A 121,896-nucleotide genomic window follows, 5' to 3' on the forward strand; every position below is an offset into this window, starting at 1 on the left:
ATTCTCCCTCGGTTAATCCTACATATGTGTCGGATGTGTTAATGTCCTTGCGTATTACCTTAGATTGGTAGACAACTGATGTTTGTAAGCATCCCCCGTTGTGAGGGCAATCAGGTTTCTTTCGACAATTACATCCTTTGTTGGTTTTGGAGTCGCTCTGTCTGAGGGCCGACGGCTCATTTGCAATTGTTTTGTTGTGGTTTGAGATGATTTGTCGTATATTGTTCATGCAGCTGTAGCTCAATTTAATGTTGTTCTTGTTGAATACTTTTCTTAGGATGTTGTCTTTGGGAAAGTGTTTGTCAATCAGATTGAGGAATTTGTGTCCAATGTTCGTTGAGACGTTTTTGCTGTATGGGGGGTTGTACCAGATGATGTCGTTCCGTTTTCTGTTCTTTTTTGGCTGGTTTCCTGGCGTGGGTTCATAGGTGAGGGTGAAATTGTATCCGCTTTCATCAAGGGCTTTTTGGTACGGGGGGGTTGCTTGGTCAAATTCAGCTTTGCTAGATGACAGCATCGATAGCCTTTTATTAATTCCGGTAGGTATTCTTTTCGTGGTGGTGGGTGGGTGGTTGCTGTCATGGTGCACGTATTGGAGTGTTGTGTTGGGTTTCGTGAATGGTTGGTAGCTGTTATTTCTCAGGTTGAAAGTGACGTCAAGGAAGTTGACTGTTTGCTTGTTGGCTTCAATCGTGATCCGTAGGCCGTTCTCTTTGAAAATTTGGCATATGCGCTTCTTGGTATTCTCGCTGCTCCTTGGCGAGGCGCGACACACTGCCAGTCCGTCATCACGGTAAATACCAAGGTTCAGATTGAGGCTAGCGAGCTGGGAGAGGAGGAAACTCCCAACGAGTTCACACGTTTCTGCTCCGTCAAAACTTCCCATAGTGACGTCAAATGTTGCATTGTTCTTTTTTTGCCATGGTGTGCTGTTGTGGATGAGAATGGAGTTTTTTGCGTGGATGATGATGTTTCTTTCGTTGCCTGTGATTGAGTCGTAGTCTGAGGCGAAGTCTAGTGCTTGAGTCAGTAGGTCTTGCGTGATGGAAGGGTAAAATTCCTCGATATCAAAGGAGATAAAGTTGTGCTGTTGTTTGTCTTGGATGTTGTTGAACCATTTGATTACTGCTGCTGTATTTCTCCATTGGTTGAGTGGTGTTTTGTCCTTGATTTTTGTGTTGACTCTGTCCAGGATTATTTTGCTGATTTTTCCTATTTCAGATTTAGTTGGGTTTATTAGTCGGCATGTTGGGTTATTTGCGAAGTTGGGTTTGTGGTCCTTCAATGTGATGAAGGCTTCCTTGTTGGCTGTGGCGTCCACCCTGTCCTCAATGTCCAGTTCAGCCGCGATCCTTTTATTTTCCAGGTGGATGTTCTGTAAGGTGTTGGGTTGCGCTTTTTTGTATGATTTGGTGATGCTTCTGTCCAGTAAGGTGTGGTGTTCTGGTATGTCCATTCTGTAGAAGTTTGTGGTTTTATCGGCAGCTATGATGAGGTTGTTTACTTTCTTGATGCGCTCCTTGTCATTTTTCAGCTTGGTGAGGAGTGGGTTGCGGATTGGCTTGAATTTGACTGATTGTATCATTTTGAGCATGTCGTTCTCAAAATCCTTTAGTTCCTCAACTGTGGGTGGGTTCTTGGTAGATTTGAATCCGTAAGTTTCCTTTTGCATTCCTTTTGTTTCAGGGTGGAGGAAAAAATGTGCTTTCCACCGCATCCTTCTTAGGAAGTGTTCCGTCTTTTCTATGAGCCTTAGCTTGTAGTCATTCTGCGCGGGTATGGGAATGTTCTTCGTGGAGTAGTCGATGTTGAATTTTTCCATTTCTGATCGTCGTACAGTGCTCAACAATATATATATATATATATATATATATATATATATCAGTGACGTGCAGTCACTAGAGGCAGGTGAGGCCCCGCCTCACCTGCCTCTAGTGACATGGAAAGAAAAAAATGTAAAAAGAAAAAAAAAAAATTAAATTGTTATATGTATCCAGTGATTATACTATAAAGTTATTTCCAATTAACTTCACCAGTTTTAGATTATTTTTATTAAAAATCGCTGAATTTTCACATTTGCCGTTCAAATACAGAGAAGAGACGGTGCTGTGAACAGCAGCCAGTTGAGGCACGTCACTCAGTGCCTCAACATGGATTCCGGACTCGGCTAGCTGCTGGCCTGCTGTGCAGTGAGACTGTATTGCTATATGAACTATATTATACATTTCCATAGTTTAGTTAGCTGAGGTATATAATGTACAGTGTATTTTGTCAACAACTGTATGTGTGACGTATTTCTTGTGCTGAGCGATCATAAAACGGCTGCAAAAGACGCACTGGCTGAGGCTCCAGTAATCCCGCCTCCTGCACCCCCGCCGTAGAAACTGTCAGGGACAAGCCTGACAGTAGCCCCCCTTTCCATAATGGATACCAGGCGTTCTAGAAACCCCATCCAAAAAAACAGCCCAAAGTCACAGGAGGATGGAGGGAGGACAAGGCAGTGGGCCGCCAGGCCAAGTGTCCCCGCAACCAGGTGGCGCCCTCTGCTGGCCCACCGGAGAGGAAAGTGGCGGCGTCTGCTGGCCCACCGGCGAGGAAGGTGGCGGCGTCTGCTGGCCCACCGGAGAGGAAGGTGGCGGCGTCTGCTGGCCCACCGGACTGCATGGTGGCGGCGTCTGCTGGCCCACCGGACTGCATGGTGGCGGCGTCTGCTGGCCCACCTGAGAGGAAGGTGGCGGCGTCTGCTGGCCCACCGGAGAGGAAGGTGGCGACGTCTGCTGGCCCACCGGAGAGGAAGGTGGCGGCGTCTGCTGGCCCACCAGACTGCATGGTGGAGTCTGCTGACTCACCGGACTGCATGGTGGTGGCGTCTGCTGGCCCACCGGACTGCATCGTGGCGGCGTCTGCTGGCCCACCGGACTGCATGGTGGTGGCGTCTGCTGGCCCACCGGACTGCATGGTGGCGACGTCTGCTGGCCCACCGGACTGCATGGTGGCGGCGTCTGCTGGCCCACCGGACTGCATGGTGGCGGCGTCTGCTGGCCCCCCGGACTGCATGGTGGTGGCGTCTGCTGGCCCACCGGACTGCATGGTGGCGACGTCTCCTGGCCCACCGGACTGCATGGTGGCGGCGTCTGCTGGCCCACCGGACTGCATGGTGGCGGCGTCTGCTGGCCCACCGGACTGCATGGTGGCGGCGTCTGCTGGCCCACCGGACTGCATGGTGGCGGCGTCTGCTGGCCCACCGGACTGCAAGGTGGCGGCGTCTGCTGGCCCACCGGACTGCATGGTGGCGGCGTCTGCTGGCCCACCAGACTGCATGGTGGCGGTGTCTGCTGGCCCACCGGACTGCATGGTGGCGGTGTCTGCTGGCCCACCAGACTGCATGATGGCGGCGTCTGCTGGCCCACCGGACTGCATGGCGGCGTCTGCTGGCCCACCGGAGAGGATGGTGCCGTCTGTTGCAGACCCACTGGGTGGAGAAGTAGCTGTGCCTCCCCAGCTGCAAAGCTACTCATAGCCCCCCCCCCCCCCCCTCAAGGGACGGATCCCAGACGTCCCCCGAGAAGCCAACACAGGACAGGGATGGGTGGGAGGGATTACAAAAAGAGGCAAAGCATTTCCTCGATTCGGCCATCAATGTGTCACTGTTAAGCCTCTCCGCCATCAAAATATCCGTGGGGTTTGTGTTTAAACTGGAGTATTCTGTCACAAAACGTAGGTGATGAACCCCAAGATGCAGAGAAGGCAGGCTTGGTACAGGAAAACATAATTTAATGTTCAAAATAAATGTAAAAACACAAACCAGGAACTAGGAATAGCTAAACTGAAAACAGGAACCAGCAAACAGAAAAACTGGCTAACAAGATCTAGCTAACAGGAAAACACAAAACAAGGAGCAGGAGACAGCAAACTGTAAATAGCTATAGGAACCAGCCAACAGGAACAGCTTACCACAAATAACGACATTGACGAGTATTAGCACGACAGGTAGTGATGACATCGACAAGTATTAGCAACAATACTCCAGCACAGACTGGCTGGCAAGGCAGGTTTAAATAGCATCTGGCTGATTGACACCAGGTGTGGCCAGGTGCCATTCAGCCGCAGCTGAGGGAACACAGCGCTCAGGGAGACAAGCAGGAAACAACCAAAATAAAAGCGTTGACAGGAAATAGACAAACAGAGGAAAAACTAAAACATAACCAAACTGTCAGGGACAAGCCTGACAGAAGGAAAATGTGCTGCATGGTCGAGTGGCCAAAAAGTTCAATTTCTGTCTCATCACTCCAAATTACTTTGTTCCAGAAGTTTTGAGGCTTGTCTCTGTGCTGTATGGCGTAATGTAAGCGGGATACTTTGTGACATTTGCGCAGAAATGGCTTTCTTCTGGCGACTCGACCATGCAACCCATTTTTCTTCAAGTGCCTCCTTATTGTGCATCTTGAAACAGCCACACCACAATTTTTCAGAGAGTCCTGTATTTCAGCTGAAGTTATTTGTGGATTTTTCTTTTCATCTCGAACAATTTTCCTGGCTGTTGTGGCTGAAATCTTTGCTGGTCTACCTGAATCCCTCATTTTCCACGTCTTAATCAGCGTTTGAACACTGCTGATTGGCATCCTCAATTCCTTTGATATCTTTTTATACCCCTTTCCTGTTTTATGCAGTTCAATTATCTTTTCTCGCAGATCCTTTGACAATTCTTTCACCTTCCCCATGACTCAGAATCCAGAAACATCTGTGCAGCACTGGATGAAAGATGCAATGGTCAGCCAGAAGCCCAGAAACTCACTGACCTTTTATACACACGCATTAATTACAAACAAACAGGTCACAGGTGAGGATTGGAACCTTGATTAGTCATTCAAACCTGTTTGTGTTAACTTTTGTGCATGTTATATCTGATCAAAGTCACTGGGGTATGTAAACTTTTGATCAAGGTCATTTGGATACTTTCTTTTGTCATTTTGATTCAAAAAGAGTAAACACAGTTGTTTGCCAATAAATAGCTTCACACAACCATTAAGCATGAGTGGAAGAAAGGCTTTTGTGTTATCATTCATATTCTCTGACAAATGGCCAAGAAATCATAAATTCTCCCAGGGTATGTAAACTTATGAGCACGACTGTATGTATATATATATATATATATATATATATATATATATATATATATATATATATATATACATATATATATGTATATATATATACATATACATATGTATATATATGTATATATATATACATATACATATGTATATATATATATATATATATATATACATATACATATGTACAAACCCCGTTTCCATATGAGTTGGGAAATTGTGTTAGATGTAAATATAAACGGAATACAATGATTTGCAAATCATTTTCAACCCATATTCAATTGAATGCACTACAAAGATAAGATATTTGATGTTCAAACTCATAATTTTGCAAATAATAATTAACTTAGAATTTCATGGCTGCAACGCGTGCCAAAGTAGTTGGGAAAGGGCATGTTCACCACTGTGTTACATGGCCTTTCCTTTTAACAACACTCAGTAAACGTTTGGGAACTGAGTAGACACATTTTTTAAGCTTCTCAGGTGGAATTCTTTCCCATTCTTGCTTGATGTACAGCTTAAGTTGTTCAACAATCCGGGGTCTCCATTGTGGTATTTTAGGCTTCAGAATGCGCCACACATTTTCAATGGGAGACAGGTCTGGACTACAGGCAGGCCAGTCTAGTACCCGCACTCTTTTACTATGAAGCCACGTTGATGTAACACGTGGCTTGGCATTGTTTTGCTGAAATAAGCAGGGGCGTCCATGGTAACGTTGCTTGGATGGCAACATATGTTGCTCCAAAACCTGTATGTACTTTTCAGGATTAATGGCGCCTTCACAGATGTGTAAGTTACCCATGTCTTGGGCACTAATACACCCCCATACCATCACAGATGCTGGCTTTTCAACTTTGCGCCTATAACAATCCGGATGGTTCTTTTCCTCTTTGGTCCGGAGGACACGACATTCACAGTTTCCAAAAACAATTTGAAATGTGGACTCGTCGACCACAGAACACTTTTCCACTTTGTATCAGTCCATCTTAGATGAGCTCAGGCCCAGCGAAGCCAACTGCGTTTCTGGGTGTTGTTAATAAACGGTTTTCGCCTTGCATAGGAGAGTTTTAACTTGCACTTACAGATGTAGCGACCAACTGTAGTTACTGACAGTGGGTTCCTGAGCCCATCTGGTGATATCCTTTACACACTGATGTCGCTTGTTGATGCAGTATACAGCCTGAGGAATTGAAGGTCACGGGCTTAGCTGCTTACGTGCAGTGATTTCTCCAGATTCTCTGAACCCTTTGATGATATTACGGACCGTAGATGGTGAAATCCCTAAATTCCTTGCAATAGCTGGTTGAGAAAGGTTTTTCTTAAACTGTTCAACAATTTGCTCACGCATTTGTTGACAAAGTGGTGACCCTCGCCCCATCCTTGTTTGTGAATGACTGAGCATTTCATGGAATCTACTTTTATACCCAATCATGGCACCCACCTGTTCCCAATTTGCCTATTCACCTGTGGGATGTTCCAAATAAGTGTTTGATGAGCATTCCTCAACTTTATCAGTATTTATTGCCACCTTTCCCAACTTCTTTGTCACGTGTTGCGGCCATCAAATTCTAAAGTTAATGATTATTTGCAAAAAAAAAAATGTTTATCAGTTTGAACATCAAATATGTTGTCTTTGTAGCATATTCAACTGAATATGGGTTGAAAATGATTTGCAAATCATTGTATTCCATTTATATTTACATCTAATACAATTTCCCAACTCATATGGAAACGGGGTTTGTATATATATATATATATATATATATATATATATATATATATATATATATATATATGTATATGTATATATATCTACACATGACTTTGTAAATGTGTATTTACATACCTTAATTGTTTCCAAATGGTGTCTGTAACACAACAAACAGAAGTCATGTTCATCGACCCACCAGCTGCGGAAGCTCACTCTCTAATTATTTAAACAGACTCAATAATTCCATGGTGACATTTTGGTGAATTTACTGAGGAATTTGTGAAACTGAAACAATACAAAAAGATTGCCATTGTAAGTTAATAATACTAACGCAGACGCTTGTAAACACTTAAACATATTAACTAATGCTAAGGACGCTAGCTTGAATACATTACAATAGCACGTACAAATATGCGTGAAAACATTCCTACAGGCATCACACGTTTGAGTTTGAGTTTATTTCGAACATGCAAGTATACAACATGATACATCACAATCTCCAGTTTCTCTTTTCAACGTGTTCGACCGTGGGGCGGTTTAGTAAGTATAAAGAGTTTTAGTTATATTGTAAAACTTAGAACCGTTGCTTGGAGTGGCGAATGAGGGATTCATACGAGTAGAAACACTAATAGAAGGCGAAACGACACTTGTACTTCCGGTTCAAAGCACTAAACAGAAGAAAATACTGCAAACGTTCACACCGCAACACCTGCAGTAAGCAAACTCGTCCAGAAGATGGCGCCACAGCACAAACAATACCATACCTTTTAAGTGTCTTTATTGGCATTACAAGACGTCAGCGAAGACAAATCCATAAATTAGCTACACAGTTTTATAAGCCACAGGGTACAAAGCGTAGGAAAAAAGTGGCGGCCTGTGTATGGCTCTATATATATGTGTATTACATTTAAATTTTACCATGACCACCAAGCAGGTGCATTACAGAAGTACGTTGATGAGGGGAAGAAAATATTTATTTGTGCTCAACAAAACAGAAAAATACTGGGGGTGTTTTTTTTTTTTTTAAGTACATTGAAAATTAGCGCTCCCTTTCTGTTATATGGACACTAAGTGTTGAGCACCCAGTGCGCCATTGAAGATAAAATGGCTTCACCTAATATTACCACGTCTTTGGGGGGTTTTTTGGACTGTTTATTGCATGTTACTTCTGAGCCAACAACTATTTGTATATTCCCTTTAAGTCTAACAATACAGCTGCGTCTGTTTTTAAGTGCATTATCCTAGTGCAGTCACAATTCAGTCTAAATACTGCAACTGTGAATGCAGATTTTGGAGCCATAAAAAGGTGTCATTCTTCAGTGGAACACTCTTTAATGGCACATGTTCTGCAGACAGTTAGTGTGCATGCTTTCCTCGCGTCACACCAGCGGGTGCAGCCATTCATCTGTGCTTACCACTTCCTCCCGGTCCTCGGTGTTGTCTGACATGTCATCGCTTCACTTCCAGCACCAGTGAAAAAAAAGGGCGTGTGCCGGGCGAGGTCCATCAGTGCCGTTACATTCAGCAGTTAACATAAAAGACGACACTAGGTTTACAAAGGTGGTGGACTTCAGCAGTTTAAAATCTCAACATGAAATCTGTTGAAATATACAAAACCCAAAACCAGTGAAGTTGGCACGTAAATAAAAACAGAATACAATGATTTGCAAATCATTTTCAACTTATATTCAATTGAATACACTGCAAAGACATGATATTTAATGTTCAAATTAAGAAACTTAATTTTTTTTTTTTAAATAATCATTAACTAATAAACGCGCCACACATTTTCAATGGGAGACAGGTCTGGACTACAGGCAGGCCAGTTTAGTACCCGCACTCTTTTACTATGAAGCCGCGCTGGTGTAACATGTGGAGAATGTGCCTTGGCATTGTCTTGCTGAAATAAGCAGGGGCGTCTATGAAAAAGATGTTGTTCCAAAACCTGTATGTACCTTTCAGCATTAATGGTGCCTTCACAGATGTGTAAGTTACCCATGCCTTGGGCACTAATACACCCCCATACCATCACAGATGCTGGCTTTTCAACTTTGCGCCTATAACAGTCCGGATGGTTCCTTTTCTCTTTGGTCCGTAGGACCGACGTCCACAGTTTCCAAAAATAATTTGTAATGTGGACTCTTCAGACCACAGAAGAATTTTCCACTTTGCATCAGTCCATCTTAGATGAGCTCGGGCCCAGCAAAGCCAGCTGCATTTCTGGGTGTTGTTGATAAATGGCTTTGGCTTTGCATAGTAGAGTTTTAACATACCTTACAGATGTAGCAACAAACTGTAGTTACTAATTTTGTTTTGAAAATAATAATTAATTTAGAATTTAATGGCAGCAACACGTTGCAAAACTGCAAATGTAGTTACTGACAGTGGTTTTCTGAAGTGTTCCTGAGCCCATGTAGTGATATCCTTTACACACTGATGTCGCTTTTTGATGCAGTACCACCTGAGGGATCGAAGGTCACGGTCATTGAATGTTGGTTTTTGGCCTTGCTGCTTATGTGCAGTGATTTCTCCTGATTCTCTGAACCTTTTGATGATATTACGGACCGTAGATGTTGAAAACCCTAAATTCCTTGCAAAAGCTCGTTGAGAAATGTTGTTCTTAAACTGTTGGACAATTTGCTCACGCATTTGTTCACAAAGTTGTGACCCTCGCCCCATCCTTGTTTGTGAATGACTGAGCATTTCATGTAAGCTGCTTTAATACCCAATCATGGCACCCACCTGTTCCCAATTAGCCTGTTCACCTGTGGGATGTTCCAAATAAGTGTTTGATGAGCATTCCTCAACTTTCTCAGTCTTTTTTGCCACTTGTGCCAGCTTTTTTGAAACATGTTGCAGGCATCAATTTCCAAATGAGCTAATATTTGCAAAAAATAACTAAGTCTCTCAGTTCGAATGTTAAGTATCTTGTCTTTGCAGGCTATTCAATTGAATATAAGTTGAAAAGGATTTGCAAATCATGTCGTTGTGGCTTGTGCAGCCCTTTGAGACACTTGTGATTTAGGGCTATATAAATAAACATTGATTGATTGATTGATAATAAAAACTTAAACGCTTCGAAGTTTAGCAACATCCATATATGTAATCTGTCTGGGTAAAATTTGAAAGCGATTAAATTAAATAACGATACAGAACAACACCTGGGAATGCCGAAAATCTCCAAAAATTACCCTTTGGAATGTTTTTGACATAAAAAATAACAAAACATGCCGAGAGGTGCAAGACTGTGTGGCTACGATCTCATAATTATTGTTGGTATGAGACTACATTTCTAACTAAAATGCTGTTGCATGGTAACAAAATCGCTGTTTGGCCCTTTGGCACATTTTCACTTTGGCTCTTGGAAGTAAAACATTTGGGCACCCCTGCGCCTCGTGTTGTTTTAAGAATCTGCTCAAGTCTTTCAAAAGTTTTTTGAACTGAACTTGCGGACCACCAGTTGAATAGCCCAAGTGATGATAAAGAGAGGACCTAAAATGGAACCTTGAGGAACACCACTAGTAGAACAAATGACTACTGACTGCATCTGAAGTAAATAAGCTACAGCAACACTTTGCTTACATAAATCAAACAAAGTGTCACCAAAAAGGAGAGGACTTAAAGGGGTGCCCTGAGGAACACCTCAGTCATGTAAATCAGTGGTCCCCAACCTTTTTGTAGCTGCGGACCAATCAACGCTCGAAAATTTGTCCCACGGACCGGGGGGGTTGGGTGGGGGCGGGTTGTTATGGTATTTTTTTTTTTTGTCATAAAGAAGTACAATCATGTGTGCTTACGGACTGTATCCCTGCAGACTGTATTGATCTATATTGATATATGATGTATATATTGTGTTTTTTATGTTGATTTAACAAAAACAAAAAAATAATTTAAAAAATTTAATTTTTATTTTTATTTTTTTGAATTTCTTGTGCGGCCCGGTACCGGTCCGTGGATCGATTGGTACCGGGCCGCACAAGAAATTAAAAAAAAAAAAAAATTAAATATTTTATTTATTTTTTCCCCAACCACCGCGGCCCGATGGTTGGGGACCAGTGATGTAAATCACAAGTTTGGACCCCAGTGTTCTATGTTTGCTCACAAGGTTAAAATGACAATGCAAGGATCTGCCAACGTGTTTGCAGTAATCAAAGATCCTCTCTACACTGCAAAAAGTCAGTGTTCAAAAAAAAGAAAAAAGAAAATACAAAAATGAGGGGTATTTTACTTGAACCAAGCAAAATTATCTGCCAATAAAACAAGAAAATTTGGCTTGTCAAGACTTTCCAAAACAAGTAAAATTAGCTGACCTCAATGAACCCAAAAATACATTAAAATAAGTATATTCTCACTAATAACAAGTGCACTTTTTTTGGTAGAAAAAAAAAGAGACCTTTTTGCTCAATATGTTGAAAAATATTCTTAAATTAAGTAAATGCTAGTGCCATTATCTTGACATAATCATATGCGCTCGGCATTACATTTCTTGAAACCAGAAAACTTATACTAAAAACGAATTTATTGTTCTTAATGGAAAGGCAACAAGGCAACCACTCTTGGGGTCTCCTAGCCACTCAGGCAAATCATATTGTCTAAAAATGCATTTTTCCATCGATAACATGACATCATCGCGCCAAGTGCGTGCTCTTTCAGTCAATTAGGAATATATATATATATATATACACATACACAGCCCGGCCCCCGGCCAAATTTTTTTAATTGTAATTTTGAAGAATTTATCTGAATGTGTATGAACTATTTCTATTCAAAATCCTGTGAAATGTCACATGTTAAATGTTTTTTTTTTCATGCTTGAAATAAGAAATTATATTATATATATTATAATCAATTGAAAATAACACACATAATCAGATGAACTGGCGAAGATGTTCATCTCCTCCACAATGACACGGCAGCTGGTGGAAGGTAGACATCTATAAATAAAGTTGATTTGATTTGATTTGATTATGCAGTCCTTCACCACATCATGGTGGAAGACTGACATACCCTCCATGAACCATAGCTCCTCCATGTCTGCAGCACTCATGCAGACACAATGGTTTTGGTACTTACGTATGTTGCTATTCAGACGGTAATGATTATGTGTTGATTAAGTTCCATTGGATGTAAGCTTGTGAGGAGCTCTGCACTGATTCAAAACTGTTGGACTATTTTGGCACTTCTGGATCTGGACAATAATTGCAGATCTCTTGGCATTGTTGATAAAGAAAGTGATGCTTTAAAGAAGCAAAAGGATTCCATTTAAGCTCAAAGAACGTGCGAAAGTGATCATTTGGAACAGTCTACTGCAATATGTCTAATATTGCCTATATTAATGTATCTTTGTGAGTTTGACTAGAAACATGTGCTTTTGTAAGGTTTGCAAACACAAAAAATAGTTTTTTACTCAATATGACAGTTATGTTCTTAGAATCCTAAGATAATGTGATTGAAGCAATGAAAAAATTAATCAAGCATAACTCTTAAACCAAACATGTTATATGTCTAATAATGCCTGTATTAATGTATCTTTGAGTTTTACTAGAAATGTGTGCTTTTGTAGGGTTTGCAAAGGCATGGACAATGTGATAGTCCCTCATGCCAGCGCACTAGATAACAGCAACAGGTGACCAACTATCTACCGTCAAAGATGATAAATGTGGATGTCAACATGCAGAGAAGACTACAAAAGTGAGCATTTGGCTAAACCTACTCAGTGGCCTAGTGGTTAGAGTGTCCGCCCTGATTGATTGATTGATTGAGACTTTTATTAGTAGTTTGCACAGTGAAGTACATATTCCGTACAATTGACCACTAAATGGTAACACCCGAATAAGTTTTTCAACTTGTTTAAGTCGGGGTCCACTTAAATTGATTCATGATACAGATATATACTATCATATATACTATCATCATAATACAGTCATCACACAAGATAATCATCAGGGTGTATACATTGAATTATTTACATTATTTACAATTCGGGGTGTGAAGGGGGTGGGGGGTTTGGTTGTCATCATCAGTCATCAACAATTGAGAACAGAGAAATGGATATTGAAACAGTGTAGGTCTGACTTGGTAGGATATGTTCAGCAAGTAGTGGACACAGAGAGAGAGAGAGAGATCAGAAGGCATAAGAAAAATATCTGCATTTGATTGTTTACATTTGATTATTAACAACAATCCGGGGAGGGTGTTAGTTTAGGGTTGAAGTTGCCTGGAGGTGTACTTTTATTGCGGTTTTGAAGGAGGATAGAGATGCCCTTTCTTTTATACCTGTTGGGAGCGCATTCCACATTGATGTGACATAGAAAGAGAATGAGTTAAGACCTTTGTTAGATCGGAATCTGGGTTTAACGTGGTTAGTGGAGCTCCCCCTGGTGTTGTGGTTATGGCGGTCATTTACGTTAAGGAAGTAGTTTGACATGTACTTCGGTATCAGGGAGGTGTAGCGGATTTTATAGACTAGGCTCAGTGCAAGTTGTTTTACCCTGAGCCAGCCCACTTTGGAGAAGTGGGTAGGAGTGAGGTGGGATCTGGGGTGGAGGTCTAGAAGTAATCTGACTAGCTTGTTCTGGGATGTTTGGAGTCTAGATTTTAGGGTTTTGGAGGTGCTAGGGTACCAGAAGGTGCATGCGTAATCGAAAACGGGTTGAACGAGAGTTCCCGCCAGAATTTTCATGGTGCTTTTATTGACCAGAGAGGAGATTCTATAGGGAAATCTCGTTCGTTGGTTGACCTTTTTGATTACCTTGGTTGCCATTTTATCACAGGAAAGATTAGCCTCTAGAATGGAACCTAGGTAGGTGACCTCATCCTTCCTGGATGAGGTCCATCCCACTTTTATAGTGAAGTCATTGACTTTCTTAAGGTTTATGTGGGACCCAAACAGGATGGATTCTGTTTTACCCAAGTGTATGGATAGCTTGTTGTCAGTGAGCCAGGTGCAAGTACTACAGAGTTCAGCACTGAGGATTTTCTCCACCTGTGACTTGTCCCTGTCTGATACCAGCAAGGCCGAGTCATCCGCAAACAAGAACAATTCACAGTCGCATGCTGATGACAAGTCGTTTATGTATATTAGGAACAGTAAAGGCCCCAATATACTGCCTTGGGGGACTCCACAGCTTACTGAGAGGGGGGGGACACGATGCCGTTCACCTCTACCACCTGCTCCCTCCCCTCCAAGTAATATTGCATCCAGCTCGATGAGGTTTTGTCAAATCCGATTGCTCTGAGCTTATCCAACAGTATAACTTGGTTAACAGTGTCAAAGGCCTTCTGAAGGTCCAGCATGACCATGCCGCAGTATTTGCCCGCGTCCACCTCATGTTTGATGTGGTCGGTCAGATAGAGAAGGCATGTGTCAGTGGAGTGGCTAGTTCTGAAGCCGGATTGGAATTTGTACATGAGTTTATATGTGGCAAGGTAACCATCGACCTGTTCATAAACTATTTTTTCCATTACTTTCGAAATGGAACTGAGAATAGAAACAGGTCGGTAGTTGCCAGGTTCCAATTTGCTTCCTTTTTTAAAGAGGGGAGTTACTCTTGCTATCTTAAAATCTTTTGGTACTTGGCCTTGTGAAATTGAGAGGTTTATTATGTGCGTGATGATTGGGGCAATGATGGAGGCAGAGTCCCTGAGGAATCTGGAGGGGATATTGTCAAGGCCGGTGGCCTTGTTTGGGTGGAGCGCACTGAGATCGGTAGGTTGTGAGTTCAAACCCCGGCCGAGTCATACCAAAGACTATAAAAATGGGACCCATTACCTCCCTGCTTGGCACTCAGCATCAAGGGTTGGAATTGGGGGTTGAATCACCAAAAATGATTCCCGGGTGCGGCCACCGCTGCTGCCCACTGCTCTCCTCACCTCCCAGGGGGTGATCAAGGGGATGGGTCAAATTTCACCACACCTAGTGTGTGTGTGACAATCATTGCTACTTTAACTTTAACTTAACAACGTTGACACCAAAGAGAAAGCCTTTAAGGAAATAATAGACTTTATGCTATTTAAAATCATCAACAATAACAAGATGAGACTGTATTTCCATTACGTTTAGGATAACTGCATTGACAAACTAGAAGAGGCAATTCCTAAAGGAATTGTGTGTGGATGCTCCAATGCTGAAGTTGAAGTGAAATGCTGGCAGAATGTAGTATGAATGTAAGAATAGTTTGAATGTTGCAATGGTTTCAATGTTGAAGAACTGACGCTGAACTGAAACGCTAATAAAATGTAGGATGAATGTAGAAATGGTTTAAATGTTGAAATCGTTTAAAACGCTGAAATAGTTTGAATGTGTTTGAATATCCAGGAAAACTGGAATTTGTTTTGGAACTTGGGAAAGTGTTAGTTTGAATGTCCAGGATGAGTGGAATGTGTTGATGTTGGAATGGTTGAAAAATTTGGTAATTGTGAAACTTGGAAAAATGTCCCATTCATTTCAATGGGAACTTCCTGGAATTTTGGGAAAAGCGGGATTTTTTAGAAAATATTAGGAGCATGAATGAGCTGAATTGGTAGGTGTTGGAATTGTTAAAATCGGTCAAGAAATGTTGAATTAGTAACAGTTTTTAATTGAGAAATTCCTGGAATTTCGGGAAAAAACGGGAATTGTTGTAGTTCCTTAACCAACTTGGTTTTTGTCCTGAATATGAGGAGTGTTTTGACAGTGGAACAGTTGAAAAATGTGAAAGGAGTAGTCGAACTTAAGAAGGGTGGAAATAGGTTACCAAAAAAGGGGAATTCCTGGAAATGTGTTGAATGTGGAAAATTGTATTTTGTATATTCAGGATGAGTTGAATGTGTGGAAGGTAGAATGGTTTGAATCGGTTGAAGAATGTGGAAAGTGTGGAAGTTTGAAAAATGGCCAATTCATTTTGAATGGGGAAAATGCTTGGAAATCCGGGAATTTTGGGGGAAATTGTTGAAGAAGAGCACACAATTCCTGAACAGGCTGAATTTTTTGAAGGTAGAATGGTTTGAATCAGATGAAAAATGTCCTATTGATTTCAATGGGAATTTCAGGAATTTTTTTAGAAAATGGTAAAAAAAAACTTGAATAGTCTGAATGAGTTGAAATGCTTGGTGTTGGAATTTTCCGAATCGGTCGAGAAAAGTTGAAGTAGTAACATTTTTAATTGAGAAATGGTAATACGGAATTCCTGGAATTTTGGGAAAACCGGGAATTTTTTCCAGCTCAAAAAACAACTCTGTTTTTTGTCCTAATTAAGAGGAATGTTTTGACAGTGGAACGGTTGAAGGGGGTTGAAAAATGTGGAAGGAGTAGTCGCCAGAAAAAAAAAGGTGGAAATAGGGCTCTGGAAAAGCAGGAGTTGTGGAAAATCCTGGAATTTTTTGGAACTTGAAAAAATTATAGTTTGAATTTCCAAAATGGTGGAATGTGTTGAAGGTGAAATGGTTTGAATAGGTTGAAAAATGTGGAAATGGTTGAAAGGTTGAAAAATGGCCAATTCATTTTGAATGGGAAAAATGTCCCGGAAAACCTGGAATTCTGGGAAATTTTGGAATTTTTGGAGTTTGTCACGGAAAAGCCCGCAATTCCCGAATAGGCTGAACAGTTTGAAGTTGGAACGGTTTGAATCGGGTGAAAAATGTGAAAGGTAGAGCGCGCCAAAATCTGGAGAAGAAGAAGAATAAGTTGAAAAAACCATATGTGTGAATGTTTTGGGGCATTCACACAAATATATCACTGGAAAATCTTTTTTAAATTTTTATTTTTTATTGTTGAGCTGTTTTGTCCAAGCAAGTACATTTGAATTATTGGTTAAACAAGACTTCAACACATGTTTTGTTTCCAGCTTTATTAGCAAATTCTTGCTGAGCTGACATATTGCATATTTAGTGGCCAATATATACAAATACTGTTTATGGTACTCAAATAGATATTATCCAATCTATAGAATATTCAAATGATATGTGAAACATGAATGTACTGTATGCACAAAGCCTTGACACACAATCATGTGCATCCATACAGAGAACAGTTGGCCCTCTACTATACTTTTTTTGCAAGATTCATGCAAATTTTAAAAAAGCTGATTGCGGAAGTTTGTAATACATTCACAGAAGCATTTGATAAGATATTTAACAGAAAAATAACAATCAGGTTACATTACCTAACGGTATTATGATGGCACGACTGTGACAATGATATCACTTGTGGAGTCTATGTGAGAGACCATGTAGACCCTGGACTGGTCGCCAGGCACACATAGACAAACACGCATCCGAGTACCCACTCAAGAACAGGAGCCACACACAAATGTTCCAAAGCAGATTCAAACCTGGATCGTCACCATGAAGAGTCTTCGATAAAAGGTAACAGTTATGTTCAAAGTTCATTTATGTCTTTTGCATTGCTGTCCACTTGGAATAATTAGTATTCTATTATCATTTTTCAGTTTTCAACAAAGCCTTTACAGGAAAACTGAAGTATCAATGTGTATTAGTTAGAGATGTCCGATAATGGCTTTTTTGCCGATATTCCGATATTGTCCAACTCTTAATTATCGTTTCCGATATCAACCGATACCGATATATACAGTCGTGGAATTAACACATTATTATGCCTAATTTTGTTGTGATGCCCCGCTGGATGCATTAAACAATGTAACAAGGTTTTCCAAAATAAATCAACTCAAGTTATGGAAAAAAATGCCAACATGGCACTGCCATATTTATTATTGAAGTCACAAAGTGCATTCTTTTTTTTAACATGCCTCAAAACAGCAGCTTGGAATTTGGGACATGCTCTCCCTGAGAGAGTATGAGGCGGTTGAGGTGGGTGGGGTTGGGTGTAGCGGGGGGTGTATATTGTAGCGTTCCGGAAGAGTTAGTGCTGCAATTGGTTCTGGGTATTTGTTCTGTTGTGTTTATGTTGTGTTACGGTGCGGATGTTCTCCCGAAATGTCTTTGTCATTCTTGTTTGGTGTGGGTTCACAGTGTGGCGCATATTTGTAACAGTGTTAAAGTTGTTTATACGGCCACCCTCAGTGTGACCTGTATGGCTGTGGACCAAGTATGAATTGCATTCATTTGTGTGTGTGAAAAGCCGTAGATATCATGTGATTGGGCTGGCACGCAAAGGCAGTGCCTTTAAGGCATGCCCCCAATATTGTTGTCTGGGTGGAAATCGGGAGAAATTCGGGAGAATGGTTGCCCCGGGAGATTTTCGGGAGGGGCACTGAAATTCGAGAGTCTCCCGGGAAAATCGGGAGGGTTGGCAAGTATGACTGGGAGACGCAACTGCTCTGTACTTCTTCCTACGTCCGTGTAGCACTCCGTACAGCGGCGTTTTAAAAAGTCATACATTTTACTTTTTGAAACCCATCCATCCATTTTCTACCGCTTATTCCCTTTGGGGTCGCGGGGGGCGCTGGAGCCTATCTCAGCTACAATCGGGCGGAAGGCGGGGTACACCCTGGACAAGTCGCCACCTCATCGCAGGGCCAACTCAGATAGACAGACAACATTCACACTCACATCCACACACTAGGGCCAATTTAGTGTTGCCAATCAACCTATCCCCAGGTGCATGTCTTTGGAAGTGGGAGGAAGCCGGAGTACCCGGAGGGAACCCACGCAGTCACGGGTAGGACATGCAAACTCCACACAGAAAGATCCCGAGCCCGGGATTGAACCCAAGACTACTCAGGACCTTCGTATTGTGAGGCAGATGTACTAACTCCTCTGCCACCGTGAAGCCCGAAACCGATACGGATAATTTCCAATATTACATTTAAAAGCATTTATCGGCCGATAATAACGGCAGTCCGATATTATCGGACATCTCTAGTATTTGTATAACATGAATGAATGTATGCCATCACATGGCTTATTCAAGTAACCCAAATATAATAATATGTCTCAATCCTAAAATAATAAGGAGCGGTTTGCTACCGCAGCTGCATAAAGGGTGCGAACTTTGCAAAGTGGTGAAAGCATTATATCTTTGTGTGTTGTCAGCTAATGGTAGCACTTCGGCAAAGTTTATCAACTAGCGTTAGCGATCATTGAATATATATACAGTTATATATATTCTATGGTAACAACAACATGACTGCACATTTTTATTTTGGTCGCTGTGACTGCTTTTGTGTATGTGCACGCGCTCCCGAGCAAGACAGCCATGAACCTTGGACTAATTCCTCGAGCCAATGTGCAATTTCTATTCAATATGATTAGTAATTGTGAAAATTTTAAGCTATATAAAAATATATACATTGTCTTCAAACCACATTATTATGGTATAATGTGGGGCGAAGTAGCTCAGATGGTTAAGAAACTTGAGGATTCCTGGAATCCAGCTACTGCTATCTGAGTCACTGCCGTTGTGCCCTTGGGCAAGACACTTTACCCACCTTGCTGGTGTATGAATGTGTTTGGCAGGACTCCCTAGCAAAAGAGATTCTTAATTTCAACGGGAGTTTTCTGGGTAAATAAAGGTTTTATAAAAATTAAGAAAATGGTAACATATACTAGCAAGTTTTTGGTTTGAAAAAACTTAGAGGCTCAAATCCTCGGATTTTGCAAGATATGATGACGTGAATATAGGCCTGGGCCGAAAACGCATTTTACTGGACGATATATTGTTCCACAAATTATTGCAGATAAACGATAGTTTTAGTATTATTTTGAGACCAATTTCAGCACTAATGTAATCATAATATATAACAATCGAGCATGTAATACTTTCAAACTCAAAAAAACTTGTATTTCTCTTCAGTGTGTTTTTTACCTTTGTATTTGGAAGGTCAATAACTTTTGGTTATCCGAAATACAGTAAGTTAAGAATAAAAATTAAACAAATCTATTCCTAAAATTGCACTTCAATCAATATTTTCCCCAGTTGACAAATCTGGGTCGGGTGGGAGAGGCTAAACTTCCCACCTACTTTACCCTCTTTCTATTTTGAACTTGGACAAAAAAAAAGAGAAAAAGGCTGGGATTTTTTCCAAGTACAAAAACCAGAGAGGCTAAACCTCCCACCTACTTTACCCTCTTTCGATTTTGAACTTGGACAAAAAAAAAGAGAAAAAGGCTGGGATTTTTTCCAAGTACAAAAACCAGAGAGGCTAAACCTCCCACCTACTTTACCCTCTTTCGATTTTGTAGTTGGAAAAAATCCCAGCCAAATCTCAGCCTTTTTAAATGGGAATGTTTTTTTGCTAGGGTTTGGCATACAAGCTTGTTTGTCCGTCTTTACGAGCCGAACTTTCTCATTCCTTTTAAAGCCGAGATTTAGAGAAAAAAGATTGTAGGTGACTAACGAGGGTTCATTTAATTCTGCTATTGAAACCTCTTGCACCCTGTTTGAAAGCAAGAAATGACAAACGAACAGGTGATTTATCAGTGCCGGTGTTCTGAAAAAATGTGCTGCTTCGTAAAAAAAAATGCAACCAGTTGCGTAATCCGACGGATAAGTAACGGACAGATTTTAATTAAATTTTTGGTCCTGGAACAAGTTCTTTTGAATTGTTTTAATTATTTTTCATATACGAGCATGTGAAAATACTTATTGTTGACAATCATTCTGTCACCAGACAGTATAGACCAGGGGTCCCCAAACTACAGCCGCTTCCAAAATCAGGCTTGTGAGAAGTCCCATGTTAAATAAAAATGTTTTTTATTATTAATTTTTTTTTTTTTTTTAACCTGTCCTTTCTAATCCATTTTCTACTGCTTGTTACTCTCGGTGTCTCCTAGCTGCTCAGGCAAATCATATTGTCTAAAAATGCTTTTTCCCATCGATAACATGACATCATCGGCAAAGTGCGCGCTCTTTCAGTCAATTAGTGTATATATATAGTATATACTGTATATATACAGCATTGATGCAGCATGGGTGCGCATGCTCGGTAGTGTTACGCAGCAACTTTTTCCAGAAGTTTTTGAGTTCATTTTCATGTAGCATTCGATTAATTTACTCATTGATTATCGGCCCAGGCCTAAATTCACGTGACCATTATCATCTATTTTGTTACAGCATAGATTGGTCTCGTCCTGAAGGTTGTTTACATGGTGAGGTCTCACTGTATTTTTCCACTACAATGTTTATCACAGTGACAGTTGAAGCCACCCAAAACAAGCGTGTCCTGAGAATATCGTCATAGAATACAAATCTTTGCATGCTCTTCTGTGAAGGCGCTTTGTTGGAAGATGCATATACTTAAGTGCTCAGGTCACTCCTGCAGGCTGTGATGCTGTGTGATGGCCCTGTGGAGGTCCTCCGAGAAGCTGAAGTGCTCCGTAAGTCCTGAGTGCTCATAGCTGCGGTAGAAATGTCCGCTGGCTTGCTGGGAGTAGAAAAAAATCTTCCTGGCAAACATGGGCTCCACCTGTCAGAGGAGCATCACAGTTGGTGGATTATTGGAAATGTTACATCCACTAACCATTCTCCATTCCCTATCTAAAAGGAACCAGTGACAATTACACAAAGGACCATTAGGAATATGATTTTAAAGTTCTAATGTCAAAATTCCTACAGTAACACCAACAAGCCGCTCGCTTCTGTACCTATGCTTAAATACAAAACCCAAAACCAGTGAAGTTGGCACATTGTGTAAATCGTAAATAAAAACAGAATACAATGATTTGCAAATCCTTTTGAACTTATATTCAATTGAATAGACTGTAAAGACAAGATATTTAATGTTCAAACTGAGAAACTTTTTTTGCAAATTATCATTAACTTGGAATTTAATGGCAGCAACATGTTGCAAAACTGCAAATGTAGTTACTGACAGTGATTTTCTGAAGTGTTCCTGAGCCCATGTGGTGATATCCTTTACACACTGCTGTCAGTACCGCCTGAGGGGTCGAAGGTCACGGGCATTCAATGTTGGTTTTCAGACTTGCCGCTTACGTGCAGTGATTTCTCCAGATTCTTTGAACCTTTTGATGATATTACGGACCGTAGATAGTGAAATCCCTAAATTCCTTGCAATAGCTCGTTGAGAAATGTTGTTCTTAGACTGTTGTTCACAAAGTGGTGACCCTCGCCCCATCCTTGTTTGTGAATGACTGAGCATTTCATGGAAGCTGCTTTTATACCCAATCATGGTACCCACCTGTTCACCTGTGGGATGTTCCAAATAAGTGTTTGATGAGCATTGCTAAACTTTCTCCGTCTTTTTTGCCACTTGTGCCAGCTTTTTTTTAAACACGTTGCAGGCTAATATTTTCAAAAAATAACAAAGTTTACCAGTTTGAACGTTAAATATATTGTCTTTGCAGTATATTCGATTGAATATAGGTTGAAAAGGATTTGCAAATCATTGTATTCTTGTTTTTATTTACGATTTACACAACCATCAATCAATCAATCAATGTTTATTTATATAGCCCTAAATCACAAGTGTCTCAAAGGGCTGCACAAGCCACGACGACATCCTCGGTACAGAGCCCACATAAGGGCAAGGAAAAACTCACCCAGTGGGACGTCGATGTGAATGACTATGAGAAACCTTGGAGAGGACCGCATATGTGGGTAAACCCCCCCCTCTCTAGGGGAGACCGAATGCAATGGATGTCGAGTGGGTCTGACATAATATTGTGAGAGTCCAGTCCATAGTGGATCCAACATAATAGTAAGAGTCCAGTCCACAGTGGGGCCAGCAGGAAACCATCCCAAGCGGAGACAACGTGCCAACTTCACTGGTTTTGGGTTGTGTATGTATAACTAAGTGGGTTCACGTTCACACTGAAAAGTACAACAAATTGACGTGCAGAAAATGGTGAGTGTACACCTTCATCCTCATAGTTGTCATCTTGGCTACTTAGCGCAAAGGGAGGGACTAACTTGAAGTAATGGTGGCTGAGTAGCATGTAGAGGTGGAAAGTAGTGGACAGACGAAAAAGCGGTAACTTGAAATCGCCGTTCTGTTTAGTGCATGTTACATCCCGTAGTGTATTGTGTGTGTTTAGTGTCTTTGCAGAGAGCTGACCACACCTGGGAGTGTCTGATCAGGCCAATTAGCGGAAGCTCCCTATTAGAGGCAGACAGTAAACCACAAGGAGGTCGCCCTCTACAGTGTTCAGTTGTTCTTTTTGCCGTGTTTAGTAGTTTTGTCCCCAGTTTCGGTGGGGATTATTTTCTGATTACCGGTACCTGATTTTCAATACTTAATTTATTTAATCTTTATCTACAGTCCACTTATTTGTCCTTACCTTTGTATTTTTTCTTTAGTTTTTCTTCCCATGTTTACCTTTTGTTGGTCCCAAATGACGTTAACCTGTCATTGGGTCTTATCAGTGCACAACAACATTGGCAATGTACTAGCGGAAGTATTTATTTCTATCTGTTCTTACAAATCTGCATTACAGTATTTTCATCAGATAACATTATTAAATATTTGTTAATGATTGAGCAGCCCAAAACACTGTTATTTTATAATCTAATATAATCTGTTAAACCTGAATACAAATGGATAAATGTAGAATTAACAATGAATTGTCTGTGAGTCACCTCAACAGTGAGCGCTGCTCGTTGTCTCTGGGGTTCACAACACTCATCTCCAAAACTCAGCAGAACCTGGAAGCGAGGCAGTTGTCGGCTGTGGTGCCCGTAACCATGGATCTCTGATAGTCAGAAAAGAAACACACAGTTATTACCTTAAAGTTAAAAAAAAAAAAAAAAAAACCCGCTGTAACGTGTAAAAGTTTGTTTGAGGAGTGACCTTTTTGGGTGACTCGAATGGAAAGTCCTGGTGACGACTCAGTTAGACCGAGGTCTACACGGTTGGGCTGTCACAGCATGTGGGTGGGGGCACTTAAGACTGTGTGTAGGAATCAAATGACTGACGCACCATAAAACACAGCTTGGAAAGTGTCTGCCACAGCTGTTAATACTAGCTGTGCCTCAGGTTATGATCATGTGACATCTCTATTACGATGAAAATTAGTTTTAGATGGCAATTTCACAGAAAGTGAAAGACGATAGAATCCCACTGAGTCACAGAAAGTACACTGTAAAAACTCACAATCTTACCAAGTATATATTTAAAATTTCTAATCAAATGTATAATCGAACTTAATACAAGTCACAATACCCTGAATTGTAATTTTTCAGCGAAACTTAAAACGTGTTTTTAGGCAATATATCTTTAGAGGAAAAACATACTACTTTTGAGCATTAAGACACAAAACGTCACTATTGCTGGGTTGCAATCACGTGACCTAGCGGCACTTCTGGATTTTAGCCAATGGTCTAGAGTTCCATTAGGTTACTCTTTATTTACCTGCATCCGCAACAAATTTGGGCATATTTTGAAAGGATTAAAGGCAAATATATAAGCGATCTTAATAAAATATTTAAAATTGGATGGAGTGGATTTATACACTCTTAAGACTTTTTTTTTTTTGAAAGATACAAACCATTCATCATAACCAAGACGTTACTGCTCATTACGACCTCCCTTCCTTTGACATTCACATGAATTTAAAGAAAAAGGCACATCGTGTTTTTACATCTGGAGGGGTCCACAAAATAAGCAATAATCGGTGAAAGACAATGTCGGACCTATTCGTGCATCGCTAAGTAACATATTTGATTGACAAAATGATTGCTGTGCTGCTGTGATCGTGACGCTAATGAGAAAATTGATAAGTTTGTTTGCAGTTGATTTCCTTCTACAAATATTGTCATCTATAGCACATGTCTTCAGTTGTTTTAATGTATGAAGTTCATATTGTGTCTCATTATTTAGCTACGGATGTCCCTGTTGTTCAGCAATGTTTGCTAGCGATATTAAGATTCAATATGCTGTTGAGCCTACAAGAAATGTATTCACCTACTTTATTAATACTCCTAAGTATATTTTCTTGATGCTCACGAATAGCACCAAAGACGATATAATGTGGTCATCCGTGTCAAAAAACTTTCCTGTACAACAACAACTAAGCATTTAGTTTTTGTTATGAAAATCGACAATGAAAATACAGTGCATTGGACCAACAATCACAATATTTATCACTCGGACTTAACATGACATTAATGTATCTGCACAACCATGTCTTCGTAGTTATATTTAGGCATAGCAACCACAAAATAACACATACTAATGCCATCTATTTTCCTTTTTTTACGTTTAGTTCTGCTCTCAAACACTAGTAATATAGTAGAGAATAAACTTGATTGCATCACGGAAAGTTTCTCAAACAAATCAAATGTTCAAATAAACATTTTACAAAATGATCGCTGTAGACACAAGCACGGACCGAGTGTATTCCACAAGATTATGAAAGTGATATTTTTAAGAGCCATTTCCTTCTACGCACTTTCATTTTTTTCCCTGACTTTATTACCTTCATGAACCACTTCTTTCAGGACTCTATAAAAGCTTTGTCCTATCACTCTATTTGAACGACTGGAACATTTAGGAACAGAAAAGCAATACGGCATTTTCTGCTCAACTCCACACTCAATGCTACGCTCAGGCTGGTTGACCATCATGTGAATTAAGCCGCAAAGAAGCAAAACGGATGCGACGTACTTTGCAACCCAGCAATACTGGTAAGTATAGCTAATAATACATTTTATTGCTAATTTTAAGATCACTTTTATGTTTTTAAAGCTTAAATGTAATGTTTTATCTCAAGAAATCTTTTTTGACTTGCATCATTGGCAGATTTTTTTTTGCAAAAATAACGTGAATTCATTTAGTAATTACATGGTCATATGACCCAATACATTTGTTTAGCTACTGCACAAACCTCAAGTCCCTATATACACATTTGTTGTTCAATAAAAAATGTGTGCTACGTGTAATAAATCCAATGTAGGTCAATAATGCAAAGCTATCTGAACAAAACATTGACATAGTTTTGTGACAAAGAAAATGTGTGTAGTATTTAAATAATATACCTCATTAATGCTCATGACTAATCATCATATTGTTTTTAGTATAAGCTGAGAGAGAATTAAAAAAGTGTGCTGGCCAAAAATGTCCCCCAGGCTACACTTGGGATCTCCTGGTTTACGGTGTGAATTATTATTTTACTTAAGTAAAGTTTATTGCTTGAAGCACATCATGCATAGTTTCAATTTGTAGCCTCATTCCAAATCTCTAAGTTTTGTCTTATCCACTTGTTTTTGTTTACGTATTTCAATGGGAAGGCTCAGTGTTCCCCAACAGGTGTTTTAACGATTAAAGAGGGTCTCCAGGCTCTGGCTTCTCCTTAGCACTATTGCTGGCCATGACCAATGGTGGATGTGCTCTGTATTTGTTTACATACTGAACACATAATTTAGGTACACTTCCTGCCCCTGTGTATCATGTGGGAAACCGGTACGCCTTTCTATCCAACCACAATTCAATACTAAGAAATCTGATTACAGTTCAAGTACACACTAGTGTATCATGGGTGATATCTTCCATTGTATTGATAATGGCAGAATCGCTCTAATTTAGTGTTAATTTTTATTTAAAAACATTTGAATAAACCCTGGACTATATCATCTACATCAGTGGTTCTCAACCTTTTTTCAGTGATGTACCCCCTGTGAATTTTTTTTTTAATTCAAGTACCTCCTAATCAGAGCAAAGCATTTTTGGTTGAAAAAAAGAGATAAAGAAGTAAAATACAGCACTATGTCATCAGTTTCTGATTTATTACATTGTATAACAGTGCAAAATATAGCTCAATTGTAGAGGTCTTTCTTGAACTATTTGGGAAAAAAGATAGTTTTTTATTTATATTTATAAAGGATGTTTGAATTGTTGCTATTTTTAGAATATTTAAAAAAAATCTCACGTACCCCTTGGCATACCTTCAAGTACCCCCAGGGGTACGCGTACCCCCATTTGAGAACCACTGATCTACATGGATGATCTAGTATCAAAGTAAATAGGAGACTTAATGAGGTGTCTGTGATGCTATGAAAATTGCATCACAGATTAATTTGCACACAGAGTTGCACCAAGTTTTTGGTTCAGTCCAGCTTTGATTGATTTTTCTCATTTCATTGTTTCGTTAACCTGTGGCCAAATTAGAAGGACAATCATCCTTGTCAAGTCTCACCTGTGAGGTAATCCTGTGTGTGAAGGAGTTTACAGGTGACGTCTCGCTCAAGCTTTTTAGGCTTATCTCCATAGAGCAACGGCCCTCCCTGCCAGTACACTCTACCCTCACACAGCCGTCGAGCATATAGTCCATCTGGGGCCATCCAACATAACACCCCTTTCTCAAAGGAGGACAATGGACTTGGGGAACGCTCCTCGGCTCTCTTCTGAGCTGAGAGGGTGTCCATTGGCAAAGGCACCACATCATGGCCTCCAGGAAACACGTAGTGCTTATCCTCTGGGAATCCTGGGGTGATGTGACACCCCTCTGGGCTGGAGGTGGTAACTTCCCTCAGCAAAGTGTCCCGAAAATATACAGCAATATATAGGCGAGCATCTGGATGGAGAACATGACGATAAAGTTGTTAGCAAATGTGTTTGTTCTTCAGACATTTTTAATAATAATTCTGGTTTCTGTTCTGAAAATAGTGCAGGGCATGGGTGCCCATTAGGTTGATCGCAAGCTACCAGTCGATCGCCAGCCAGGCATTAAAAAAATACACCAATTGATTGAGATCATCAATCTTCACTCTGACGTCACTTGATTGACATTCACGGCACCCAAGGATCTCGTGAGATGAGGCTGGCTGCTGCGAGCTCAGTTTTAAGAAAAAACGATCAGCAGGAAGGCAAGAAACACTTTTTATTTTGACAAACGCTCGCGGCGTACCTGCTGTTAAAAGCCTGAAGACCGACTGCACAGTTCATGTCTTCACAATAGTGAAGTAAAGTGAAGTGAATTACATTTTATATAGCGCTTTTTCTCAAGTGACTCAAAGCCCTTTACATTGTGAAACCCAATATCTAAATTACATTTAAACCAGTGTGGGTGCCACTGGGAGCAGGTGGGTAAATTGTCTTGCCCAAGGACACAACGGCAGTGACTAGGATGGCGGAAGCGGGGATCGAACCTGCAACCCTCAAGTTGCTGGCACGGCCGCTCTACCAACCGAGCTATACCGCCCCAATAAAGGTGCTGCTCCATCCTGCTAACAAACTAAGAGTCTCAGAAACATAGCGCACACAAGCTAGCAAACAACAGAGTTTGCCATCAATGTATTTCTTGTAAAGGATATGAGTATGAAAGCTGGACAAATATGATGCCAAAAACCAACCACTTTCATGTGGTATTGGACAGGAAGGAGGACTTTTTTTCTCCTGCGCAATGTAAATTTGAAAATGTGGAAGCATTACTTTGAATCCTGTCTGATTCCAAACAACGTAAGTTATCAGAATCGGGTAATACACCAACTTATATTTTTGTCTTCATGAAAGAAAATAGTCTATATGTGTCAAACAAGCTTGTATTTTTATGAAACACCTTTAACATGTTGACAAAAAATGTCTGTTTCATAATTAAATAAATATAAATCATAAATAATATATATATATATATATATATATATATATATATATATATATATATATATATATATATACAGTATACACAGGGTTCGTACACCTTTTCCATGGCCAAATTCAAGCACTTTTCAAGATCAATTTTCCAGTTTTTCCAGTACCCTTCAAAAGGCGAAAACCAGTGTGACTCAATCCATAGCCTTGTTGTTTGAGGTTACCAAATGCTGTCTGTATAGGAAAAATACGGAAAATCTGCTAAAACATAAGCCCAACATTGAACCAGCAGTTATCATTAACTGAATGGGGCATAGAAAATTAAGCAGTGTTTCTGTAGACTATTCAATGTCATTGGTGTTTGCAAACGTGTCTCCATTTGTGTTGTTTTTCAAATTTCTTGTTCTTTTTCTTACTTACAGCACTCAATGACATCGAACAGCACGGATTGATTCACACCGTATTTGTGCTTGTAAACTGCATAATGTGATATAAATTCACGCACTCTCAAAATGTCAATTTCACTAATTTATTAACAAAACTGTTCCACATTAATAAAAGGATAATAAATTAAAGGAAAATATTTTGCTTGTTTCACAACACCTCAGTCACCTTTCATTAAGCATATCTAGCCTTATAACTGTGGCTATGATAACAAATTAACAAACAGACAAAAGTTAACTTTTTTTGCTTTCACTGAGCCAGACAAGTTAAGTAGACAACAAAAATAATAGAGCAAGAAATGCATACAACCATGTTGTGTAAAAACTACAAAACCATTTATATTAACTCAGCTCTAAGTTGTAAAAAAGGTTACAAATTTTACATTACATGACCTTCACAGTACAAACAAGTCCAATAATGTAACCATTTTAATGCAATTAACCAAAATGACAAAATGTAACTTGTTTGCTTTACTGATGTAGTCAGACAAGTTAAGTAGACAACCAAAATAATGGAGCAAAAAATACATCGAACCATGTTGTATAAAAACTCAAAATCATTCACATTAACTCAGCTCTTTGTTGTGCAAAAGGTTACAAATTACATATGACCTTCACGGTGCAAACAAGTCCAAAAAGTGCAAATGTATTTCCTTTTTGCATACTCTGCAGCAGGCTACACGTGGATTTGGTCCACGTTTTATCCAAAGTTTGTATGTCATTTTCCATCCAATGTTCATTAAAACGACAAACTCCCGATGGACCGATGCACCACTGTCCTCTTGGGGGCGACACAGAGCCGTATATACGGCTCTGGCATGACAACCTAATGTAAGGGCTCGTGCAAAGCCAACAGATCAAGCGTGTAGCTATCATTTTTAAGGAAACTTATTTTATTTTTTTCCATTTTATAATTAGCCTATTGAGTCAGACTGCTGAGAAATATGATGAACATTTCCAAGCATTTACAAGCACTTCACCCAAAATTCAAGTATTTTTCAAACCTTGAAAACACAACATGAAAATCTAAGCATTTTCAAGGTTTTTAAGCACCCCTACGAACCCTGTATACAGTACAGGCCAAAGGTTTGGACTCACTTTCTCATTCACAACACAACTGATGGTCCCAACCCCATTGATAAAGCAAGAAATTCCACTAATCAACCCTGAAAAAGCACACCTGTGAAGTGAAAACCATTTCGGGTGACTACCTCTTGAAGCTCATCGAGAGAATGCCAAGAGTGTGCAAAGCAGTAATCAGAGCAAAGGGTGGTTATTTTGAAGAAAACTAGAATATAAAACATGTTTTCAGTTTTTTCACCTTTTTTTGTTAAGTACATAACTACACATGTGTTCATTCGTAGTTTTGATGCATTCAGTGACAATGTAATTAGTCATGAAAATAAAGAAAACATTGACTGAGAAGATGAGTCCAAACTTTTGGCCTGTACTGTATTTATACATATATGTATGACATATACATATATCTGTATGAAGATTAGGTAGATCACCTCGACTTGGTCATTTGAAAAGTAGCTCACCTGCTTAAAAAGTGTGGGCACCCCTGGTCCAGGGTGTCCTTTGAATATAATCCATAAAAATAATATATGCCAATCCATTTTTGTGTCCCGACCTTAGCAACACACGTTATTATTTAAGGTTACTTTTCTGTCCTATTAACTACTGACCTTAACACATGTTATGCTTTTCCGTCATTAACTATTTTTATAATAATAGTGAAGGTTTACCTGATAGTACCTCTGCTGACCTGATGCTGGCGTCCAGGCTAAATGGAGAGGGCTGTGCATCAGCAGGAGCATAGGAATAAATTGAAGCTCTAAACTGGTATCCTGCACATATGTGGTTAGAAAAGTGATCAGGCAAAGTGTTTTCAGTGTCAGGGTGATGCTTGTTTTTTAATAGTTGGTACTGTACCGTTATCCATAGGAGGGCCCGGCAATGACAAGCTTCTGGGTGGACAAGGGCACTGAGTGAAGGGGAGCTCTGGTAAGGAGACTTGCTCCTGATTCAAGTCTCTCCAGCCATATTCAGGAGAAGGGATGTACTGTGGCATCTTGAGAGCAAGACACAAGCAGTTTATCATCTCGTAATGAATACATTGTGTATATTTTTGTAAATGTACACGTACTACAGGAAATACAAAACAGCAGAAAATACAGAGTTGGTCCCGTGTATGCATAAACTCTTCTGCTTAGACTTTTTACAAATGTTATCAGCATTTGTGAGGTCAGAAGACAGCAATAGTTTGTTTACTATTCTAACTTCAACTACCAGGTGTTTAAAGGGCTTGAAGCCAGGGTTCTCAAGTTCTTCTACACAACTGTTCTGCAGCCGCTGTTTTGCGCCTATACTCAGCATGTCTGAAATGTTTGTGCAAACTGGCACAGTTACGCACAAATGCGGCGAGAATGAAGGCAATGGGGCTGCAAAATCAAACTACTGAGAGAATATTCCGTCTGTGTACGTGTCAACATATTTGGATTGTCAGAAATAAAAATATCAGCCATATTGTCTATTCAGCATTGACATTTTATAATTTTATAGCTGCTGGATGACTTAAGTGGCTGATTAAAACATATTAAATTGATTAGTTTTGGTATCTGTAGGTGTTTTTTTTCATTTAGGAGATACAATTTTTCTATTAAAAAAAAAGTCTTGCAATATGCATTTTCTTGCCAATAGATCATTCCAGAGGTACCATCACATTACCGCAGCAAAGCCGATACCAAAATGTATTTCGATACTTTTCAAAATAAAGGGGACCACAAAAAATTGCATTATTGGCTTTATTTTAACAAAAAATCTCACGGAACATAAAACATATGTTTCTTATTGCTACCGAAGAACAATTTTGTCCTTAAATAAAATATTGTACATACAAGACAACTTGTCTTTTAGTAGTAAATAAGCAAACAAAGACTCCTAATTAGTCTGCTGACGCATGCAGTAACATATTGTGTCATTTCTCATTATATTATTGCGTCAAAATTATGAGGGACAAGCTGGAAAAATTAATTATTAATCTACTTGTTAATTTACTGTTAATATCTGGTTATTTTCTGTTTTAACATGTTCTATCTACACTTCGGTTAAAATGTAATAATCACTTATTCTTCTGTTAATTGAATACTTTACATTAGTTTTGGATGATACCACAAATGTAGGTATCGGGATCCTACATTGTTCATATTCAAAGTCCTCATCTGTCCAGGGACGTATTTCCTGAGTTTATAAACATAATATGCATTTTTTTAAAAGGAAAATAGATTTTGTGACGATAAAAAATATTGATCTAATCATAGTAGTATCGACTATATACGCTATTATACTTTATATCATTACAGTGGATGTTAGGTGTAGATCCACCCATGCATTTGATTACATTCAGGCGCACTAACTTTTGTTAGCGGTGACACCGGTGAGCTATTGTATCCTCCTACCGTGTGTTGTGAAGCATGTTTAGCTATTCCTCGTCCTGCAGGGATGATACTTGTAAGAAACTCACTATATTCGTCGCCATGGAGACGAGGATTAGTGATTTAGATGGATGTACGCTGCTAGCTAGCTAGCCAGCCATGTCTGAAAGCACCTCTTCCTGAGGGTGTTTCGGTGTTATAACTTCACCTTTATCTTTAGTTTTTAGGTCAAAATACATCCGTTCTCCCTTTTCTGTCTACACACTGTGTCTGCTTATAAGTACTCCGTGATTGTGTGCTGCGGAACATGCTCGTCTGCTCGTAAAACCAGCAATGTCACGACGTGATGACGCGGCGTCATGCCCGAGAACCGGTACTTTTCAAACACAGTGTACCGTTTTTGATTCATTAGTACCGCGATACTATACTAGTACTGGTATACCGTACAACCCATCATGATCTCAATTCTTAGCAATAAAATCATGATCCACATTTTTTTGCAGAGACGTGTAGCCATAACTGGAACACAATAAAAGGCTTTTCCACCAAGCTTGACGTGTAGATCTGTCCAAAATGTCTTAAAATTCCTGTATCGTTGATTGATTTATTAATTGAATATCATGTGCGTCACAATACTTTTGTTTATGCAGATTATCCTATGGTGTTTGTCATTTGTTATGTTTCTGTGCTTGGTGTTGTATTGATTTGGTTGCATGGTCTAGTAAACATGTTAAGGACCTCAGAGATTATACGGATATGAAAAAATTTACAGGTAAAGGAGTTATTCTCAAATAGTGGGGCAGGAGCGTCTGACCCCGAGGAAAATACCTTGTCAGTATCATATTTTAAAACCCACTTTGAAAAGCTGTGCAGTACAAAATGTGCTCATTGTAACTATAAATCCTGGCTTCTGCATTTTCATTAAAAAAATATATTGTTGAAATTATTTTCGTTTTGTAGGTTAGTGTTTTATATATTGTGCTCCTGAGTTAATTTAAGTGTATTATTATTACCGGTATATGGTTTATTTATTTTTTTCAGTATCAAATGGTTCAAATCAGTCCAAAAATTTTTATAGTTTAAATACGGATTTAGTTTTGTTTTGAATGCCAGGCAAATTGATGCATTTTAAACCTTTTCTGTTACAGACTAAAAAACAATGTTGTTTTCTTTCCTTTAATGTTATTAAGGATACAATGTTTTGCATCTGTGTACTTATAATAATTTTATAAACAAAATATAACATCTATAGTTGCAGCGGAGAGTGTTGGGGGGGAGAACAACATGACGTTTTCTCCCTGTAACGGAAAATATTTCAGAAGCAATGAGGACCGGTGACAAATGCAGCCTAATCTGAGACCTTTAGTGTTCCATAGATCAAGCATTAATTACCGTATTTTTCGGACTATAAATCGCAGTTTTTTTCATAGTTTGGCCGGGGGTGCGACTTATACTCAGGAGCGACTTTTGTGTGAAATTATTAACACATTACCGTAAAATATCAAATAATATTATTTAGCTCATTCACGTAAGAGACTAGACGTATAAGATTTAATTGGATTTAGCGATTAGGAGTGACAGATTGTTTGGTAAACGTATAGCATGTTCTATATGTTATAGTTATTTGAATGACTCTTACCATATGATACGTTAACATACCAGGCACGTTCTCAGTTGGTTATTTATGCGTCATATAACGTACACTTATTCAGCCTGTTGTTCACTATTCTTTATTTATTTTAAATTGCCTTTCAAATGTCTATTCTTGGTGTTGGGTTTTATCAAATAATTTTCCCCAAAAAATGCGACTTATACTCCAGTGCGAATTATATATGTTTTTTTCCTTCTTTATTATGCATTTTCGGCAGGTGCGACTTATACTCCGGTGCGACTTATGCTCCGAAAAATACGGTAAAAAGACAGTATGTGCTTTTTTATCCAGAGCAAGACATTTACCTGAGTCTGCAGGGGAGGGTAAGCAGGGTGCAAAGGATACCTCATCGGACTCAGAGGACCATCCTCTTCTCTGGTCCCTAAAAGTTACACAGAGTGATTGTTTTTTTCAAGCAACCTTCATCAGATGTGTCCAGAAAAAAAATTAATGGAGGGGGGGGCACTTTGATAAATAAAGACTAAAATCCCTCTACTGTAGGTCAATATATGCTAAGTTATGTGGACATAACATTGGCGTCTTAGCTTCATTATGATGACAAAGCAAATTAGTGCTATATTTGACAATATATCTCATTAATAATATTTTATTGCCACGAGGGCAATAAATACAATCGCGCACTATGAACATTCCTGACTTATATACAGTAGTAGATACACATAATACTAAATAATGCCTATTATAAGGAAATGGAAAATATAACATTATTTAACAAGTGGGACTTACTTTTCTTGGCCCCTTCTGGGATGATGTGGTATACTTTGTAGGGGTCTGAGATGTCCAGCTGGCTGCGCTCCACAAGCTCCTCAAAGTCATTGCTCTTGTTGAGCGCGCAGCGGAGACGTGTCTTCCAAGTCGGCGGGTCTGGCTTATCGATTCCCTCATGATATTTGCCTTTAAACAGCGCCCAGGCCTACAGGGACATCACCTTTAAAACATGACTCTAAACATGACTCAACCAGCTCTCAGTACTGCATTGCACACCGATAATGTCAGAAAAAACAGGCACAGGAGTCAATATCCCTATAGTATATAATCAATACTAATGTACCTCATAAAACTGCAAGCTAACAGTATAGTATTTCCTATTATTTGTATTTAATCAAAAAAGAAAGATTATATTTTTATGACTGTAATAAGCTTTTCTTTATTACAAAAATTAAGATTTGAAATGATTCCTCAACATGCATGGCCAGAACAAACATGCAAACGGTTAGAAAGTCAACATAAATTCCACATTTATACCCCCAAATTATTGAAGCATATGGTTGTTATTATAAAATATTATATGTACTGCGCAGTTTTAAATAATTAACAATGTACCTATAACAACTCAAATACATACCTTATTCTACTAAATATTCGAACTAATATAAAACTTCACATTGTTCCATTGCAGTAGAAGTGTGGCCCTGGAGTCACGTTCTTTTATTTGTTTGTGCACATTAAAAAAAAATAAAAAATTAAACAATAAAACTAAACAACAGCTATAAAATTTTAATGATAAAAAAAAAGCACAATAACGACAAAAAAAAGCCTTGTCACCTATAAATAGCTGAAGTGGAGGCTTTTTGTTGTTTGAACATACAAATAATGTCTAGTACAGTGATTCTCAAACTGTGGTACACCAAACAATGTGCAATTAATTGTATTTCATTCATTGTAAATAGATATATATTCAAGTTAAAGTTAAAGTACCACAGATAATCACACACACACTAGGTGTGGTGAAATTACTCTCTGCATTTGACCCATCCCCTAGTTTCACTGCAGTGAGCAGCAGCGGTGGCCGCGCTCGGGAACCATTTTGGTGATTTAACCCCCAATTCCAACCCTTGATGCTGAGTGCCAAACAAGGAGGTAATGGATCCCATTGTTATCGTCTTTGGTATGACTCGGCCGGGGTTTGAACTCACAACCTACCGATCTACATAATCATTATTATTATTTTTATTAGCGCTTTATTTTCCAATATAAAGACACAGTGTTACTGTTAAAACTGTGTGTTTCGTTACAGTGGGCCAAAATATTAAATATACTTGTTTAAAAAAAACTTGCCTTGTTTTTAATGAATACTTAGGCCTACTACGTTACTGCATTTTAATGTTGGTCATTATGGTGGTACTTGGAGAGCCAAGTGTTTTCAGAGAAATGTTTGAGAACCCCTGGTCGAGTTTTAGACTGTTTAAAAAAATTAATTCTAGTTTGGAAACCTTGTTCGACTGCTTTAAAGTGAAATGTTAAGTTTCCTTTTTCACTTAAATTTTAATTATGCTTCTATGTGCGCCATTTTCTTAAATGTTGTAAATCTTACGTTGTCGTTAAAGTGAAGGAAGTGTACACTACACGCAACTATCACAAGTGAGTTAAAGTGTTGTTTATGAAAATTAAAGAACAAATTCTCACGCTATTGTTCACTTTTTGGTGCGGGATGCCGAGTTGTCTTACCCTGAAAAGCGCGGCATCTTCATCCCGGTTGTAGTCCTGTTTACCGGCGTGTTTCCACGGTATTCTAAAGATGGTTTTCTCGTTGTTCTCCCACACCAAACCGGCATATTTCCCGCAATCCACCTGCTCAATCAGCCATTGTCGCAACTTTCCGTTCCCGCTGGTCCCGGAAGCTCCGTAGTCAACGTCAGGGTTCATATCTGTCCACTTGTAGTGGGAATGTCGTAGTATGTGACTCATTAAATGTCCAAGTTATGAAGTGTTTACCTCATAGTTTTACACAAGAATATACCTTACCTGTCACTATCTGTAAAAGTAGTGTTTACGTCAGTCGGTGTGAACGGGCTGTCATCATCGCGTCGCTTAAATCCTTCCGCCCGCACAGCAGGGGGCGGGTCACATCGGAAGGGGGCTTGGTGAGAGGATGCTGAGGACGCACCTGCTATTCTCTTGCCTCGAGGCGCCCAGCAAAAAATATTTGAACTCTCACCAATATTGGACCAAAAATACAAAAAACAAATCTGCCTGCATGGAGCCGCAAAAAATGAAAAGCCGTATATAAGTCTTATAATAAAGACAACACATGATGTAAGTGTCTATATTAACTATAATAGCCTACTATCAAAATCTTCGTTGACAGAAATGTTGAAATTTAATATTTATTCTACACATTTTTACAACGTTAGAAACCATTAGGAAATCAGGGGCTACTCAGAAGGTGAGATAACTCCTGGAAATTACAGTTTTTTAATGGCCAAAGGTATAGATGTGTGTGTCCAAGTTAAAGGAAACGGCAGGCTGTCTTCTTTTAAAATATTTATTACAATCTTTGGCAAGCTAGGTAATGTTTGGTGTGGTCTGGAACAACATGGCTCACAAACAACTGTCAGAAATGCAGCCAATATTACACACAGATAATGTGTTATTAGTAGAGATGTCCGATAAAATCGGACTGCCGATATTATCGGCCAATAAATGCTATAAAATGTAATATAGGAAATTATCGGTATCGGTTTCAAAAAGTTAAATTTATGACTTTTTAAAACGCCGCTGTTCGGAGTGTTACACTGACATAGGGAGAAGTACAGAGCAGTTGCGTCTCCCAGTCATACTTGCCAACCCTCCCGGGAGACTCCCGAATTTCAGTGCCCCTCCCGAAATTAATATTGGGGGCGTGCCTTAAAGGCACTGCCTTTGCGTGCCGGCCAAGCCACATAACATCTACGGCTTTTTACACACACAAGCGAATGCAAGGCGTACTTAGTCAACAGCCATACAGGTCACACTGAGGGTGGCCGTATAAACAACTTTAACACTGTTACAAATATGCGCCACACTGTGAACCCACACCAAACAAGAATGACAAACACATTTCGGGAGAACATCTGCACCGTAACACAACATAAACACAACAGAACAAATACCCGGAACCCCTTGCAGCACTAACTCTTCCTGGATGCTAAAATATACACCCCCCGCTACCCCCAACCCCGCCCACCTCAACCTCCTCATGGTCTCTCAGGGAGAGCATGTCCCAAATTCCAAGCTGCTGTTTTGAGGCATGTTAAAAAAAAATAATGCACTTTGTGACTTCAATAATAAATATGGCAGTGCCATGTTGGCCTTTTTTTCCATAACTTGAGTTGATTTATTTTGGAAAACCTTGTTACATTGTTTAATGCATCCAGCGGGGCATCACAACAAAATTAGGCATAATAATGTGTTAATTCCACGACTGTATATATCGGTATCGGTTGATATCGGAATTGGTAATTAAGAGTTGGACAATATCGGAATATCAAATATCGGCAAAAAAGCCATTATCGGACATCTCTAGTTATGAGACACGCAAAACTAAACTATATACAAGGAGGATAAAAATAAAGGATATTAAATGAGACATAATGATGCAATATGTACATAAATAGCATGTTAGCATTGATTAGCTGAACAAATATGCCAGATTAGCACTCCAACAAGTCAATAACATCCACAAAGCTCACCTTTGGGCATTCACGCACAGCATGAAATGTTTGGTGGACAAAATGAGACAAAGAAGGAGTGGAAGATTTGACATGTAAACAAACTGTTGCATCACAGTCCACACTATGGTGAGTTCAAGAACCGCCGAAATTAGTAGGACAAAACAATGTTCATGTGAAGCATACACACAAACATATTAAACAGTGGTCTTTCTACTAATTGGAAAGGTTTATGTCATGTTTGTCCTCAAACAAAAAACATACTAAAACAAAATAATTATTTCCCCCCCATCTTTTTCCATTTTCAATCCTTTTTTAAAAATGCTCCAGGGAGCCACTAGGGTGGCACTATAGAGCTGCATGCGGCTCGAGAGCCGCGGGTTGCTGACCCCCGAACTAACCAGTTGGTTATAGCTTCACTGCCTGGGTTAATGATGTTTTATTTACATTAACATTTTAATGTGTGTCTGTACTTTTGTAGTCCATGTGTATTTGGTAATTTGGTACAGTAATTTGGTACGGTAATTAGTTGTTCCCCTCAACCCTGAAATCAAACTGGTGATTAAGATAACATAGCATTAACCAGCAAGTACACACTAAAACATGCTAGGTTATTTTGATAACCCAATGTATCAGTTGCGAGCATTGGGTTGAATTTTGGAGTTATTTTTATGAAGAGCAATCCATTTTTTGGGTTATAAGGGGATTATTTTAAGTCAATTTCTGGGTTTTCAAAATGATCAACCATTTTTGGGTTGTTTTTCAATGAGTAACGATTTTGGGGTAAAATTATTTTTTTTATTAAAAAGTAACTTTTTTTCTTGAAGGGAATTTTACTATCTTATTAACATTATTTACTAGTACACATCTTATGTACCTGAACATATTTGAGCATGCTGCAGGCCTCGAATTTTAACTTTTTAAGGTCAAGGCAAGTGTTGCCTTAAAGGAGGGCTCATATTTTAGGGCACCAAGGCAAGTTTGAAGGGCAAACATTATTTTCTTTCCGGAATTTAAAAAAAAAAAAACATAAGTAATGCAAAAAAAAAACATGGCGTTTACTTTTCGATATTATAATGAAAAAAAAAAGCAGTTTGGCTAATGAAGATGAAGTCTAATAAACAAGCTTTGTTCTTCTCCAACGCTAATGAAGATGAAGTCTAATAAACAAGCGTTGTTCTTCTCCAACGCCTCCCTAGTGTTTCAGTACAACAGTTTGACCAACAACAACAAAAAACCCGTAATGATACCTCCCAAATCGAATACACAATCTTCACAGCCTTCATTCAGTTCGATGAGATGACAAAACATTTGAGCTAGTATTGATGTTATTTGAACACTGATACAGTTTGCAGTTAAATAAAGGACGAGTGAACATCCCAGTAAGCAAACTAGAGACTTTATAAACAAGTTGTGACAATGTTCATGACACATTACCTGCTGCAAAACGTCAAATAGTTTTCTCCTTCGGCGTATACTTTTAGTGTGGGGACAAGTGTCTCCAATATTGTCCACAGCTGTCTCCATCTAAACACAGTGATTTTTTTTCCAACACATATTTTTCATTTATTCATTATTGATGTAATTATGGCCACCTTATGTTGTATATTTTGTATGTGAGATTGCCAGTTCATTTGATCTTCAAGCGAGACTTCCGTTTCCGGGATTAAAAGGAATTTCCCTTTTCCTGTTGTAACACATGGCTTGGCTTTGTCTTGCTGAAATAAGCAGGGGCGTCCATGATAACGTTGCTTGGATGGCAACATATGTTGCTCCAAAACCTGTATGTACCTTTCAGCGTTAATGGTGCCTTCACAGATGTGTAAGTTACCCATGCCTTGGGCACTAATACACCCCCATACCATCACAGATGCTGGCTTTTGAACTTTGCGCCTATAACAATCCGGGTGGTTCTTTTCCTCTTTGAACCGGAGGACACGACGTCCACAGTTTCCCCCAAAAAATTTGAAATGTGGACTCGTCAGACCACAGAACACTTTCACACTTTGCATCAGTCCATCTTAGATGAGCTCGAGACCGTTTCTGGGTAAATTGATAAATGGCTTTCGCTTTGCATAGTAGAGTTTTAACTTGCACTTACAGATGTAGCGACGAACTGTAGTTACTGACAGCGGTTTTCTGAAGTGTTCCTGAGCCCATGTGGTGATATCCTTTACACACTGATAGTTGTTTTTTGATGCAGTACCGCCTGAGGGATTGAAGGTCATGGGCATTCAATGTTGGTTTTCAGCCTTGCTGCTTACGTGCAGTGATTTCTCCAGATTCTCTGAACCTTTTGATGATATTACGGACCGTAGATGGGGAAATCCCTAAATTCCTTGAAATAGCTGTTCCTTGAAATGTTGTTCCTAAATAAACAATTTGCTCACGCATTTGTTCACAAAGTGGTGACCCTCGCCTCATCCTTGTTTGTGAATGACTGAGCATTCAATGGAAGCTGCTTTTATACCCAATCATGGCACCCACCTGTTCCCAATTAGCCTGTTCAACTATGGGATGTTCTAAGTAAGTGTTTGATGAGCATTCCTCAACTTTCTCAGTCTTTTTTGCCACTTGTGCCAGCTTTTTTGAAACATGTTGCAGGCTTTAAATTCCAAATGAACTAATATTTGCAAAAAATAAATATATTGTTCCAGTTCGAACGTTAAGTATAGTTTTTGCAGGCTATTCAATTGAATATAGGTTGAAAAGGATTTGCAAATCATTGTATTCTGTTTTTAGTTACGATTTACACAACGCGCCAACTTCACTTGTTTTGGGTTTAGTAAAACAAGCCATAAGAATATGTGTCACATGTGGCTTTTAACATAAAACTTAAAAAAAGCCTGACACAACATATGTGTCACTCTATTTTTATGAGTCAAGGAACAATTAACACCATTGGATTTATAAACTGATTTGGTTTGTCAAACACCCAGTCAAAGATATAGAGGCAGTACAGCATGCAGTTGTATTTTCTTCAGAGAGTAAAGACTATTTTCATTTTATAGCGTTTTTCTTTTTATCTTTTGTGAAGTTTTGATGCGGGCCACGTTCAATTGTATTTTTGGAATAAGCTGTAACTCAAATATTGATATATCCTTTAATACAGTCAATTACATTTGTTGACTAATAAGTTATAATAAATAATATGACAAAAATAAAAATACCATTAGTTGCAGATACAGTATATAGTTTTACCTAATTCATATTACCTCAAAGAGAATATAGTCAATTTTGAGCATATATAAAAGGACACACATGGCATAACTTGCGGGGGGAAGATATACTTAAAAATTAGCATTTCCTCGGTTTAATGCTTGACTGCACTTGGGTGTTGTTTTGACAGTTAAGGCCAAGAACATGTCTTGTCATAGGACTGATAGTGTAAAAAAAAATCCCCACCCATTTCATTGCAAATCCTATACGATGTGATCTGAGAATAAGTTTGTTTCGGATCTGCGAGGCTACTGAAACATGGATTACATACTATAGGAGTGGGGATATCGATCCAAACTTCAAGAGTAACTACCGGTATATCAAGGGTTGTATCAGGATGGCCGAGGTGTGTTTATTTCCGACATGCTATTAGCAAGTTACAACAAAGCTCATTACATAAACACTATGTATCATATCCAAAAGGAAGAGGCATAGTTTTAACCCTTCTCCAAATTTTTTGCAATTATAAAAACGTATTTGTCAACTTGACACTTCAGTTTGTGTGTTTAGTTGTTAAAAAGTTTGTCCACTTTAAATATTACCCTTTTTTAATAGGGAGAAAAATAGACAACATGTAGACATACATATTGTTGATAGTTTATTCAGTTATGAAGAACAGAACATTTACATATAAATTAAAAACGAAAAATGTAAAAACATAGATAAATAGAAAATACATCAATTAAAATCAAGAAATAAATTAATGAGATACATAAATAGATAATAAATACAGGAGTACGAAAATGTATGGAAAAATTGTATAATGTGTACCAATACACAGGATATGAATTGTACAACAGCTTATTAAGAAAGCTTGCCAGAGAGTGTTGAGGAAAGCAGAGGACATAATTGGGACTTGTTTTCCCTGTTAAGACATTGGAGACAAACGTTGTTTGGCCAGAGCACGGATCATCGCCTGGATCCAACACCTGAAGTATTTAAGCCTGCTCTGGCAAGAAGTCCTGCAGTATCGGGTGCATCCCTAATGTCAACGGATCCGTACCTCACGCCAGAACTGGTACAAACCACATCAGTACTGTTGTAATATTGTTATATACTGTAGTTATATCGTTTACAAACCCTCACATCAGGTACACAAAAGAGCATAGGAGGCAAAAAGTCAGGATTTGAATAAGAACCCATAGCAGTTATTAATTTTGTTTAGTTATTTTGCACTATTAACTTTATTTTGCTCTTATAATTGTGTGTAATAAATGTATAAAAGGAAAGAATTGCCATATTTTGCGGACCATAGGGCGCACCGGATTATAAGGCGCACTACCATGAGCGGGTCTAGTCAGATTTATTTTCATACAAAAAAGTGCACCGGATTATAGGGCGCACTAAAGGAGTCATATTATTTATTTTTTTTTCTAAATTGAAAACACTTCCTTATGGTCTACATAACATGTGATGGTGGTTCTTTGGTCAAAATGTTGCATAGATTATGTTTAACAGATCATCTGCAAGCCTCTTTCTTCAGGATGCGCCATTTTGTGGGCGGACTCACTACACCGGTATGTTTTAGCGCTTTCATGGCGCGTTTACTGACAGATATAAGTAAGAACTTTACAGTTATATTAGAAATGGCAACAGCGGAGGATGAATGTCCCATAACAAGAAGATAGAGAAAAATAAGAAAAGCTTATCGACTACGGTGTCGGAACGGATTACAATGGCGGATGCGTGCAAATTTTCAGGACTTATGCAGATCCCAAATACAGATCAATAGGTACCAGAAAGTAAGAAAAGTTGCTTTTGCTTAATATTTCGAAACAAAACCCCAGATAATATGTCTTACCTTATACACACACCATAATAATTGAAGCACAGTACAATCCATCAAGCGGTGCGGCTTCATAGCTTACCAAAGTCATACTAAAACATTTTGATAGATTTTTGAGCGCCGTGTGTAATGTTCTATATTCTCAATGGAACATATAAAATGTTGGTGTTGTTTACTTGACTCATATTGCAGTCTACAGTATCTCTTATGTGTGACTGTATCTACTGATCACACTTATCATTTCACCATGTACCAGATAAAATAGCCTTGAGGACGGTAAGCACAACCAAAATTATTCCGTACATTAGGCGCACTAGGTTATAAGGCTCACTGTCGAGTTTTGAGAAAATGAAAGGATTTTAAGTGCGCCGTATAGTCCGAAAAATACGGTATATGTTTTGTTGATATTGTTAAATTGTCTTGTATTGTTGTATTTACTGTATATATTGTTCAATAGTTCACAAATACAATTGTCACTAAAAATATTTTGTGTCTGTTTGCCTAAAATCTTTATGCTGTATTTTTTTAAACAACATTTATTTTTGTAAAATGTATAAGTTTCAGCAATACTGACCGTGTATTTAATTTGTGTCGGATTGACACCAAAGTGTGTAGTATCACCCACCCCAATTAGTTACTGCTTTCTTTGGGTTATTAGTGGTGCCATTGTTTATACAGGTTAAAATATTTCAGGCAGTCTTTAGTTAAATGACTTAATCCAATCTCTGCTTTTTGCAACACTGGACAACATGTAATTCACTCCTTTGTTGTGGTCATATTTCTCTGTTCACAAGGTTGTGTCGTGGTAATAGCGACAAAGTTTTTGTGACCCACAGTTCTTGTGTGTATAGTCAAAAGAGGGGCAGTAGAGGACTTTGTGACCTCGTTCAAGAGCCGCTTAAGGCCAGAGATGTTGTGATACTGGTTGGAAAGTCACTACTGCTGCCTTTGGATCTACGCATTAAAAGTTGTCTAACTTCCTCTTCATCATGGAGTGAGTCTTTGCCACAATGTGTGTTCCACCAGGTCCGATGCTAGAAGAGATGAGTAAAAAACAAAAAAGTGAGTTACTGTGTGTTAAAATGCAATAAAGGAGAAGGTCACCATAGGGCTGGGCGATATGGCCTTTTTTTAATATCTCAATATTTTTAGGCCATATCGCGATACACGATATACAGTATCTCTCGATATTTTGCATTAGCCTTGAATGAACACTTGATGCATATAATCACAGCAGTATGATGATTCTATGTGTCTACATTAAAACATTCTTGTTCATACTGCATTAATATATGCTCATTTTAAACTTTCATGCAGAGAGGGAAATCACAACTAAGTCAATTTAGCAAAACTGTATTTACAGTGGGTGGCACTGCTCCCAGTGCCACCCACACTGGTTTAAATGTAACTTAATTGGGTTTCACTATGTATAGCGCTTTGAGTCACTAGAGAAAAGCGCTATATAAATATAATTCACTTCACTTCACTACTCGTCTGCTACTTCCGGTACAGGAAAGGCTTTTTTATCAGCGACCAAAAGTTGCGAACTTTATCGTCGATGTTCTCTACTAAATCCTTTCAGCAAAAATATGGCAATATCGCAAAATGATCAAGTATGACACATAGAATGGACCTGCTATCCCCGTTTAAATAAGAACATCGCATTTCAGTAGGCCTTTAAACACATGTTTGCTAGGAGTGTTTCGAAAAGCACCAACTCGGCGTGTCTAAATAAAAGAAAACAAATGTGAGCAAAACAAGGCAACAATCATATATGAAGCTTTCAGCATATACACAATGTTGACATCTATAGTTATATTTTGATAAAGACGGGGGAAAACACGCTACTTGTAAACGGTGCATGCGACAGCAACAAACATGGGAGCTTAGACGCAAAGTTAAATCATGAAATGCAACCTTACCCTAGCAAAAGTCTTGATATTTGTGTGAGACACAGTCTCACACAAATAAGTTGTAGACCACCAGGCTTTTCCAGGTTTTCATCTATTTTGTCATGTAGAATGGCGCAACCAACGCAATCCTCGATATCAATCTACAAATCTTATTTTGATAAAGTATAGGGATCTATTCCATTGCATAGTTTGATGTGTTGCTCATCTGCTTTATGCAGGAAGATCTCAGCCTCTTTTGTGGGCTGCTTGCTGTACAACAGCCATCTTAGCTTGGTCAAAAACCACTGGTTTTCACTTCCGGGAAGAAGTCATGTGACGGAATACCAGCAATATAGTTAAATTCCTAGTTTGTGTGTGTATTGCTACATTCATTGCTTAAATGTTACAATATCTTCAAGTTTACATGATAAAGCACAACAACATTTGTAGTCAAACCTTTAGCACAATCAGCAAGCATACTGTTTCTTACTTGTTCTAGCTTTGTGTTCTCAAACTCCTCCAACTGACGTAAGAAGCCCAGGTTGGGTCTTGCACATGGCCGAGCTGCCCTCACTGCCGCTAGAGACTCTACCCAACCGTGACCTGTCACTGTCATGATATAGGCCACCACCAGTGTCACACTACGGGAAACCCCTGCCACACTGGGAAAAAGGAGCAGTCATATATTCAGGCAAGTAGCTTTTGGTAAGAAATGGTAGCTGTCTTTGCTTGCACTTACTTACCAGTGGACAAGGCAGCCCTCTCCTTTCACTCTGGATTTGTGCATGAATATGATGCTGTCTCTGAAGTACTGAATCCTAGCAAAATCAAGACATAATTAAAAAATAATACAAAATTGATATAGCTGCAAAGAAAACAAGTCATTTTATATGTATTACAAACCCCGTTTCCATATGAGTAGGGAAATTGTGATAGATGTGAATATAAACGGAATACAATGATTTGCAAATCATTTTCAACCCATATTCAGTTGAATATACTACAAAGACAACATATTTGATGTTCAAACTGATAAAAAAAATTTTTTTTTGCAAATAATCATTAACTTTAGAATTTGATGCCAGCAACACGTGACAAAGAAGTTGGGAAAGGTGGCAATAAATACTGATAAAGTTGAGGAATGCTCATCAAACACTTATTTGGAACATCCCACAGGTGTGCAGGCTAATTCGGAACAGGTGGGTGCCATGATTGGGTATAAAAACAGCTTCCCAAAAAATGCTGTCTTTCACAAGAAAGGATGGGGCGAGGTACACCCCTTTGTCCACAACTGTGTGAGAAAATAGTCAAACAGTTTAAGAACAACTTTTCTCAAAATGCAATTGCAAGAAATTTAGGGATTTCAACATCTACGGTCCATAATATCATCAAAACATTCAGAGAATCTGGAGAAATCACTCCACGTAAGCGGCATGGCCGGAAACCAACATTGAATGACCGTGACCTTCGATCCCTCAGACGGCACTGTATCAAAAACCGACATCAATCTCTAAAGGATATCACCACATGGGCTCAGGAACACTTCAGAAAACCACTGTCACTAAATACAGTTCGTCGCTACATCTGTAAGTGCAAGCTAAAGCTCTACTATGCAAAGCGAAAGCCATTTATCAACAACATCCAGAAACGCCACTGGCTTCTCTGGGCCTGAGATCATCTAAGATGGACTCATGCAAAGTGGAAAAGTGTTCTGTGGTCTGACGAGTCCACATTTCAAATTGTTTTTGGAAATATTCGACATCGTGTCATCCGGACCAAAGGGGAAGCGAACCATCCAGACTGTTATCGACGCAAAGTTCAAAAGCCAGCATCTGTGATGGTATGGGGGTGCATTAGTGCCCAAGGCATGGGTAACTTACACATCTGTGAAGGCACCATTAATGCTGAAAGGTACATACAGGTTTTGAAACAACATATGCTGCCATCTAAGCGCCGTCTTTTTCATGGACGCCCCTGCTTATTTCAGCAAGACAATGCCAAGCCACATTCAGCATGTGTTCCAACAGCGTGGCTTCGTAAAAAAAGAGTGCGGGTACTTTCCTGGTCCACCTGCAGTCCAGACCTGTCTACCATCGAAAATGTGTGGCGCATTATGAAGCGTAAAATACGACAGCGGAGACTCCGGACTGTTGAACGACTGAAGCTCTACATAAAACAAGACTGGGAAAGAATTCCACTTTCAAAGCTTCAACAATTAGTTTCCTCAGTTCCCAATCATTTATTGAGTGTTGTTAAAAGAAAATGTGACGTAACACAGTGGTGAACATGCCCTTTCCCAACTACTTTGGTACGTGTTGCTGCCATGAAATTCTAAGTTAATTATTATTTGCAAAAAAAAAAAATTAAGTTTATGAGTTTGAACATCAAATATCTTGTCTTTGTAGTGCATTCAATTGAATATGGGTTGAAAAGGATTTGCAAATCATTGTATTCCGTTTTTTATATTTACATCTAACACAATTTCCCAACTCATATGGAAACGGGGTTTGTATATTTGATTTGATGAACATAAAAAAATATTCTATTCTCCAATACATACGCCCCCACCTCTCCCCCAAAAAATATATACAATAGTAATATTTTATATAATAAGAGTATAATAGCAGAGACATTGGAGAATGTGGTGGGCCACTTTGATATATTTTCTACATTAAAGAAGCTAAAACCAATTCATTGTAGGTCATTATACCGTACAGTTATTATACATACATTAATCAATTTAAACAAAACATCTTGAATCAACATCTAAGCTATAGGTATAGATAGAATAGAATGGACTTTATTGTCATTATATTTGCATATAACGAGATTAAGGACTCCAATTTAAGGTGCGGTAGTGGGAACAAATATGGGATAAAAATAAATTACACAAGAGGTAATAAAGATAAAACTAATAATTGAAATAAACAGACTACTATCCAATAAAAATAATAAGCAATCCTGTACAATATACAAAACACTATACAAAATACTGTACAATATACAGAGCAAGACAAGAGTACCGGAGTAATAAATAACAATCAGTGTCGGATGTATTGCACTCGAAGGGTAATATTGCACAGTAGGGTATTAGGGTAGGATATTGTATAGGGGTGAATTATTTATTATAAGTTAGAGTTCAAGATGGTGACAGCTCTGGGAAAGAAGCTGTCTCTGAGCCTGTTTGTTCTGGCTCTGATGCACCTGTAGCGCCTGCCCGATGGTAGCAGGTCGATTGTATCAGCAAATTAGCATAACATCTAATAATAGATATGGATAAAGAATTAATTTTATTTTTGCAATATGTCGAGGGCCAATAAAACAACAAGTTGCAGGCTGAAAATAGCCCGCAGGGCACCACTATACAGTTTATAACCTTTCTTTTCAGGAAAGTGCAACATTAACATTCTGCAGAAATTATTATATTATTAGCACATTAAAGTTCCCTACTGAATTGTGCTGCTTCCTCGAAAAAAGCTAACAGTAGCGTAAAAGGAGATTAAAATGAAAATGTCAGCTACCATTGTTTGCATCAATTTGAACTCCCTCGCTCTGTAATTGTCTACATGCTTGCTGGTCCAAAGATACAATGAAAGAAACATCATTTAAAATCACTACTTACTGGTACACGAGGCATACAAGACAGCTGTTTCAATTAGTATTTTGTTTGAGGAGAATATTTTAAATATTTGTGCGCATGCGCATGCATGCTCAGTAGCGTTGGGTAGCAGACATCAATGTATCACACTGCTTTTGTCTTATCCACTTGTCTTTGTCCGTTTATGGATTTCACCTGGAAGGCCAAGTGTTACGAAAACAGAAGACTTTAACGGAGGATGCTCTGGATTGTCCCTTTGCACGATCATTAGTCATTACTCCTGCTGGCCAAAGGCTGGACTGCACTGTATTTGTTTACGGAGTAGACGCATACATGTGGGAAATTGGTACGCCTCTATACCGAACCGAAAATAGTAAAAGAAAATAGTAAACAATTTAATTATGAATAAATGTACCATTACCATAACCCCACTATGTTGTACTTACAGATTTTGCCTCCTGTGATCAGCTGCAGATATACAAAGATATGTCATGTCCTACAGGAGAGAAAAATACTTTAGACATTAAAAAAAAATATATATCAGTTTTTTTATCTCAGATAAAAGGAAAAAATGACATCTTCCAAGAAAAGTCATTAAAATTCTTGTTTAGGGTGCGGGAACGCCCCCAAAACCTTGCCACTCTGACCCTGCAACTGAACACGGGTGTAGTAGCTCATGAAATAACGATATGTGTCTGAGTGTGTATTTTCTGCACATGCCAGATAGTGAGTACACGTATGGCCCAGAAACCCTGCAATGGCGTAAGGAGGCAACTCATAAAGCCCCTGAATCCCTCTGGGACAGACAGACTTGTGGAAGAGGTCCACAGATTATTTACAAACCTCCGTAAATAATTACTTTTCCTTCTAATTGTACCATTACCTAACTTAATAGTACCAATAAATAATGCTCCTAATAGATATAAACCGATATATTGGTTAATGGGCAAATCTACTGTATGTCAGAATAAAAAAATCACATCAGAGCTATGGTCAAATTGACACTATAAAGCTGTGTGTCTGGTCAAGTAACCATTTGTACTGTCCTCCCTGAGGTACGACAACGTTTTCCCAGAATAAGTCAGTCAAATTATCAACAGTTACTAATGCAAATGAACCTCTTCATCTGCTCATTTACAGTGACTTTGCTGAAACGAATCTGAGTCATCAATGTACCACACAGCTCAAAAAGCTGCGCCGTACTGTATGTAAAGAAGAGGGAAACCTCTAATATTCTTTCAATCAATACTTCAAATGCCTAATCTGAAATGATAATACAACCATAAAACCTAATACAGTACATCCTAATTGCATATTTCAGCATTGGTTGTATTTCCTTTTCTATGTTGTAGAATGCTAATGCTAAAATCCTAAGCATCTTCTCTTCGGAAGGAGGCAACACAGACTTGAGTTAAAAAGTAAAGTGGTGTTGGAGTTGCTATGCACTGACTGCACTGCTTTATTTGTCACTGAGTAGGTCCAACAGGCTACCAAGAACATAGGCAATTTACCTCGAACACGGGTGCAGCTGCATCGTGGATGGACAGGATGTGGGTGATGTTGTGCTGCACCAACAGATCCTTGTCACCGGCATCTGTGGATTCAAGCAAAACCGCAGGATTATAATTACAAATTACTAAAAGTTCAGTCAAACCTAATAATACCTATTTTTGCCCAACAACAAACACCCTTTCAACTTGTCTCCAGAGAAAATGTCAACTTATGGTCAACAATCTTTGCTCGTTTTAAACCGAAAGAAAAACCGGAAAACCAATGTTTCTAAAACATCTCCCAACTTGGCCTAAAGCAAGAAACGTAAATGTTTTAATCAAATTTTGCTTTTCAAAAGGAAGCTAAGCCTTGGACAGGTGTGTCTTGTTTTCAGGCTTTGCAAAATGCTCATTACACTACCTTGACCCCTGTAACCTCATCCACTGGGGGTAGGCGGATCGATCCAACTATTGATAGTATCTATACTTAATATCAGAATCGAATGGATACTAGCATGATGAGATCAATATTTTGTTCATTTACACATTTTTACATTTTGGATATTGTTATATTTATATGCTGTTGTATTGCTCACAAACAAAAACTCCCCTGTTCTTGGACAAAGGACTGAGCTTTGAGGGCAAAATACCAAAAGATTCAAAAGAGACATCCATCCATCCATTTTCTACCGCTTGTCCCTTTCGGTGTCGTGGGGGGTTCTCAAGCCTATCTCAGCTGCATTCGAACGGAAGGCGGGGTACACCCTGGACAAGTCGCCACCTCATCACAGGGCCAACACAAGATAGACAGACAACATTCACACTCACATTCACACACTAGGGCCAATTTAGTGTTGCCAATCAGCATAGACAATAATAGTTGTTTTGTACTATTGACTTTATTTCGCTCTAACAACTGCATGTAATAAAAGAGAGTCAGTTTTTGTTGATATTGTGGCACTGTATTATATTGTTGTATTCTTGTATAGTTAAACTTAAAACATGTATAACACATATGCTAAAACTATGTGAATTTGGCTTCAAATCTTTATCCTGTACTTTATAGTGTCAATGATCATGATCAACAAATTAAAAACACAATAATTTGATGATCTTAAAAAATATTCAAGTAAAACGTATCAGTATTAGCAAAACCGGCCCTGTATTTACCTGTAATCGAAACAATATTATTATTAACACTTGCAGTTTCACCCACTGCTACCTTCAAACTGCATCTGCAATCGTAGCATGATTGAACATTTGAAAAGGTGCTTAACATGTAAGTTATATCATATCAGATTTTGAGACTGTACAAAACCAATAATGATATTTATCTTGTTAGACTGAAATAATCAGAATCAGATTTATTAGCCAAGTACGTTTAACACCCAAGGAATTTGACTTTGTAGACTGTGCTCTTTGTTGAATGTAAAGAAAGACACAATGACTATGACAGCGCACAGGACCGTGGCAGCCATCCATGAAATAATACAAATAAAACATGTCCTTAATTGTTAGTGAGCTATAAAATAGTCTCCCATTAAAAAGCAAACCATTTCTCAGTTTTCAGAATTAGCAGGAACCACATAAGTGAATGTGAATTTCAACTGTGGGACACCCCATCTTACACGACCCCTACATGTGAGCGTACCTAAAACATGAGGCTGATTTGATTTTAAATCATTTATAGACAGATTAAAACTGACAGAAGAAGTACAATGATTTTTTTTGGTTTTGTTTTGTCACTATATATGACAACTCTCTCACCAAACGCTCACTCTGAAAGCCCATCTACCCTCAGATTATCCCCCAACCAACAAAAGACATGTCCAAAATAAATGTTTTTCACTGCAGCTATGTAGTAGACCGTGTAGCTGCATTGAAAAAAAGATTACTTACTGTAGATATGAAATTTAAATATCAATGCAAAGTGCTTAAATTAAGTTTGCCACCTTACTTTTTTTGTTTTATTAATTTTTTCATACCAAATGCTGGCCTGAGACTGTACACTTGCATTTGACATTGGCCCCATGTTAGGTCGTGTGGTTTTAATTGTCTTCTGTTTACCTAAAATCAGTTAAGTAAGTTATTTTAGCTGACATTCTCACCTGGACATGTGTTTATTGACACAGACACAAATAAGAAGCCCCCTAGTGCCAGTTTTAAAAAGTTTTTGAGACATGGAAGATATAATTTACCTTTGATATTTCCAACATAAAGATCTGGAAGAACCTAAATGAAAATAGAAAAAGAAGTTACATTGTGAATAGAGAGGTCATCAGATGGGAAAAAACGAGAACTGCTACTAACCTTATTAATGCCATTACCCATGTTTGCCAAAAGGATCCAAAAAGCTTTTATAAATTGAAGATAAAAACTTTTTGAACTTCACTGCAAATACAGTATCCCTTCAGCCAAGTCTTGTCAACCGTTTGTTGACCAATGTTGCTCCTCGTCACGTCCACGGCTCCAATGACGACTTTTTAACATGACCCATTGCATCATAAATCTCTCAATGTGGCTGCAGCTCACACCCTTATGTTGATTTGGGATGAGGCAACGTGACCAAAAACAGCAAAACTGTTGCTTGGATAGTTTATATTTAGACCTTATGGGGGTCATGGGACTGATGACGAGCACATTTCAACTCGACAAAGATGGTCACGGACCAGAAGGTATTCATGTGACTTAATAGGGAAAAGTGTCTCGAAATTAAATTCAAAGTGTCAATCAAAACTGAACATCATTATCTTTGCAAATGCAGAATATTAGATGCAATCCTTGTGTTGAAGTTCATTTTAATATGCAATTGCACCTAATAAAATGAATCATAGGTGAGTATGACCCACTTTTCCCAAACACAACATCAAGGAATGAACATTTGCTGAGAATTTTACTAGCGCAACTTGATTGTAACGTGAGAAGCAGTAGGAATAATAACTGTAACAAGCATAATGATAATTTGAACAGTTGTGAATAATATTGAATCCGAATCTAAATACAAAACTAGAATTGCAAAAGGACTGAGCAGACAAAACATTAAACTTAAGTTGGACAAGATGCCCAAAAACACTAAGGTCAAATGTCAAATAATTTGGTTGAATAGGAAAGAGTTTTTTTTTTTTTAAATAAAAAAATGATCAAACTTTCATGGATCATTGATCTTTGTTCGCAAAAACATTTAGATTGTAAAAACATTTAGATTGTATTACAGATACGTATATGACCCATTATGAGGTCACATTACAAGCATGCTCACCACGTGTGCAACTTTGTGACTTTACTTCAGCTTTGAGTATGACTCATTAAATTAGTCAACAACACATTTACAGAAAATTAGGCTACATCTTAAGAGAAATGTGTGTATATATATATATATATATATATATATAAATATATATATATATATATATATATATATATATATGTGTATATATATATATGTATATGTGTGTGTATATAGTATATATATATATATTATATACACACACATATGTGTGTATATAATATATATATATATATATTATATACACACACACATATATGTGTGTATATAATATATATATATATTATATACACACACATATATGTGTGTATATAATATATATATATATATATGTGTGTATATAATATATACACATATATATATATATATATATATATATATATATATATATATATATATATATATATACATACACACACATATACCGGTATATATGTATACACCGTATATATATATATATATATATATATATATATATATATACACACACACACATATACCGGTATATATGTATACACCATATATATATATATATATATATATATATATATATATATATATATATATATATATATATATATATATATATATATATATATATATATATATATATATATTATATACAGACACACAAATATAGATATATACATGTCTAATATATATATATATATATATATATATATATATATATATTAGGGCTGCAACAACTAATCGATTAAATCGATTATAAAAATAGTTGGCGATTAATTTAGTCATCGATTTGTTGGATCTATGCTATGCGCATGCGCAGAGGCTACGTTTAAAAAAAAAAATGTTTATAATCCTTTATTTATAAACTGCAACAATTACAAACAGCTGAGAAACAATAATCAAAATAAGTATGGTGCCAGTATGCTGTTTTTTTCCAATAAAATACTGGAAAGGATAGAAATGGAGTTTGTCTCTTTTATCCGATTATTAATCGAAGTAATAATCGACAGGTTAATCGATTATCAAATTAGTTGTTAGTTGCAGCCCAAATATATATATATATATACACACATATACACATACATATATACACACACACATCTACACACATACTTCTATGTGTATGTATATATATATATATTAGGGATGTCCCGATCCGATATTTGGATCGGATCGGCTGCCGATATTTGCCAAAAATTGCGTATCGGCAAGGCATGGGAAAATGCCGATCCAGATCCAGTTTTAAAAAAACTCCTGTCCGTGTTTTCCAACGCACTTATTTAAATAATACATTCCACTTTTCTGCTGCTCCGTAATTTCCGTTCCGCATTTTCCAGCACACCTTCAACACATCCACAATTCTCACGCAGTTGCTTTTAGCTGCTGGCATTACACGACAGGCTCTTCTCACTCTTTCCTGTGTCTCCCTCTCACAGACAGCGAGCGCACCTTCTTACACACGTCACACACTGTCACGTCATACGTCACATACTGTCACGTCATACGTCACATACGTATACGTCCTCCCCGAGCAGAGAGCGAGGTGGCGGCATGGCTAACGTTAGCTGTGATGCTAGCGCAGCCGCTAAGGTGCGCGCCTGCTCAAGCGTCCTCTACGCACGGCAAATCTATGCCACGCACAAAATCAAATAAAAAAATAAGCGCATAACAATTTTCGACACACGGACACGACAGAGACAACAGTTTTCGTCATCATTGTTCAAATATTGTGACGTCTGTCGAGACGCTTATCTCCATTCGGTGCCACACGTCCAGACTCCACACCATCAAAATGGCAAACATTTCCACATCAACACCGTATGAAAAAATTTGTGATTTTTTTAGTTGTGATTTCCTTCTCTGCATGAAAGTTTAAAAGTAGCATATATTAATGCAGTATGAAGAAGAATGTTTTAATGTAGACATGCAAGCCTTGAAAGAACATTTTGAAAATCAAGACTACATTTCCTGCAAATGGGTGCAGTTCTACTCTATATTTTAACTTTATTCTCATATCAAACTCTTTTGGCTGTCTTTTTGACACTTGCATCAGGCGCCCCCCTCCACACCCTGGATTATAAATAATGTAAATAATTCAATGTGATTATCTTGTGTGATGACTGTATTATGATGATAGTATATATTTGATAGTATATATCTGTATCATGAATCAATTTAAGTGGACCCCGTCTTAAACAAGTTGAAAAACTTATTCGGGTGTTACCATTTAGTGGTCAATTGTACGGAATATGTACTTCACTGTGCAACCTACTAATAAAATCAATCAATCAAAACACATAGAATCATCATACTGCTGTGATTATATGCATCAAGTGTTCATTCAAGGCTAAGGCAAAATATCGAGATATATATTGTGTATCGCAATATGGCCTTAAAATATCGCAATATTAAAAAAAGGCCATATCGCCCAGCCCTAGTTCAATGATGCCATTTAAGTTTGTCATGTATAATTTTGTCTATTTTGTGTTTATCCTTGAATAAACAGGTCAGTTTCTTGTTACCAACCATTGTGTATTATTCAAACTCCCCTAATTCAGCTGGCTAGTTGTTATCAAGAGTACTAAAACCCTGTTCAACATGATTCTGACAACTAAGTAGGCTAAATAACTTTAAACTTTAATACATGCTCGGATAGGCCAGTATCAGTCAGTATCGGTATCGGTATCGGATCGGAAATGCAAAAACAATATCGGTATCGGATCGGAAGTGCAAAAACCTGGATCGGGACATCCCTAATATATATATATATATATATACACACGCACACATATACACACATACTTCTATGTGTGTGTGTATATATATATATATATATATATATATATATATACATATATATATACATACACACACACACACATATACACACATACTGTACTTCTCATACTTCTATGTGTGTGTATATATATATATATATATATATATACATATATATATATATATATATATACATACACACACACACACACACACACACATACAGTATATACATCAGTTTTCGGTAATCCGTCTAATCATGAAAAACCAAAGCAATGTATTTCTCATAGGCAATAATGTACATACAGGACACCACCTCAGTAGTAGTTTGCTATGAGTTCTTCCTTAAATTATTTTTTTGCTGTAAGTTATGAAATAGAAATATGGCCTTAGTCTTCTGAGTTGAACAGCAAATGTTATATTTGTATAATTTATATTTGTTTATATATTTCTGTCTACTCTTTCTCATTCATGTTCTATTTTAATGTTGTATCAATCATTGTTATTTAGTATTGAGTAAATGAAATACAAATATAACTGGTACTCTGCTTTATATCCAAGAACGCACATGTGCTTGTTTTACTTTATTTACATCAACTGATGCAATCACACAAGGCACTCACAACCTTCTCTGGTCCCACATTGGAAATATTTTACAGCCAAAAAAAAACTCCACAGAGGCAAGTGGCAGACTAAAACAACAATGCACAGTTTTGAAATGTATAAAATTAGATACATTTAGATTTTACAATATGTAAACATTTTCTGCATTTTTTTTTTTATATTTCTTGCCACTTCAAAACTAAAACAACTCACGATTTAGAATAATCCGTACATACATTTCCTACTACTTGTCCCTTTTGGAGTTTAATAATAAACTGAATAGAATAAAACGACTACACCTTATAGAAATTATGTTATTTTACAGCACATCCACACTAGCTTTGGTATTTCAGAAAGCAGTTTTTCTTACTGTACGTTTTGCACTTGCACCGTCAGTTTCGGCACCTTTCTGCATGGCTGCAGTCTGGCATGGTCCCATGTTTTCTTAACGATGCTTCTCGGTGTGAAATTATCTTTTTAAATGGTGGTCAGAAGATTACATCTACATAAACACACAAAGTGTACGTGTAAGCTTTCTGTAGCTTGAGTTTAGTGAATCACATTGACAATAAATCAATAATAATGGAAAATGTTCAACCTCATGTTGTTCTTTAAGACAAATAAGTGTGATTGTAGGAGAAAAACAACATTGTCTTGGCAGATTATAGATTCAGTTTTTATTTATTTTTTACAATTGCTGATTGTAATGTTGTCTGGGACTTTAATTTTAATTCTAAACCAGGGTTATTCGTTGATCGCGAGCTACCGGTCGATTGTGGAGGGTGTGTCGGTCGATCACCAGCCAGGCATTAAAATAATAGACCTCAAAATTAGCAATCATCAATCTTCACTATGACGTCACTTTTGTCACTTGATTGACATTCACGGCACCCGAGGGTCTTGTGGGATGATTATTATTATATAATAATATACATATATAATATATATATATATTATATCTCATTATTAAGAAAAAAATGACCGACAGGAAGGCGAGAAACACTTTTTATTTCAATAGACTCTCGCGCCGTACCTGCCGTCAAAACTCTAAAGACCGACTGCACAGTTCCTGTCTTCACAATAAAAGCGCTGCTTCATCCTGCCTGCGCTAACAACATAAGAGTCTCAAAAAGCTGGCGTGCACAAGCTCGCAAGTGACGGAGTTTGCCGCCAATGTATTTCTTGTAAAGTGCATAAATCATTAGTAGTTGATTTATAGTTGTTTGTCCAGCGTGGAAGCTGGACAAACAAAATGCCATAAACCAACCATTTTCGTGTGGTATTGGACAGAAAGAAGGACTTTTTTTCTCCTCCATCTGAAAATGCGGACGTCATCAGCACTACTGTCTGATTCCAATCAATCCAAGTCATCAGAATCAGGTAATACACTAACTTATATTTTTGTCTTCATGAAAGTAAATAATCTATATGTGTTAAACATGCTTGTATTATCATAAAACACATTTAACTTGTTAACAAAAATGTCTACATAAATAAATAAATATAAAATATATATTTGAATGAGGTAGATCCCCTCGACTTGGTCAATTGAAAAGTAGCTCGCCTGCAGAAAAAGTGTGGCCACCCCTGTTCGAAATGGATAAAAGCAAATCACATATAGCTTTATTTACAGCAAATGATGCTCAACTTCGACCCGGATCATTTTAGCCCGTATACATTTTTGTGTTCCTGTGTGTGGTCCAGATTTAGGGGGAATGGCCCAGATGCACTGACAGGCAGAGTAGAGTAGGGGCAGCTTCAGAGAAGATATGTCACTCAAAATGTCTTTCATAGCCCTGCTGTTTGCGAAGGGGAATTTGTGCTAGATTCCCGCATACATACAGTACAGGCCAAACATTTGGACACACCTTCTCATTCACAACACAACTGATGGTCCCAACCCCATTGATAAAGCAATGCATTCCACTAATCAACCCTGATAAGGCACATCTGTGAAGTTAAAACCATTTCAGGTCACTACCTCTTGAAGCTCATCGAGAGAATGCCAAGAGTGTGCAAAGCAGTAATCAGAGCCAAGGGTTGCTTTTTTGAAGAATCTAGAATATAAAACATGTTTTCAGTTATTTCACCCTTTTTGGTTAAGTACTTAACTCCGCATGTGTTCATTCATAGTTTTGATGCCTTCAGTGACAATCTACAATATAAATAGTCATGAAAAAAAAGAAAACGCATTGAATGAGAAGGTGTGTCCAAACTTTTGGCCTGTGTTGTATGTCAGTCTGGGATTTAAATCGCGTCAAAAAAGGGAACTAAATCTGACAGCATTTATCTAAAATAGAAATATGGATCATATAGCTAATGACCAACTCAAAGAAGATTAAAATTAACGTTACAAATCTGTCAAGAATAAAAGTACACCGGGGATAGATTGTTTCCATCCCCATTTGAGGATACAAATAAACAGTGGAGGGCCAGCAAGGCCTTTTCTGCTGGCCTAACATAACCAGAAATCATGATCATAATTAAAGATAAGAAATGAATTTTTAATTTACTTTCCCTAAATATCTAAAAATATTCATATTCTCTTCATGTCATATTATGCTCCATCCACCGCTGTTGTTTTTAGTTTATAGAGTTTTTATCCAATTAGAATTCAGGTAGCTTATGTTGCCATGCTGTACCAAATCTGCCAGAAGCCTTCAGATTCAGCAATGCGGGCGTCCGTGCACTGTAAGTGAACGGGGACATACAATGATAGACAGTTGCAATAACCAATCAGATCACGCGTAATGTTGTCAGTAAGGCCTTCTAGATGGCCTATGGCAGATATATAGTGATGCTATGAGCCAGGTAACATAAGAACTCCATTACCCAGCATGCCACAGTAGTGAAGAGCATGCGCAGTAGCCCCGTTTAGGTTGTTTAATGTAGACATGCCGGCAGCGGGATGTTTTTGATGAGCACGCTATGGAGTAAACTTTAAGAAGTCAGCCAACACGCCTCGTCTGCATCTTTTGTGATTAGACAAGACAACACATATATTTGCAAGACCATTTTCAAGAAGGATATTTAAAGAGAAACTACATCTTGTGAGACAATGTCAGCCAACCCCGGAAGCTAGGTCAGCTGTCGATGAAATGCGAGTTCAGATATTTTATTTCTTCATTTTTTCACGTTCAAAATATTTTTGGAATTTAAATTTTGACAGTACCACATAGATATATTTTAATTGCAGATGCGGGTTTATTGATTTTTAAATGTGCCAGAAAATAACCTGTTTTGTACAATGCGCAGTAGTGCGTAAATGTGTTTCTGTATAGTATTTCTCCAGCAATGGTCATGTGGTGACATAAATGATGGTATTTTGAGAGGTAATCATTGAAGTCGGACATCACTGAAGGCCTAGGTGGGAAACGAACGGCCCGCCACTGCTTGAAATAAATATTTTATTTTCACTTTTCATTTCACTCTCTATAACACAAAAGGACAAAAGGGCATTTTAACTACATAGATTTTTAATCTATAGATGGACAATGAAGATGATTATGATATAGCGAAATAAATGTTAACGCGGTTCTTACAGGGTGGAGGACAGAGTAAAACAACTTGCACTGAGCCTAGTCTATAAAATTTGCTGCACCTCCCTGATACCGAAGTACATGTCAAACTATTTCCATAACGTATATGACCGCCATAACCACAACACCAGGGGGAGCTCCACAAACCACGTTAAACCCAGATTCCGTTCTAACAAAGGTCTTAACTAGGGATGTCCGATAATGGCTTTTTGCTGATATCCGATATTCAGATATTGTCCAACTCTTTAATTACCGATACCGATATCAACCGATACCGATATCAACCGATACCGATATCAACCGATATATACAGTCGTGGAATGAACACATTATTATGCCTAATTTGGACAACCAGGTATGGTGAAGATAAGGTACTTTTAAAAAAAAATTATAAAATAAAATAAGATAAATAAATTAAAAACATTTTCTTGAATAAAAAAGAAAGTAAAACAATATAAAAATAGTTACATTGAAACTAGCAATTAATGAAAATTAGTAAAATTAACTGTTATAGGTTAGTACTACTAGTGGACCAGCAGCACGCACAATCATGTGTGCTTACGGATTGTATCCCTTGCAGACTGTATTGATATATATTGATATATAATGTAGGGACCAGAATATTAACAACAGAAAGAAACAACCCTTTTGTGTGAATGAGTGTAAATGGGGGAGGAAGGTTTTTTGGGTTGGTGCACTAATTGTAAGTGTATTTTGTGTTTTTTATGTTGATTTAATAAAAAAAACAAAAACAAAAAAAAACGATACCGATAATAAAAAAAACCATACCGATCATTTCCGATATTAAATTTTAACGCATTTATCGGCCGATAATATCGGTAGGCCGATATTATCGGACATCTCTAGTCTTAACTCCATACCTGCCAACTTTTGAAATCAGAAAAACCTAGTAGCCAGGGTCCAGGGGCCGCAGGCCCCGGTAGGTCCAGGACAAAGTCCTGGTGGGGGGTTCAGCTTCGCCCCCCGACGCAAAATGATTATTAGCATTCAGACAGGTTAAAATGTTGCTAAAACCATCACTTTTCTATCAGTCACAGTGACTTTTCAAAACAAAAATATTACAGCAAAAATCATATGGGTTGATTGACATGTTTATTCTGTAAGCTAACTTCAATAGTTTGAAATTATTTTGACAGTTAATGCCAGTTATCCTGTCAACCTTTCACAAGACTTCAATTTGTTAATTGAAAGTATAAACACTTTTTACAGTAAACAAATGGTAAAACAGTACTAAACAATTCCATAAAAAAAAAAATTGGTGTCATTATTAACTTTCTGTCCAAGCTTGTATAATCTACTGCCTTGTTCAATTGTAAAAAATATTCTGTGCCTAAAATTCACATTTCTATCACAATTATCATACTGTAAACATGGTAAGCTAACTTCATTAAAATTAATAGTCCTGTCAATAGCATGGAATTACAATTCAAATGTAGTTTTTTTGTAAGCCTTTCAAAAGAATTCAAAATATGAAAAATTAATGAAAATTAATTTAAGCCATCAGACACTTGAAAAGTGGCACATCACATCTCTAATGTAATCATTTTAACTTTTCAACAGAAATAGCACTGCAAAAATATTAAGGACATACTTCTGTATTTTGGTAGTTATGCTGTCAACATTTAACAAGATTTCTTCAACTTGGACTTGAAAGCATAAATAGTATAAACACTTTTAACAGTATAACAGTACTAAACAATTCCAATAGATAACATTGGTGTCATTACCTTTTTGTGGCTAAAATCCAAAGTTTTCCACTTGTATCGCTAGCAACGGCATTAGACTTGTGTTTTTTTGTCCCAACGTGGTCTTTTACATCGCTAATTCCTCCGTGTCCGATCGAAAAATCTTGTCTGCACAAGGTGCAATTCGCGTAGTTTTGACCCTTTTTGGAACGGATAATTATTCCCGGATAGGCTTTTGAATATTCTTTACGGAATGACTGCAGTTTTCTTTTCGGTTTAAGACTCGTTTGCGATGTTTCTCCGGCTGATTCCATGATCGTTCGCTCGTTTGGAAACAATGGCAACAGGTGCCTCGTGCTTGGCAGCGGTGCTATAAATAGCCTCGCGCATTTAAAAAAAAATTTTTTTTTAATTAATGAAAAACCGTATTTTTTATCACTGCAACCGTAACCCGGAATAGGTTGATGAAAACCGTACTAATTACGGGAAAACCGGAGTAGTTGGCAGGTATGTAACTCATTCTCCTTCTATGCCACATCAATATGGAATGCACTCCCAACAAGTGTAAAAGAAAGTGCATCTCTATCCTCCTTCAAAACCGCACTAAAAGAACACCTCCAGGCAACTACAACCCTAGACTAACACCCTCCCCCCATCACATCCCACCTCCCCGGATTGTAAATAATCAAATGTAAATAATCAAATGTATAAACTTGTTCTTATGCTTTCTGAACTCACTATATTCACTGCTCGTTGTACATATCCTACCAAGTCAGACCTACACTGTTTCAATGTCCATTTCTCAGATGATATAATTGTTGATGACTGAAGTGCTGATATCAACCAAACCTAACCCCCCCACCCCAACCCCCTCCACATCCCACCCCCCGGATTGTAAATAATGTAAATAATTAAATGTATATACTCTGATGATTAACTTGTGTGATGACTGTATTATGCTGATAGTATATATTTGTACCATGAATTGATTGACGTGGACCCCGACTTAAACAAGTTGAAAAACTTATTCGGGTGTTACCATTTAGTGGTCAATTGTACGGAATATGTACTAGTGCAGACCTGGGCATTCTGCGGCCCGCGGGCCACATTTGGCCCTTTGTGCGTCCCTGTCAGGCCCGCGTGAGGCCAATCATAAATTACAAAATACATTTTAAAAAGTATCTACAGTATGTCGAGTGTGCAATACAACGGTGCTGCTTTTGTTTTCATCCATCCATCCATCTTCTAACGCTTATCCAAGGTCGGGTCGCGGGGGCAGCAGCCTAAGCAGGGAAGCCCAGACTTCCCTCTCCCCAGCCACTTCGTCCAGCTCTTCCTGTGGGACCCCGAGGCGTTCCCAGGCCAGCCGGGAGACATAGTCTTCCCAACGTGTCCTGGGTCTTCCCCGCGGCCTCCTACCGGTCGGACGTGCCCTAAACACCTCCCTAGGGAGGCGTTCGGGTGGCATCCTGACCAGATGCCCGAACCACCTCATCTGGCTCCTCTCGATGTGGAGGAGCAGCGGCTTTACTTTGAGCTTTGGGATGGCGTGGCGCAGTGGAAGAATGGCCGTGCGCGACCCGAGGGTCCCTGGTTCAATCCCCACCTAGTACCAACCTCGTCATGTCCGTTGTGTCCTGAGCAAGACACTTCACCCTTGCTCCTGATGGGTGCTGGTTAGCGCCTTGCATGGCAGCTCCCTCCATCAGTGTGTGAATGTGTGTGTGAATGGGTAAATGTGGAAGTAGTGTCAAAGCGCTTTGAGTACCTTGAAGGTAGAAAAGCGCTATACAAGTACAACCCATTTATCATTTATCATAGCTCCCCCCGGATGTCAGAGCTTCTCACCCTATCTCTAAGGGAGAGCCCCGCCACCCGGCGGAGGAAACTCATTTCGGCCGCTTGTACCCGTGATCTTGTCCTTTCGGTCATAACCCAAAGCTCATGACCATAGGTGAGGATGGGAACGTAGATCGACCGGTAAATTGAGAGCTTTGCCTTCCGGCTCAGCTCCTTCTTCACCACAACGGATCGATACAGCGTCCGCATTACTGAAGACGCCGCACCGATCCGCCTGTCGATCTCACGATCCACTCTTCCCTTACTCGTGAACAAGACTCCGAGGTACTTGAACTCCTCCACTTGGGGCAAGATCTCCTCCCCAACCCGGAGATGGCACTCCACCCTTTTCCGGGCGAGAACCATGGACTCGGACTTGGAGGTGCTGATTCTCATCCCAGTCGCTTCACACTCGGCTGCGAACCGATCCAGTGAGAGCTGAAGATCCTGGCCAGATGAAGCCATCAGGACCACATCATCTGCAAAAAGCAGAGACCTAATCCTGCAGCCACCAAACCAGATCCCCTCAACGCCTTGACTGCGCCTAGAAATTCTGTCCATAAAAGTTATGAACAGAATCGGTGACAAAGGGCAGCCTTGGCGGAGTCCAACCCTCACTGGAAACGTGTCCGACTTACTGCCGGCAATGCGGACCAAGCTCTGGCACTGAGCATACAGGGAGCGGACTGCCACAATCAGACAGTCCGATACCCCATACTCTCTGAGCACTCCCCACAGGACTTCCCGAGGGACACGGTCGAATGCCTTCTCCAAGTCCACAAAACACATGTAGACTGGTTGGGCAAACTCCCATGCACCCTCAAGGACCCTGCCGAGAGCTGGTCCATAGTTCCACGACCAGGACGAAAACCACATTGTTCCTCCTGAATCTGAGGTTCAACTATCCGGCGTAGCCTCCTCTCCAGTACACCTGAATAGACCTTACCGGGAAGGCTGAGGAGTGTGATCCCACGATAGTTAGAGCCCTTCTTAAAGAGAGGAACCACCACCCCGGTCTGCCAATCCAGAGGTACCGCCCCCGATGTCCACGCGATGCTGCAGAGTCTTGTCAACCAAGACATCCCCACAGCATCCAGAGCCTTAAGGAACTCCGGGCGGTTCTCATCTACCCCTGGGGCCTTGCCACCGAGGAGCTTTTTAACTACCTCAGCAACCTCAGCCCCAGAAATAGGAGAGCCCACCACAGACTCCCCAGGCACTGCTTCCTCATAGGAAGACGTGTTGGTGGGATTGAGGAGGTCTTCGAAGTATTCCCTCCACCGATCCACAACATCCGCAGTCGAGGTCAGCAGAACACCATCCTCGCCATACATGGTGTTGATAGTGCACTGCTTTCCCCTCCTGAGGCGGCGGATGGTGGTCCAGAATTGCTTCGAAGCCGTCCGGAAGTCGTTTTCCATGACTTCCCCGAACTCCTCCCATGTCCGAGTTTTTGCCTCTGCGACCGCTGAAGCCGCACACCGCTTGGCCTGTCGGTACCTGTCCGCTGCCTCAGGAGTCCTATGAGCCAAAAGAACCCGATAGGACTCCTTCTTCAGCTTGACGGCATCCCTCACCGCCGGTGTCCACCAACGGGTTCTAGGATTACCGCCACGACAAGCACCAACTACCTTGCGGCCACAGCTCCAATCAGCCGCCTCGACAATAGAGGCGCGGAACATGGTCCATTCGGACTCAATGTCCAGCACCTCCCTCGTGACATGTTCAAAGTTCTTCCGGAGGTGGGAATTGAAACTCTCTCTGACAGGAGACTCTGCCAGACGTTCCCAGCAAACCCTCACAATGCGTTTGGGCCTGCCAGGTCTGTCCGGCATCCTCCCCCACCATCGCAGCCAACTCACCACCAGGTGGTGATCGGTAGAAAGCTTCGCCCCTCTCTTCACCCGAGTGTCCAAAACATGAGGCCGCAAATCCGATGACACAACTACAAAGTCGATCATGGAACTGCGGCCTAGGGTGTCCTGGTGCCAAGTGCACATATGGACACCCTTATGTTTGAACATGGTGTTCGTTATGGACAATCTGTGACGGGCACAAAAGTCCAATAACAAAACACCGCTCGGGTTCAGATCCGGGCAGCCATCCTTACCAATCACGCCTCTCCAGGTTTCACTGTCGTTGCCAACATGAGCATTGAAGTCCCCCAGTAGCACGAGGGAATCACCCGGGGGAGCACTCTCAAGTACTCCCTCGAGTGAATCCAAAAAGGGTGGGTACTCTGAGCTGCGGTTTGGCGCGTAAGCGCAAACCACAGTCAGGACCCGTTCCCCCACCCGAAGGCGGAGGGAAGCTACCCTCTCGTCCACCGGGTTGAACTCCAACGTACAGGCTCTGAGCCGGGGGGAAACAAGAATTTCCACCCCAGCCCGTCGCCTCTCACTGCCGGCAACGCCAGAGTGGAAGAGAGTCCAGCCCCTCTCGAGACAACTGGTTCCAGAGCCCTTGCTGTACGTCGAAGTGAGTCCGACTATATCTAGCCGGAACTTCTCCACTTCGCGCACTAGCTCAGGCTCCTTCCCCCCAGCGAGGTGACGTTCCACGTCCCAAGAGCTAGCTTCTGTAGCCGAGGATCGGACCGCCAAGTGCCCTGCCTTCGGCTGTCGCCCAGCTCACATCGCACCCGACCTCTATGACCCCTGCTATGGGTGGTGAGCCCATTGGAGGGGGGACCCACGTTGCCTCTTCGGGCTGTGCCCGGCCGGGCCCCATGGGGACAGGCCCGGCCACCAGGCGCTCGCCATCGTGCCCCACCTCCGGGCCTGGCTCCAGAGGGGGGCCCCGGTGACCCGCGTCCGGGCGAGGGAAATCTGGGTCCTTGTTTTTTCTTTTTCATGGAGGTCTTCGAGCTGCTCTTTGTCTGATCCCTCACCTAGGACCAGTTTGTCTTGGGAGACCCTACCAGGGGGCATAAAGCCCCCGGACAACATAGCTCCTAGGATCATTGGGACACGCAAACTCCTCTACCACGTTAAGGTGGCAGCTCAGAGAGGAGTGCTTTTGTTTTGAAAAGCGTTATTTGTATTACTTCTGTGTGGACGTATGCGCGTGAGTGAATGTGAACAGCGGCAATCACAAATTACAAAATAAAGTTAAAAAAACATCTATGTCGTGCGCGCAATACAACTGTGCTGCTTTTATTTTGAAAAGTGTTATTTATGAACGTATGTCCGGGTGTAACCTGAGAGTGAAGGTGCACAGCGACAAGTGATGCACGGTTTACCTCCGAGACGCTAAAAACAGAAAAGTTGATGACGAATGCCGTGTTTTCAACAAGACATGGACTGCCAAGTATTTCTTTACAGAAATTAAAGGTAAAGCCGTGTGCTTAATTTGTGGTACACAGCTTACTGTGTTTAAAGAATATAATTTGAATCGCCACTACATGACGAAGCACGAGGAAAAATACCGGAATCTGTCCGATGAAGAGCGCGCAAGGGAGGCTGATGCGTTGATGGTAAAATTGCAAACCCAACAAGGACTTTTTGCCATATTTCACACCCCCAGAATGCAGCCGTCAGGACAAGTTTCGTCATTTATCACAAAATCGCCAGAAAAAGTAAGGCATTTTCTGACGGAGAGTTTATTAAGGAGTGCTTATTGGACTCTGTTGCACTGATATGCCCGGAAACTTGGAGCTTCAGCTGAAGAACAGAACGACCGACTTTGACTTTTTCGCTGGCTTTGGATGAGAGCTGTGATGTACGTGACACCGCCCAGCTGCTCATCTTCTTACGTGGGATAACTGCTGACTTTCAAATCACGGAGGAGCTGGCAGCCATGCAGTTAATTAAAAGGGACAACCACAGGTAATGACTTGTTCACATAGGTAAATGCGTGTTTGGACATGTTAGGACTGAAATGGGACAAGCTGGCAGGTGTGACAACAGATGGCTGTCCAAATCTGACGAGGAAAAATGTTGGACTTTTAAAGAGGATGCAGGATAAACTTTAAATTAACCCAGTGGAGAAATTGACATTTTTGCATTGTATTATACATCAGGAAGTGTAGTGTAAGACAGTGTTAAAAATAAAACTATCAAAAGCAATTTGCTTTTGTATAAAGTTAAGTTAGGTTAAATGAAAGTATTATTATTAATATTATTATTATTATTTATCTTACGGTATATCAAAAATAATATTGAGCAAAATTTAATTGAAATATTGTTGATGTGGCCCTCCAGCAGTGCTCGGGTTGCTCGGGGGTGGGGCGGGGCTTGGTTGGGGGCGTGATTAAGAGGGGAGGAGTATATTGACAGCTAGAATTCACCAAGTCAAGTATTTCATACATATATATATATATATATATATATATATATATATATATATATATATATATATATATATATATATATATACATCCTGAAAATATGCAAACAAAACTGTGTTTAGATAATTGATACTTAAAACTTGCATAAATAAATATTAAGGAATATAACATAACTTGGCTTCTGAGAGTTTCAAAATGTAATGAATAAAATGCTAAAGTTGTTGATAAACAAGCAATTATTTTAATAATTAAATATGGTCATTTTAAATGAATTATTATGATAATTTAAAATCAATTATTTCAAATATGTTTATTTTAATGTATAATTCTATGGCTGGATGTAATAAAGAATCAGGAAAAAATACAAATAAAAATACAATTCATTTTGATGTTTTTAGCCAAATATAGTAAACATTTATTTATTTTTAATTAATAAATATATTTATTTTTAGGTAAAATAAACATAATAATATAAATTATCTCTAGTCTGGATTATTTAGTTCTTGTCACCCTGTTGTCCTCCCGTCATGAAAAAAAGCTGTCCTCACTCAGGTCCGCATGGAGCTGGAGGGGGCGTGGCTTCCCTCCGGCTGACAATCGGGAGTTTTTCGGGAGAATATTTGTCCCGGGAGGTTTTCGGGAGAGGCGCTGAATTTCGGAAGTCTCACGGAAAATTCGGGAGGGTTGGCAAGTATGACTCTGTACTAGTGTATACTGTGCAATCTACTAATAAAAGTTTCAATCGACCAAAAAACTCTTATGGCCATTTAAAAATGCTTCGTTGTTATTTAAAAAAGACAAGAAATAAATCTCATGTAACTGATTTTACCAGCACATTGGGGGTGTGTCCGTTTGTTTGTGTACTTTCACTTTAAAACAGCGAAGGTCCGTAGTACAACACGGCAGGAGTGTGGACTTTGTTTACCACTTCCCGCGCCAATGGCGACGTTCTTGCGGGCAGGGAGCCTGTTTAACATTCAGAGAACGACGACAGCGATGCAGTCCTACTGGTAACGTGCTCATCTTCTACTGAAAAATGTATCCGCTGAAATACCCTTACCTTGTTTTATGAACACATTTGTGTCGTTAATGAGGTCCAATTGCTCGTTGCATGTTCCTTCGAGATGCGCGACTCATGAGCGAGTCGTTCCAAAACTCCCGAGAGTTCTACTGGATCCGGTTTTCAATCTGTTTACTCGTTCGCTTAGTCGCGGAGGTGAAACGAGTGTCACTACCCGATCGGTACCGAAAGACCCGATCGGTCCGCGCAAGCGCAAAACATACGTCACTTCGTTCCTGGACTTGCAATATTTTACGACAGATCTAGTGCGACGTCAAGTGCTGTGATATTTGAATGCTTTATTATTGTTTTGTATAAAATAATAGTTTACCTCGGACAACTATATAAATATAAACAAAGGGTGGACTTAAATGTTCAACCACATTGACTCTTCTGCCATTGCAGTGAATGACGCCAGGGGGTGCCACTGACTAAAGAACAGGCGCCATTTTTTCTACCAAGGACATGTGCAACTGCTGTCGTTTTGAGGTTAGTTTTCCTGACGAAATAAACCAAAATATTATGTATATATATTTTTACAGTTCAGTTCAGTTTCAGTTTATTACAATACAATGTAATGCTTCACACAATTCCAGATGTTTCATTATAGCACGTCCGAAAAGGGGTAGGAAGAAGCAGAGCTCATTTTAAATCCTACCCATTTTCATACCATAGCAATGTTATCCAGTTTCTTTGTTCTCTGTAACAGAACAGTGGACAAATAAATAGTGAATAAATAATATACAATTGTAAGCATACACATATAAAATACATAAATAATCTTTGTCTCAATAAAAAAGGGAGAAAAAAAGGGTTCAAGATGTTCATCATAATTCTTGTTCTGTGTACTTTGTGAACATTTGTAGTTTGAACCGTCTCTTAAACTGAATCATATCGGTGCTTTGTTTGATTTCTTTGGTTAATCCGTTCCATAATTTAATTCCACATACTTGATATACTAAAGGTTTTACGGTAAGTGTTGTACGAGCATACAAATGTTTTGGATTAAGTATAGTTCCAAACATACTCCAGTTTATAAACTTACAATAAAACATGCTTTAATTTTGTGAAAGTATAATTTTGCGACCTTATTTAATACAGTCTGCTGCTGCATTCATGCAGTGTTTGGTGACAAGCAGGCTCCTGACGGCGCAATAAATGTAAAAATCAATGCACAGAACGACAAAAAAAAATGACTAATTACCCTAATTTTGCCAAAATCTCCTTTAGCTTTGGAGAAATTATGTGATTGTCTGAAGCATGTCAACTGTGGTGGCTGTTTGTAAACACTGTACATGCTATGCCTGTGCTTTTAATTTTATTTGGAACATGCATAGATACAATGTGATGCATCACATATTTCCAGTTGTTTCATTACAGCATGTCCGAAAAGGAGTAGGAAGAAGCTGATCTTATTTAATCCTACTCCTTTTCTTATCATAGCAATTTTATCCCGTTTCCTTGTTCTCTGTAACAGAACAGTGAATAAATAAGAAATTAATAATATACCATAGTAAGTAAACAAATATTAAATACAAAAATAATCTTTATCTAAAAAAAAAAAAAGGTTCCAGATGTTCATCATAGTTCTTGTTCTGTGTACTTTGTGAACACTTGTAGTTTGAACAGTCTCTTAAACTGAATCATATTGGTGCTTTGTTTGACTTATTTAGTTAATGCATTCCATAATTTAATTCCACATACGGATATGCTAAAGGTTTTAAGTGTTGTACGAGTATACAAATGTTATTAATTAGATTTTCCTCTAAGGTTATATTTCTCCTCATTTGTTGAGAAAAAATGTTGTACATTCTTGGGTAGCAGGTTATATTGCTTTATACATCATTTTAGCTGTTTGCAAATGCACCAAATCGTTGAATTTCAATATTTTTGATTCAATAAAAAAAGGGTTTATATGTTCTCTATATCCAACAGTATGTATTATTCAAATTGATCTTTTTTGTAACACCGTTAGTTAATAAAGCTCACATTTGTAGTTGTTTCCCTATATTTCTGCATAATAATTCATATATGGTAACACTAGTGAGCAGTAGAGAATATGAAGTGATTTTTGTTCCAGAACATATTTTGCTTTATTCATTATTGACGAGTTTCTTGTTACTTTATGTTGTATATTTTTATATGAGATTTCCAGTTCAATTCATCATCTATTAGTACACCCAAAAATGTGTTTTCTTTTAACCTTTGAATATCTACTCCGTCTATTTGTATTTGTGTTTGACTTTCCCTTCTACTGTTACCAAACAGCATTATTTTAGTCTTACTTAGATTCAGAGTCTGTTTTTGTCAAACCATCTTTTTAATTTGTTAATGTCTTCTGTTATTATTTGTATTAGCTTTTGTGTGTTCTCTCTTTTAGACTTAGACAAACTTTATTGATCTACTATCATCTATTATTACCCCCAAAATGTGGTTTATTTTACTCTTACAATGTCTACTCCTTGTACTTGTGTTTGTGTTCAACTTTCTCTTCTGCTGTTACGGAATAACCTTATCTTAGTTTTACTGAAATTCAAGGATAGTCTGTTTTTGTCAAGCAATCACTTTAATGTGTTCATTTCTTCTGGTATTATTTGTATTATCTTCTGAGTGTTCTGTCCTGAAAATACTATATCTGCGGCCTGACAAAAAATATGTCAGTATAGATGTATTTGGCGTAAATAATGTAGAAATTTGTTTTATTTATTTCCCATTCAAGGCTGCTTAACACATCGTTTAGGTTTCTGCACGGAGCCGTACGGTTTTAAAATAAATACTGTATTTTGAAATAACGTTTGTTTTGTATGAAATATATTGTATGACATTGTTATTAAAAATAAAGATTAGAAAAGAAAAAAAACGTAGTTACTGTGACGGCGGTAACTGCCGTAAAACAAGTTGGCAGAAGTGACGTAGGCTTCGTGGACAGATCGGATCTTCGGGTACCGTTCGGGTAGGGACATCACTGAAATATCGTACTGAAGTAAAAGTACTACTACTTGGTTGAAATGTATAGCAAGTACACAGGGGAATCTTTACAGTCAACACTGTGTCTTGGGGCCTGTGATGTGTGTGCATGTGTATATATACTGTACTGTGTATATATATATATATATATATATATATATATATATATATATATATATATATATATATATATATATATATATATATATATATATACATACATACATACATACATATGTATATATATATATATATATATATACATACATACATACATATGTATGTATGTATGTATGTATGTATATATATATATATATACAATATATATATACTGTATATTAGGGTTGTAAATATTAATCGGTACAAATCGAAAACAGATTTTAACTTTAGAGATATGAGTACATTGTTTGGCGAGCCTCTGGATCGATCTTTATCTAGTATTGATAGGTCCATGTCTGGTTGGAAAGTCATAAATCAGTTGATTGGAGCTTTGCTACAAAATAGGGCCGCTGTAATCTTGCGCAAATTCTGTGATGACGTAATAGGAGAATAACATTCTCGTTTGCGACTGACAACAACAGAGCACAATGGCAGACAGCACCCAAGGAGTTTCCAAACAATGCACCCCCAAATCTTAAATCTAAAGTGTTGTGAACATTTGGATATTTTAAAAAGAATAGTTGGTTAGATAAAAGTATCGACATCTGTAATGTTTGGAAAGCAGCGATAAAGTCGCGGCTGCATGACTAATCTGAGCACCCACCTGTTGTGAAGGCATGGAGACACTCAAGCGGGCGATGAATGACCTAGGGATGCTAAGCTATGCTAGCAGAGCAAGACAAGGACATTGATTTGAAAGACTTCCAGCCACAACTTAGCCACAACTTTGCGAGGTAATCACAGCATCTACTACACTGTTCATTGTGCTAAAGATAAAGACAGAGCTGCACAGTAAGCAGAATGACACTTTGATAAGTATTTGAGTTTCTACACTAAAGCTGCTGTTTAGTTAACTTGCAGCCAGTTCTATCCCAAGACCGCTACCATGCAATTCACCTTCATCTTTTCTCATTAGACTGGCTTATCAAAACAAGATAATAGGTTCTCATTTTTTTGTGAAGCGCTTAGAGTGTCTAGAAAAGCGCTATATAAATCTAATCCATTATTATTATTATTATTATTATTAAGATACATGAAATTACAAAACCCAAAACCAGTGAAGTTGGCACATTGTGTAATTTGTAAATAAAAACAGAATACAATGATTTGCAAATCCTTTTTAACTTATATTCAATTGAATAGACTGCAAAGACAAGATATTTAATGTACGAACTGAGAAACTTAATTTTTTTTTGCAAATAACCATTAACTTAGAATGTAATGGCAGCAACACATTGCAAAAAAGTTGGCCAGGGGCATTTTTACCACTGTATTATATGGCCTTTCCTTTTAACAACAGTCAGTAAACGTTTGGGAACCGAGGAGACCTATTTTTGAGATTATTCATGTGGAATTCTTTCCCATTCTTGCTTGATGTACACCTTAAGTTGTTCAACAGTCCGGGGTCTACATTGTCATATTTTGCGCTTCATAATGCGCCACACATTTTCAATGGGAGACAGGTCTGGACTACAGGCAGGCCAGTCTAGTACCTGCACTCTTTTAATACGAAGCCACGCTGTTGTAACATGTGGCTTGGCATTGTCTTGCTGAAATAAGCAGGGGCGTCCATGAAAAATACGTTGCTTGGATAGCAACATATGTTTCTCCAAACCTGTATGTACCTTTCAGCATTAATGATGCCTTCACAGATGTGTAAGTTACCCATGCCTTGGGCACTAATACACCCTCATACCATCACAGATGCTGGCTTTTCAACTTTGCGCCAAGAACAGTCCGAATGGTTCTGTTCCCAATTAGCCTGTTCACCTGTTCAAGGTTCCAATTAAGTGTTTGATGAGCATTCCTCAACTTTCTCAGTCTGTTTTGCCACTTGTGCCAGCTTTTTTTAAACATGTTTTAAGCATCAAATTTTAAATGAGCTAATATTTGCAAAAAATAACAAAGTTTTCCAGTTCGAACGGTAAATATCTTGTCTTTGCAGTGTATTCAATTGAATATAGGTTGAAAAGGATTTGCAAATCAATGTATTCTGTTTTTATTTACGATTTACACAACATGCCAACTTCACTGGTTTGAGGTTTGTATTAGCTATCTGAACAATTCAAAAGCAAAATATATATTTCATATAGAAACCTCTTTAATAAAAAAAAGCATGCTACACTATTATCAAAACCCATATTACACTTAGTAAATCTATCCATTAAAAATGGTGAATTCCCATAAAGTTTTAAAACAGCTGTTGTGACACCAATTTTTAAGTCTAGTGCAGTAGATGAGGCATGCAATTATCAACCAATTGGTCGATCATCTACTGCCACCAGACTTGAGAAGCTGTTGGCTGAACAATTGATGACCCATTTAGAAGAAAATCATTTACTAAATCCTAAACAAATTTAATTCCGGCCCAAACATTCTACTGAAATGGCTGTGTGGCACTTCATCGAAATGGTCAAATGTAGTTTGGACAAGGGTAAATATGTTGGAGCAGTATTTTTAGGTTAAAAAAGCTTTCAACACTGTAAATCACAGAGTTTTGATGACAAAATAAAAACAATTTAATTCATCAAAACAACCCGTAAATTGGTTGAAATCATATTTTGAATTGCGACAACAATGTGTTCAAATGAATGGTGTAAAATCAGACGTAATAAATGATGATTTGGGTGTGCTACAAGGATCTATTTTGGGCCCGCTGCCTTTCAGTATATATATAAATGACCTCCCCAATATTTGTAAAAATACCATCTGCCAAATGTAAGCAGTTGATACGATCATTTACTTCACTTAACAGGCTTCAGAGTTATTAAACAGACAGTTAGCTGAAGTATCAAAATGACTTCAAAATAACTGTTTAACCCTAAATGATAACCAAACAGTCTCAGTGTGTTTCTTTTTGAAGAAACAATCATTAAATGAAATTCAGGTCAACATTAATCAAAATAAAATAGAGCAGGTATAGGAATTTAAATTTTTGGGTGGTATTTTGGACCCTAAGCTAAAATTTGATGGCCATATTATAAAAATGACTAAGACCATAACAAGAAATAAAAATTGTTTCAGGCTTATTAGACCTTGTTTATCTGTTCAAGCTCGCACAAGTTTACATGCATGCAAAGGTTTTTACCCATATGCCTCTGTTGTCATTATATAAACAAACACTAAAGACAGTTGACCAAAAAACAATGAAGCATCATCACTGCCACATTACCCAAAAATATAACAGGATGTGTTTTGATAATTTAATACATTTCTAATTTTTAAAAGCTATTTTTAAGTGTCTTAATGGATTAGCCCCTGATGTGATGTGTAAAGAAATACAAAGATACAGTAGTGAAGGTGTGCGGACTCGGGCTGCAGTCGGTGGGAGCTCTAGAGCAGGGGTCTCAAACTCAATTTACCTGGGGGCCACTTGATGCAGAACCTGGGTGAGGCTGGGCCGCAAGAAAAGATTTCTTAAAAAAAATCTAACATGACATTTTTAATGAATTCACCTTCTTTGAATGGCTTTCCCGCCCTAGCATCCATCTCACTCACCATGTAGCTAGCTTTGACTGCTGCATCGTTCTTTTCGCTTGCTTTCTTGACGAAATCTTGTTGCCTCAGTAGACTGGTTTTAAAATTTGCAACCCGGTTCACTCTCTCATCTCCCTGGTATTTTGCATACTCCTCAGCATGTCTAGTTGTATAATGACGTTTCAAATTGTATTCCTTGTGCACCGCAACTTTCTCTGTATCAACTACAGAAAAGAGCTATAGGGATTATTCATAAAGTAGATTACTTAGAACACACTAACATATTATTTATTAATTCTGGTTTATTGAAATTACAGGAGCTAGTAAAGTTACAGACATTATGTGTCATGTTTAAGGCTAAAAGTAAAACATTATCAGCAAATTTACAAAAAATGTTTGTCATCACTTCTGAGAATGAAGAGCATAGAAGAAAAGGTCATTTCCAACATCAGTATTCAAGGACAACTTTAAAACAAATGTGCATATCAGTGGTGGGGGTTGAACTATGGAATTCTCTTTACAATGAGATAAAATATTGTACAAATATATTCCAATTGAAAATATATAAAGACAGAACAATAAGATCATATGGACAGCCATAAGTGTTTACATTTTGCTTTATATTTATTATTTTACTTATTTTTTGCCTGGTTTTGTATTTGTTTTGTATCATCCCGTGAGGTGTATATTACTTTTGTTTTTTGTGTTCGGTTTCTACATCATGAAGTTTTGCACTTCTTGTGTTTTTTTTGTGTGTTTTTTTGTTTGTTTTCGTTATATTTGGATGTAATTGTTGGTTTATATGATATCATTATGTAAGACTACGTGTTATGTTGAAGGGGGCAGAAAAATATAAGATTTTTCTTCATCCTGCTCCTTTTCAGGCATTGGTGTGTAAATGTATAATTGAATAATTGAGGTATAATTGTCTTTCGATCAAAGATGCACATCAATGAAGGAGATAAATAAAATAAAATGAAGGGAGGCGGTTCTTTTGACTGTACTGAACCACCAGAATCAGTTCCTTAAATTGAGTCGTTCAAAAAAAAAAAGGGGGGGGGGGCGTGCGTAGTACAGTACAGTGCAGACATTCGCGGGAGAAGCAGCAAATAGGGTGAAAGCGAGTCCCTACACAGCTCTGTGCATGCAGTACACCAGGCAGTGAGTGACACAGTCAGCACAGTTCAGTACGTGAACCTGAATCACTTCTGCAACAGCAGTTCTGTGTGCAGGTCGGCGAATCATGAGTCAGTCAGTAACAGCTTCCCCAGCGGCAGATCTCGGTGTGTGTCAGTTCGCGAACGACACAAGCCCTCAGCACCCAATGAACGACGCGCACAGTGACTGAACGAGAGCCTCAATGTGACGTCCTCCTCCGCGACACAGTCAGTTCTCTGTGTCAGTAGGTTCGCGAGTCCTGATTCTGTCGTTCACTGAGTGATTCATGTCGTTAATCTGCGGTGAACGAATCGTTCGCTCAGTCCCTCCCCCGCCCCCATGATGAGTAGCTGGCTGCATCGTTCGCCGATGTCGAGGGTTCAGTGAGTCACAGAATGCGCCAGTTCCACTCATACCGGCATGGTCGCGGCGGAGCTCAACTCAACTGAGAAAGGAACGAATCAGTTCATGAATTGATTCGGTTCAGTACGTTCACTCAAAAGATTCGTTCGTTCGAACGAATCGTTCGCGAACGACACAACATTAATGAAAATTGGAAAAAGATGAGGGGGAAAATTTTGTTTTTGTTTTAATAGGGTTTCTGTAGGAGGACAAACATGACACAAACCTCCCTAATTGTTATAAAGCACACTGTTTATATTAAACATGCTTCACTGATTCGAGTATTTGGCGAGCACCGTTTTGTCCTACTAATTTTGGCGGTCCTTGAACTCACCGTAGTTTGTTTACATGTATAACTTTCTCCGACTTTCTAGGACGTGTTTTATGCCACTTCTTTTTCGGTCTCATTTTGTCCACCAGACTTTTAACGTTGTGCATGCTTACTCAAAGGTGAGTTTTGTTGATGTTATTGACTTGTGTGGAGTGCTAATCAGACATATTTGGTCACTGCATGACTGCAAGCTAATCGATGCTAACATGCTATTTAGGCTAGCTATATGTACATATTGCATCATTATGCCTCATCTGTAGGTATATTTGAGGTCATTTAGTTTCCTTTAAGTCATCTTAATTCAATTTATATATGACACACTATCTGTATGTAATATGGCTTTTAACATGCGCCCGCGGGCCGCATGTTTGTGACCCCTGCTTTAGAGCGAAAAGGTGCCAGACGACTCTGGGTCAGTCTGCGTTTTCAGTGAAGGCCTCACATCTGTGGAACTCTTTGCCATTGGAGTTTAAATCACACAAAAAAGTTCATTATGTTTTCTTATTCATGTACTCTTCACATTGTCTCATAATCAGACAATATTGTTGGTATATTAAATGGAAAATTCCATCTAATATTCCAAAAATATTGTCTGTTTACAAGACAATGTGAAAAGTTAAAGTCACAGTCGGACATTAAACTTTTCTCCACAAAACTGAAAAAATGGCTTAAGGAAAATCAGAATTAGGAGCACTAGAACTGGATGTACTATAGACAAATGGGGCCAATTATTTTTAATGTATTTTTATTTTGCACTGTGTTTTTCACTTTTCTCAACTTTTCTTTAAAAGCCTAACCAGGGACAAGGGTTGCAAATTAGCCTGTGGCTAGAAGTCCTATTTACTTTGACATCGGTTACCTATGGGTAGCAATGTTTAATTGTACTGTCCCAGTCAAATAATAAAAATAAAAAAACATTGAGGCACCTACGGTAATTGTATATCGCTCTATGTTACTGTGGTGTTATAAAACCTCTGCTTGATGCGCAGCTTGCTTTTCTCTGTATTTTATTGTTGCTGCCTGGTAGCTTTTCCAAAAGTGTTTTGTTTACATCTTCTTTTCCTAAAATGTATATGTTGCAATGCACTGAAGTTTTAGTACTACAATTTGCTCATACATAATAGGGGAACCGCCTGTTTTGTCTGTGTGTATTTAAGAATTAAACACAATAACATTGTTCTGACACGATGCATGATACATTACATTTTTTTCACCATGCAAAGATTCAATCTGTGTCGAATTGTATCGCATCGAGTCGCATTGACTTGTAATGTATTAAAATACATTGTTAGTGAATCGTAACCCATATATCTAAATTCATATCAGATTGGTGTTTAAGGTAGCGATGCACACCCCTAATACAGGACAGGCCAAAAGTTTGTAGACACCTTCTCATTCAATGCATTTTCTTTATTTTCATGACTATTTACATTGTAGGTTGTCACTGAAGACATAAAAACTATGAATGAACACCTGTGGAGTTATGTACTTAACAAAAACAGGCGAAATAACTGCAAAACATGTTTTATATTGTAGTTTCTTCAAAATAGCCACAATTTGCTCTGATTACTGCTTCGCACACTCTTGGCATTCTCTCGATGAGCTTCAAGAGGTAGTCACCTGAAATGGTTTTCACTTCACAGGTGTCATGCCTTCAATCTACAATGTAAATAGTCAGGAAAATAAAGCAAACACATTTAAATGAGAAGGGTGTCCAAACTTTTGGCCTGTACTGTGTGTATATATAAATATATATATATATATTAAACAATACTAAAATCATTTCATAGCAACACAGTGTTGGCGCTAGGAATTTTCAAAATGGGGTCCCACAGTAAATTTTTGGGGTCCCACATTTTTTGTAACCGTTTTGAAAACCAATGATAAATGTATGCATTATCCTGTTGTATCTCACATTCTATATTGTGTTTTGGAAAAAGGTTGTCATAAACTTTACTTATTCATTGAAAAAATAATACAAAGGAAAACACATTTTTATGCATGTGTAAATTTATTCAATTATAATATGGATCTAAACTTTACCGCTGCCGGTAGTTTTTTCTATATTTTAATTTAATAAGTTGTAGGTGTATTTCTTTCAGTATAAAAGTGTAAAAAAGTGTTTTGCTTCGGTCATGAAAATATGATAATCGAGTGCCAGGGCATACATGCACATGCAAATTGAATTGATTATTCTCACCTATATGTAGATCATCAGTCAGTTAAAAACTACCACATCTGCTTATTTGCTATTACTTTTACCATCATATTTGTACATGTCATATTTGCTGATGTTGCTCTATTGTTGTTGTTGTTGTTGTTTGCTGTTGTTGTTTTTGTCTCTCTGTCTAATCCCCCTCTTGTCCCCACAATTTCCCCCTCTGTCTTCTTTTTTTTTCTCTTTCTATCCCCTCCTGCTCCGGCCCGGCTGCACTAAATGATAATATAAATACATTTAATAAAGTCAAATACAAATAAGGCAACAAGAGAAGTATCCTACACTTCTCTTTTGTAAAGTAAATCTGAACAGCCGACATGGGCATCTACATCAGCTATATGATTTGCCTGAGAAGCTGGACAGGACAAAAAAAAAAAAAAATAAAAAAAAAAAAAAAAAAAAAACTACCACATCTACACTTTCAGGGCAAATAATGCCAACAAATTTAGAATTTTGCAAGTTAGTTTAAATGTCATTTGATTCAGTAGCACTCAATGCCTCAAGCATTTAATCTCTGGCTTTGTGATGGCCATAAACTGTGTTCCCCTTTAAAAATGGCAATATGTGGGGTGAGGGACGTGTGTAAGTGAGTGGGCAAGTTAGGAGAGGGAGCGCTAGTATGTTCAGGAGTGTTACTAGCATGGTGGACATCCGGTTGGCTTTGTGGAAAACATAAATAAAGAGTTGTAACAAATCGACGGCCTCAACATTCCGACCAAAAAGCGGAACTGTAGGGACCCACTGCCGGGTAAAGTGGAGGGTGTTACCCTCGGCAATACATCGGCCCTGGACGGAATGTCTCCCCTGCACTCCTCGACCACGGTCTAGGAGCCGACAAGCAGGAAAGGTGTAACATGATGTTTCTTGGTGCCTGTTGAGGCTGGATCTTTGAAAATCAATGCACCCGGTCGTAAAGGTGTTCTTTTTATTAGCCTGTTTACATGGCGTGCAAAACATCTTTCCATCTTAATAAGTGAGCCATTTGCTGAAAAGTGGCTCCTGAAGCCAGATTTATTGCTCGCCATGACGAAAACAATAATACGCGGGAGTCCTAATACCGGAAATGCAGTATTTGTGATTGATAAAACTTTCGGCAAATCAAAATTTAAGATTTTGTACCGGAAAGTTCATTACTTTGAAATCGACCAATAAAAAGGCAATAAACGGGGACAGAACTTTGACTCGGCAAATATAAACAAAACACAGGCGAAAAGCGATAATCGATAAAAAGCAAGTAAACCAAAGTTTTGACCCAGAGAAGGCAGGGTCGGTAAAAAAAAAAAAATCTGTGCGTCCTTTCTGATTTCAATGCGTAAAAATACACATAAAGTGTGTTAGCGCCAACAGTGTAACGTAAGACATCTGTTTTTTTTTTGCAGCTCTTCACTGACCTCTGGCTGGCAGCATGTTAATGGAGTGGATCTTTACTATGAGAAGACAGGCACAGGGAAACACGCTGTGCTGTTACTTCCTGGTGCTCTGGGTACATACCACAATACAATATATGGCGGGGTCAACACATAGGAGTACAGTAAATAGGGTCTGTCTTATCATCATTATATATTTTTTTTTGCAACAGGAAGCACTAAGACAGATTTTCAACCCCAGCTTAAGTCTTTGAACAAGGAGCTCTTTACTGTTGTGGGCTGGGATCCTCGGGGTTATGGACGATCACGACCCCCGGACAGAGACTTCCCAACAGACTTCTTTGAAAGGGATGCAAGGGACGCAGTGGATTTAATGAAGGTAAAATACATTGTGATTGGAAAGAGCATTTCATACAATTTCATGTAGAAGTAAACCACTAGCGCAGATACTGCTAATGTATTTCATATCAGTGTATCTCACTAATGCATAGTATTTTCATTTTAGACTTTGGGGTTTGTCAAGTTCTCTCTGCTGGGGTGGAGTGATGGAGGAATTACAGCCCTAATAGCTGCTGCCATGAACCCCATGTTAATCAACAAGATGGTCGTATGGGGATCTAATGCTTTCGTATCACAACATGACCTTGACATTTACAATGGTGATTTCTCTTTACATTTCCCTCTTCAACTCGTGTAGATTAGTGTATTAACAGGCATGTTTTGTCACGTAATTGTCTTGCATGCGCTTGCTTGTGGCTCTGTGCGACCGCCAAGTGGTCCGTGATGTGTCCAGATGGAGCGCAAAGATGAAGCAGCCCATGGAGGAGGTATATGGTGCAGAATTGTTTGCTAAAACATGGGTGGCCTGTCTGGATGCAATCTCCCAGTTTGCACAGAGACCAGAAGGTACTGATTTTGTGTTGTCAACCATAAGCGAGTAAAAGCAGGATGATCAGGGTGATCCTGGAAAGACATATAGAAACACACACACTGTATACATTTTATATATATGTATATATATATATACCGGTATATATTTATAAATGTGTGTGTAAAAAATAAAAAACATTTGTAACCTTAAGTCTTGCAACCTTAAGTCCATCAGCCTTAGGGAGCGAGGTTCACCAACATACACTTATATGTATCTAAATTAAGGCTGAAACGACGCGTCGACGTAGTCGACGTCATCGGTTACGTAAATACGTCGACGTCATTTTTGTGCGTCGGCGCGTCGCATATTTACGTCACACCACTGTTATGGCGGAGCGCAGAGCAAACGATGCGAGCGAGGGGAAAAAAACACGCCAAAAGTCGTCAAAAGTGTGGGAGTATTTTAATAAACGGCCTAATAATGTTGTTTTATGCACACTGTGTCGAGCGGAAATGGCGTATCACAGCAGCACAACGGCTATGAACGAGCATCTAAAAAGAAAACATCCGACAGCGTTCTTCCCATCACCATCAACGAGTCAATCATCCGCGTGAGTATACGTTGTCATCATTACAAAAAAACATGAATGTGTCATTTGTATCTGCGTTGTAAATTCATAAACTAAAGCACCGTTTCGCTCTGAGAGGCGCGTTTGGCGTGCCTGTTCAGTGTTTACAAAGACGCGCTCCTCTTTAACACTAACGTTAATAAGTTGTACAAATACCTTTTACAACATTAACAGTTACATATACTATCTTTAACGCTAACGTTAATAAGTTGTGCAAATACCTTTTACAACATTAACAGTTACATATACTATCTTTAACGCTAACGTTAATAAGTTGTGCAAATACCTTTTACAACATTAACAGTTACATATACTATGTACAAACGAACAATTAACTTCACTTTAATCATACTATCATTGTTGTGTTATTAAACCAATTTAACAAGATAATGTGTGTAGTTTAATTAACCTTTTGTATTAAAGTAAGCTGTATTTGGGTATATTTAAAATGAAAATTAATTGTTGTCTCTTATGTTGCAGCAAACGACAAAGCAGTGTCCAGGATTGTTTTCCAAAAAAAGGCATGGGACTGAATGCACACCCCAAGTGGCCGCTGACCTGACTGATGGTGTCCTGGAAATGATGGTCATAGACATGAGGCCATTAAATATGGTAGAAGGGGAAGGGTTTCAAAAAATGATCAAACGGTTTCACTCTGGCTACACACTACCATCAAGAACCCACTTCACTAAGCTTATGGAGCAAAAATACACAAAGAAAATGAATGAAGTCAAAGCAATCCTGAAAAATGTGAAAGGAAAACTGACACTCACAACTGATGCATGGACAAGTATGGCCACTGAAGCTTACCTTGGTGTCACCATTCACTTTGTTAATGATGAGTGGGAGCTTACCTCAATTAACTTGACAACAATGCCCCTCAATGAAAAGCACACTGCAGAAAACATTGCCTCTTGGATTGAGGATGTTGTCAATAAGTTTGAAATAAACATAAAACTAGTACAAGTCATTGTACATGACAATGCTGCAAATGTTGTTGCAGCTTTAAGAGTTCTTGAGGAAAGACATGGTGTTTCATCCCCCAGATGTGTTGGCCATACTCTACAGCTTGTAGTTAACCATGCTCTAAAGGACAACCACATCAGCAGAGCTTCAGGAGCAGCAAGAAGTTTGGTCGAGCACTTCAGAAAAAGTGAGCTATCCAGTACAAAACTAAAGGTTAAGCAAAAACAAATGGGTTCTCCAGACCACAGCCTCATACAAGATGTGTCTGTGAGATGGAACAGTTCCTTTTACATGATTAGTCGCCTGCTTGAGCAGAGGTGGCCAATAACAGCAACTCTGTCAGATCCGGAGGTCACTCAAAGAGGGAAGCATTTTCTGGATCTTAAGGCTGACCAGTGGAGCTTGCTTGAAGAACTTGAACAAGTTCTGAAACCTTTTGAATGTGCAACTGTGTACCTGAGTGGAGAATCTTATGTAACAGTTTCCGCTGTCCCTCTGCTGGTCAAAGGGCTTCGGAAGGCTACACAAACTGCTTTTGAAAATGCATCAATCAAGTGTTTCCAGGTCACTGCTGCACGTGAGATAACATCCAGGTGGGAAGCCGAGACCACATTCAAAGATGATGGACCAAATGTGTGCATATTAGCAGCTGCACTTGACCCACGATTCAGGAAGCTGAAATTCCTGACTGCAGATGAGTGTTTAAAAGTTCAATACAAGCTGCATGCAATAGTTCTGGAGGAGAAAAGAAGGGAAAAGGAGACACACGCTCAACAGGGCACAGCAATGCAAGTGGAAAGACCAGATGCTGACAGGCGGCCTGTATCTTTACTAGACACACTTCTTGGCTCAGATTCAGATGAACTCAGCAACAATGAGGAAGACAACAATGACAGTAATGATGCTGAAATGGTCAGAAACGAGTTAGTGTCTTATTTTGGAGAATCCCCCATTTCCAAGGATGAAAACCCATTAAAATGGTGGAAAGAACATCAGGCAAGGTTTCCAAATCTGGCAATGCTGGCTCGGTCTTACCTCTCAGTTCCAGCCACATCGACCCCTTCTGAGCGCCTATTTTCAGCTGCTGGGAATATTGTAAACAAGAAAAGAACCAGCCTCACCCCAGAGCATGTAGACATGCTAACCTTTCTTCATTACAACTGTTAGTCACTCACTGGAATGAGTAGAATTGGTTATAGTGTACTGTGTTGGACTGGATGTTTATTTTGCACATTTTAAAAGCAATACTTAATGTTTACAGTGCTCCAGAATATTTAGATTGGCACAAATGTTTACAGTGTTACAGAATGTTTTGCCATGTTTTCAATGTTGACTGAGTGGCCATACTTTTTTTTTTTGGAAATAAAAGCCATGCCTTTTGAAAAAACTGGCCTAAATTTATTTTTTTCATCTTAATTTTAAATAAAAAAAATAATCGGTAAAAGGAAAAATAATCTATAGATTAATCGAAAAAATAATCTATAGATTAACCGATTAATCGAAAAAAATAATCTATAGATTAATCGATAGAAAAATAATCGTTAGCTGCAGCCCTAATCTAAATACAAAACCCAAAACCAGTGAAGTTGGCACATTGTGTAATTCGTAAATAAAAACAGAATACAATGATTTGCAAATCCTTTTCAACATATATTCAATTGAATACACTGCAAAGCCAAGATACTTAACGTTCAAACTGGTAAACTTTGTTATTTTTTGCAAATATTTGCTCATTTGGAATTTGATGCCTGCAACACCTTTCAAAAAAGCTGGCACAAGTGGCAAAAAAGACTGAGGACACAGAGGAATGCCCATCAAACACTTGTTTGGAACATCCCACAGATGAACAAGCTAATTGCCATGACTGGGTATAAAAGCAGCTTCCATGAAACGCTCAGTCATTCACAAACAAGGATGAGGCGAGGGTCACCACTTTGTGAACAAATGCGTGGGCAAATTGCCGAACAGTTTAAGAACAACATTTCTCAACGAGCCATTGCAAGGAATTTAGGGATTACACCATCTACGGTCCGTAATATCGTCAAAAGATTCAGAGAATCTGGAGAAATCACAGCACGTAAGCAGCAATGCCCATGACCTTCAATCTCTCAGGCGGCACTGCATCAAAAAGCAACATCAGTGTGTAAAGGATATCACCACATGGGCTCAGGAACACTTCAGAAAACCACTGTCAGTAACTACAGTTTGTTGCTACATCTGTAACTGCAAGTTAAAACCCTATTATGCAAAGCCAAAGCCATTTATCAACAACACCCAGAAACACTTCGCTGGGCCCGAGCTCGTATAAGATGGACTGATGCAAAGTGGAAAAGTGTTCAGTGGTCTGACGAGTCAAATTGTTTTTGGAAACTGTGGACGTCGTATCCTCCGGACCAAAGAGGAAAAGAACCATCCAGACTGTTATATGCGCAGTTCAAAAGCCAGCATCTGTGATGGTATGGGGGTGTATTAGTGCCCAAGGCATGGGTAACTTACACATCTGTGAAGGCACCATTATCGCTGAAAGGTACATACAGGTTTTGGAGCAACATATCCATCCAAGCAACGTTTTTTTCATGGACGCCCCTGCTTATTTCAGCAAGACAATGCCAAGCCACATTTGCACGTGTTACAACAGCGTGGCTTCATAGTAAAAGAGTGCAGGTACTAGACTGGCCTGCCTGTAGTCCAGACTTTTCTCCCATGGGAAATGTGTGGCGCATTATGAAGCGTAAAATACCACAACGGAGACCCCGAACTATTGAACAACTTAAGTTGTACATCAAGCAAGAATGAAAAAGAATTCCACGTGAAAAGCTTCAAAAATTGGTCTCCTCAGTTCCCAAACGTTTACTAAGTGTTGTTAAAAGGAAAGGCCATGTAACAAGGTGGTAAAAATGCCCCTGTGCCAACTTTTTTGCAATGTGTTGCTGCCATTAAATTTTAAGTAAATGATTATTTGCAAAAACATTTTTAGTTCCTCATTTCGAACATTAAATATCTTGTCTTTGCAGTCTATTCAATTGAATATAAGTTGAAAAGGATTTGCAAATCATTATATTCTGTTTTTTTTTTTTACAAATTACACAACGTGCCAACTTCACTGGTTTTGGGTTTTGTATATATCTATATATATATATATATATATATATATATGACCAAGAAATACCGGTATACGGTATACATCCCTAATCCTGACTAGTCTCCCATTTATTTTTAACACATTTTCAAAATTAAATTAAGCAAAAACTTTTCACACTGTCATGATGGAGTATTGTCTGTAGAATTTTGAGGACAAAAAAGTAATCTATCCCTTTGTGGAATAAGGCTGTAACATAACAAAATGTGGAAAAAGTGGAGCGCTGTGATACGCTTTCCTGATGCACTGTACATTCGACCTACTATGGCACAGGTGTCAAACTCAAGGCACGGGGGCCAGTTCAGGCCCGCCACATCATTCTATGTGGCCCACGAAAGCCTGGAAAAAATGGGTTTCAATAAAATACTTATTTGATTTTTTTTACTAAATGCATTCGTTCTTTCAATTTTGACAGAAAAAAATGCATATTTTAAACTTTAATATTATCTGATCATGCCAATTATATTATTATATACTGTATTGGAAAACTATAGTTAAATATCTGCGCGTCACCTTTATTTATGAGTTTAAAGCAAGTTTTACATTAAAAAAAATCGAATAATAAAATGCATATGCATTTTGATTAATCATGATTAATCACAGGTTATTACCCGCATGCATAATGTAAATTCATTTAAAAAAAACGGCCCTCTGAAAGCAGCCATTCCTGCGATGTGGCCCTCAATGAAAATTAGTTTGACACCCCTGTACTATGGTATAGTAGATCTTATATACAGTATAGTAACTATACTGTATATAAGACCTAAGAGTTAACTATTTCTCAGGTAAACAAGCTAGCAAACAAGAATATTTATTGTTATACTAGTTATCCCACAGGTATACTATATAATTGTCAGCGTACCGATCAAATGCTTAAAATATCTATATATTCATTAAACTATGTGTATTATATGGTAGCATGTCATTTAATTATCAATATATTCCTTCATAATTAAATCAGTCAATCAATCAATCAAAGTTTATTTATATAGCTCTTGATTACAAATATCTCAAAGGGCTGCACAAGCCACAATGACATCATCAGATCCCACATCAGGGCAAGAAAACACTCAACCCAATGGGAACAACGAGAAACCTTAGAAGGTTGGGAAGTGACCGGTGCAATGGATGCTGAGAGGATACAGTTAATACAATAAAACAAAGCTAGAAATCTACATTTCTTCAGAAAATGCTTGTGAGCAGTGAGAGATGTGGTTGCTGAGCCAAAGAAACCAAAGTATTTTGAGAACTAGAATGCTGATTAATACACCATCGTATTTTATTATATTCCCAAGCTATGATACGCACATATATGAATGTTTTGAAATAGATTTTTGGGGGGATGGAAATGTATGAATCGCATGATCAGGTCATTTTATTTTGTTTAAAATGTCTTCCTTTTAGGGAACATCTGCATTGAACTTCTTCCTCTGATCAGATGTCCGACACTGATCATTCATGGAGAAAAAGATCCAATAGTCCCCAGCTTCCACCCACACTTCCTTCTCAAACATATCCAGGGATCAAGGTGAGGCAATGTGAAATAGTGGGGGAAAGGAGTATTTGATTCCCTGCTGATTTTGCAAGTATGCCCCATTATAAAGCTGTGAACAGTCCATTATTGTTTATTGTAACAGCCAGAGAAAATATGTAAAAAAGTTCACACCCTAATTTGGTGGGGGAAACACTAAACCCGAAATACTCCATGAAGTGAAATCTTGGAAAAAGCTCCAGAGTCAGCAGGGCATTTGACTGTTATTTTGTATTTCCTTCATTTTAAATTTTCGCACCAATAGTGATCTCCTTGCAGTGGTGGGTGGTAACACGTTACATTTACTGAAGTAACTTTTAAATTGTACTTTTCAGAGTAATTTTAATGTTGTTTTACTTTTACTTGAATATTTTTGTCAAGAAAAAATGTTACTTTTACTGTACATTAGACATTTTCATGGAGATTTTCATCTCCATGAAAATCTTCTGCACTTCCATCTGATCCTCTGGGCAGTACGACTGTATGCAGAACACTGAAACAAACATTATAGTTATAATCATCACTATAAGTATTTATAATTTATTGATTACTACTTGAAAAGACACATTCATTCGGTTCGTTTAGAGAGACTTGTTTTAGCATGCACGGCCACATGACTCTGTTTCACCTAGCCAATGTACAAAACCCAAAACCAGTGAAGTTGGCACGTTGTGTAAATCGTAAATAAAAACAGAATCAATTTTTTTACAAATCCTTTTCAACCTATATTCAATTAAATAGACTGCAAAGACAAGATACTTAACGTTCGAGCTGGTAAACTTGGTTATTTTTGGCAAATATTAGCTCATTTGGAATTTGATGCCTGCAACATGTTCCAAAAAAGCTGGCACAAGTGGCAAAAAGACTGAGAAAGTTGAGGAATGCTCATCAAACACTTATTTGGAACATCCCACAGGTGAACTGGCTAATTGGGAGCAGGTGGGTGCCATGATTGGGTATAAAAGCAGCTTCCATAAAATGCTCAGTCATTCACAAACAAGGATGGGGCGAGGGTCAACACTTTGTTAACAAATGCGTTAGCAAATTGTCCAACAGTTTAAGAACATTTCTCAATGAGCCATTGCAAGCAATTTAGAGATTTGTGATTTCAAGATCCACGGTCCAAAATATCACCAAAGGTTCAGAGAATCTGGAGAAATCACTGCACATAAGCGGCAAAGCCCATTACCTTCGATCTCTCAGGCGGTACTGCATCAAAAAGCGACATCAGTGTGTAAAGGATATCGCTACATGAGCTCAGGAACACTTCAGAAAACCACTGTCAGGAACTACAGTTGATCTGTAAGTGCAAGTTAAAACTCTACTATGCAAAGCCAAAGCCATTTATCAACAACACCCAGAAACGCCAGCGGCTTCGCTGTGCCCCAGCTCATCAAAGATGGACTGATGCCAAGTGGAAAAGTGTTCTGTGGTTTCACGAGTCCACATTTCAAATTGTTTTTGGAAACTGTGGATGTTGTGTTCTCCGTAACAAAGAAGAAAATAACCATTCGGATTGTTATAGGCGCAAAGTTCAAAAGCCAGCATCTGTGATGGTATGGGGGTGTATTAGTGCCCAAGGCATGGGTAACTTACACATCTGTGAAGGCACCATTAATGCTGAAAGGTACATACAGGTTTTGGAGCAACATATGTTGCCATCCAAGCAACGTTATCATGGACGCCCCTGCTTATTTCTGCAAGACAATGCCAAGCCACGTGTTACAACAGCGTGGCTTCATAGTAAAAGAGTGCGGGTACTAGACTGGCCTGCCTGTAGTCCCGACCTGTCTCCCATTGAAAATGTGTGTCGCAATATGAAGCCTAAAATACCACAACGGAGACTGTTGAACAACTTAAGCCAGGGATAGGCAATTAATTTTTACCAGGGGCCGCATGAGCAACCCGAGCACTACTGGAGGGCCACATCGACAAAATTTCAATTAAATTTTGCTCAATATTATTTTTGATATATACCGTAAGATAAATAATAATAATAATAATACTTTCATTTAACCTAACTTAACTTTATATCAAAAGCACTGCTTTGGAAATAATTTGTACCCCTTTCAGAGATCACATTTAGTTCCCCTTAAACATCCTCATGTTGCACAATGAAATGTAAGCATAGGATGAAGTGTGCATTCCTGTAACTTTCTCTCGTATCAGCATTCCATGATTAATATAAATAAATTAACATTAATAATAAATGACAATAAAATAAGCACACGTATGACTGAGGAGTCATAGTGTAACTTTGTGTGGTGTTTGAGTTGTCCGACTTTTTGTGTGGCCATAAACGCACCAGTGGCTTAGTGGTATGCGTGTTGGTGACAGATGACAAGTTGCTTTTGGCCTGGTTTATACGGCAGAAAATGACTAGTTTTTCGAGATAGAAGTGTTTTACTCATGTTTTTGGTGTGGTTATGGCTGAATATAAACAGTTTTGCTCAATAAAGTGATCGATATAATTCCTGGCCTCGAAGCATCTCGATAGACGTTACAATAATTGAACGGTGTTCAATTGAACGGTGTTGACGAACACCGTTAGGGCCGCTTGTTGTCACTCTCACTCAGAGTTGCATTGCAAAATTACACAGAATAAATGTGTTTATTTTGTTTAGAATTCAGATGGGATTCGATTTGGTGCGCGGCATATATTTGCTGTGCGCGGAGGACGGTTGAGCAGTGCGCAATTGCGCAGGCGCGCACCTTAGAGGGAACGTTGCTTGGCAGTCCATGTCTTGTTAAAAACATGCCAACTTTTCTCTTTTTAGCGTCTCGGAAGTAACCGTGCATCACTTGTCGCTGTGCACCTTCACTCACAGGTTACACACAGACATACGTCCATAAATAACACTTTTCAAAATAAAAGCAACACAGTTGTATTGCGCGCACGACATTGATGATTTTTCAACTTTATTTTGTAATTTGTGATTGCAGCTGTTCACATTCACTCACAATCACGCACGCGCATACGTCCACACGGAAGTAATACAAATAACGCTTTTCAAAACAAAAGCAACACCGTTGTATTGCACACTCGACATAGATACTTTTTTGAATTTATTTTGTAATTTATGATTGGCCTCACGCGGGCCGGACTGGGACGCAGAATGCCCAGGTCTGACTTAAGCTGTACATCAAGCAAGAATGGGAAAGAATTCCACCTGAGAAGCTTAAAAAATGTGTCTCCTCAGTTCCCAAACGTTTACTGGGTGTTGTTAAAAGGAAAGGCCATGTAAGACAGTGGTAAAAATGCCCTGGGCCAACGTTTTTGCAACGTGTTGCTGCCATTAAATTCTAAGATAATGATTATTTGCAACAAAAAAAAAATGTTTCTCAGTTCAAACATTAAATATATTTTCTTTGCAGTCTATTCAATTGAATATAAGCTGAAAAGGATTTGCAAATAATTGTATTCTGTTTTTCATTACGAATTCCACAACGGGTTTTGGGTTTTGTACATATATAGATACATATATTTGCATACGTTTATATATAATATGTAAATGTGTATACAGTACAAGCCAAACGTTTGGACACATCTTCTCATTCACAACACAACTGATGGGGCCAACCAACCCCATTGATAAAGCAAGACATCCCACTAATCAACACACTCCTGTGAAGTGAAAACCATTTCAGATTACCTCTTGAAGCTCATTAAGAGAATGCCAAGAGTGTGCAAAGCAGTAATCAGAGCAAAGGGTGGCTATTTTGAAGAAACTAGAATATAAAACATGTTTTCAGTGATTTCACCTTTTATTGTTAAGTACATAACTCCACATGTGTTCATTCATAGTTTTGATGCCTTCAGTGACAATCTACAATGTAAATAGTCATTAAAGTAAAGAAAACGCATTGAATGAAAAGGTGTGTCAAAACTTTTGGCCATGTGTATATACATATATATATATATATATATATATATATATATATATATATGCATACACATGTATATATATTCAAAAGGTTAAAGGACCCCTGGGTTAAGGATTTTAGGGTTAGTTTTAGGGTGTGTCTTTTATCCACATAACACATTGATATTAGGAGCATTTTCCTGTGGGGGTCAGAATGCTTGCTGGTTGGTATGGGATCAAATTAACTTTTTTACTCACATACAAACTAATTCATAACTATGTTTTTCAGTGTTATTAAAATTATGTCCCAAATTTAGATTACACCTGATGCCAAACGGAAAACACAATCTCCATCTGAGGTTCGCTGAGGAATTCAACAAACTGGTGGAGGACTTTCTGGAAGAGGGAAACAATAATTAACACACTGAAATAATCACCATGATGAAGAGGTCATTGCATCAAGCTTTTGAATTTTTTATGTTCATTTTGGTTAACAATTAAGATCTAAGTGTTGTTTCAATTTAATTTAAAGGAAAACTACACTTTTAACATTTTGCCTATCATCCACAATCCCAATATGAGACAAAAACACACATCCTCCCTTTTCTGTGCGTTCTCGATAGTAAAAAAAATATGCTAGCATGAGACGACTAACAATGCATGTAAAGGGAGTTTACTATTTTGTTCATAAATCCCTCTAAAAAACATTTTAAAAATGTACATGATGTGGCCTGCATATTAACCAAGCTATAGCAACATTGTTGTTGTCGGAGCTATCTCCGAGGAACTACTTTACTGCCATAGTGACACAGTGTCTTGCTCACAGTGTCCCCGACTACTATCGAGAGCTCATATGTATGCTAGTAGCTACTGGTGTTGCTGCTAAATCCCCTTAATGAGTTTGAAAAAGTTTGAAACTTCAAAATTCCTCACGCTACCAGCTAAAAAGGGATCTGCTTAGCACACAGCTTAAAAAACGTGTAGCTCATTGTAGAGGTCGCTTCCTAGCGGTACCACTGACATACACTTCACAGGAGCCAGGCGTGCGAAGTTGAACAAAGTTTTAATGTACATAGATATTATCAAATTATTTTCTCCGGCAGAACGTGACTTTTCAGTCACGTCCGTATCCTCTCTCCCCTCCTGCTCCCGGCCGTTTACTGTTAAAGACAACAGATGATTAGATTAACACGTACCACCTGTGAAATCTAATCACCTGCCAGCTGTGTCTCGCCGTCAGCACTGCCAGTCCTCTGATGGTGCTCTGTCCTCAGCACCATGGACAGAGGCGGTTGCCTTTGCTCCGGCAGGCAGCGCTGGCCACATCTCCCTCCACACTCATCCTACAGTATATACTCAAGCTAAAAAAGATAAGGTTCTGGATCATCATTTGTGCCAAGTAAGTGATTGTTGGCTCTCACAAAGTCTACCATGATTAGAAATGAATCCCCATGACCTGCATTGTCACTCGCTTCGTGCTAGCCGTTTTTTGTGTGCCAGCAACTTGAGGGTTCTAGGTTTGATCCCCGCTTCTGCCATCCTAGTCACAGCCCCTGTGTCCTTGGGCAAGACACTTCACCCACCTGCTCCCAGTCCCCGCATTGTTTTAGAATCAGAATCAGAATCAGAATCAGCTTTATTGTCATTACGCAAGGTAACGAGATTGAGGCCATTCCATACAGTGCGATGTGTGCATGCTAGAAAAAACAAAAAACAAAAAAAACAATGTAACTTTAGATAATGGGTCACTAGAGAAAAGCGCTATGTAAATAGGATTTACTTAACTTCAAAAAAGGGAAACACTGTGTGTTCTTGTCTCACATAGTATGGATGATGAGCAAATTCATCCCCAAAAATAGTTTTCCTTTGACCATTCAACAACCAGGACAGCAGTAATTAAGCTATTTTACAATTAGTAGACTTTTAACATTTTTTATTTTGTTTTCACTTGCACTGGTCCGCCGAAAATTGGAAAATTATTCAAAGAAACAGATCTCATCATCATCGGCGGTCACTCGAACGAGTATGACGATCCTCCTGGTAGGGATGTATCCCTTTATGGAGGATGCCTGTGCGTGACTTTGTTTTACATAGGGAGACGGGTGCACAGACAGTCACCACACAATCCTTGACAGAATCGGGTCAGGGTCCAGTGGCATGGAGTCCAAGACGACTGGGGACCCTTTTCTGCTGCAGCCTTCTCCCGCCATCGCAGCCGTTGTGGTAGTTCTTAAATCTACCGTCTTCCGCCTGCTCCGCCGTTGAGGTCTTCACCGTATCCCTGGCTAAGGGGCAGTCAGGTACTAGGCCTTTGCCAAGGGCCACCTGGGGTAACAAAGGGGTTAACCTCTTAGTGCCCCAAGACCCCATAGAGGAGCCTCCACTGCCGGATGCATTTTAACGTCATGCCCAGGACAAACAAAAACAGATCTATTCCTTAGTGTTTAAGGGGAAGCGTTTTCAGCATTTTTATCATCGCTGTCCTGAAGTCCACAGAAGTGAAATGATGACATAGTGCTGCAGAGGAAATAACACCTCAGCATTCACAGTTTGTAATTCTGTCTGCTTCATATCAACAATTCCCCACCAACAATCAGATGCTCTGTGGGTCATGAGTGCTGTTAATAGGGATGTATATCGCAATCTGTCATTCTTATAGCCAGACCTGTGTGTTTATTTTCGTACCTGACGGTTTGCGGCTACAACTGTTGCCTTGACAACCTCTCAGGAAGGCAACAGTTGTAGCTGAAACCATCAGGTATGGAAATAACCACACAGGTCTAGCTATAAAAATAACAAACTGCATAATTATTTGAAGACCTAATGAACCTACCGGTATTTGGATTAGGGATGTATATCCTCGAGACTGTATCCATACCGATACCAATATCGTTATTCCTTATTGATACCGGTATTCATCGTTACTCTTATCAGTACTATTTGAAATTGGTGAGTAAATAAAGATATGAAAAAATTCCTTTTTTGTTACCGTTTTTATTAGCACAACAGGTTGTACACCACCAACATCATGTAACATCTCAATTCAAATTCAATTGAAACAACTTTATTATCACCTTAAGGGGCAATTTAATTTGAGCAACAGGTTGTCGTGGTTCACAAAGCCTACATGGCTCACAATAAAAAAAAAAAGGTAAATATATACATAAACAATACAACACTATTGTGGACTTGGAGAAGTTATTCGACCGTGTCCCTCGGGAAGTCCTGTGGGGAGTGCTCAGAGAGTATGGGGTATCGGATTGTCTGATTGTGGCGGTCCGCTCCCTGTACGATCAGTGTCAGAGCTTGGTCCGCATTGCCGGCAGTAATTTGGACACGTTTCCAGTGAGGGTTGGACTCCGCCAAGGCTGCCCTTTGTCACCGATTCTGTTCATAACTTTTATGGACAGAATTTCTAGGCGCAGTCAAGGCGTTGAGGTGGCTGCAGGATTAGGTCTCTGCTTTTTGCAGATTATGTGGTCCTGATGGCTTCATCTGGCCAGGATCTTCAGCCCTCACTGGATCGGTTCGCAGCTGAATGTGAAGCGACTGGGATGGGAATCAGCACCTCCAAGTCCGAGTCCATGGTTCTCGCCCGGAAAAAGGTGGAGTGCCATCTCCGAGTTGGGGAGGAGACACTGCCCCAAGTGGAGGAGTTCAAGTGCCTCGGAGTCTTGTTCACGAGTGAGGGAAGAGTGGATGGTGAGATCGACAGGCGGATCGGTGCGGCGTCTTCGGTAATGCGGACGCTGTATCGATCCGTTGTGGTGAAGAAGGAGCTGAGCCGGAAGGCAAAGCTCTCAATTTACCGGTCGATCTACGTTCCCATCCTCACCTATGGTCATGAACTTTGGGTTATGACCAAAAGGACAAGATCACGGGTACAAGCGGCCGAAATGAGTTTCCTCTGCCGGGTGGCGGGGCTCTCCCTTAGAGATAGGGTGAGAAGCTCTGCCATCCGGGGGGAGCTCAAAGCCGCTGCTCCTCCACATCGAGAGGAGCCAGATGAGATGGTTCGGGCATCTGGTCAGGATGCCACCCGACCGCCTCCCTAGGGAGGTGTATAGGGCACGTCCGACCAGTAGGAGGCCACGGGGAAGACCCAGGACACGTTGGGAAGACTATGTCTCCCGGCTGGCCTGGGAACGCCTCGAGATCCCCCGGGAAGAGCTGGACGAAGTGGCTTGAGAGACTGCTGCTGAGGCTGCTGCCCCCGCGACCCGACCTCGGACAAGCGGAAGAAGATGGATGGATGGATGGAATACAACACTAAAAAAAAAAATTATAGAGTGCAGCATCTCACAGCAGGGAAGCCTTTTATCAACACCTGCTTTTTAAGTCTTCAACAAGTCATTTTTGTTTGCAGTGCAATGGGCAATGTAGTTATGTGAAGTGAATTATATTTATATAGCGCCTTTCTCTAGTGACTCGAAACGCTTTACATAGTGAAACCCATTATGTACACCTTTAAGTTACATTTAACCGGTGTGGTTGGGTAATGTGTCTTGCCCAAGGACACAACGGCTGTGACTAGAATGTTGGTAACAGACAACATATTTTGGACAAATGAGGATTCACACCCTCTGAAGCTATCTTTTTGTCGCTACAGCTTGGTTATGATACAGGTTACGGAAGGTAGATAAAGTATTGTTGGCGGTTTTTGAATGCATTTTTAAAGTGATTTAAAGGTAAAATTGATAGTTCCCATTAGCTGCATTGCTTTACAAAATAAAGTTAAAAAAACATCTATGTCGTGCGCGCAATACAACTGTGCTGCTTTTATTTTGAAAAGTGTTATTTATGAACGTATGTCCGGGTGTAACCTGAGAGTGAAGGTGCACAGCGACAAGTGATGCACGGTTTACCCCCGAAACGCTAAAAACAGAAAAGTTGATGACGAATGCCGTGTTTTCAACAAGACATGGACTGCCAAGTATTTCTTTACAGAAATTAAAGGTAAAGCCGTGTGCTTAATTTGTGGTACACAGCTTACTGTGTTTAAAGAATATAATTTGAATCGCCACTACATGACGAAGCACGAGGAAAAATACCGGAATCTAACCGATGAAGAGCGCGCAAGGGAGGCTGATGCGTTGATGGTAAAATTGCAAACCCAACAAGGACTTTTTGCCATATTTCACACCCCCAGAATGCAGCCGTCAGGACAAGTTTCGTCATTTATCACAAAATCGCCAGAAAAAGTAAGGCATTTTCTGACGGAGAGTTTATTAAGGAGTGCTTATTGGACTCTGTTGCACTGATATGCCCGGAAACTTGGAGCTTCAGCTGAAGAACAGAACGACCGACTTTGACTTTTTCGCTGGCTTTGGATGAGAGCTGTGATGTACGTGACACCGCCCAGCTGCTCATCTTCTTACGTGGGATAACTGCTGACTTTCAAATCACGGAGGAGCTGGCAGCCATGCAGTTAATTAAAAGGGACAACCACAGGTAATGACTTGTTCACATAGGTAAATGCGTGTTTGGACATGTTAGGACTGAAATGGGACAAGCTGGCAGGTGTGACAACAGATGGTTGTCAAAATATGACGGGGAAAAATGTTGGACTTTTAAAGAGGATGCAGGATAAACTTTAAATTAACGCAGTGGAGAAATTGACATTTTTGCATTGTATTATACATCAGGAGGTGTAGTGTAAGACAGTGTTAAAAATAAAACTATCAAAAGCAATTTGCTTTTGTATAAAGTTAAGTTAGGTTAAATGAAAGTATTATTATTAATATTATTATTATTATTTATCTTACGGTATATCAAAAATAATATTGAGCAAAATTTAATTGAAATATTGTTGATGTGGCCCTCCAGCAGTGCTCGGGTTGCTCGGGGGTGGGGCGGGGCTTGGTTGGGGGCGTGATTAAGAGGGGAGGAGTATATTGACCGCTAGAATTCACCAAGTCAAGTATTTCATACATATATATATATATATATATATATATATATATATATATATATATATATATATATATATATATATATATATACATCCTGAAAATATGCAAACAAAACTGTGTTTAGATAATTGATACTTAAAACTTGCATAAATAAATATTAAGGAATATAACATAACTTGGCTTCTGAGAGTTTCAAAATGTAATGAATAAAATGCTAAAGTTGTTGATAAACAAGCAATTATTTTAATAATTAAATATGGTCATTTTAAATGAATTATTATGATAATTTAAAATAAATTATTTCAAATATGTTTATTTTAATGTATAATTCTATGGCTGGATGTAATAAAGAATGAGGAAAAAATACAAATAAAAATACAATTCATTTTGATGTTTTTAGCCAAATATAGTAAACGTTTATTTATTTTTAATTTCATCCATCCATTTTCTACCGCTTATTCCCTTTGGGGTCGCGGGGGGCGCTGGAGCCTATCTCAGCTACAATCGGGCGGAAGGCGGGGTACACCCTGGACAAGTCGCCACCTCATCGAATAAATATATTTATTTTTAGGTAAAATAAACATAATAATACAAATTATCTCTAGTCTGGATTATTTAGTTCTTGTCACCCTGTTGTCCTCCCGTCATGAAAAAAAGCTGTCCTCACTCAGGTCCGCATGGAGCTGGAGGGGGCGTGGCTTCCCTCCGGCTGACAATCGGGAGTTTTTCGGGAGAATATTTGTCCCGGGAGGTTTTCGGGAGAGGCGCTGAATTTCGGAAGTCTCCCGGAAAATTCGGGAGGGTTGGCAAGTATGACTCTGTACTAGTGTATACTGTGCAATCTACTAATAAAAGTTTCAATCAATCAAAAAACTCTTATGGCCATTTAAAAATGCTTCACTGTTATTTAAAAAAGACAAGAAATAAATCTCATGTAACTGATTTTACCAGCACATTGGGGGTGTGTCCGTTTGTTTGTGTACTTTCACTTTAAAACAGCGAAGGTCCGTAGTACAACACGGCAGGAGTGTGGACTTTGTTTACCACTTCCCGCGCCAATGGCGACGTTCTTGCGGGCAGGGAGCCTGTTCAACATTCAGAGAACGACGACAGCGATGCAGTCCTACTGGTAACGTGTTCATATTCTACTGAAAAATGTATCCGCTGAAATACCCTTACCTTGTTTTATGAACACATTTGTGTCGTTAAATGAGGTCCAATTGCTCGTTGCATGTTCCTTCGAGATGCGCGACTCATGAGAGAGTCGTTCCAAAACTCCCGAGTTCTACTGGATCCGGTTTTCAATCTGTTTACTCGTTCGCTTAGTCGCGGAGGTGAAACGAGTGTCACTACCCGATCGGTACCGAAAAACCCGATCGGTCCGCGCAAGCGCAAAACATACGTCACTTCGTTCCTGGACTTGCAATATTTTACGACAGATCTAGTGCGACGTCAAGTGCTGTGATATTTGAAAGCTTTATTATTGTTTTGTATAAAATAATAGTTTACCTCGGCGTGAAAGGGCACAACTATATAAATATAAACAAAGGGTGGATTTAAATGTTCAACCACATTGACTCTTCTGCCATTGCAGTGAATGACGCCAGGGGGTGCCACTGATTAAAGAACAGGCGCCATTTTTTCTACCAAGGACGTGTGCAACTGCTGTCGTTTTGAGGTTAGTTTTTCTGACGAAATAAACCAAAACATTATGTATTTATATGTTTACAGTTCAGTTTCAGTTTATTACGATACAATGTAATGCTTCACACAATTCCAGTTGTTTCATTATAGCACGTCCGAAAAGGGGTAGGAAGAAGCAGAGCTCATTTTTAATCCTACCCATTTTCATACCATAGCAATTTTTATCCAATTTCTTTGTTCTCTGTAACAGAACAGTGGACAGATAAATAGTAAATAAATAATATACCGTAGTAAGCATACAAATATAAAATATATAAATAATCTTTGTCTCAATGGAAAAAAAGGGTTCAAGATGTTCACCATAGTTCTTGTTCTGTGTACTTTGTGAACATTTGTAGTTTGAACCGTCTCTTAAACTGAATCATATCGGTGCTTTGTTTGATTTCTTTGGTTAATCCGTTCCATAATTTAATTCCACATACTGATATACTAAAGGTTTTAAGTGTTGTAGGAGCATACAAATGTTTTACATTAAATATAGTTCAAACATACCCTAGTTTATAAACTTGCAATAAAACATGCTTTAATTTTGTGAAAGTATAATTTTGCGACCTTATTTAATACAGTCTGCTGCTGCATTCATGCAGTGTTTGGTGACAAGCAGGCTCCTGACGGCGCAAGAAATGTAAAAATCAATGCACAGAACGACCCAAAAAAATTACCAATTACCCTCATTTTGCCAAAATCTCCTTTAGCTTTGGAGAAATTATGTAATTGTCTGTGTGGTGGCATGTCAACTGTGGTGGCTGTTTGTAAACACTGTACATGCTATGCCTGTGCTTTTCAGTTTATTTGGAACATGCATACGATACAATGTGATGCATCACATATTTCCAGTTGTTTCATTACAGCATGTCCGAAAAGGAGTAGGAAGAAGCTGATCTTATTTAATCCTACTCCTTTTCTTATCATAGCCATTTTATCCCGTTTCCTTGTTCTCTGTAACAGAACAGTGAATAAATAAGAAATGAATAATATACGTAAGTAAACAAATATTAAATACAAAAATAATCTTTATCTAAAAAAAAAAAGGGTTCCAGATGTTCATCATAGTTCTTGTGCTGTGTACTTTGTGAACACTTGTAGTTTGAACAGTCTCTTAAACTGAATCATATTGGTGCTTTGTTTGATTTATTTAGTTAATCCATTCCATAATTTAATTCCACATACGGATATGCTAAAGGTTTTAAGTGTTGTACGACTATACAAATGTTATTAATTAGATTTTCCTCTAGGGTGATATTTCTCCTCTTTTGTTGAGAAAAAATGTTGTACATTCTTGGGTCCATCCATTTTCTACCGCTTATTCCCTTTGGGGTCGCGGAGGTTATATTGCTTTATACATAATTTTAGCTGTTTGCAAATGCACCAAATCATTGAATTTCAATATTTTTGATTCAATAAAAAAAGGGTTTGTATGTTCTCTATATCCAACAGAATTATTATTCAAATTGATCTTTTTTGTAACACCGTTAGTTAATAAAGCGCACATTTGTAGTTGTTTCCCTATTTTTCTGCATAATAATTCATATATGGTAACACTAGTGAGCAGTAGAGAATATGAAGTGATTTTTGGTCCAGAACATATTTTGCTTTATTCATTATTGACGAGTTTCTTGTTACTTTATGTTGTATATTTTTATATGAGATTTCCAGTTCAATTTATCATCTATTAGTACACCCAAAAATGTGTTTTCTTTTAACCTTTGAATATTTACTCCGTCTATTTGTATTTGTGTTTGACTTTCCCTTCTACTGTTACCAAACAGCATTATTTTAGTTGTACTTAGATTCAGAGTCTGTTTTTTTCAAACCATCTTTTTAATTTGTAAATTTTTTCTGTTATTATTTGTATTAGCTTTTGTGTGTTCTCTCTTTTAGACTTAGACAAACTTTATTGATCTACTATCATCTATTATTACCCCCAAAATGTGGTTTATTTTACTCTTACAATGTCTACTCCTTGTACTTGTATTTGTGTTCGACTTTCTCTTCTGCTGTTACGGAATAACCTTATCTTAGTTTTACTGAAATTCAAGGATAGTCTGTTTTTGTCAAGCAATCACTTTAATGTGTTCATTTCTTCTGGTATTATTTGTATTATCTTCTGAGTGTTCTGTCCTGAAAATACTATATCTGCGGCCTGACAAAAAATATGTCAGTATAGATGTATTTGGCGTACGGTAAATAATGTAGAAATGTGTTTTATTTATTTCCCATTTAAGGCTGCTTAACACATCGTTTAGGTTTCTGCACGGAGCCGTACGGTTTTAAAATAAATACTGTATTTTGAAATAACGTTTGTTTTGTATGAAATATATTGTATGACATTGTTATTAAAAATAAAGATTAGAAAAGAAAAAAAACGTAGTTACTGTGACGGCGGTAACTGCCGTAAAACAAGTTGGCAGAAGTGACGTAGGCTTCGTGGACAGATCGGATCTTCGGGTACCGTTCGGGTAGGGACATCACTGAAATATCGTACTGAAGTAAAAGTACTACTACTTGGTTGAAATGTATAGCAAGTACACAGGGGAATCTTTACAGTCAACACTGTGTCTTGGGGCCTGTGATGTGTGTGCATGTGTATATATACTGTACTGTGTATGTATCCATCCATCCATCCATTTCCTACCGCTTATTCCCTTTATATATATATATATATATATATATGTATATATATATATATATATATATATATATATATATGTATGTATGTATGTATGTATGTGTATATAAGTATATATATATACAATATATATATACTGTATATTAGGGTTCTAAATATTAATCGGTATAAATCGAAAACAGATTTTAACTTTAGAGATATGAGTACATTGTTTGGCGAGCCTCTGGATCGATCTTTATCTAGTATTGATAGGTCCATGTCTGGTTGGAAAGTCATAAATCAGTTGATTGGAGCTTTGCTACAAAATAGGGCCGCTGTAATCTTGCGCAAATTCTGTGATGACGTAATAGGAGAATAACATTTCCGTTTGCGACTGACAACAACAGAGCACAATGGCAGACAGCACCCAAGGAGTTTCCAAACAATGCACCCCCAAATCTTAAATCTAAAGTGTTGTGAACATTTGGATATTTAAAAAAGAATAGTTGGTTAGATAAAAGTATCGACATCTGTAATGTTTGGAAAGCAGCGATAAAGTCGCGGCTGCATGACTAATCTGAGCACCCACCTGTTGTGAAGGCATGGAGACACTCAAGCGGGCGATGAATGACCTAGGGATGCTAAGCTATGCTAGCAGAGCAAGACAAGGACATTGATTTGAAAGACTTCCAGCCACAACTTAGCCACAACTTTGCGAGGTAATCACAGCATCTACTACACTGTTCATTGTGCTAAAGATAAAGACAGAGCTGCACAGTAAGCAGAATGACACTTTGATAAGTATTTGAGTTTCTACACTAAAGCTGCTGTTTAGTTAACTTGCAGCCAGTTCTATCCCAAGACCGCTACCATGCAATGATACGGAAGATTCACCTTCATCTTTTCTCATTAGACTGGCTTATCAAAACAAGATAATAGGTTCTCATTTGTCTGTGAAGCGCTTTGAGTGTCTAGAAAAGCGCCATATAAATCTAATCCATTATTATTATTATTATAATTATTATTATTATTATTATTATTAAGATACATGAAATTACAAAACCAGTGAAGTTGGCACATTGTGTAATTTGTAAATAAAAACAGAATACAATGATTTGCAAATCCTTTTCAACTTATATTCAATTGAATAGACTGCAAAGACAAGATATTTAATGTACGAATTGAGAAACTTAATTTTTTTTTGCAAATAACCATTAACTTAGAATGTAATGGCATCAACACATTGCAAAAAAGTTGGCTAGGGGCATTTTTACCACTGTGTTATATGGCCTTTCCTTTTAACAACAGTCAGTAAACCTTTGGGAACCGAGGAGACCAATTTTTGAGATTATTCAGGTGGGATTCTTTCCCATTCTTGCTTGATGTACACCTTAAGTTGTTCAACAGTCCGGGGTCTACATTGTCATATTTTACGCTTCATAATGCGCCACACATCTTCAATGGGAGACAGGTCTGGACCACAGGCAGGCCAGTCTAGTACCTGCACTCTTTTAATACGAAGCCACGCTGTTGTAACATGTGGCTTGGCATTGTCTTGCTGAAATAAGCAGGGGCGTCCATGAAAAATACGTTGCTTGTATAGCAACATATGTTTCTCCAAACCTGTATGTACCTTTCAGCATTAATGATGCCTTCACAGATGTGTAAGTTACCCATGCCTTGGGCACTAATACACCCCCATACCATCACAGATGCTGGCTTTTCAACTTTGCGCCAAGAACAGTCCGGATAGTTCTGTTCCCAATTAGCCTGTTCACCTGTTCAAGGTTCCAAATAAGTGTTTGATGAGCATTCCTCAACTTTCTCAGTCTGTTTTGCCACTTGTGCCAGCTTTTTTAAAACATGTTTTAAGCATCAAATTCCAAATGAGCTAATATTTGCAAAAAATAACAACGTTTCCCAGTTCGAACGGTAAATATCTTGTCTTTGCAGTGTATTCAATTGAATATTGGTTGAAAAGGATTTGAAAATCAATGTATTCTGTTTTTATTTACGATTTACACAACATGCCAACTTCACTGGTTTGAGGTTTGTATTAGCTATCTGAACAATTCAAAAGCAAAATATATATTTCATATAGAAACCTCTTTAATAAAAAAGCATGCTACACTATTATCAAAACCCATATTACACTTAGTAAATATATCCATTAAAAATGGTGAATTCCCATAAAGTTTTAAAACAGCTGTTGTGACACCAATTTTTAAGTCTAGTGCAGTAGATGAGGCATGCAATTATCAACCAATTGGTCGATCATCTACTGCCACCGACCGGACTTGAGAAGCTGTTGGCTGAACAATTGATGACCCATTTAGAAGAAAATCATTTACTAAATCCTAAACAAATTTAATTCCGGCCCAAACATTCTACTGAAATGGCTGTGTGCCACTTCACCGAAATGGTCAAATGTAGTTTGGACAAGGGTAAATATGTTGGAGCAGTATTTTTAGGTTAAAAAAAAGCTTTCAACACTGTAAATCACAGAGTTTTGATGACAAAATGAAAAACAATTTAATTCATCAAAACAACCCGTAAATTGGTTGAAATCATATTTTGAATTGCGACAACAATGTGTTCAAATGAATGGTGTAAAATCAGACGTAATAAATGATGATTTGGGTGTGCCACAAGGATCTATTTTGGGCCCGCTGCCTTTCAGTATATATGTAAATGACCTCCCCAATATTTGTAAAAATACCATCTGCCAAATGTAAGCAGTTGATACGATCATTTATGTGGCAGCCGGCATCCCTTAACAGGCTTCAGAGATATTAAACAGACAGTTAGCTGAAGATTCAAAATGACTTCAAAATAACTGTTTAACCCTAAATTATAACCAAACAGTCTCAGTGTGTTTCTTTTTGAAGAAACAATCATTAAATGAAATTCAGGTCAACATTAATCAAAATAAAATAGAGCAGGTATAGGAATTTAAATTTTTGGGTGGTATTTTGGACCCTAAGCTAAAATTTGATGGCCATATTATAAAAATGACTAAGACCATAACAAGAAATAAAAATTGTTTCAGGCTTATTAGACCTTGTTTATCTGTTCAAGCTGCACAAGTTTACATGCATGCAAAGGTTTTTTTCCCATATGACTCTGTTGTCATTATATAAACAAACACTAAAGGTAGTTGACCAAAAAACAATGAAGCATCATCACTGCCACATTACCCAAAAATATAAAAGGATGAGTTTTGATAATTAAATATATTTCTAATTTCTAAAAGCTATTTTTAAGTGTCTTAATGGATTAGCCCCTGATGTGATGTGTAAAGAAATACAAAGATACAGTAGTGAAGGTGTGCGGACTCGGGCTGCAGTCGGTGGGAGCTCTAGAGCAGGGGTCTCAAACTCAATTTACCTGGGGGCCACTTGATGCAGAAACTGGGTGAGGCTGGGCCGCAAGAAAAGATTTCTTAAAAAAAAATCTAACATTACATTTTGAATGAATTCACCTTCTTTGAATGGCTTTCCCGCCCTAGCAACCATCTCACTCACCATGTAGCTAGCTTTGACTGCTGCATCGTTCTTTTCGCTTGCTTTCTTGACGAAATCTTGTTGCCTCAGTAGACTGGTTTTAAAATTTGCAACCCGGTTCACTCTCTCATCTCCCTGGTATTTTGCATACTCCTCAGCATGTCTAGTTGTATAATGACGTTTCAAATTGTATTCCTTGTGCGCTGCAACTTTCTCTGTATCAACTACAAAAAAGAGCTATAGGGATTATTCATAAAGTAGATTACTTAGAACACACTAACATATTATTTATTAATACTGGTTTATTGAAATTACAGGAGCTAGTAAAGTTACAGACATTATGTGTCATGTTTAAGGCTAAAAGTAAAACATTACCAGCAAATTTACAAAAAATGTTTGTCATCACTTCTGAGAATGAAGAGCATAGAAGAAAAGGTCATTTCCAACATCAGTATTCAAGGACAACTTTAAAACAAATGTGCATATCAGTGGTGGGGGTTCAACTATGGAATTCTCTTTACAATGAGATAAAAGATTGTAAAAATATATTCCAATTGAAAAAATATATAAAGACAGAACAATAAGATCATATGGACAGCCATAAGTGTTTACATTTTGCATTATATTTATTATTTTACTTATTTTTTGCCTGGTTTTGTATTTGTTTTGTATCATCCCGTGAGGTGTATATTACTTCTTTTGTTTTTTTTGTTCGGTTTGTACATCATGAAGTTTTGCACTTCTTGTGTTTTTTTCTTGTGTTTTTTTGTTTGTTTTCGTTATATTTGGATGTAATTGTTGGTTTATATGATCTCATTATGTAAGACTACGTGTTATGTTGAAGGGGGCAGAAAAATATAAGATTTTTCTTCATCCTGCTCCTTCTCAGGCATTGGTGTATAAATGTATAATTGAATAATTGAGGTATAATTGTCTATCGATCAAAGATGCACATCAATGAAGGAGATAAATAAAAATAAAATAACATGAAGGGAGGCAGTTCTTTTGACTGTACTGAACCACCAGAATCAGTTCCTTAAATTGAGTCGTTCAAAAAAAAAAAAGGAGGGGGGGGGCGTGCGTAGTACAGTGCAGACATTCGCGGGAGAAGCAGCAAATAGGGTGAAAGCGAGTCCCTACACAGCTCTGTGCATGCAGTACACCAGGCAGTGAGTGACACAGTCAGCACAGTTCAGTACGTGAACCTGAATCACTTCTGCAACAGCAGTTCTGTGTGCAGGTCGGCGAATCATGAGTCAGTCAGTAACAGCTTCCCCAGCGGCAGATCTCGGTGTGTGTCAGTTCGCGAACGACACAAGCCCTCAGCACCCAATGAACGACGCGCACAGTGACTGAACGAGAGCCTCAATGTGATGTCCTCCTCCGCGACACAGTCAGTTCTCTGTGTCAGTAGGTTCGCGAGTCCTGATTCTGTCGTTCACTGAGTGATTCATGTCGTTAATCCGCGGTGAACGAATCGTTCGCTCAGTCCCTCCCCCCGCCCCCATGATGAGTAGCTGGCTGCGTCGTTCGCTGACGTCGAGGGTTCAGTGAGTCACAGAATGCGCCAGTTCCACTCATACCGGCATGGTCGCGGCGGAGCTCAACTGAACTGAGAAAGGAACGAATCAGTTCATGAAGTGATTCGGTTCAGTACGTTCACTCAAAAGATTCGTTCGTTAGAACGAATCGCTTGCGAACGACACAACATTAATGAAAAATGGAAAAAGATGAGGGGAAAAAATATATATTTTTTTGTTTTAATAGGGTTTCTGTAGGAGGACAAACATGACACAAACCTCCCTAATTGTTATAAAGCACACTGTTTATATTAAACATGCTTCACTGATTCGAGTATTTGGCGAGCACCGTTTTGTCCTACTAATTTTGGCGGTCCTTGAACTCACCGTAGTTTGTTTACATGTATAACTTTCTCCGACTTTCTAGGACGTGTTTTATGCCACTTCTTTTTCTGTCTCATTTTGTCCACCAGACTTTTAACGTTGTGCATGCATGCACAAAGGTGAGTTTTGTTGATGTTATTGACTTGTGTGGAGTGCTAATCAGACATATTTGGTCACTGTATGACTGCAAGCTAATCGATGCTAACATGCTATTTAGGCTAGCTATATGTACATATTGCATCATTATGCCTCATCTGTAGGTATATTTGAGGTCATTTAGTTTCCTTTAAGTCATCTTAATTCAATTTATATATGACACACTATCTGTATGTAATATGGCTTTTAATTTTTTGCGGCTCCAGACAGATTTGTTTTTGTATTTTTGGTCCAATATGGCTCTTTCAACATTTTGGGTTGCCGACCCCTGGTCTAGAGCCTTTTACCACACCGTGATTGGTAGATTCCTTCAGCTCCGTGCACAACGCTGTCAAGCGCCATTCATTTAAAACTCGCGGGCCGCACTAACAATAAACTTTCATATTAAGGTGAGGGCCGCAAAATAACGTCTTGCGGGCCACAAATGGCCCGCGGGCCGCATGTTTGAGACCACTGCTCTAGAGCGAAAAGGTGCCAGACGACTCTGGGTCAGTCTGCGTTCTCAGTGAAGGCCTCACATCTGTGGAAGTCTTTGCCATTGGAGATTAAATCACATAAAAAAGTTCATTATGTTTTCTTATTTATGTACTCTTCACATTGTCTCATAATCAGACAATATTGTTGGTATATTAAATGGAAAATTCCATCTAATATACCGAAAATATTGTCTGTTTACAAGACAATGTGAAAAGTTAAAGTCACAGTCGGACATTAAACTTTTCTCCACAAAACTGAAAAAATGGCTTAAGGAAAATCAGAATTATGAGCACTAGAACTGGATGTACTATAGACAAAGGGGGCCAATTATTTTTAATGTATTTTTATTTTGCACTGTGTTTTTCACTTTTCTCAACTTTTCTTTAAAAGCCTAACCAGGGACAAGGGTTGCAAATTAGCCTGTGACGTTTTAGTACTACAATTTGCTCATACATAATGGGGGAACCGCCTGTTTTGTCTGTGTATATTTAAGAATTAAACACAATAACATTGTTCTGACACGATGCATGATACATTACATTTTTTTCACCATGCAAAGATTCAATCTGTGTCGAATTGTATCGCATCGAGTCGCATTGACTTGTAATGTATTAAAATACATTGTTAGTGAATCGTAACCCATATATCTAGATTCATATCAGATCGGTATTTAAGGTAGCGATGCACACCCCTAATACAGGACAGGCCAAAAGTTTGTACACACCTTCTCATTCAATGCATTTTCTTTATTTTCATGACTATTTACATTGTAGGTTGTCACTGAAGACATAAAAACTATGAATGAACACCTGTGGAGTTATGTACTTAACAAAAACAGGCAAAATAACTGCAAAACATGTTTTATATTGTAGTTTCTTCAAAATAGCCACAATTTGCTCTGATTACTGCTTCGCACACTCTTGGCATTCTCTCGATGAGCTTCAAGAGGTAGTCACCTGAAATGGTTTTCACTTCACAAGTGTCATGCCTTCAATCTACAATGTAAATAGTCAGGAAAATAAAGCAAACACATTTAAATGAGAAGGGTGTCCAAACTTTTGGCCTGTACTGTGTGTATGTATAAATATATATATATATTAAACAATACTAAAATCATTTCATAGCAACACAGTGTTGGCGCTAGGAATTTTCAAAATGGGGTCCCACAGTACATTTTTGGGGTCCCACATTTTTTGTAACTGTTTTGAAAACCAATGATAAATGTATGCATTATCCTGTTGTATCTCACATTCTATATTGTGTTTTGGAAAAAGGTTGTCATAAACTTTACTTAATTCATTGAAAAAATAATACAAAGGAAAACACATTTTTATGCATGTGTAAATGTATTCAATTATAATATGGATCTAAACTTTACCGCTGCCGGTAGTTTTTTCTATATTTTCATTTAATAAGTTGTAGGTGTATTTCTTTCAGTATAAAAGTGTAAAAAAGTTTTTTGCTTCGGTCATGAAAATATGATAATCGAGTGCCAGGGCATACATGCACATGCAAATTGAATTGATTATTCTCACCTATATGTAGATCATCAGTCAGTTAAAAACTACCACATCTACACTTCCAGGGCAAATAATGGCAACAAATTTAGAATATTGCAAGTTATTTTAAATGTCATTTGATACAGTAGTATGAGTAGTACTCAACAAAAGTTTCGACCCAGAGAAGGCAGGGTCGGTAAAAAAAAAAAATCTGTGCGTCCTTTCTGATTTCAATGCGTAAAAATACACATAAAGTGTGTTAACGCCAACAGTGTAACGTAAGACATCTGTTTTTTTTTTGCAGCTCTTCACTGACCTCTGGCAGGCAGCATGTTAATGGAGTGGATCTTTACTATGAGAAGACAGGCACAGGGAAACACGCTGTGCTGTTACTTCCTGGTGCTCTGGGTACATACCACAATACAATATATGGCGGAGTCAACACATAGGAGTACAGTAAATAGGGTCTGTCTTATCATCATTATATATATTTTTTGCAACAGGAAGCACTAAGACAGATTTTCAACCCCAGCTTAAGTCTTTGAACAAGGAGCTCTTTACTGTTGTGGGCTGGGATCCTCGTGGTTATGGACGATCACGACCCCCGGACAGAGACTTCCCAACAGACTTCTTTGAAAGGGATGCAAGGGACGCAGTGGATTTAATGAAGGTAAATACATTGTGATTGGAAAGAGCATTTCATACAATTTCCTAAACCACTAGCGCAGATACTGCTAATGTATTTCATATCAGTGTATCTCACTAATGCATAGCATTTTCATTTTAGACTTTGGGGTTTGTCAAGTTCTCTCTGCTGGGGTGGAGTGATGGAGGAATTACAGCCCTAATAGCTGCTGCCATGAACCCCATGTTAATCAACAAGATGGTCGTATGGGGATCTAATGCTTTCGTATCACAACATGACCTTGACATTTACAATGGTGATTTCTCTTTACATTTCCCTCTTCAACTCGTGTAGATTAGTTTATTAACAGGCATGTTTTGTCACGTAATTGTCTTGCATGCGCGCACCTGTGGCTCTGTGCGATCGCCAAGTGGTCCGTGATGTGTCCAGATGGAGCGCAAAGATGAGGCAGCCCATGGAGGAGGTATATGGTGCAGAATTGTTTGCTAAAACATGGGTGGCCTGGCTGGATGGAATCTCCCAGTTTGCACAGAGACCAGAAGGTACTGATTTTGTGTTGTCAACCATAAGCGAGTAAAAGCAGGATCATAAGGGTGATCCTGGAAAGACATATAGAAACACACACATTGTATACATTATATATACCACCTACTCAGTGGCCTAGTGGTTAGAGTGTCCGCCCTGAGATCGGTAGGTTGTGGGTTCAAACCCCGGCCGAGTCATACCAAAGACTATAAAAATGGGACCCATTACCTCCCTGCTTGGCACTCAGTATCAAGGGTTGGAATTGGGGGTTAAATCACCAAAAATGATTCCCGGGCGCGGCCACCGCTGCTGCCCACTGCTCCCCTCACCTCCCAGGGGGTGATCAAGGGTGATGGGTCAAATGCAGAGAATAATTTCGCCACACCTAGTGTGTGTGTGACAATCATTGGTACTTTAACTTTTAACTTTAACTTTATATATGTATGTGTAAAAAATAAAACACATTTGTAACCTTAAGTCTTGTAACCTTAAGTCTTAGGGAGCGAGGTTCACCAACATACACTTATATGTATCTAAATACAAAACACAAAACCAGTGAAGTTGGCACATTGTGTAATTCGTAAATAAAAACAGAATACAATGATTTACAAATCCTTTTCAACATATATTCAATTGAATAGACTGCAAAGCCAAGATACTTAACGTTCGAACTGGTAAACTTTGTTATTTTTTGCAAATATTTGCTCATTTGGAATTTGATTTTGATTTTGACTTCAAAAAAGCTGGCACAAGTGGCAAAAAAGACTGAGAACAGAGAGAAATGCTCATCAAACACTTGTTTGGAACATCCCACAGATGAACAAGCTAATTGCCATGACTGGGTATAAAAGCAGCTTCCATGAAACGCTCAGTCATTCACAAACAAGGATGAGGCGAGGGTCACCACTTTGTGAACAAATGCGTGGGCAAATTGTCGAACAGTTTAAGAACAACATTTCTCAACGAGCCATTGCAAGGAATTTAGGGATTACACCATCTACGGTCCGTAATATCATCAAAAGGTTCAGAGAATCTGGAGAAATCACAGCACGTAAGCAGCAATGCCCATGACCTTCGATCTCTCAGGCGGCACTGCATCAAAAAGCAACATCAGTGTGTAAAGGATATCACCACATGGGCTCAGGAACACTTCAGAAAACCACTGTCAGTAACTACAGTTTGTTGCTACATCTGTAACTGCAAGTTAAAACCCTATTATGCAAAGCCAAAGCCATTTATCAACAACACCCAGAAACACTTCGCTGGGCCCGAGCTCATATAAGATGGACTGATGCAAAGTGGAAAAGTGTTCAGTGGTCTGACGAGTCAAATTGTTTTTGGAAACTGTGGACGTCGTATCCTCCGGACCAAAGAGGAAAAGAACCATCCAGACTGTTATATGCGCAGTTCAAAAGCCAGCATCTGTGATGGTATGGGGGTGTATTAGTGCCCAAGGCATGGGTAACTTACACATCTGTGAAGGCACCATTATCGCTGAAAGGTACATACAGGTTTTGGAGCAACATATCCATCCAAGCAACGTTTTTTTCATGGACGCCCCTGCTTATTTCAGCAAGACAATGCCAAGCCACATTTGCACGTGTTACAACAGCGTGGCTTCATAGTAAAAGAGTGCAGGTACTAGACTGGCCTGCCTGTAGTCCAGACTTGTCTCCCATGGGAAATGTGTGGCGCATTATGAAGCGTAAAATACCACAACGGAGACCCCGAACTATTGAACAACTTAAGTTGTACATCAAGCAAGAATGAAAAAGAATTCCACGTGAAAAGCTTCAAAAATTGGTCTCCTCAGTTCCCAAACGTTTACTAAGTGTTGTTAAAAGGAAAGGCCATGTAACAAGGTGGTAAAAATGCCCCTGTGCCAACTTTTTTGCAATGTCTTGCTGCCATTAAATTCTAAGTTAATGATTATTTGCAAAAACATTTTTAGTTTCTCATTTCGAACATTAAATATCTTGTCTTTGCAGTCTATTCAATTGAATATAAGTTGAAAAGGATTCGCAAATCATTATATTCTGTTTTTTTTTTACAAATTACACAAAGTGCCAACTTCACTGGTTTTGGGTTTTGTATATATATATATATATATATATATATATATATATATATATATATATATATATGTATGTATGTATGTATGTATGTATGTATGTATGTATATATATATATATATATATGTGTATATATATATATATATATACATATACATATATACATATATACGCATCAAGAAAGTAAACAACCTCATCATAGCTGCCGATAAAACCACAAACTTCTACAGAATGGACATAACAGAACATCACACCTTACTGGACAGAAGCATCACCAAATCATACAAAAAAGCGCAACCCAACACCTTACAGAACATCCACCTGGAAAATAAAAGGATCGCGGCTGAACTGGACATTGAGGACAGGGTGGACGCCACAGCCAACAAGGAAGCCTTCATCACATTGAAGGACCACAAACCCAACTTCGCAAATAACCCAACATGCCGACTAATAAACCCAACTAAATCTGAAATAGGAAAAATCAGCAAAATAATCCTGGACAGAGTCAACACAAAAATCAAGGACAAAACACCACTCAACCAATGGAGAAATACAGCAGCAGTAATCAAATGGTTCAACAACATCCAAGACAAACAACAGCACAACTTTATCTCCTTTGATATCGAAGAATTTTACCCTTCCATCACACAAGACCTACTGACTCAAGCACTAGACTTCGCCTCAGACTACGACTCAATCACAGGCAACGAAAGAAACATCATCATCCACGCAAAAAACTCCATTCTCATCCACAACAGTACACCATGGCAAAAAAAGAACAATGCAACATTTGACGTCACTATGGGAAGTTTTGACGGAGCAGAAACGTGTGAACTCGTTGGGAGTTTCCTCCTCTCCCAGCTCGCTAGCCTCAATCTGAACCTTGGTATTTACCGTGATGACGGACTGGCAGTGTGTCGCGCCTCGCCAAGGAGCAGCGAGAATACCAAGAAGCGCATATGCCAAATGTTCAAAGAGAACGGCCTACGGATCACGATTGAAGCCAACAAGCAAACCGTCAACTTCCTTGACGTCACTTTCAACCTGAGAAATAACAGCTACCAACCATTCACGAAACCCAACACAACACTCCAATACGTGCACCATGACAGCAACCACCCACCCACCACCACGAAAAGAATACCTACCGGAATTAATAAAAGGCTATCGATGCTGTCATCTAGCAAAGCTGAATTTGACCAAGCAACCCCCCCGTACCAAAAAGCCCTTGATGAAAGCGGATACAATTTCACCCTCACCTATGAACCCACGCCAGGAAACCAGCCAAAAAAGAACAGAAAACGAAACGACATCATCTGGTACAACCCCCCATACAGCAAAAACGTCTCAACTAACATTGGACACAAATTCCTCAATCTGATTGACAAACACTTTCCCAAAGACAACACCCTAAGAAAAGTATTCAACAAGAACAACATTAAATTGAGCTACAGCTGTATGAACAATATACGACAAATCATCTCAAACCACAACAAAACAATTGCAAATGAGCCGTCGGCCCCCGGACAGAGCGACTCCAAAACCAACAAAGGCTGTAACTGTCGAAAGAAACCTGATTGCCCTCTCAACAGGGGGTGCTTACAAACATCAGTTGTCTACCAATCTAAGGTAATACGCAAGGACATTAACACATCCGACACATATGTAGGATTAACCGAGGGAGAATTCAAAACCAGATGGAACAATCACAAGGCTTCTTTCAGGAACCAAAACCTGCGGAATACCACAGAACTCAGCAAACACATTTGGGACCTCAAAGACAATAATGTTGAATATTCAATGGCAAATTCTTGCATCCAGCACACCTTACAATAGTGGTAATAAAAGATGCAACCTATGCTTGAAAGAGAAACTGTTTATTATTTACCGTCCAGACCTGTCATCCCTCAACAAGCGCAGCGAAATTGTAACAGCATGCCGCCACAGACGGAAACACCTCCTAGGTAACACATGAGCCAATCACCACGCCCCTACGCCAGCCTGTACCCACCCACTCTGTGCCCTATATAAACCATGGTATGTGAATGCTCCCATTAAAATCTCCTGATGATTGAGGGAACCCCCCCTCATGAAACAGACCTGTAGAGATGAAATAGTCTTGTGATTTTTTTCCCACACATACATATATATACATATATATATATATATATATATATATATATATATATATATATATATATATATATATATATATATATATATATATATATATATGACCAAGAAATACCGGTACACGGTATACATCCCTAATCCTGACTAGTCTCCCATTTATTTTTAACACATTTTCAAAATTAAATTAAACAAAAACTTTTCACACTGTCATGATGGAGTATTGTCTGTAGAATTTTGAGGACAAAAAAGGAATCTATCCCTTTGTGGAATAAGGCCAGGCCCGGCCCTAACCAATCTGGCGCCCTAGGCAAGATTTTAGGTGGCGCCCCCCCACATCGGCAGTGAAGTGTATATACTCACAAGAACCCGAATAGCTTTGTCTTTGACCTTTTTTTTTTACTTACAACTATACCTAATATATAAAGGGGTGGAAAAGTGACTATTACCTGCAGGGCAAACATTATCTAACCAGAAGGCAATAACAGTGTAAACAAAAAACACCTGCTTAAAAGATCTAATACAAATGTCCCTAAAGGAATGTAAGGTGGGAGTACTGTAATTACCTAACGTTACATTATTATTTTCCATAACAATTTAGTCCCCTCCACAATATTAACCCGTAATGTTGTAACAAATAATATTTCTATTAAATAGGCTTTACTTTGCATTTTAATTAACGTGGGATTATTTTTTGTATTTAGAAATAATAGTACCAACTTTTTTTTTTTTTTTTTTTTCCTCCAACATTTGTGGCACTGGCGTGGCGCCCCCTGATGGACGGCGCCCTTAGCATTTGCCTATACGGCCTATGCCTTGGGCCGGCCCTGAATAAGGCTGTAACATAACAAAATGTGGAAAAAGTGGAGCGCTGTGATACGCTTTCCGGATGCACTGTACATTCGACCTACTATGGCACAGGTGTCAAACTCAAGGCCCGGGGGCCAGTTCAGGACCGCCACATCATTCTATGTGGCCCACGAAAGCCTGGAAAAAATGGGTTTCAATAAAATACTTATTTGATTTTTTTTACTAAATGCATTCGTTCTTTCAATTTTGACAGAAAAAAATGCATTTTTTAAACTTTAATATTATCTGATCATGCCAATTATATTATTATATACTGTATTGGAAAACTATTTTTGTGAGATAAACACAAATAGTTAAATATCTGCGTGTCACCTTTATTTATGATTTTAAAGCAAGTTATACATTAAAAAAAAATCGAATAATAAAATGCATATGCATTTTGATTAATCATGATTAATCACAGGTTATTACCCGCATGCATAATGTAAATTAATTTAAAAAAAACGGCCCTCTGAAAGCAGCCATTCCTGCGATGTGGCCCTCAATGAAAATTAGTTTGACACCCCTGTACTATGGTATAGTAGATCTTATATACAGTATAGTAACTATACTGTATATAAGACCTAAGAGTTAACTATTTCTCAGGTAAACAAGCTAGCAAACAAGAACATTTATTGTTATACTAGTTATCCCACAGGTATACTATATAATTGTCAGCGTACCGATCAAATGCTTAAAATATCTATATATTCATTAAACTATATGTATTATATGGTAGCATGTCATTTAATTATCAATATATTCCTTCATAATTAAATCAGTCAATCAATCAATCAAAGTTTATTTATATAGCTCTTGATTATAAATGTCTCAAAGGGCTGCGCAAGCCACAATGACATCATCAGATCCCACATCAGGGCAAGAAAACACTCAACCCAATGGGAACAACGAGAAATCTTAGAAGGTTTGGAAGTGACCGGTGCAATGGATGCTGAGAGGATACAGTTAATACAATAAAACAAAGCTAGAAATCTAAATTTCTTCAGAAAATGCTTGAGAGCAGTGAGAGACGTGGTTGCTGAGCCAAAGAAACCAAAGTATTTTGAAAACTAGAATGCTGATTAATACACCATAGTATTTTATAATATTCCCAAGCTATGATACGCACATATATGAATGTTTTGAATTAGATTTGTTGGGGGGATGGAAATGTTTCAATATCAAGAATCGCATGATCAGGTCATTTTATTTTGTTTAAAATGTCTTCCTTTTAGGGAACATCTGCATTGAACTTCTTCCTCTGATCAGATGTCCGACTCTGATCATTCATGGAGAAAAAGATCCAATGGTCCCCAGCTTCCACCCACACTTCCTTCTCAAACATATCCAGGGATCAAGGTGAGGCAACGTGAAATAGTGGGGGAAAGGAGTATTTGATTCCCTGCTGATTTTGCAAGTATGCCCCATTATAAAGCTGTGAACAGTCCATTATTGTTTATTGTAACAGCCAGGGAAAATATGTCAAACATTTCACACCCTAATTTGGTGGGGGAAACACTAAACCCGAAATACTCCATGAAGTGAAATCTTGGAAAAAGCTCCAGAGTCAGCAGGGCATTTGACTGTTATTATATATTTACTTAATTTTAAATTTTTGCACCAATAATGATCTCCTTGCAGTGGTGGGTGGTAACACGTTACATTTACTGAAGTAACTTTTTGGATAAATTGTACTTTTCAGAATAATTGTAATCAGAGATGCGTTAAAATATAATATCGGAAATTATCGGTATCGTTTTTTTTATTATCGGTATCGTTTTTTTTTGTTTGTTTTTTATTAAATCAACATAAAAAACACAAGATACACTTACAATTAGTGCACCAACCCAAAAAACCTTCCTCCCCCATTCACACTCATTCACACAAAAGGGTTGTTTCTTTCTGTTATTAATATTCTGGTTCCTACATTATATGTCAATATATATCAATACTGTCTGCAAGGGATACAGTCCGTAAGCACACATGATTGTGCGTGCTGCTGGTCCACTAATAGTACTAACCTTTAACAGTTCATTTGACTAATTATCATTAATTACTAGTTTCAATGTAACCGTTTTTATATTGTTTTACTTTCTATTTTATTCAAGAAAATGTTTTTAATTTATTTATCTTATTTTATTATTTTTTTTTTTTTAAAGTACCTTATCTTCACCATACCTGGTTGTCCAAAGTAGGCATAATAATGTGTTAATTCCACAACTGTATATATCGGTTGATATCGGTATCGGTTGATATCGGTATCGGTAATTAAAGAGTTGGACAATATCGGAATATCGGATATCGGCAAAAAGCCATTATTGGACATCCCTAATTGTAATGTTGTTTTACTTTTACTTGAATATTTTTGTCAAGAAGAAATGTTACTTTTACTGTTACATTAGACATTTTCATGGAGATTTTCATCTCCATGAAAATCTTCTGCACTTCTATCTGATCCTCTGGGCAGTACGGCCGTATGCAGAACACTGAAACAAACATTATAGTTATAATCATCATTATAACTATTTATAGTTTATTGACTACTACTTGCAAAGACACATTCATTCGGTTCGTTTAGAGAGACTTGTTTTAGCATGCACGGCCACATGACTCTGTTTCACCTAGCCAATGTACAAAACCCAAAACCAGTGAAGTTGGCACGTTGTGTAAATCGTAAATAAAAACAGAATACATTGTTTTACAAATCCTTTTCAACCTATATTCAATTATATAGACTGCAAAGACAAGATACTTAACGTTGGAGCTGTTAAACTTGGTTATTTTGGGCAAATATTAGCTCATTTGGAATTTGATGCCTGCAACTTGTTCCAAAAAAGCTGGCACAAGTGGCAAAAAAGACTGATAAAGTTGATGAATGCTCATCAAACACTTATTTGGAACATCCCGCAGGTGTCCAAACTTTTGGCCATGTGTATATACACACACATATATATATATATATATATATATATATATATATATATATAAAGGACCCCTGTGTTAAGGGTTTTAGGGTTAGTTTTAGGGTGTGTCTTTTATCCACATAACACATTGATATTAGGAGCATTTTCCTGTGGGGGTCAGAATGCTTGCTGGTTGGTATGGGATCAAATTAACTTTTTTACTCACATACAAACTAATTCATAACTATGTTTTTCATTGTTATTAAAATTATGTCCAAATTTAGATTACACCTGATGCCAAACGGAAAACACAATCTCCATCTGAGGTTCGCTGAGGAATTCAACAAACTGGTGGAGGACTTTCTGGAAGAGGGAAACAATAATTAACACACTGAAATAATCACCATGATGAAGAGGTCATTGCATCAAGCTTTTGAATGTTTTATGTTCATTTTGGTTAACAATTAAGATCTAAGTGTTGTTTCAATTTAATTTAAATGTAAAGGAAAACTACACTTTTAACATTTTGCCTATCATCCACAATCCCAGTATGAGACAAAACACACATCCTCCCTTTTCTGTGCGTTCTCGATAGTAAAAAAAAAAAAAAATGCTAGCATGTGGCGACTAACAATGCATGTAAAGGGGAGTTTACTATTTTGTTCATAAATCCCTCTAAAAAACATTTTAAAAATCTACATGATGTGGCCTGCATATTAACCAAGCTATAGCAACATTGTTGTTGTCGGAGCTATCTCCGAGGAACTACTTTACTGGCATAGTGACACAGTGTCTTGCTCACAGTGTCCCCGGCTACTATTGAGAGCTCATATGTATGCTAGTAGTTACTGGTGTTGCTGCTAAATCCCCTTAATGAGTTTGAAAAAGTTTGAAACTTCAAAATTCCTCACGCTACCAGCTAAAAAGGGATCTGCTTAGCACCCATCTTAAAAAACGTGTAGCTCATTGTAGAGGTCGCTTCCTAGCGGTACCACTGACATACACTTCACAGGAGCCAGGCGTGCGAAGTTGAACAAAGTTTTAATGTACATAGATATTATCAAATTCTTTTCTCCGGCAGAACGTGACTTTTCAGTCACGTCCGTATCCTCTCTCCCCTCCTGCTCCCGGCCGTTTACTGTTAAAGACAACAGATGATTAGATTAACACGTACCACCTGTGAAATCTAATCACCTGCCAGCTGTGTCTCGCCGTCAGCACTGCCACTCCCCCGTCTGATGGTGCTCTGTCCTCAGCACCATGAACAGAGGTGGTTACCTTTGCTCCTGCATGCAGCGCTGGCCACATCTCCCTCCACACTCATCCTACAGTATATACTCAAGCTAAAAAAGATAGGTTCTGGATCATCATTTGTGCCAAAATAGTGATTGTTGGCTCTCACAAAGTCTACCATGATTAGAAATGAATCCCCATGACCTGCATTGTCAGTCGCTTCATGCTAGCCGTTTTTTGCGTGCCAGCAACTTGAGGGTTCTAGGTTTGATACCCGCTTCTGCCATCCTAGTCACATGCGCTGTGTCCTTGGGCAAGACATTTCACCCACCTGCTCCCAGTCCCTGCATTGTTTTAAATGTAACTTTAGATAATGGGTTGCACTATGTAAAGCGCTTTGAGTCACTAGAGAAAAGCGCTATGTAAATATGATTTTCTTAACTTCAAAAAAGGGAAACACTGTGTGTTCTTGTCTCACATAGTATGGATGATGAGCAAATTCCTCCCCAAAAATAGTTTTCCTTTGACCATTCAACAACCAGGACAGCAGTAATTAAGCTATTTTACAATTAGTAGACTTTAAAAAAAAATTATTTTGTTTTCACTTGCACAGGTCCGCCGGAAATTGAAAAATGATTTAAAAAAACGGATCTATTCCTTAGTGTTTGAGGGAAGCGTTTTCAGCATTTTTACCCATCGCTGTCCTGAAGTCCACAGAAGTGAAATGATGACATAGTACTGCAGAGGAAATAACACCTCAGCATGGCAGTTTGTAATTCTGTCTGCGGCATATCAACAATTGCCCACCAACAATCAGATGCTCTGTGGGTCATGGGTGCTGTTAATAAAAGTTAAAGTTAAAGTACCAATGATTGTCACACACACACTAGGTGTGGCGAAATTATTCTCTGCATTTGACCCATCACCCTTGATCACCCCCTGGGAGGTGAGGGGAGCAGTGGGCAGCAGCGGTGGCTGCGCCCGGGAATCATTTTGGTGATTTAACCCCCAATTCCAATAGGGATGTAGATCGCAATCTGTCATTCTTATAGCCAGATCTGTGTGTTTGCGGCTACAACTGTTGCCTTGACAACCTCTAAGGAAGGCAACAGTTGTAGCCGAAACCGTCAGGTATGGAAATAACCACACAGGTCTGGCTATAAGAATAACAAACTGCATAATTATTTGAAGACCTAATGAACCTATTTGGATTAGGGATGTATATCCTCGAGACTGTATCCATACCGAAACCAATATCGTTATTCCTTATTGATACCGGTATTCATCGTTACTCTTATCGGTACTATTTGAAATTGGTGAGTAAATAAAGATGTGAAAAAATTAATTTTTTATCACCGTTTTTATTAGCACAACAGGTTGTACACCACCAACATCAT

At 38.6% G+C, this 121,896-nt stretch overlaps 4 protein-coding genes across 6 annotated transcripts; 2 read left to right on the forward strand and 2 right to left on the reverse strand.

The window, feature by feature from the left end:
• Positions 1 to 20,737: 20,737 nt before the first annotated feature.
• Positions 20,738 to 36,665, reverse strand: LOC133616406 (interferon regulatory factor 4-like). Its single transcript, XM_061975606.2, has 9 exons — positions 36,563 to 36,665; positions 36,266 to 36,472; positions 34,544 to 34,730; positions 34,102 to 34,178; positions 30,644 to 30,782; positions 30,457 to 30,558; positions 26,872 to 27,249; positions 23,318 to 23,430; positions 20,738 to 21,188 (listed from the first exon to the last, which is right to left on the reverse strand). Exons 2-9 carry the CDS (start codon positions 36,461 to 36,463, stop codon positions 21,033 to 21,035), a joined length of 1,350 nt encoding a protein of 449 aa, XP_061831590.2. The 5' UTR covers positions 36,464 to 36,472; positions 36,563 to 36,665; the 3' UTR covers positions 20,738 to 21,032.
• A 5,488-nt stretch (positions 36,666 to 42,153) lies between these two features.
• LOC133616858 (dual specificity protein phosphatase 22-B-like) lies at positions 42,154 to 99,639 on the reverse strand. Of its 3 annotated transcripts, none has more exons than XM_072914698.1 (7): positions 99,470 to 99,639; positions 52,431 to 52,464; positions 50,254 to 50,336; positions 49,189 to 49,238; positions 45,888 to 45,962; positions 45,635 to 45,806; positions 42,154 to 44,286 (listed from the first exon to the last, which is right to left on the reverse strand). In XM_072914698.1, the coding sequence occupies exons 4-7, from the start codon at positions 49,233 to 49,235 to the stop codon at positions 44,140 to 44,142; spliced, it is 441 nt and encodes a 146-aa protein (XP_072770799.1). In that variant the 5' UTR covers positions 49,236 to 49,238; positions 50,254 to 50,336; positions 52,431 to 52,464; positions 99,470 to 99,639; the 3' UTR covers positions 42,154 to 44,139. The 3 variants fall into 3 exon arrangements, with proteins under 3 accessions (XP_072770799.1, XP_072770798.1, XP_072770800.1); XM_072914697.1 differs by lacking the exon at positions 99,470 to 99,639 and adding an exon at positions 69,302 to 69,511; XM_072914699.1 differs by lacking the exons at positions 52,431 to 52,464; positions 99,470 to 99,639 and adding an exon at positions 69,302 to 69,511.
• LOC133616405 (valacyclovir hydrolase-like) lies at positions 69,109 to 95,355 on the forward strand. Its single transcript, XM_061975605.2, has 7 exons — positions 69,109 to 69,251; positions 81,393 to 81,496; positions 81,593 to 81,759; positions 81,886 to 82,039; positions 82,155 to 82,286; positions 88,389 to 88,512; positions 92,696 to 95,355. The coding sequence occupies exons 1-7, from the start codon at positions 69,181 to 69,183 to the stop codon at positions 92,796 to 92,798; spliced, it is 855 nt and encodes a 284-aa protein (XP_061831589.2). The 5' UTR covers positions 69,109 to 69,180; the 3' UTR covers positions 92,799 to 95,355.
• Positions 99,276 to 121,340, forward strand: LOC133616404 (valacyclovir hydrolase-like). The gene is made up of 7 exons (XM_072914696.1): positions 99,276 to 99,419; positions 110,446 to 110,549; positions 110,645 to 110,811; positions 110,929 to 111,082; positions 111,198 to 111,329; positions 117,599 to 117,722; positions 119,551 to 121,340. Exons 1-7 carry the CDS (start codon positions 99,349 to 99,351, stop codon positions 119,651 to 119,653), a joined length of 855 nt encoding a protein of 284 aa, XP_072770797.1. The 5' UTR covers positions 99,276 to 99,348; the 3' UTR covers positions 119,654 to 121,340.
• Positions 121,341 to 121,896: the final 556 nt, after the last annotated feature.

Source organism: Nerophis lumbriciformis, linkage group LG14, assembly GCF_033978685.3.
Source record: "Nerophis lumbriciformis linkage group LG14, RoL_Nlum_v2.1, whole genome shotgun sequence".
NCBI classification, from domain to species: domain Eukaryota; kingdom Metazoa; phylum Chordata; class Actinopteri; order Syngnathiformes; family Syngnathidae; genus Nerophis; species Nerophis lumbriciformis.

Coding starts and splice junctions, on each gene's coding strand:
- LOC133616406 (XM_061975606.2), bottom strand. CDS start 36,463: ATGAACCCTGACGTTGACTACGGAGCTTCCGGGACCAGCGGGAACGGA. Junction 34,179..34,543: donor CCCAGAAGGGGCCAAGAAAA/GTAAGTCCCACT, acceptor TGTAACTTTTAG/GGACCAGAGAAGAGGATGGT. Junction 30,783..34,101: donor ACCCTCCCCTGCAGACTCAG/GTAAATGTCTTG, acceptor CTTGCTCTCAAG/ATGCCACAGTACATCCCTTC.
- LOC133616858 (XM_072914698.1), bottom strand. CDS start 49,235: ATGACATATCTTTGTATATCTGCAGCTGATCACAGGAGGCAAAATCT. Junction 45,963..49,188: donor GATCACAGGAGGCAAAATCT/GTAAGTACAACA, acceptor TGATTTTGCTAG/GATTCAGTACTTCAGAGACA. Junction 44,287..45,634: donor AGAACACAAAGCTAGAACAA/GTAAGAAACAGT, acceptor CATCTCTTCTAG/CATCGGACCTGGTGGAACAC.
- LOC133616405 (XM_061975605.2), top strand. CDS start 69,181: ATGGCGACGTTCTTGCGGGCAGGGAGCCTGTTTAACATTCAGAGAACG. Junction 81,497..81,592: donor GTTACTTCCTGGTGCTCTGG/GTACATACCACA, acceptor TTTTTGCAACAG/GAAGCACTAAGACAGATTTT. Junction 82,287..88,388: donor GTTTGCACAGAGACCAGAAG/GTACTGATTTTG, acceptor TCTTCCTTTTAG/GGAACATCTGCATTGAACTT.
- LOC133616404 (XM_072914696.1), top strand. CDS start 99,349: ATGGCGACGTTCTTGCGGGCAGGGAGCCTGTTCAACATTCAGAGAACG. Junction 99,420..110,445: donor ACAGCGATGCAGTCCTACTG/GTAACGTGTTCA, acceptor TTTTTTTTGCAG/CTCTTCACTGACCTCTGGCA. Junction 111,083..111,197: donor TGACCTTGACATTTACAATG/GTGATTTCTCTT, acceptor GCGATCGCCAAG/TGGTCCGTGATGTGTCCAGA.